Raw genomic sequence first — 121,896 nt, 5'->3', positions numbered from 1 at the left:
CTCATCACAAAAAAGTGATATTTTGTACTTGTAGAAAATAAAATGACTAGCTGGAGAAACTGGCTCTGTGCTTTACCTCTTCCTTTATTCCTCTCCTTCTCGTACTCACAAAGCAACTATCACAGTACATCACATCACCATGTCCTGTAGTGCAGAGAAGAGATTGGGAGAAGAAAACACACTGGATAATCTGGTGAGTGCTGACTTCAGACTCAGATTGAACACAAAAACCAGACACAGACACCAGTGTGTTGCCAGTTTTTTACTCGATATATTGCAGCTAATGTACAGTTTAGTACTGTATCTGTTTGGGGCAAATAATCCCAAGGTCAGACTCAGCGAGTAACGTGAGGCTAAATTGGCTAATCTTCATGAATGAACACAGATGGCGTGTTACCCATAGCTAGCTTTGTAATGTACAAATTAAGGTGAAAGGTACATAATTGTAATAATGGGCTTTAATAAACAACATTAGCAATACCACAAAGACATAAAAGTGCACCAGAATTGTGGTGTTACATTACAATAAACCCAAGGACAGATGATAATCAATTATTATAATTTATTTGCAGGGTCTTGTGGAGGATTCAGTGTTCTTCAGCAGACAGGAGGTGCTCCGCAGCCTATAAATTTCAGACCAACGAAAACACACACACACACACACACACACACATACATACACACACACACACACACACATACACACACACACACACACACACATACAAATACACACACACACACAGCTAAATAAATTGTATCCAAATATGTTCTCTCTGAAAAGTGCAAAATCAACATATAAGTTAAAAGTATAATACAATATATTAAATATAGCAGCTAAACCAGTCGGCAGAATTTTTTTTGGGCTGCCAAATAAGTCTGCATTGTTTCTTCCATAGCATTTTATTTACAACTTATATGTTCAGTAAACATTTGAGCCACAAGAGAGCTTGTTGGCATATCCAGTGCTGAATCAGAAGCTCTCGGAACGGAGAGAGGGTACTGCTCTGGTGGGTTAATCACAAACAGAACATTATTTGTACATTTATTGATTGGAGCATTCACAGTAATCACTCAGTAAGCAGGGAGAGGTGCAGAGAAAACAGCAGTCTACAGTTTGCAGTGTTCTTTCTCTCGGTTTCTCTCTCTCTAATTAATTGTTCCTTCTCATACTGGTGGGGTGAAACAGAATAAGAGCCAAAAGTTTTATTTACAATCGTTAAAAGGAAGCAGCAACACATGAAATGTTCTGTCTGTCCGTCAATCGATTTCCACTGTCCTATGGACAGATCACACCTGCACACACACAGCCTAAAAACCAACAGAGCCACAGAGGATGCCATAATACATTCAGTCTCAACACACCTTGAAAATCATCAACAGCTATCAGAATACTGTTTTGTTGACTTTGCTCAGCATTCAACACGATTCCACCCATGAAGGTTACTGAAAAACTTTACACTCTGGGCTCGACTACAACACTCTGCAACTGGATATTGGACTTCCTCACAAGCTGACCCCATAGAGTTTTGACTGCCACTCACACCTTTTCTACTACTGTGCTCAAAACTGGAACCACCAAGGACTGTGTGACCAGCCCCTACTATTTACTGTGGACACTCATGACTGCACTCCCAGACATTGAGAGAACTCTATTGTGAAGTATACGAATGACACAACCATCATTAGCCACATTACAAACAATGATGAGAGTTCATATCGGGAGGACAGAGTGATGCACAGACGTCAGCAAAACCAAGGAGCTGACTGTTGATTTTAGAAAACAGGACACTCCTGTCTACATCAGTGGAGCTGAGCAGCTGAACAGTTTGGGGTTTTCAGAGAACCTATCATGGTCATCACACAAAAGGCTCTACTTCCTAAGGAAACTTAAGAAGGCTCAATTCTGGAGAGAATTCTTGTCAACTTTTACAAAAGAGCAATAGAAAGCATCCTGACTGAAAACAGCACAAAGTGGTATGGTTCATCACGATCCAGGACAGGAAGGCTCTATGGTGGCTGATTAAAACCACTAGAACATCACTGGTACCCATCTATCGATATCGGTGATATTGATGAAGTGAGATGTCTGCACAGAGCCCAAAGAATACAAAAAGAAAACACCCAACCAAGCCACAGTCTGTTCACCATGCTGCACACTGGCAAAAGATACAGAGGTATCTGCTGCCGTACCACTAGACCAGAGCAGCATTAAACCACATGCCAGTATAGTTCACGTGACATTCACAAAACTCACAGCTTCAAGCATGACTGAGTGGCCTGACCACTCTCTCACTTCTGAAATTAAATAAAATTCATAAATGAAGAAATTAAAACAATAAGCCTGTTAACTCTGCCTGTCAAATATGAAGCATTTAACATGAATATATGTTATTTATTCAAGACATGAGGTAATGTGGAAATGGCAGTGAAAATGGCCAGGGATGTTAATTTATGCACAAATTCACTCTTCTGGCAATTATAAGGCCTATTGTAAATTGGGGCAAGATGGTTTGTCATTTCATAAACGTTGTTCCCCATAAAAAAAAGTTTCAGCTGCACCACCACCTTCTTTGCAAGATCAAGAAATATTCATTCAAAATTTAAGGTTGGAGGGGCAACTGTGGTTGCTTTTATCAAGCAAGCTGGATGTAGCAATAAGAACAATGACTAAAATTCCTCTGGGTGAAAGGAATCAGATCTTAAACAGAGCTTGCTTATTATTTGTGTTGGAAGACCATCTGACACTGACTTGGAACAGAAGTAGGGGTTTAATGATCCATCGATTTAGATTGATACATAGATGTAATGATCTAATACTATAAATGCACAGTAAAAACATGGATCCATATCATCATCTTTAGCAAAAATAGAGATCTTTATTTACAATTATTTATGTTTTGTTATTTTCTTTATAACCCAAAAGCTGAAAAAATGAAAGTGGTGCCAGCTTCCTCTGTAAGTGATTGGGTTAAGTGGGCATATGATATCGTCTCATATCGATCAAAGGCTCCTGAATTGAACTGAATAGAAATCGTATCGTGGCAGACTTTGTGATATTTGCAAATAGCGTATTGTTATCCAAAGAATCAATATAATATCGTATTTTGATAATATAATAAGATTATCCAGAATAAAATTAGCCAGATTTTGCTTCTCCTGAGGTCTGCTGAGAAGAATGTTTTCAGAAAGACTCAGACCAGTGCTTAGTATAAAGTATTAAGTGCTCAGTAACAAATTTAATTCCAAACTTACATGTTAGTGATTCTGTCTACCCTGTCCATGAGGTCCTCCTGGAAAAGAAACATGAGAGACAAATTTTTTGGTTTTTTTGGGGGGGAGACACAACACTTCATCATGTGGTTTCCTGCAACATTAGGGAAGATACAGCACCACTTCTCTATTTCAATCAGGCTGTTATGTAGCCCACAGGGCATGTTGCAGATGTGTTTATAAAAATGCAGCACAGTGATAAAGCTATGTGAAATAATAATAAGTAATTAAAACTGCAAGCAGTGATGAACGGGCCCTCGCCCCCCCACGTACGTCGGGCTGTGGCGCCGTCGGAGGCCATGCGCCCAGATGTGTGCTCGCCCGTTGCCTGTGGAAAGGCTCCCTAAATGGGATCCGTGTCACTGAAAACACAACAGTGACATCTTCAGTGACTTCCTGTGTCCAGTGGGTGGCGCTATAGATATGACACAGTATTGATGCATAGACATATTCATTGCCAGCCCCTCTACATGTGTGAGCAATTTGATGCAGATGGGCATTTGTATGTTGAAGTTATAAGGACTTCCTGCGTGATGGCGAAGGATCGAAAATGCCACGCCCACCAGGTACAACACAGGCTGTTGAAGGTATGAGGATGCTACTGAGTGAATGTGAAGTCTGTTGTGTTAAATCTGTAGGACGAGTTAAAGGATAACTACCGTTTTTTACAACCTGGACCTTATTTCTGGCAAAATATATGGTCATTTACTCACCCAGATAACTTTGTTGTCATTCGGCGTCGTTCGGACGAAATTAGATCCAGTGTAGCGGCGATATATCCATATAATGGGAGAGACGGGGCAGCGACACACAGCCTCTATATAACGCATTATCTGCCACGAAACTAGTTCATTTCATCAATATTTTGTTATGAAATGCTAGCGCTATTAGCCTCTGAGTCCGGGCTCGTCTATTGTCAACATCCGGGGTCTGTAGGCTGATCTACTACCTCTGACCTGGAAGATGTCATCTCTGAGCTGCGCGCGCACCCGCGACAGCGGGGCTTGTTTACCTGTAGCTGCTACTGCTAGTTTGACCCCGGATGTTGATAACGGACGAGCCCGGACTCAGAGGGGAATAGCGCTAGCATTTCATAACAAAATATTGATGAAATGAACTAGTTTCGTGGCAGATAATGCGTTATATAGAGGCTGTGTGTCGCTGCCCTGTCTCTCCCATTATATGGATATATCGCCGCTACACTGGATCTAATTTCGTCCGAACGACGCCGAATGACACCAAAGTTATCTGGGTGAGTAAATGATCATATATTTTGCCAGAAATAAGGTCCAGGTTGTAAAAAACGGTAGTTATCCTTTAAATAAAGTACAAGGCATAGAAATTGGGTTCACACAGAATTGTAAAAGCCATAAGGGGGTCATCGAAATTGAACGCACCGCCGCCACGCCCACCAGGAATAACTTAGGCAAAAGCTTTTGACAAACCATCATCTTCAAGGTACAAGGATGCTACTGAGTGAATATGAAGTCTGTGGTGTGAAATCTGTAGGACCAGTTAGTTAAGCTACGAGGAATAAAAATGGGTTTTAAATGGGAGAAAATGGCGACGTTCTGAACTTTGAACCAAAATGGCAGACTTCCCGTTGGACTGAGGGTATGCGTATGTATAAGAGGGTTTTTTGTGCGTCTGGTAATGATACATATGTATACCAAATTTTGTTCATGTACATGCATGTAGGAAGCGGGGCTTCAAGTTAGAGATATTCCAGGGGGCGCTATAGAGCCATCTTTTCACTTAACACAGTATTGATGCATAGACGTAATCATGGCCAGCCCCTCTACATGTGTGACCAATTTGGTGAAGATGGGAAATTGTATGTGGAAGTTATAAGGACTTCCTGCACGATGGCGAAGGATCGAAAATGACCGCACGGCCACGCCCACCAGGCACAACGCAGGCTGTTGAAGGTCTAAGGATGCTACTGAGCGAATGTGAACTCTGTAGTGTTAAATATGTAGGATAAGATAGTGAAACTACAAGCCATAGAACTTGGGTCCATATAGAATGGGAAAAGCCATAAGGGGGTCATCGAAATTGACCTCACTGCCATGCCCAGCAGGAATAACGCAGGCAAAAGCTTTTCACAACATATCATCATCAAGGCATGAGGATGACACTTAGTGACTGGGAAGTCTGTGGCGTGAAATCTGTAGGACGAGATAATTAATGTACGAGGCATAGAAATGGGTGGAAATGGCGGCAAAATCTCAACTTTGACGCAAAATGGCAGACTTCCCGTTGGACTGAAGGTATGGGTCCAAGAGGGTTTTTTGTGCATCTGGTCATGACATATAAGCGTCCTGAATTTCGTTCATTTATGTGCATGTAGGAGGCGGGGCTCCAAGTTTGAATTATTCCAGGGGGCGCTATTGAGCCATATTTTCTGTCAAAAGGGCGAAACCATATCAGATATCAATGTTCATGACTGATGATGTGTGTGCAAATTTTGGTGTGCGTAGGTGTTTGTCTGTACGTACGAAATGTGAAAAGCCATTAGGGGGCGCTACTGAGCTGTCGTGCATCATCTGAGGGTGGTTGCAGTATCGAATTAACGTACTCGTGGGATAGAAGCTGTGTGCCAAATCTGGTGAGTCTGTGACCATCCTAAAGTCCCAAAAACAGTATCGGAAAAATGAAAATCACCGCACGCCATTCAAGATGGCCGACTTCCTGTTGCGGCAAAAATTCTGAAAAAAATGATTACTGGCTAAATCGATGAGACCTATGAGTTGTGCGAATTTCATGACGATCCGAGAAAAATGTTGCGGGGACAAATCGATGTTAGGTGGCGCTATGGAGTCCCCTGGCAACTCCCAGCCCCAATCATTTTAAATTCAGATAGCGGCACAGTATGTGCCAAGTTTGGCGAGTTTTGGGTTATGTTAAGGCCACCAAATATGCAGTCAAGTGGAAGGAAAAAAAAAAAATAATAATAATCCTTACAGATACAATAGGTCCTCGCACGAGATTCGTGCTTGGGCCCTAATAAGTAAACCTGCAAGTAGTAATCAAAGGGGCCCAAGCTGCGTCTGCGCGAGTTGGACACGCAGCCCTACAGGTGTGGTGCAAGTCAGAGGCCGAGAGCAGATTATCGTTAACAGAGACTCCATTCTACTGTGTACAGTGACTGTATACTGTGAGAATTTCCTCCTATAGCCATCACTTGCAAGAGCAAGTTTATTGTAATTAAGTGTAGGTTATCATCTTATATAGCTGGAGTTATTATAGTGAACATTATCAATGGGACTAGTATGATCAGAAAACTTGGGGAGGTGGGGTTTGAGAGGTATAAAAGCTGGGGAGACTCAGCTACAGAATGGACCAAGAGGGGAGTAAAAAAAGTGTAAAATAAAACAGACCGGGATACCCTCTACAAAGTTTTAAACAAACAAAGTGTAGTTGTAGAGAGCTGATGGGAATTTTAGAGGTGACAGAAGCTCAGTAGTACCTTTTAGAGAGGAGAGTAACTAATTGAGTAAGTATTCAACTGTTACTGATAGAATTCTGAAAATAATAATAATAATTTAAAAAAAAAATCACATTATTCTGCTCGTCTCAGGTCTCACATTTTTTGTGATCCCTAGTGGCTTTTTGGTGCCAATGCTTGCACAGGCCCTCATTCAAGATTGGCCAGCTAAGGTCTTGAGTTGCGTATAATCCAAGTTAGGCCGGTTTCAGACCAAATCAGGTGGTGGGGCAAAAACACAGGTCTTTCCATTCACTTTAGTGAGGGTAGTCCGTTTTGGCTGCTGGGGTGCTTGCCACAGGGGTTGACACCGACCCAACTTTCGGAGAAACACAGTCCGAAGTTCTAGCGGTAGCCAATCACATAAGCTGGCAACCAGACTGCATGACATGAATGACTGAAACCACAGTGGCTTTCCACAGTGGCTTTCAGCAAACTGATCAGAGGGGGTTCCAAACATGTCACATACACAAAACCTGGAGTGACACTCCAACACCAACTGATTTGGTCTGAATGTACCCCTTAGTGTTGCCAAGATATGCAATACATCGTGTTTTGAATGCTAGCTACAGAAAGTTGCGTGGATAATTTGTGCATTATCAAAATTAATTTAATAACTTTGTGTTGTAAGGGTCCAAAGATTCTATGAAAAGTTTCGAGATCAAAAAAGTAGATTTTGCACATTTCACTATTTTGCAAAAATAATTTCTTGGCGGGAATGAGAGTGGCCTATATCGTGATTCAGCTGCATTCAGGGAATGCGTACATGTAAAGCTTTTGAAGGTGAGCTTCAAGGTGGGAGTTACTGGCCAAAATGTCTTGCCTTGATTTTAGCATCACCTGCTGGCAGACATTTTTGGTGACTGGGGTGCGTGCAGGGTTTTGTTGCAGTCCTTAAAGTTTTGCTCAAATAACTTTTAGTGTTCAGGCTGCAGTACGAGTTTTATATAAGGACAAAAAAATGTAATAAAAATCCTAAGGAAAACAATAGGGTCCCCCGCAGCCCCAAGCCTCCTCCAGATTGGAACCCTAATAAATAACTGAAGATATTTAAAAGAATGTAAAGAATGCATTTTTCCAGTACTATGTTCATTTGCAAGGCAATGGGAAGAAATGAGCGCCTCCGAGCGACGTGAAATTCACTGGAATCGCTTGAATGATGTTATCAGAGCGATCTGTTGAATTGTGCCGACGAGCGACTGCAACTGAGCAACAGAGCGATTTTTTGGAGCGACACGAATAGCGACAAAAATAAAAGGTCCGGTGTGAACGCACCTTTAGAAGTTGATCCAGTGGTTGATGTGTAGTGATTGCTTTGATGTCCAACTTACTTCGTCAAATGCTTTGTCGACGTAATGATACAATTATAGTTTTACCTTTTTTTTGCAATGATAGATTGATAAGATTGAGTCTATGGGTTTTGGATTTCTGATTCATAACTGGAAGAGTACAAGTTGCTGTAGAAGCTATGATAAGTTTAATTTCCTCTGGGTTCTGAATAGTTTTCACCTTGGAATGGAATTATATATTTTTTCTTTTGTGTTTGATTGGCTAATTATTTCCCTGTTTTGTTGCTATAGTTAAAGTTGTCATTTATAAGTTGTCAGATTAAAAAATTTGGGTTTTTGTGTGTGATATTGTGGAGTTGTGGAGCAAGTTCATCTTTTATTTCTTCTTTGGGATTGTTCGAGCAATGGTTTGTAAATGGTTTAATCCCTTGTTTTAAACCATTTTCCAGTTTCTGTTGTTTTTTCTTGTAAGATGAATGGGATATGATTTTCCTCAGATAACTGTTTTGCCTTTTTGCCATAGTAATGACGATGAGGTGTTGCATGCATGTAGGTGTGCACGTGAGAGAGAAAGCCAGTTGTCATCGTTAACCCTTCATGTTCATTCATACAACATAGATAAGCAGACGTTAACCCAAAGGAAACTACAGTGAGGTAAGAACAAAAAACACAAACATAAATGAAAAGAGTTAGTGGGCTCATTAGCTAATGCATAGCAGTATGCTGCTAGGATAGGTAGGGATATAAGTAGAAGACATCTGTCACAGTTATGTATTATTCTAAAGTCTGTTCAGAAGAGCCAGAAGAGTCGTGACATAAATGTCCATCAAAATACAGTTTGTCAATCACGAGGACTGCACGTTTGTTGTTTTTCCTGTTCTCCATTAGGATGGGGTACAGTACTTTCGTTTATTTCGTAGGGATATTGATCATTGAGCCCTAAAGTTGTGCCCTTCAACCATTTTTCTGTGCTCTGCCCCACCAAGTCTTTTTTCGCTTGTATGTCCGTTTCTGTTTTTTTTTTTTTACTTTACAGTTTTTGTTTAGTTATGCTATTCTGTTTCTCTCTTCAATCCTGTTGTTATTGCTCCTACAGTTTGTGTATTCTCTTTCCTTCTCAATTGTCTTGACTTGTTTAAGTCTAGTTCCCCCTCTTGATAAATTGTTAGCCTAAGCTAGCTTTGTAGTTTCTGGCAAGGTGGGCTTGTGAAACTAATTAGGTTCACTTCAGCTCCACCCACATTCCACCTCTTTGACCATTTTTGCCTGAAATTGTTTCTGATGGCTCTTCCATTGGTGTGAGTGAATGCGGGAAAAACAAAAGTACAAAAATGAGGAGGTTGGCACCCAGCATGGCAGCCTCTGCCATCAATGTATGAATGTGTGTGTGAATGGGTGAATGTGACCCATGTTGTAAAGCACTTTGAGTAGTCAGTTCTATAGAAAAGTGCTGTAAAATAACTCCATTTACCTTTTTTATAATGTAAGGAGGCCAAAATCTGGATGGCTAGTTGAATCCTATGTTTTCTGACCTACGCATTCCACAAATATTCTGACTGAATTATCTTGTTTCACAGTTTGTGGGTTGGTAGGCACTCTAGGTACCCAAATATCAGTGCAAAAGCACTGAGTTTTTCAAATTATGTCCTCTTTCAATGCACTGCCAGGGGAAAACATCCCCTGACATATTTACATCACATCACAGCACAGCAGAACATGAACATAATAATACAACCGATATTTCAACTTCAGGCAACAAAATAATAAACTTTCATTCAAAAGCTGAAAAAGCTTATGCTTGTTTTTCCATAGTGACAGGGGAGTGGTGGGCCCTCAGCTGTGTCTCACCTTTGAAGAATCATACATGGAGCTAGCAGAGTAGGAGGAGGCAGATGATGGACATGGTGCTGGGGCTTTTAACTGAGATAGAGAGATGAGACGCAACATTAATGGTTATTTTATATAAAAATAGGCTGAGTCTAGGATTGTTTTAAATACTGGCTTAGTGCAAGTCCAAGCTCAATAACTACATTTTACATTGATGAAATGAAAATGTCTCAGTACATGTGCACTTGTCCTACCTGTGAATTGCTCAGCTCTAATTTAGTTTCCAATAATACAACTCTGCTCATCAGATTTTCCCAGCTCTCTCTGGATATGGTAATGACTTGTTCTTCAATCTGGAATAGAATGTGATAATTAGAAAAGGTGGCTGCAATTGAATGTTTTATTAAAATGTGCTGTATTTCTGTACAGTGAAGGTAAACTAAGGTTAAGGTTAAGGTTACTTTATTGGTCTCCCCCAGGGTGAAATTTGTCTCGGAGATAGGGAAGAAGTTGCAGCACAAAAATGACTACTGCTACTACTACTACTTAACAAAGGGGACAAGATTTCAAAGAAGTAGAGAAGAGAATGTATTGTCTACCTTGTCTGTGTGTGTCTGTCTCTCAAGTTCCTCAATGCGTTTCTCCAGAATGCGGAGCCTGTGTAGCCCAGGAAGACTCTTTATTTGAGCTTCCAGTGCTGAGAGCCTTTCTTCCACCTCTGGTGACTGAGTGACAGGAAAGACAATAATATTCCATTTTATATTGGCATGTGTTCAACTTCCCCTGGAACATTGGGTGGGGTGGATCCAATGGTCCTCAGAACTTTACGCATTCAAGTGTTTCAGTACAGACTTTAAACCACATTTCTACAAGTCACAAAGTTTCTCTCCTGATGAATGTAGATCAGACCTGGACATTGTATGGCCTGCTGGCTGGTTCAGGCCTGCAATGGAAATGAATTGTTTATTCTGCTTATGATAGCCTATGGTATTGCTGTGACTGTTTATATTATTGTTTTTGTTTTTTATGTCTCCCGGGGGCGTGTTGTGCATAACCGGAGGATATATGGGTCAGGTGATTGCGCGGTGGTGCATTGGAAAAACCTTAAATGTTTGGTTAAGAGGCTGTGGTTGAAAACAGTTTTTTGACCACGTTATTTAAGTTTTTCGTTGCCATACAAGACTTTTTCTGTCTCTTTTGGATGTCTGAATAATTAAGCATATAGCTTGGAACGGATTTAAAGGAGAATTCCGGTTATTTGACACCTGGACCTTATTTATAGGGGTGTGTGTGCTGGTATACTCACACAGACGATTGTAGCGCAGCTCGGAGTCCTTCGGAAGTTATTTACATCCAACCGATCGTGACCGCAGCTCACCGGGGCCACGGCAACGGAGCTTTTAAATATGAATTATCTGCCGCGAAACTCGCTCATTTTACCTACATTTTGTCATAAATGGTCAGTGTTATCATCATGTTAGCTCAGCTAGCTTGTTGTTGTCTTCACCCAAACAAACTTTTGATGACGTCATAGGCATGCGCCGCCAAAACTCAGCTGATACTCTTTGTACCGTGCCGTCCACGCTGTTTTACGCTCGGCTGCACTGCTACAAACATGGTTCGCCATTGTGTATTTCCACTTTGTCCAAACAAAATGACTAGTTCGTCAAAGTTCAGCTTCCACCGGCTTCCTTTGGACTACCCGGAGTTACTAAAGCTCTGGCTTGTTGCGCTCAAAATGGATACGAATATTGAAGTGGAAGAGTTGAAGCGGGCGAGTCATCGGGTCTGCAGCGCTCACTTCGCTCCGGAGGACTTTATTCTCACGAAGCCAAAGAAAAAAGGCAAGCAACCACAGCGTCAGAACCTCAAGAGACACCTCTACATCAGATAAATATTCTGCCATGTTGCACAGAAATAGCCGACGAAAACAAAGTGAAACAGCTGAGTTTTGGCGGCGCATGCCTATGACGTCATCAAAAGTTTGTTTGGGTGAAGACGACAACAAGCTAGCTGAGCTAACATGATGATAACACTGACCATTTATGACAAAATGTAGGTAAAATGAGCGAGTTTCGCGGCAGATAATTCATATTTAAAAGCTCCGTTGCCGTGGCCCCGGTGAGCTGCGGTCACGATCGGTTGGATGTAAATAACTTCCGAAGGACTCCGAGCTGCGCTACAATCGTCTGTGTGAGTATACCAGCACACACCCACCTATAAATAAGGTCCAGGTGTCAAATAACCGGAATTCTCCTTTAAGTTGTAAAAATAAAAGTTAAGATTTTTTAAACCGTGGCGAGCAAATGTTTATGAAGCGTGAGTGAAGCGGACCACCCCTTCAACACCACAGCTTTTTTTTTTTTGCCATCAAATTTTTTTTTTCATTTTCATTAAGTCCAACAGAAATATTTCAGGGGATACAATATTATTAAGATGGATTCTCAAAGATTTATGCTTCTGCGTCGCGGCGAGGGCGTAGCTACGTCGTCGACGCAGACCCCTAAGCGGGCCCTGCGCCGTAGCCTGACGTGCGCCTCCAAAAAATCCTGACTACGCGTCACGTCGACGGGTCGAGACGCGAACGGCAAGGACTGTGATTGGTCCGCTCAGAACGTCATTTCCGGCAGTTGCTTTTCCGGTCAACAGTATAACAACACCGCCATTTTTAAAGTTTTTGTGGTACGAGCGGCACGGAAAAAATGGACCAGGCACCCCCCTAGCGGCTTGGCGGTGAATTGCAGAACAACGCGTTCCCTCGGCGCAGAACTTCGAATGCTCAATGACGGCGTAGGGTCGACGACGTAGCTACGCCATCGCCGCGACGCAGAAGCATAAACTAGGCTTTACAGTAGGGCAAAAAAGTATTTAGTCAGCCCCCAATTGTGCAAGTTCTCCCACTTAAAAAGATGAGAGAGGCCTGTAATTTTCATCATAGGTACATTTCAACTATGAGAGACAGAATGGGGGGAAAGAATCCAGGAAATCACATTGTAGGATTTTAAATTAATTAATTGGTAAATTCCTCAGTAAAATAAGTATTTGGTCACCTACAAACAAGCAAGATTTCTGGCTCTTACAGACCTGTAACTTCTTTAAGAGGCTCCTCTGTCCTCCACTCGTTACCTGTATTAATGGCACCTGTTTGAACTCGTTATCAGTATAAAAGACACCTGTCCACAACCTCAAACAGTCACACTCCAAACTCCACTATGGCCAAGACCAAAGAGCTGTCAAAGGACACCAGAAACAAAATTGTAGACCTGCACCAGGCTGGGAAGACTGAATCTGCAATAGGCAAGCAGCTTGGTGTGAAGAAATCAACTGTGGGAGCAATTATTAGAAAATGGAAGATATACAAGACCACTGATAATCTCCCTCGATCTGGGGCTCCACACAAGATCTCACCCCGTGGGGTCAAAATGATCACAAGAACGGTGAGCAAAAATCCTACAACCACACGGGGGGACCTAGTGAATGAACTGCAGAGAGCTGGGACCAAAGTAACAAAGGCCACCATCAGTAACACACTACGCCGCCAGGGACTCAAATCCTGCAGTGCCAGACGTGTCCCCCTGCTCAAGCCAGTACATGTCCAGGCCCGTCTGAAGTTTGCTAGAGAGCATTTGGATGATCCAGAAGAGGATTGGGAGAATGTCAAATTGTCAGATGAAACCAAAATAGAACTTTTTGGTAAAAACTCAACTTGTCGTGTTTGGAGGAGAAAGAATGCTGAGTTGCATCCAAAGAACACCATACCTACTGTGAAGCATGGGGGTGGAAACATCATGCTTTGGGGCTGTTTTTCTGCAAAGGGACCAGGACGACTGATCCGTGTAAAGGAAAGAATGAATGGGGCCATGTATCGTGAGATTTTGAGTGAAAACCTCCTTCCATCAGCAAGGGCATTGAAGATGAAACGTGGCTGGGTCTTTCAGCATGACAATGATCCCAAACACACCGCCCGGGCAACGAAGGAGTGGCTTCGTAAGAAGCACTTCAAGGTCCTGGAGTGGCCTAGCCAGTCTCCAGATCTCAACCCCATAGAAAATCTTTGGAGGGATTTGAAAGTCTGTGTTGCCCAGCGACAGCCCCAAAACATCACTGCTCTAGAGGAGATCTGCTTGGAGGAATGGGCCAAAATACCAGCAACAGTGTGTGAAAACCTTGTGAAGACTTACAGAAAACATTTCACCTCTGTCATTGCCAACAAAGGGTATATAACAAAGTATTGAGATGAACTTTTGTTATTGACCAAATACTTATTTTCCACCATAATTTGCAAATAAATTCTTTAAAAATCAGACAATGTGATTTTCTGGATTTTTTTTTCTCATTTTGTCTCTCATAGTTGAGGTATACCTATGATGAAAATTACAGGCCTCTCTCATCTTTTTAAGTAGGAGAACTTGCACAATTGGTGGCTGACTAAATACTCTTTTGCCCCACTGTAAGAACGTGTCATGGGAAAGAACACAGTGAAAGTATTGATGATGATAATAATTATAATAAAATAAAAAAGAATAAATATAAAATACAATAATAAACAATAACAATAATAAAATATAAAATAGAAGTGTAAAAACAAAAAATGACATACATAACCTACAAAAATACATACATACACAGAGACATATATTGACAAGACAGAAGGGACTTGACATCTAGAAAGACTAGATGAGAGGTGAGAGAGCCAGTGGGAAAATCAACTTACAGCATGTTTTTCAAAGAGTCAGCGGTGCTACGCCAGGTGTTAAGGGTGCTCTCATTAGCACCATTAATCTGAGCTGTTGAAAGCTCCATGTATATGACGTCCAAAAGAGAGAGAGTCCAAGACTGAGTAGTCAGAGAATGAGGTGGCTTACAGCGAGTTGCAATCATTTTCTTGGCTGCTGTCAGTCCAGCAAAGATGACTCTCTTTTTGAGTTTAGAAATATTGAGGATTGACTTAGAATCAACAAACATATAGTTACAGGTACTGTATCATCTATCAAATCAGATAATTTGGATGCAACATTGCCACAAAATTGTCTAACAGGAGGACAGTCCGAGAACATGTGAATAAATGTGCCCTGGGCTTTCAATGAGCACAGATTACAACATGGCTCATAAATAATTTTCATGTGATGGAGTTTAACAGGGGTGAGGTATGTTCTGTGCAAGAAATTAAAGTGAATTTGCTGATGATCTGGACTACGAGATACATCATGAATGCTGGACCACATTGCGTCCCAATCAAAATCCTGAGCTAGGTCTGGGCAATCTCTCCTCCAGACCCTCTCCACAGGGAGTGAAACAAGGTCTGTTACTGTCAAGACTTTTGTTACCTAAATTATTGTATTATGATTTGTGGGTCTAAATAAGTTCTTCAAGGGTTTATGTACCTGGTCATTTTATTTTGAAAAGCAGTTTGTAAGTCCGTGCTACTTCCTGCTAGCATTCTTTGTTATTGATATCAGCCAAGACACAATAGCATTCAATTGTTTGGTCTGCTGTGTTTATGTAATTCAACATTTCTATTTATAAAACGGACATTTGATTGCTTATATGTTTAAAGGGAATATATGGTTTGTTTATTGAAAAATTAAAGTAACTATTTGCAGTTGCAGTTTCATTAATTATATGTAACCTTTTGTTATCTGGGTTTATTGTTTCAGGTTTATAACCTGTGGTCATTTGTCATATAAGGAGATAAAATAAAAGAAGACAAAAGACAAACACGAGTTATAGCAATTGTGTGCTGCCTGTCAAGCCTTTTCGGAGGGCTAAACTTGAAAAGTCCGAACAGTTACCTGCAAAAAATGGTACAGTTTGGATACCATACCCTTAGCTCTGTTTTGTTTAGTGAATAAATCTCGGAGTGGGTTGGTAGGTAAAGGACATTGCCAGGGCACGCCATGTGCTCTAAGCGCCAACCTTAAGCTGTAAATAAAAGACAAAAGTGGAACCTGGCAGACCGAATGCATCCTTAATATCAGAATAATCCAAAATCATTATACATTTCTTTTAAATAGTGAACACCCCTCTGCTCCCACTGGGGAGCACAGATAGGTCTCCCCCCAATTAGAAGTGCCTTGTTATTAAATATTGGAGAAAAGGTGTGCCACTTACAGGAAAGATGACAGTGTGTTTCAACTAATCTCCATACCAGCACAAGATGAGAGATAATGGGGCCAAGGCGTAGTTGACACTGTTTTTTAGAAATGTAGCTAAAAAGAACGTCTTGACGTGTCCATGGCTGAACTATATTGCTCTCTAGCATGCGCCAAGAGACAGAAGAATGAGAATCAAACCAGGAGAGCAGTGGCCTGAGCACGAACGACCAAGAATAGAGTTCAAAATTAGGGACTGCCAGGCCACCATCCTCCCTCCTTCTCTGAAGGATAGACAATTTCAGATGCGGCCACTTCCGGTTCCAAATGAATTTGGAGGTTGCAGATAGGAGCTTGCTCCAGTAATCAGATGGAGGGGGAAGAGGAACCATAGAGCTTACGAAATTGATCCGGGGCAGAATATTCATTTTTACAAGATCTTATTTAGGACAGATGAATCGTTATACTTAAAGCTCTGGTCTACGATCTGAGAAAGGTTTGAAAAAAGCATCCCCCCACACACACCCCCCTCCCCTCTGTGCTCCTTAACCCCTCCCCTCCGAGCTCGTATCGCTCTCCCCTCGGAGTCCCGCGACACACCCCCTCCGGCTACAAGCTTTTTTTTTTTTTCTCATCAACGAACTTTATACGTCCCGCAACAAGCACCAAGAGCAACAAGCCGGCAGAAACCAAATACAGCCCAGCTTTGAATGCGGAGTAACGATGTCGGATTCACAGATAAAGTTATTACAATGCACGTTGAAACTCACGTAAATCTTGTAAGTCATTACAATGTCCACAGCTAAGCTCCACAGCCAAGCTAGCGTAACGTCATTAGCATGCTACAGCTACGTTACCTTACAGCTACGTAATAAGTTACAACAGCTAAGTTAGCCACTTCTAAAAGTTACTGAGGGCCAAGAGACTAACGGATGCTGCCGTCAGCTTTCATCACAACGATCGCTTCCACATTGTGGCTGAAAAACAATCCTGTGTGTGTCCCAGCTGCTGTTCGGTGCTACTCAGACTTGTTGTTAGCTTACAATGCTAGCATAGAGGCTAACGTCTCCGTCGAACAAGTAAACAAGTGTTGACAACACCGCAGAGACAGACACCGTCTAATAACACAGAAACAAACTAACGGCAGGTTTCACAGTCATAAGCAGCATCAGCATGAAAGTTATCTGTGTCACAACATCCACAATAGAGACGAAGGTTACCTGCTCAACAGAAACGCCGCTGTATCAGCACCGGGTCCATATCTCCACGGACCTTTCGCCACCGTTCAAATGATGACCCGATGTTTATTCGGTTTGAGCCCACTTTGTTTCACATCTCCGGTTTGTGTCTTTTCAGTGACAGACTTTCTTTCTTTGACTCTTTGTCGGTGGGGCGAGCAGAGGCAGCTGAACAGCTCAGGGCAAAACAAACCTCTTGTCACTTGTAGTTTCAAATGCGGAAGTGGGTCGGGACCAGACGTGAGCAGGAGCAGGAGAGTGAGCGAGGATTGGATCGGAAAATTGATCCAATAGGAGCCATCCGGGCCGGATGGTTCCTATTGGTCCATTTCTTTTCAGTTTTACAGACACTAGAGAGAATGGATTTTTTTGGTTCCTTTTACTCTCCACATTGTGTAGGTGGTACTATTGGGTCATAACCACCATCTAAATGATGTTAATAATAATAACAAATCTTTCAAATCGTAGACCATAGCTTTAATAATCTGATTTAAAGAAGAAAATATTTCAATTCCTAAATACTTAAATTGTTGTACTATGGGAATATTGGCCAGAAAGGACAGATGTTTTTGCAGTGTCATTTAGATGTAAGAGAGCAGATTTGGACCACTTAATTTTAAAACCTGACATATTACCAAACTCCTCACAGATGGTCAAAAGGTGTGGTACCGACTGAGCAGGATTTTCCAAGAAACTAAAACATCGTCCGCATATAGCGACAGCTGGTGTTGGGTGTTATAAACAGAGATGGGGGAGATCAAATGGGGAAGAAGCTACCTTTGGGGGCCACGCACACCGAGAGAAACCATGGTCCACGACCGTAGGGGGCGCCGCCACAGGGACCACCCCAGCCCAGGCACACAGGAGGCTCCACACCAAGGTGTAAAGCCCTCTAGGCACCCGGGCCAGAGCCGCCCACGGGACAGCACCCCCATCGGTAGACCAAAAACAACTCCCAGTGTGGTAGGCCCCCAATTAGGGAAACACCGGAAATGCGAGGAACTAAAACAGTAAAATAAGATAAAAGTATAAAGCTAAAAACTTAAGTAATGAAAACGATTAAGACATTAAAGAAAAACAATAAAACAGTAGGATAGGGTAAAAGGTAAAAAGGCTAAAGCTAATGGATTAAGAAAGTAAAATCTAAATTAAATAGTATAAAATAGAATAATAAAAAATTATAAGAATGGGGTAAGAGCATAAAAGGAATTAAAAAGAATTAAACAAGCTCAGTTAAAAGCTTGATTAAAAAGGTGGGTCTTGAGCCTCTTTTTTAAAAACATCAACAGTCTCTGCGGCCCTGAGGTTCTCCGGCAGGCTGTTCCACAATCGGGAGCCATAATAACTGAATGTCGCCTCCCCGTGTGTTTTAGTTCCTGCTTGAGGTATGGTTAAAAGGCCGGCACCGGAGAACCTCAGGGTCCGCGAGGGTTGATATAGTAAAAGTAGTTCAGCTAAATAAGAAGGCCCGAGACCGTTAAGACATTTAAAAACTAATAAAAGAACCTTATAATCGGTCCTGAAGCGCACAGGGAGCCAATACAGCGATTTTAAAACTGGTGTAATGTGCTCCCGCTCTCTGGTCCTCGTCAGCACGCGTGCGGCTGAGTTTTGTAGTAATTGTAGATTATGCATGCTCTTTTTGGGAAGACCAGCGCCTCCACGCTGGCCTGGGAGAGAAACGGGCCGACCCTGGCTATATTCTTAAGATGGTAAAAACCTATCTTTGTTATGTTTTTGATGTATGGAATAAAAGTGAGCTCAGAGTCAAAAATCACACCCAGATTTTTTACAGATTGTGATGGTTTAAAATCCTGTAACTTTGGTAAAAGTTTCTCTCTCTGGCCTTCAGGACCAATGACTAAAACCTCTGTTTTGTCCTGGTTGAGCTGCAGGAAGTTTGCTGCCATCCATGACTTAATATCTAAAATGCAGTTAAAAAGGGCATCAATTGGCCCTGTGTCATCAGGAGACACGGCGATGTACAGCTGCGTATCGTCAGCGTAGCTATGAAAGCTGATGCCGTGCCTCCTGATGACGTCCCCAAGGGGAAGCATGTAAAGATTAAAAAGAGTTGGACCTAAAATTGACCCTTGGGGAACTCCACACTTTGTCTCATGGATTCTCGAGGAACATGTATCCATACTTACAAAGAAATGTCGATCAGTAAGGTAGGATGTGAACCAGTTAAGAACAGTACCAGAGAGGCCGACCAGGTTCCTCAGTCTGTTTAATAAAATGTGATGGTCTACTGTATCAATGGCGGCGGTTAGATCCAGTAGAACCAACACTGTGAGTTTATGATTATCTAAATTGCTCCTGATGTCATTTAAAATCTTTAAAAGGGCTGTCTCTGGACTGTGGTTCATCCTATCTTAAGAGACTTGATTAAAAACAAGTTTTTCTCAAATTTTACTTAAAAATGGTAAGTTGGATAGAGGCCGATAATTATTTAAAACATTGGGGTCTAAATCACTCTTCTTCAGAAGGGGCTTCACCACCGCCGTTTTAAAGGAGGTGGGGAAGACACCCGTCTGAAGAGAGCAGTTCACCATATATAACAGTTGTTCCTCAAAGAATCCATAGAGTGTTTTAAAAACGGTGTGGGAATTGGATCTAAAAGGCAGGTTGTGGGCTTTACTTGAGAGAAAACTCTACCAAGTGTCCTCGCATCAACCAGGGCTAGGTCTGGCACTATGAAAGTAGTACTTTTGTCTGGTCCTGTGAATTTGAAATTCTGACTGTTGCTTCAAAATGTTGTTGATTTCCTTCTTAACTAGTGTATGCTGTAGAGCAACTTGCTCAGTAAAATTAGTTTGCAAGATAGAATCCAACCTGGAAAACTCTGCCTCAAGATTTTGTAACTGAAGAGATCTAGATTTGCGAGCATTAGAGCTAAATAATATTGTGTTACTCCTAATGAAACCTTTTATAGCATCCCAAAGGATTCTGGGGTCCTCTACAGAACCAACATTAAAGGGGACATATTATGCAAAACTGACTTTTTCCTTGCTTTAGTATGTATATTTGCGTATCCGGAGTGCCTCCCCAACCCCCTAAGCATGAGTTTTAACAACTAAGTCAATATTTTGTACCTGGCAGAGTCAGGAATTGAGTCTCTAAACGAGCCGTTTGGATTTCGACCGGATTGTGACGTAACAATCCGGTCTTTTGCATACTCCCTGCCCTTGCGCTGGGTATCTCCTCCCACATTGCGCCAGCTACCTGAATGAGGATCCGCCATTTTCTCGTCCTCGCTAACTTGTACGCGACAGCCTGACCGCTACCATGTACAACCCTGAAAGCCAAGCACTGCTGCTCTGTCGTCGGATGCACGGATCCTCATGTTTCGCTACATCGCCTGCCTACCAAAGAGGATATCAGAGCGAAGTGGCTACTTTTTATTTATCAGGGTCCCAGCTTCAGTGAGCAGAAGCGTTATGGTCTGTGCCAGTCACTTGACGTCGGACTGTTTCAGCAACCAGGGTCAGTACAACGCTGGACTGGCAACGAGATTGTCCCTTAAAAGATGGATCCATACCCACTGTCAATGATGGAGCTGTAAGTATTTAAAAAACAGTATAGTTTGTGTTACTTTGGCCGTTTAGCACATGAGCTAACGCTAACCGTGGGTGTAAATATGAGGCTGAACTAACATTACATGTGAAGTTATCAACGTTGGGCTTACTGGCCGTAGGATTCACGATAATGTTAATGATACGAAACGTTAATTTGTCATATCAGCACTCTTTTAAAACATGAAGGTGAATTGAGAAAATCAATTAGGATATTGAGATTTTATCGCTTCTAACCGGCTGGTGAACCACTGCTCGGCCGTGAACATCGGGAGGAGACGGGGTGAAATGTCTCAGTTGTTCGCGGACAGTGAGCTGCTGCTCGGCGGTGAACAAACAGAGGAGATGGTGTGACATCGTCTCAGTTGTGTGTGTCAGTTGTTCACGGACGCTTAGCTGCTGTTCCGCGGTGAACACGCAGAGGAAACGGTATGAACTGGTCTCTGTTATTCACAGCCAGTGAGCTACGTTCATTCATTAGCATGTTGTGCTAAAGGACAGTGTGTAAGCAAACTTCTAGAAGCGTGTCTTGTCTGAATGCACTGCTGATTGTGTGACAGCCCGAGGAGCTGCTGTAGTTTGGCAGATGTCATGGCTCTGGGAGACTGTCCTCTGACCGTTTTTCTGTGTGTTGGTATACATGTAATACGTGTGTAGCGTTAGCCGTAGCATTAGCTGTAGCGTTAGCTGTAGGCTACAGCTAACGGTACAGCTAATGCTACAGCCTGTAGCGTTAGCTGCTGGCATGAGAGACCAGACCTGAGAGTACCAAAACGTTATCTGCAGTAAAGCCGTCACTACTTTGTTTTGGAGCCGGAGACAGGGGCTACCTGCTACATGTCTGCTGTGCTACTATCAGTTATATGCAGGCACGAACACAGAAAAGCTGCATCGCGCTGTGTATTGCTCGTTGCACGCAGTAGCTCATTAGCATAATGAAAAAAAGTCACTGAAACCGGCCGCTGAGAGCAGGGCTGTGAAACTGGTGTGTAAACAACCCTGCTGTGCTCAATCCTTCGGTGTTACTATCATTCCATTTAGACATCAAGGACCCATGTCAACAAGCAGAAATGAGCATAATATGTCACCTTTAAAATCAACAAATTCTCTGAATCCTGTAATAAACTGATTAATATATGCTTTGTTTTTTAATAACAAGGTATTAAAACGCCATCTGGCTGCACGTTTAGATAGACGGCCCAGAGTTGCTGAACAGAAGACGCCTTTATGGTCTGACAGAGCTATAGGGAGTAAAACAGCGGTATTAATACAGTGAAAGAGCTGGGGGGAAGCAAAAAGGAAGTCTATTCTAGAAAAAGATTTATGTCGGCCAGAGAAAAAAGTGTAGTCTTTGATGGAGGGGTTTATTAATCGCCACATATCCACAAGCCCCAAATTACTGGCCCAAGATTTTAGAGCGTTCGTGGCCATAACCTGCCCCCTAGGAGGTTGCGCTCGACTTATCAAGAACTGGATCCAACGCTGCATTGAAGTCTGCACCTACAATGAAGGAGTATTCTGTTAATTCTAACATTTTTGATGTAATTAAATTGTAGAAATTGCTGTTGAAATCATTAGGAACATATGCTGATATAAGAGCTATTCTCCTTTAATTAAATTCTGTTCTAGCAATCACAAGTCTACCCATGTCATCTGCCCAGGATGTTATAATTCTCATTGGAAGACTGCGTCTAGCAACAATGGCCACACCTTTAGTTTTCGTGTCAGCAGAGGAGAATGCTACAGTATGAAAAAATCTATTAGCAAGACGACCAGCGTCAGTTTTCAACAAATGCGTCTCTTGCAACAATGCTATGTCAATATTCTTTCTTTTCAACAAACCAAGAGTGCTAGCACGTTTGTGAGGAGCATTCAATCTGCCACAGTTCCACACTAAAATGTTAAGTTCACCCACAATCTAAAGGAAATGTTCTGAATGTGGTAGAAGAGAAAATGTTGCTATAGCCCTCTTTCTGGAATAACTCTGGCACAAGTGCACCCAAAGTAAAGTCCCTCATTACACAACACAAACGAGACGTGGACACAACATATAAAACATGTAAAAAAGGAGAAAAAGAAAAAGAGAACACGAACATAACAACATAATGTAAACTGTAAAGTAGGTCTGTGATCATATTGGATATGGGGCAGCCAGGGGGAGCAGCAGCCCAGCACTATAACAATAACACTGATTGTAGCTTGGGTAAAATAACTTGGTGAAGCTGAGGCATCATACATAACATGTTAAAGTATGAAGGTCTTGCATTTTAACTTTCAAACCTTCCATATAGCCTACAGAATAACATTAGGTACCACTGTGCCCACAAAATACAAATTTGACTGAACATAGTGCAAAACTTGGGTTATTTATGAACTCAGATAGGCCTACTGCCATAATAAAACAAAATAATAACCCATAAACATAGTTATATCAGGCTCATTGGCAGCTTACCAACTGAAGAGCATCAGGTGGCTAGTAAAGCAGTGACTTAATGTCAGTCCTCAGTGTCTGGTGACAGCAGGATGTCTGTCCTGTGAAGTAGTGTGAGAAAAACAAAGCAACAGCCCACACGTACCAAGTCTTAAATTCGACAGGGAGTCGGTCCGCTTAGGCGTCAAACAAGGACAGATATGGCCAATGTGAATCTGTGGTCAAGGCGAGGAAGCGCCGTCATCCTGCGCCAGAGTCTTCGGGCATGGAGCCGGCACTGACACCAGAAAATCCTCCGCTTCTTTGGGTGAGGTGAAGGCTTTGTACTGAGCACCGTCTTTAATTTTCAGAGTGGCCGGATAAAGTAAAAAGAAGTCCAGACCTTTAGCTCGAGCTGCATCCATAGCCTGGTGAAAACCTTGGCGTCGTTTGACGGTGAAGTTGCTGAAATCTGGAGAAAAGCGAATCCTCCGACCTTCGATGGAGCGAGGGTCTTTCCTGGCAGCACGCAGAATGGCCTGGCGGGTCGAGTAGCGAAGCACGTTGAAAATCAGGATGCGGTTAGCTCCTCGGTTGCGGGCGTTGTCGTTGTAAATTCAGTGCGCTCTCATAATCTCAATCTGCTTGTCACCGAGAGTGGGGAACCATTTAGGTAGAGAGTGTGAAAGAAACTGAGTAGCATTGGACCCCTCGAGTCCCTCTTCAAGGCCAGTGATGCGGATATTACACCTTCTGTTCCTGTCCTCCATGTCGGCTAGCTTGAGCTCCATAGCCTGAAGAGCCTGGTCGTGTCTGTTCAATGAACCGGAGTTGCTTACGACGGTGGTTTTCAGTGTATTTACGTTGGATCTAATGGTGCCAAGGCCGGCCGCCAGCGTGGCTAGCTCAGCCTGGATAGCACTTAGCTTCTCGTCGTTGTCTTTCCCCATCTGTTGAATCTGGGAGAGGCGCGGTTCAAGATAGTCACGCTGCTTCTGCAATACGGACTCGGCAATGGCGTCAATATCTTGACGGTTGCTTTTGGCTTTTGTAGACATCGCTGTTATCTATCTTTAGACAACACAATAGGCCAGTATGGAAACCTGTAGCTCCGAAAAAATCAACAATTCTGGCTGGGCCGGGAGCTGAAAGCCTAGGCTGCCATCTTGTCCAGCCGATCACGTGACTCCCAACACCACGGCTTTTGACAAGAAAAGCCGACACAAAGATTATCATTATTATTATTATTATTATTATTATTATTATTATTATTATTATAATTAATAATTAAGTTGAAAGTTTATCCTTGCAGTGGTCAGTGGGTGATTCCAAGATGGACATGTGGATCTGAAGTAGTACTATCTCTGGCTGTCACCCATTTCAAGCAAATCTTGTACACAGCCCCGTCGCGACCTTGTCATTCGGTCGGAACCCAAATTGCTGGGGAGACAAACTTGCTTGTGTTCACCAAACGCAAGTGGCTTACGCCGTAGGGAGCATTTATACATGTCTAAACTCCAGCTACACTGAATCTATTAACTAACATCTACTGCAAGATTTCACTTAGTCTGTATACTGATTTAGTAAATGCTTACGTCAAGAAAGTTATCCTCGTCCCCCCGGCATTCTGCCCACTTTGTGAGCCCATTACCAGGAGAGCTGGAGGAGAATGCTTCAGCATGGAGGGTATTTGTGGGAAATGTGGAGGGATTTTCTGCGTGATTCACAACAAATGGCCCATCAGACACCTGAAACATATTAAACAAAATGTCATTCAACTTTAGGGTGACCAACCATGTGAACTTGGGAATTTCTTCCCCAGCCTGGCCAATATGGGACCACACTGAGTCAAAAAACTTAACAAACACTCTCTGAGGACATATTAGGGAGATTTAATTTACAGTGTGTCGTGTGAAAGGTTTCATGAGTTTTTAAGCACGTTTAGCCTTGTGAAAATGAAATTCATTTGGACAAAGAAAAAGAAAATATAAATATGAGCAATTTCAATATGTGCTATATCACTACTTAATATAAACTGCAATACTGCTTCTCATTATTATTAATATTCAATGCATGTCGATTATCAGGTGCAATATTACTTTATTTTTACTACCTTCAATATCACTGCCAATTTTAATTTCAGTGTCATTGCCAATCAGGGGCACCACCAGGGATTTTGGGCCCCATGAAAAATAATCACACTGGGCCCCATCACCACAGGCCACGCAAACCCTGCGCAACTGCTGTGCTGATGTTTACTGCCAGTGAACTGTGCAAATATAACACTGTGCAGACATACATGCAACAGTCTGCATTCAGTTTGCATACATTTTTTGTTTTGTATTCAACAAGCTACTCAAACAAATTGCCCCTCGTGGGATTAATAAAGTCTATATCTGTAGATGTCATTAAACGGCCATAATTTAGTCTACATAAAAGCATCTCACTTGAAGGTATTATTTTAGTAGTGGCTGTAACTTTAATACAGACTGAGTCACTCAATGCTTCAAACTGTCAAACATCCAGTACAGACTATAGGCTGTTTTTGTTTCATATACTTATCATTATGTCAAATGATAAATTGCATGATAAACAGTGTTTGACTGAAAAAGATTTGGAATTAATCTCTTTCTTTTTTTACTATTACAAAAAAAGAAAACTAAAAGACCCGGCAAAGATGCTAACTGACATGTTTTTAAACACACTGTTGCTCACCTTCTTGAGATGGTTCATTGGGTTGGGGAGAGGTATGGGGACACAGGGCTGCAGACGAAACTGTTGTTGAGTCTGGTAGGAGAGGAAGGGACAACTGATTTAGTATAATTAGTTCGCTAAATGCCTACCTGCACTGATTAAATGTAGGTTAAAAATGTTACTGTGAAATGTAGCTTATTTCACTGTAGACATCAAGCTAAGGATAATTTCAACCACTCACAGACTACACCACCCTTTCTTCAAGAAAAACTGGATAACATACTGTCGCCCTTTCTTTTCTCTCTCCTGTCTTTCCTTTTTTGGAAACAAGATTTCCTTTAAGGGAGCATGACCACGGTGCTTCTCTTGGGGCTCACTGCACAACTCTGGCAAGCACCATTGCACTCATGCAGGACCGTTTCATGCAGATACAGGGGGTTGGTCAATATAGATGTTTACTTTTTGCCAAAAACAAGTAAAGACAAAGAGACCGTGAGTTTAATTACTATATTTTTAATAAAATATTATATTAATCATGATGGGTTAATAATGTAAAAAAAAATGTTTTACCTAATTTTTGGGGCCCCCTGTCAGTCATGGGCCCTTAAAATTTTCCTAACTTGTCCCCCCATACTGCACCAGTAGTGACAATACCTTTTGTTTCTTTTTTAGTTAATTTTTAGTTTACTCTTGTATTCAATATGTCCTACTTCTATTGTTATTGTAGTAGGCATTCTTTTTCGATTTGACTCCATATTTCACAAAAATCAAATACTCTTTTTGTCTCAAACTGGGCCCAGGGAACCCACTGGTTGTTACTGGTTTTCTATTGTACTGTACATTTTTGTAGCAATTTCTCGCAAAACATTTTCCTTCGTGATGAATAAAGTTCTATCTTATCATATCTTGTCTCATCTTATCTTATCTCTGAACTTTGTCCAGAGGGTAGCAGTGTAAACGGACTGTGGCTGGGGTGGATATTGTCTTTATTATTCTCTGGGTTCTGTGCATACATCTCATTTTACCAGTATCATGGATGCTCTATAGATGGGTGCCAATGATGTTCTGGGCAGTTCTAATCCAATCGCTGCAGAGCCTTCCTGTCACTGGCTGTGTACGAGCCATGCCAGTTTGTGATGTTTCTAGTCAGGATGCTTTCTATTGCACCTTCTAAAATCAACAAACAGTCAACTTGGCTCTGATGCCAGCTCCACTTATCTCTTGTCTCGGGGCAACTGCATCGCTTTCAGTTGTGTTTGGTCCAGCTCGTCTGGCTGGCCCCTTGACAGATGCCGCTTGTGGTTTGCTGCACCCCAACGCTTCCTTTTCCGATATTGATGAGTGCATCTCTATCATAGGCAAAGTGTGTATCAGTAGAATGGGGCATAAAGGCGAAAAAATTGAAAAATATACCAAAATGTAGCAAAGATTAAAGGAGCTACTGGCCGCCACATCTCCATGCACCACCATCTTCATAACAAAAATTCTATCTCCATTTTTATCAAAGCTCCCCATTTCTTTTTCTTGGTGTTAATGATCTTTTTCTATGATTTATACTGGGCTATATTGTAAGTGAGGTATATATCTCAATGTATTTCCAAGTCAAAAAGATACTGAATGAATGAATCTCAAATTGACATGGTCACTGACCCAGTAACAGAGATTAAGGTGTAGTTCTTTTGTCTTTGCTTGTTTTGTTGATGCTTTCTTCAAACATTACAACAAAGCCAGAGGCCTCGCTGACTTGGTTAGTCTTAGTGATGAATGAAGCCAGACCACATTTGGTGAAGTATACCATCTTCTTGCTTCTCCATGCAAAATTAGCCACAAACTCAGAGTTGAGAAACATAGTTTGAATATTGTGATCATTTCCAAGTATATGAGTAGTGGTCCAAAATGGTTTTCATTATTCAGACCTCTGCTCTAAGAGTAGGCGTAGAGCCACAATAAGCTTGCAGGTTCATGGGCACTATATTTTAAAGTGTAAAGAAATACACGGATGTTATCACAGTACAGTACAGTACAGTTATTGTTTACCTCAAAGTCACACCAAACAGAGTAAACTGTAATGTTAAACACACACACAAAACATTTTATACATTAGACTTTTTAAAATGAAATTCAATAATTTCTTTTGGGAATATTTAATTCTGTTATTTTTAACACTTTTAAGATCCTGCAGGTGCCCTGCTTACTGTGTTGTCTAGATCGTTGAGTTGTGTAATACTATATGGTACTGTTCGTGGTTATAGCAGTTTACACTAAATACACTAAATACACAAATCTTGTGCATAATAGACAAGGTTTGTTATGTTGAAAAGTAAAATATCAAGTATCAACATGTAACAGTGTCCCGTCTTCAGTAAGTGCGTACATCAGAATCAGAATTCCTTAATTGTCATTGCACAAAAGTAAAACAAAATTGAGTAAGCAGTCCTCCTGATGGTGCATTCACACAACAAATTAAAGTGACGAGAGTAGGGCTGCAACTAACAACTATTTTCATAATTGATTAATCGGTCAATTTTTTTTTTTTTACGATTAATCGGATTAAAGGAAAAAAGCAGATTTAAAATAAAATAAAATATTGCTCCTATATTGAATAACAAAGAAAAACACAATATAGGTTTTTATAAAGTGCACACAGGTCTTTACATTTGTTCTCAAAACAAAGACCTGTTCCTGTCTTAAGAAAGTCTGTGGAAAGCTCTTCAAGCAGGCTCTACTGGTCAGGGTTTTAAGTCAAGGTAGCGTTTGCCGTTTTGTGTGATGTTGACCCTCGATGTTGCGCTGGCATTAAAATTGATAATTTTATAGTTTTCCCACAGAATACCCTTTTATCAGAACATTATTTAATAACTTTTGAAGTCCTATTAGTGGACTACACGCCACAAGACTTTTGCTTCTACTGTAGATATCTCTCTGATAATGCTCTAGCTAAATTTAAGGAAATAATTCCATCAGCTTTTAATTCAGTGTCATGTCCCAATATAACAGGAGACTCTTACGCTAACTCTAGTCCCTCCTAGATTGATCATCTTGTTGATTGTGTTGCAGGGTCTCTGCGAATGACACTTGACTATTGACTCTACTCTTAAAAAGAAAAAAATAAAGCATAGAACATTAGCTCCGTGGTACAACCCCCAAACTCTCATATTAAAGCAGACATTGTGAAAAATTGAAAGGAAATGGCATTCCATCAAACTGGAAGACGCTCGTTTGGTCTGGTTAGAAAGCCTTAAAATTAAAGAAAGCCCTTCGTACTACCAGAGCAGCTTATTATTCAGCATTGATAGAGGAAAATAAGGGCAACCACAGGTTTCTTTCCAGCACTGTAGTCAGGCTGACAGATAGTCATAGCTCTATTGAACATTGTATTGCTCAGCAGCAGTGGCGGACTGGCACCAAAAAGAGGCCCTGGCAATTTTGCCAGAGAGAGGCCACGTTTGTCATATTTGAATCCAGCAGGTTAGGGATGTCTGCCTTAATTATCCATGAAAGGTAAGCATTCACACATTCCAGATGAATATGTGTGTTTTCATGACTGTTGAGCCTCTGATGAATGTGTCTCCAATCCTTACATCCTTGAATGAAGGCACTTGTGTCTGTCTCTTTAGAAAGTGCCATGCAAACTGCACAAAATAATGAGTGGTTCTCAGCATCATAACTCACCCATTTTCTTTGCGATCCATCTTTATGTCTGTATGATTTCTTGACAGATTCTTGTGCATCAGAAGACTGATTTGGATGAAACCTCTGTCACTGGAGCAGCTGTTTCTCTGCTTGTGGCTGCAATAGCAGGTGCAGGTGTGGCGGCAGCGTCCATTTCTTGGCCTACAGTCTGTGTTGGTGACTCTTCCTCCACTAATTCCTCCTCTCTTTTTTCCTCTTCAGACCTGCTCCCACTCTCGTCTGCCATCATGTCACCTTTGTCACTCATGCTAGCAGCAGCAGCTGCAGAGCAGCTGGGAGCGCCACCGGGCGCATCGCTGGGCACAGGCTTTTTAGAGAATAACTCCACAATATTTGCGCTTTTCCCACTTTCAAGCCTTACGCTTCTTCTCTCTCTTTTTTTCTGCTCCACCCTTTTCTACTCGCCCGTTTTCTCCCTCCTCGATCCATTTTATTGCATTCCGTGTTGTTGACCTGCTCGCACTACCTATCATTCAACTATCATTTGACCTATCATCTCATCATGTTAAAAGGGCTTTTTTTTGGGGGGCAAGTTTTTCCTCACTCGAATCGAGGGTCGAAGGACAGAGGGTGTCGTCTCTGTACAGATTGTAAAGCCCTCTGAGGCAAACTGTGATTTGTGAATTTGGGCTATACAAATAAAATTTGATTTGATTTGATTAGGTCAACGATCGCGAGAAAATCCACTGACGACCGAAAAACGTCAAAAAAACCTTATAATAGATTAGAGATTAGATAAATTTAGGATATTTGTCCTTTACAGGAAAAATAAAAAACGTCATTATTATTATTTAGTTCAGTAGGCCTATTATTTGTCAGAGTTAACAGGCCGTTTTGTTTGTTTGTTTGCTTTTTTCCCTCTTTTTTGTGGCCGCCTTCAGCTCCACTTTATTTTTTATTATTTTTATTTATTCATTTATTGATTTGTGGCCGCCTTTTGACACAGCCGCTCCGCTTTATTTATTTATTTAGCCTATTTATTCATTTGCGGCCACGGCCGCCTGTTGATGCAGCCGCTCCGCTTTATATTTATTAATTTAATTATTTATTTATCTATTTGTGATGCGGCCGCTCGTGGCATTTGCCCTCATTGCCCAATGGCCAGTCCGTCCCTGCTCAGCAGTAATAACTTACGTGATTCTTTAATGATACAATTCTACCTATAAGAGACAAATTCACCACCTTCTGTCCTCAAATGCCAACCTACCAATTATGCCTCCAACACAGAAACCTTAGAAAAGGCTTCAAAACCAGTTATCTATCTAGACTGCTTTTATCCCATTGGCCTTTACCACCTAACTTCATTAATTTCTTCCTTAAAATCATGAGCATGTCTCTTAGACCCAGTCCCAATGAAATTGCTTAAAGAAGTTCTACCCCTAATTAGCACTTCTCTACTAGACACGATCAAAAGTAGCTGTAGCTAAACCTCTTCTTAAAAAGCCCACTCTTGATCCAGAGGTTTTAGCCAATCATAGACCCATATCTAATAGGGATGTAACTATACCAAAAAGTCATCACAAAAAGTAGTCCACCACATGATATTTATAAGGATAGGGGGTGTGGCACAGGAGGACAGCCAAAAACACGCACTTAGGCCGCGTTCAGACTGCCAGCCAAAATCTGATTTGTAGCCCATCCAGATTGGAACCGGATGGCTCTTTTGAAGTCCGAACAGTCACAAATCACATGAAATCTGACTTTTGATTTCCAGATCGAAACCACCTCCAGGAGATAGTTTCAAATCTCATTTGGACAGATGCGTCTCAGTCTGAACAGCTCCAAACACTCAGATCGGTTCTGACTGTCCGTGAGGTCACTTTGACGCCTCCGCTCCGACGTCATTGCTATAGCAACCTGTCAGATCGGTCAATAAATGTGGCCCAGTCTGAACAGAGCGAAATCCGATTTAAACACTTACTAAAACAGTGTGGACAGTCAGCCCTAAAAATCTGATTTGAGAAGAAATCTGATTTGAATCAGATTCGCCTGCAGTCTGAACGCGGCCTTAGCCGCAGGTCCCACCAATCTCCCTCCCTCCTGTTGTCCAGCTGACAACCAGGGCAAGGAAAATCTCTGTCACCATTGCAGACAGCCTGCCTGTCCGCTCTACCTAACGGGCATAGAAACACTCTCTTGCAGCGAAGAGCAGTTCCAAAGGATTAGTAACCCTGACAGGGGCAGCAGAAGATCATGAGAGAGGCTGAAGAGCAAAACTACAGCTAAAACACCACCGAAAACAGACATTACCGCAGCTACTGTGCAAGTTCACAGTTTCAGTCACCTGTAAAGAACGCAACCAACCACACAAACCAATCAGAAGCAGTGTAGGGCAGGTCTTATGTGAACAAGTCTGTCTTCCTGACTAGTATGATTGTGCCCTCTGCTGCTCAAACAATACAATGACAAGGATAAATAGTAGAGATTCAAAGATTAAAGATTCAAAGATTTATTTGTCACGTACAATTGAACAAGTACAGCAGGAGTGAAATGAAATTGCAACCACTCCGTCAACTTTGCAAAAAAATAGTACAACCACAAAATAAAATTTAAATAAGAAAATAAAACTGAAAAAGAGAATAAAATAACAGACTTAAATTTAAATAGAAATGCACACACACACACACACACACTCACATATATATAAGAACAGTTTAACTAGTTAAATTAAACTAATATAACAAGGATTTTATCCAAATTCAAAACTAAATCCTACTTTCAATGACTACTGCAGTCTCAAAAATATTCAACCCCCTGAATAGAATTCCTCATAAGAGCAAACATTTGCAAATCAGGTGTGGTCTCAAGCACACCTGATGCAAGCAATCAAGGGCTTCATTACTTGCATCAGGTGTGCTCGAGATAGAACACCTCAAATACCTGGACTGTTGACGGTGACGTTTCATTGCATGTTAGAGATATTGCTGAGTCAAGAGAATTGTCCAAAATATTCAGAGAAGAGATCATTGCCTTGCACAAACAAGGAAAAGGATACAAAAGGATAGCAAAGGCACTGAATGTTCCTAGAAATACAGTTGGAAGCATAGTTTGCAAGTTTAAAGTTAAAGGAACAGTGGCTACACCACCTGGACGTGGCAGAAAGAGGAAGCTATCAACGGCTGCCACCAGAGTCCTGAGGAGGCAGGTGGTCAAAAAACCCTCGCTGACTGCAAAAGACCTGCAGGAAGAGTTGGTGGCAGCAGGCACTGAAATATCAGTTTCCACAGTAAGGCGCATACTAAATGCTGAAGGGATCCATGCCTGAACTCCAAGACATACACCACTACTGACACAAAAGCACAAGAAAAGTCTGCTCCAATTTGTTTAAAACTATATAAATAAGCCAAAGAGGTTTTGGGATTCTGTTCTGTGGAGCGATGAAACAAAACTGGACCTATGGATCAGCGGTATGTCTGGAGGAGGAAGAATGAAGCATACACTGAAAAGAACACCCTGCCTACAGTGAAGCATGGCGGTGGCTCAGTGATGCTCTGGGGCTGCTTCGCTTCCTCTGGCACTGGAAACCTGCAGTGTGTGCAGGGCAAGATGGATTCAATCAAGTATCAGAAAATCCTGGGAGAAAATGTCATGCCGTCTGTGATAGAGGGTGGATCGGGCATGGAAATTAAGCCCGTGCCCGGCCCGAACCCAAGACTTTCAGACCGACCCGACCCGAGCCCAAATTAATTAATTAAAAACCAGGCCCGACCCAGCCCGATACCCGAAATATTATTATGCAAAATTCACGTTATTTTCAATGACGACAAACAGCGGCAGCGCAGCACCCACCCACACACACTCTCTCTCTCTCTCTCTCTCTCCGTTATTTGAAATGAGAAGCGGTGGTGGAGGAGGAGGTAGGCTACCGCCCGTCCATCGTTTTAATTCACCAACTGAAAAACAGCCATCCATCTTTTCATGAAGTGTGCCTAATGAGCGCTCATGAGGAGGAATCTCCTCTCCAGGCGTAACACAACGTCAATATTTATCTCATCACAGCCCGCCATGCAGCCCGACCCGACCCGAGCCCGAATTAAATCATTAAAAACTCGGCCCGGCCCGGCCGATACCCGGGCAGGCTGCCCAGCCCGGGCGGGTACCCGACCCGATTCCAGCCTCTAGTCTGTGAGGAAGCTGAAGCTTGGGCGTCATTGGACCTTCGAACAGGACAATGATTCCAAGCATACCTCAAAGTCCGACAAGGCTTGGTTTCAGAAGAAGTCCTGGATGATAATAGAGTGGCCATCACAGTCGCCTGACTTGAACCCCATTGAAAATCTCTGGTGGGATTTGAAAAAGGTGGTTGCAGCTCGCAAACCCAAGAATATTAGGGAACTGAAGGCCTTTGCCCATAAGGAATGAGCTAAGATTCCTCAGGAACGCTGCCAGAAGCTGGTTTCTGGCTATGCATCATGGTTGCAGCAGGTCATAACAGCAAAAGGGTGCTCTACCAAGTACTAAAGATGCTTGTCATGAAGGGGTTGAATAATTTTGTGACTGCAGTAGTCATTAAAAGTGGCATTTTGTGTTGAACTTGGAGAAACCACTTGTAATATTAGTTGTGTTGAGCTATTTAAATTGTTCTTGTTTGATTCGTTTATTGCAAACAGCTGATAGTTTGTATATATATATATACACACACACACACACACACACACACACACACACACACACATATATATAGATATATATAGATATCTATGTATACACACACATATTAGTAGTAGAATGTATATTGATATCCCTTGTTAGACAAAATAACCCTGTGATATGTTGGCAGACATCATCACAGTCTCAAGATGGTATCACAAATTTTTTTTATGCGATGGTCATATTAAGAGCCAGCTTTATGAAATTGACAACCGATCCAAAATGACAAATGACAACCTGTGACCCCATATTAATAACAGAAAAAGAAATGCAAAACTTACAAATATACAACATATACAGATCTAAACTTTTATTTGTTTTGTGTGGATGACTCAAAAAGCAGACCATTTGATCTGGTATTAGTTTGTTGAATTTGTTGTTTGTTTTTTCATATTTGGTGATGGGACAACAGTCTACTGAACCCCTGTATACTGATTAGCTTGTTGGGTAGATTTTAAAATGATGCTCACTGCAGATTTGCACATTCAGTGATGTGACTGCTACTTAAATTTTTTTTTTTAAAACAGATGATTTGTAACATTTGTTTGGTGTTTACCAAACAGAATTGACAAAATGAGTGGTTTAATGTGTTTATGATACAATGATATGATACAAAATCTTAGATTGTTCGATATTGAAAACAAGAAATGCTTTGCTACCTTTAATGTTAGTGATTAAAGTTACAGATTATGCATCCTGCACACAGTGCAGTCCTCAAGACACAACAGTGACACATGAAAATAAACAATTAAAAGGCTCTGTACCTTCATCAGCTGATTGTGTTTCTGCAGGACCAAGTTTATGACATCACAGATGACAGAGATTTTCCTTTGAGAGAAACCCCACTGGAGGAACTGCTGCTTGGTCAATATGGGTTTATAGTGGAAAATATCCCGTAGTACCTACACATACAAAACATGCACAAATACACACAGTGGAACAGACCACTACAGGCTATTATATTAATTTTAAGCTTATAGTAAAAATCCAGTGTATACAAGTATGTTAGCAGGAATTGTGCTCCATAGAGAGAGGGGATGAATGGGGATTAAGAAACTTTTCGCATTTTGTAGCCCTGTGACTAGGGCTCTTGCAGTAACCGCAAAAATTAAATACTGCGAAATTAACAAGCCAATCACTGTGGATGTTGTGCAACCATCACCTCTACACCTCACCTCATGTTCAGACCGAAACAAAGACAACTGCACTGGTGGCCAAACCGAATGTCACTTCGCCTCTCCAGGAATACTACGGCATTCAGCCAAATGAAAAAGGGGAGCGAGCTAATTTAGGTAAGGCAATATGTAAAATCCGTGCCAAAAAGTCTTTATAGAAACTCGCAAACTACCCTCCAGCTATCAAGGTAAAAGGGCTTGCCGAGATGTTTGAAAATTTGTTTTTGTTGTCAAGTAAAAATAAACTGAAACAAATACTAATAATGTAGCCTAGATTATTTCATACGAAATTGATATGAAATATTGCGCACTCTGCAATTTTCTTTATTAAATTACTTTTGCTTTATTTAAGAGCAATAGTAATATACAAAAGGGAAAATAAGACAAACTTCTAATTGGTTTCCGTTTTAGAAAAATCAACATTTTTATTGCTTAAATTGAAATAATATTTGTTTTTGCAGTGTGGACTCAAACAGTTAACAAATCACTATAAACTCTATAATATGGATCTCCATATATATCTCCATGGAAACAGACCTTAAATATACCTGACATCAAAATACTAAATGAAGTTCAGAAAGAATGAAGAACACACGTATCAGTCAGTATCAGTCCCCCTTCCTCTGCTGATTGCCTACAGGTACTGCTGGTGGAGGGAGGAGTGGTCAGTCTGTCCTAGCCAGCAGCTAAGTTCACAAGAGTTTGCCAAATTGTAAAATACTGGTATGGGACAAGCTTAGCTAAACAGTAATTCGCACAAACTGCTTTCTTTTCAGCCTACCGCTACGCTGTTTGTAACATTTCACTATTAGCCAAGCTAGCATGCTGTGCTTGTGTAAAATAGCGGCAGTGGATAAGAGACTACAGACAAAGTAGATTAAAATATCCCTTTCTACATGTTTACATGTATATGCTTGTTGAACAGGTGTACTGATAAAGTATTGGCTTTTTACATGTGAAGTTTTTATTGCACTTACGCTAACGAGTGTTGTTGCCGTCAACTCGAGCAAACTGCAGGTAATCATCACCTGGTTCACTTCACTGTCTCTCGCCTCTCTGCTCTGCTGACTTCGCTCCGTGTATGTTTGTGTGGAGGAGCTCAGCAGAGGAGAGACACAACAACGTGGTAACAAATTACACCAAAATGTTAAAAGTATAGATAAATGAACTATTAATGTTGGAGCTGATCAATACAACGGCATTTCAAAATTTGGCCCCTGGGGCCTATTTAATACCGCAAGCAAGCTGTGCATCAGAAATATTCATCTGTGCTAAAAACAGTGTGCTGTATAGTTAACCATGATTGAAGGAAGCCTCAAGGCAAATAATTTGTGTCGACGCTTTTTAGTCATGGAGTTACTCGTATTACTCAAGGCATTGTTTCAGCCCCAATATTTCAACATTCCAAGCTGGCAGGACATCGCTGTCCCTGAGTCTGTGAACACGGCATTAATACCTACAGCTGAGTGTAGAGATCATCAGTAAAACCTGTACTGGAACTCCTGACTGAGGATGTTTTGAAACCATCAGACAAGGACAGCACACTGACTTCAGACATCAAGCGAAAGATGTGCAGTGTTCTCGAGGAAGCTACAAACCAGCTGCCCTCCAAAAACGTTTGGCAAAGGTCTGCCTTGTCGACCCTAGCTATGGCGGGAATCATGTTGACAATGACACAGAGACTGAAGAGTTATTAGGGGTGGAGGATGGAGGGAGTGGTGCCAGTACGTCAGCTGTTGGAGAGAAACAGTTCTTGGCAAAAGTGAAAAAAATAAAAAAATAAAATGGCAATAATACAGCATAACGCCATTGAGCTGCCCCAAATTAATGCGGGGGGAATTCCTTCACTGCGATAGCCCTACATGTGATGGCCTTTTCTCACCTGTGAAACCAGTGCTTAGAATGTATGACTTACCTTATAAAGAGTGTCAATGAATCTGAGGTCAGTTTTGCAGGTTAGCTCGAGTCCAGTCACAGTAAGTTGCTCAGCCAAAGGTGGAGAGAAGGAGATGAGGGTGAAACTCACTATTGGTAGAAAAGCAGAGGGATCTCCTTTGGAAAGGCTGGTGAAAAAACAAAGAATATGGTGCAAGAGTGAGAAAACTACAAGTGAGAGAAGGAGATATTAGTTTTGTTTAGTTTATCTCAGAAATAAAAGACATGAGTGTCATTGAATGTAACAAATAATTCCTATTGGTGAAAAATTGACAAATGGGCACGTGAAGAATGAAAATAAAAGAGTTATCAGAAAGTATATAATGCCTTGAATTAAAAAAATAATAAGGGTCTTGAATGTCAAGTTCAGCTCAAAGCCCAGCCAGATGGTTCTCTCGACAAGAACAAAGTTATTTGCATTAATTGTAGATGTGAACTCAGTTGGAGTGCATCCAGTCTCAAATACCACTTGCTGGCCAAGCACACAGCTGATGCACAGAGCCCTCCTCCCCCTCGGCAAAGGTAGACCAGGCTGGATAGTTTGCAATGGAGATGCCTAAATGCTAAATGGGTGGCTACAGCTTGCAGACCGATTAACATTGTTCAGTTAACTTTTACAAGTGTAAAGTTGGACACTTCATTGTGTTAGTATTACTGAGGAATGTTACATTCAGGTCAGTATGCCCATCTGTTGTTATTTGTTGGGCTTGAGTTTGCCATGTTATGCTTTCAGCATATTTTTTTAGCATGCAGTACCTTGGTTATTCTGGAGAATATTCTGGACAGTATTTGTCAGTGTTTTGGATTGTTGCAATAATAATAAACATACATTTGCATAAAGAAGCATATTTGTTCACTCCAGTTTTGATAAAAGTATTAAAAACCTGAAAAATATCCTTTTAAGGTACATTTAGAACAATGTGTGTGTGCGTAATTTGCATTTAATCACAAGTAAACTATGGACAATATTGCGATTAATCGCAATTTAATACTTTAATCGATTAACAGCCCTAATATACATATGTATGTATGTGTGACGAGATCTCGTGCAACGAGATCTTGCGATATTAAAACGCGTCGATATTTCTCATCGAGGTGAAAAGCTGCCTCACGATATCAGTACATAACAGAGGCAGAGCAGAAGCCAGCATGTAATATAACGTCTTTGCATTGGACTCAAAATTCACATAGAAGATGCCCCTGCCACTTGTAAATCATTTGTATGGCAGCATTTTGGGTACCCGTGGGAAACAATAAACGTCGAGAGTGACACACAAGACACGAACAATATGTAAGCACTGTAAGAAAATAGTGCCGTACACTGCGGCTAACACAAGCACTATGCATAACACCTACAGAACCATCACAGCGTTCTACTAAAATCAAAGAAAACACTGAAAGGCCAAACAAGGTTGACAAATGCCTGGGGAATGGTAATGTTGGCAAACAGGGGCAAACACAGCTGAAGTTTTTACAAGCCGCTGTCACTGACTGGAAGTTTAAAAGGCCAAACCATAGCATCGCTATTGTGACTGACCATGTGCGTAACAGCCTAGAATATCTTAGGCTGGGCAGTGTAGTTGTAGCCAGCTCTCAGCTCTCTATCATGCTTGAAGAGAAATTTGGTCAGTCTCTTTTTGCACTTCAAGTATTGAGATAGAACTACTATGATTATGGTTTGCACTTAAAAAAATAAGATCAGCGCTTTTTCCAGTCTACTGACCGCTCAAAGTACACATTCACAAACTGACGGCAGAGGCTGCCATGCCAGGTGCCGACCAGCTCATCAGGACAAGCGGCTCTTCAATTTCCTTGAGGGAACCTCCCAAAAGGATTAATAAAGTTGTCTGAGTCTGAGTTGTCTGAGTCATTCAGTATCTTGCTCAAGGATGCTTCAGCGTGCAGCCTGGGGATCCAGGGAATCAAACCAGCGACCATCCAATCACTGCTCTACCCGCTCTACCTCTAGTAGCTAGTTGAGCTACAGCCGCCCCCATTTTACCATTATTAATATTAATAGTTTTTAAACAAAACCCCTTTTTCTCTTGTGAATTATATTATCCATTGCTGCCTTGACATCAGTAACTGTTTAACATGAACACCAATAACCAGGGATGCTGGAAGTCAGTCTGAGCAGTAATGATAAGTCTTTAACGAGACACCGCTTAAAAAGTTAAGCGGTGAAGCATTGCATTTGAAGAGCCGATGCTAGCAAAGTAAAAAGGTACCGTTAGCCAGTGTTGAGCTGTTTGACTACAGTTGAGCTGCCACCTAGTTTTAACCACGGCGTCCTATTGTTTATTATCAAACACTCTCAACATTGATGTGACTTTGGGGTGTGTTCACAGCGTGCAGACCATCCATAATACTCTTTTGTGTGTGTGTGTTAAGACTGTTGGCGTTGCTGGCAGTTTAATGGCCTACCCACTGTAGTCGACATATCCTGGGTACTTGATCACCCGAAGGAGAGTTTCCAGTCGACGAAGACAACCTTGGACATCTCCAGTAGACAGCATATTTTTCTGTTAAAAAAAAAAAAAAAAAGAGAGAGAGAGGAGTGGATATTTTCATTAATTTACGTTAACTAGTAGCTAATGTAACGTTAGCAAAATATTAGCTAGCGGTATCTTTTAACCGAAGTCTCTGCCAGGTAGCTATACTAATGTTACAAACCTGTGCTTTGGCAACACAAATGACGTAGTAGACTCGAAAGTTGAGATTCAATTAGAGTAATCGTCTTTAATTTATTACTCTACAGTCACTGTGTCCCTGTTCCAGAAAGTGCAATACGATTTATCTCTAGTTAAAGCTAGCTGGCGAGCTGGAGCTTGTTTGTTTCTGCCGGGTGATCAACAGCGCGGAGCTGGATTGGCTACCACACCACAGTGACGCACGCATGTTTTTCCTGTAATGTAACGAGTTGACGTCAGTGACGTAGCCTGTACGCACTCTTTTTTCCGCTTCTACATCGAATTTTCTTTCGTTGTCTAGTTCTGTCAGTTTGTCTTAGGCAGCGTCTGTTTACATGGGAAATTAATGCGTTTGACACATTATTGTAAAAGTCCAAGTTTTCTTCTACTTCATCTGTTTCTAATGACAGGCGAGGGAGAGAAGTGGGAGGGACAGAGGTGACAGGAGGAGGAAGACAGTGAAAACACACGATATAACGTTATGTGAAAGGTTCACCTCGATACAAAGAGCAACTGCTCTATTTTAATTTGTACTTTGCAAAATGAAATGACAGCTGGATAAGTCTAATAGCCGGACACCTCATTCCCAGCTGTCCTTGTGCGCAAATCGGTTATCAGAGGAATATCTAAACTCAGGTAGGTTAGGAGCGATTACGGTGCTGTTGTACTGAAATACTGCACACTGCTTGTAAAAGAAACACTATAAATGTCCTTTAATATGGCAGCAAAATCCACCAGTTTGGTTAAATGCTGTCTTCGTCAAGTTAAACTAGCTCGGTAAGCTAACTCTGGGATTAGTAAAAAAAAAAAAAAAAAGATTGTGCGTGATTGCTAACTCAGCCAATGACATTCTAGTGTGAATGCTGTTGTGATAATTACGGCCAATGGTATTTAAGAGAAGGTGGGACTACAGGTCAAAGTACCTTGCTCGCTCGACTTTCCAACGTTGTTGTTTACACCAGTGTAATGGATTTGTTTATGCAACACAACTGACGTTAGACAGACTGAGAGGCAGAGGACGGCTTGGCAGCGTCCTGCTGCTGGTACTGCTGCTGGTACCGCTGCTGTGGACTGCTGCTGTGTACCGCTGCTGTGTATTGGCACATAGGTCGTCTACTGTGCGGGGTACATACACTCTGTATGTCAGTAGTTGATATAAACTCCTAAGTCAACAGGTTTTTCAGTTACACGTAAGTGCTTTCTGCTATATAACTGTAAGCACTGTGCAATCTTGTTTAAACAGTGAAAACATGATGTTATAATAATGTGATCATAAACTTGTGTGACTGCCACTGGTCATCTGTTTACAAGATGGACTTCATCCTTGTGCAGACAAGAAAAAAAATTGGCACCCCAAACACTCAGTAACCGAATGACAACTCACAGATCGGTATATTTAAAAGTGAATTTCACAAACATGTTATACAATTTTAGCCCCTAAAAACACCAAAGCAGTGAGAAATCAAACACTTAAAGCCAAGATGCTGTCTGCACATGTTAATAGCATGTCTGCACACAATAAATAGCTTAATCATACTTAATCTATTAAATGACGTTTATCACATATCAAAGGTCAAAAGAAGTTATTTTTTTCTAGTTATTTCAACTAGAATTGAATGCAAAAATAGCAAGAAAACTGTAGCTGCCATTAGTAACTACAGTTGATACAATTATAATCTGCCTTTTTAATCTCTGCGAATAGTAGCTATATTTTATTCAATGGAAGAGTTGGTGTCAATATACAGAATCACTTGACTTTTATATATATATATATTTCTGATGTTGATTACCTATTTTTCACATCCCTGTGTCAACCAAAAGAGCTGATTCTGATTCTGAGCATCGAGCACTTTTACTTTGGGGTATGCATGAGAAAAAAAATCATACATCATCATCTAAGTGACTTTCTTCTTCTGTGATACTTTGATGCCATATAGATGGGTCAGGGACTGTGGAGGCTGCCTCCCAGACAACAGCAGCAGCTTCAGGAAGAGCTTGCAGACCGACTGGCTGACCAAGGAGGAGGAGGACGAGAGCAGGGTAATCCAAGCATTAAAATCACTTTTGGCTCAGGATTTTGTAGTTTAGGAGGGACTGCTGCAACAAGAAAGGGTGGACATCAGTGCTTTAAATTTCCAATTAAATATGAGTGTGGTCACAGAAAAGAAACAAAAAATAAAGAAAAAAAGAGTTCCGGTCCTGTTACAGTAAAGACACTTTCCGTTCATTGTCAGCACAGCAAACACCAACGAAAAAGAGTACACCTGAATATATTTGATGTTATGAAACTTATCAGCTTCATTTCAAATGTTCCTGTTTATGTTTAAGGTAGCATTGTGCACATTCGATGTGAATAAAATGAAGGCTATGGATTTAATAGTTCGACTACACTTTTTAATGTGAAATATTGTGTTATTTGTCAAAAATATAATTACTCAGTATGATGTTGATGAAGGTTCTCAGTCATCCAGGTCATGGTAAGTCTAGGTGCTGTATCATAGGCAACTGGACTTGTTTCAGTTTCTTAAAGAAGTTTCACCTCTCATCCAAGAGGCTTCTTCACTTCTAACTAACTGGAGAGGAGTAGGCTGGCTTGAAGAAGCCTCTAGGATGAGAGGTGAAACGTCTTCAAGAAACTGAAACAAGTTGCCTACAATACAGCACCTAATCTCAGTATGATGCTTGATAGACTCCACCAGCCGCAGAAGATGACAAATTTTCTTCAGACTGATAAATGTCAGAGATCAAGGACAGTATAAACAACCAACTCTGTTAAAGTCTTTTGTTCAAACAGCATTACCCTGTTTGCAGTGTGAGTGATGTTTTTGGACAAAAAATGAAAAAGATACAACTAAAACTATGCTGTTTCCACCCATGGTAAAACCATTGCTGTACAGAGAAAAGTAACACAATGCACTGAAAACATGGGCAACATTTCAAGTTACATAGTACAGGTTTCACCCACAGTTTACTGCCAAAGTGAGATTGATCAGATTAATATCATAGATGACAACAAACTGGATTTTTAGCACTTTATTATTCAAATGAGAAGTGGCCTTACAAGGAGTTTTCATCAGTAGTTGTTACATCGATTTTCTTGCTTAGTTTCCATCAGCCTCAGTTTTCCAATCTGTTCCTCCTTTTGTTCTCTATTAATTTGATCTAACGAGGCTATCATTGTGGCTTCTGCATTTTCTGCTCAAATCAGTTTGCCATGCTGTTGTTATGCTCCCAGGACATGTGGACATGTGTTTGGAGTTCTGTCCTAAGTCGGAGGATAATCCTTTATAGTTTTTGACTAACTTAATAATTAATTTCATGTATCTAAATTTCATGAGCACCTTACTGTATGGTGAATTAGCCAGTTTTCAGGTTTTTACAATTTAAGAAGGGGGGGGGGGGGAGAGACGGAGGTGGGTGCAGGCAGGACGAGACATGAAGGCATCTGATTGGTTCTTTCAACTCGGACCGAGAGGGAGGGATTGGTCAGAGTTTTTACAGGCCTGCAGCTGCCACAGAGGTCTGATTTATTTCGTTCCTTTTTCTGAACACATTATGTATTATTATGTTATTATGTTATTGTTATATTATTATGTATGACTACTTTCAGGGTGGAAAGACCATTTCTATGGAGTTAAAATCATGCCAAAACCTCACAAACACACAAAACATGTTTTACTCATGCCTAATGATTCACAGACAAACTCAGTGTGGTTTGCAAATACAAAACATCATTCACAAACTAATGCATTTTTTTTTGCAAATAAGAAACTTACCTATCAAACAAATACATCATGCTTCAGAAACAAATACAGCATGTTTTACACATACAAAGAAACATATCTATTCAATTACAAAAAAATATCCTTCAAGTACAAACTAAAATCTTTCAAGTACAAAAAAAATCCTTCAAGTACAAAAAACAATTATACAAGTACAAAAAACTGTCACGTGACTTCTGGCACTAAATTTCCGCCTTGCAGATCCACACACAAATGCCTTTAGATTCACACAAAAATGCCAGGAAATTTTCTAACAAATGTCCTGTAATTCGCACTCCACAACAGCAGGTGGCGCTGTTGAGTCAATTGAAGGCTGCCAGGACAATTTTTTTCCCAAAAAAATCTTTATTCAAGGCCAGAAATGTCTTTTGTGGGTTCGATGATAAATATGTAGCTTGGTACCGCAGGAGCTAACCTAGCTTATAACGATTAGGCTAACTTAACTTTTCATTCTGTTTCTAACTTAGCTAAATAAAACTATGGCCACATATAACGGTATACTTGATACGTCTTGGTCTTAAGACTGAATTTTGAAGTGAAGACGACCTCCGTCCACAAACATTTGTTTTAGCACCACCTGAGGAGTCGTGTTAAGTTACTGAAGATAAAACACACGCCCTGCTTTCGCTGCTTCCCATTGAAAGGTTTGAAATAACAAAGTAACGGGAGGCTTTTATTGTGAAGACTTTATAGGAAGTGAAATGCGGTCATTAGCGCAAACTTTTTTAGCGGCGCTGCTCGCGCTAATTTACATAAAATCAGGTATGTGGTTTGAGTTTAAGATGTATGGCCGAATACTGAAAACATCCACAAGAATACACAAATGATGCATTAAACTGTGAGGAGAGCTGATGAACTGATGAGCTTTTCTTTTGCAGGGAGAGATGGAGGTCTCCAGAGAAGAGCCCCTCAGCACTGTTATGGCCCTGATATCTACCATCTGCTGAGAACCCGCATGGGAGGTATGAACACACAGCACAGGTGAAGCACATAAATAGTAATATTAAGGGTACATTCAGACCAAACCTGGTGGTGCAGTGCAACGCTGCAGGCTTGTGCCGTGATGTGGGATTGTTACTCCATGGTCCGTGTGTGTGTGACGTGCTGATCAGTTTGCTGAAAGGCGAAGCTGCTATGTTGTCATGCTACCAGCATGCTGGTCCTACTAGTGATTGTTTGTCCTCATCAATGCATTTAAAATATCAGTAAAACAACAGGATGAGGCAGATCATTACTGTGTGTTTTAAACTGGGGCACAAGACCAAACAGAGTGACCACTAGTGGAACATCACGCTACACAGAGAAATGTCCGTTGTGGCCCTCTGTCGCCTTCAGCCATGCTAGATAACATGCCCTGCTACTGACCTGTTCTGCTCTGCCTCTGATCTGCGGTCATGCCTCTGCCACAGTAGATTAAACATGCTGGTCCTACAGTGATATCGGTATCCACGGATGTGTTTTAACTGGTGCACAAAGCCAAACTGAGTGAATACACTGTGGATGTAGTCATTCACGTTGCTGTTCGGCAGCTCATGTTATTGGCCATGGCAATGTGACGTCAGGCTGTGTTTCTCCAAGAGTTGACTCAGTTTTATTTTGCTGAACCCCCTGCGGCAAGCCAAAACAGACTACCCTCATAAAAATGAATGGGAAGACCACCAGATTTGGTCTGAAACCAGCCTCACTCTGTATCAACACTGTAACTACACTGCATGCTCTTATTATGTATTGTGAATATAGTCTTTGGCGGGTTAGTCATCTTTGGCTGCCCCTCTTCCTCCTAAAGTCAGCATAGTAGAAATGACTGAATTATGTATGAATTATTAGACATTATAGTCAAAAAATGTCATACCCAGTAACTGTCCACATGTAATGGTGAAATGCAAAAAGCTACACGAAGTGTTAAAAATGAGATCTAACTTAAAATCTCTTCAACAGGCATTATTATACAAGTGTATCCAGCTATATATTTAAATATTACAAAAACTTTGACACCTTGTTGATTGTTATGCTATGTAATATTTTTCCAAAACCGGCAGTCCCCGTCTGGGATAACAAGTAATTTGAAGCAGTTTTTTGTGGCATTTTTTGACATCTGATCAGACAGGATGTTACACAATCAGGAAGACCCTGAAAGATGACCAAATAATAGGGACTTGAGCATATACCTGAGGACACTGGGTGAGTGGCACTGTTCATCACAAGACTATCATAGGGTAAACATGTATACAGATTACAACACATTCATACCCCTGGCCAATGGGATGAAATCACATTGAGAACAACGAAGGACCATCCTGCTGTAAGGCATCAACGAAGTTGCAACGAAGCAAACAACATAAAACCTGACTGTAAGAAATTGAATTGTGCTTATATTTTTGGGGCATGTATCACTCAGCTTGTTTTCTATTTTTTGTCTGTCTCTTCATTTTTCTTGGCAACTGTAGGTAAAGAACAGCATGGTTTTATAGATTTGGAGATGTTACCACCTGAATTAGGCATCACCATACTGTCGTACCTGAATGCTACTGATCTGTGCCTGGCTGGCTGTGTTTGGCAGGATTTGGGAAATGACGAATATCTATGGCAGGGGTAAGGAGCTTCTCCTATAGTTTATATAGTTTATGAATGCTTCTTTGTGACCAGCCGCTGTGTTGTGTGATCTGCTAAACTGACATCCAAAATAAATTATGACAGCTCGACTTAAAGGAGACAGAAAGTTCAGTGATTGAAAAAAATTGACATATTTTACCAAAAGCTGACTACACAATTGTTACGGTCAGCTGCTGTCTTTGTCTTTTGTTTTCTATGGCGCACCTTTTTTTGTTACATGTATCCGGAAAAACTATGTTGTGTTCTTAATTAATTGATTCTTTTCCATCCATGTGTCTCAATCCACCAGGCTGTGTAAATCCACATGGGGACACTGCTCCATCTACAACAGAAGACTACCTGCTGGTTTTTCATATAGAAGACTATACCTAAAACTAGATGAAGGCAGCCTGACATTCAATGCTAACCCACAGGAGGTAACACATGCCTAAACATGTCCTAAACGTGCATACTACCTCATAGCTTCTGCAATGTGCATATGTGAGTGTTGAGTCTGCAACAGTGATATCACTACAAAATTCAGTGTTTGATGTCACGATCAAAAGCTACTCGAGTTTCATCAATCAATCACTTCAACATCAACGTTTGAGTCTGTGTGTCTGGATTAAGACTCTGTTAGACCTACCCTCAGGAGAGATATGATTTTATCTGTGTGTTTGTTTGTGTGTGCTTGTGTGTGGGTGTTTGTGTGTGTTTAGGGTATCAGTTATTTCATGTCTAATGGTATACTAGTGGATCATCCGACTGAGCTGGCTAAATTCATCTTCTACACCAGACGGCTCAACTGGAAGATGCTGAGGATTTACCTGGATGAGAGGTTAACATATAGCTGCACAAACACACAGAATACCAATGACATTGACATTTTTATACCCAATACTTCTGTGACAACAGCTGTATGTCTGAAGACAGTCTGCCCTTAACCTAAAGTGATCAATGCCAATCTGGTTGTAAGAGGTTTAATTATACCACTTTGGAGTGGTGTTTATTTAGTGTGTCTACGATGAGATTAAATACACATTTATTTTTGCCCTTTATTCTTTGATATTACAATTCTACATCACACAATTCAGCAACTTTCATTATCTGTGTACATATTAAAAACCTTTGCTTCTATGATGCCATTTAATTTGTATTTGTACACGTGTGTGCAGGCGGGATGTCCTGGATGAGTTGGTGACCCTCCATAACTTCAGTAACCAGTTCCTCCCTAACGCTCTGCGAGACTTCTTCAGACACATACACGCACCAGAGGAGAGAGGAGAGTATTTGGAAACCCTCATCACCAAGTTCAGCCACAGGTTTTGTACCTGTAACCCTGATCTTGTCCGAGAGCTGGGCCTCAGTCCTGGTTAGTACTGTCACACACACAGATATACTGAATACCAACTGTGACAATACGACTTCTGCCATCTGCCTGTATCCTAAAAACACTGTCCTTTTGGAGGAGTGAATGCTACAGCCAGCTATCAGGTCGCACCTAAAGCTCCCCTTCATTCAGTGTTTCTTCCTGTCAACGGTCAACACTCTCTCAATCACAGAATGGGGCTGTGGTTAATAATACAGATAATAACATCTGAGCGTCCTCTGATCGTACATACTTTTGGTCATAATTAAAATTGAAAGTACAAATAGAATTAAAAATGAGAAGAGATACAGTGAAATAATTTTTTTACATTATGAGAAATAGTTAGGTTGTAATTAAACTTAAAAAGAAGAAGGAAATTTAAAAAGGACATTTTCAAAACAAAAATGGAAATGATCAGACTGAAAGCAGAAAATGTCATTAACTTATCCCTCCCTAATTTAATTAAATATCATTAATTTAATTAGGGAGAAATAATCAGTACAACTTGGCAATTTTGGTAATTTTCTGTAACTTAAGTGAGAAATTTTCATATCGCTGTCATGTAATGAATAAAATGTATCTGTTGATATAAACCCCTAGGCCCTGCGAGGTATGGTTCTACCAGCAAAACCTGACCATTCCCACCACTGCCTAAATGTACACAGACAATTTCATGACAGTACTGTTATCTAATATTTTATGAAAGTCCCAGATGATACTTTGCAAATTAAGAAACAGACAACCATATTTTGGAAAACATTTGTTTTTAAGGATAAGGATACATTTAATTTGGTCGTTAAAGACAGAAAGAAAGAACTCATTTTGAGTAGGGTAAATATTATAGGAGAAAGTCATCCAATTGTACATAAATGATGATCACAGTGTACAGTGGCAGTTTGACCAGAAGGTGGCACTAGAGGAAACCTGTGGGCTTTACCCAAATGAAAGAGGCTTTATTCTCCTTAGAATATGAATACATTCTGAAAATTATGAGGTAGTGGAGTTAGATTTCAAACATTCTGGTATGCAGATTAAAATTTGGAGTTGATGGTGATGACCGTCAGAAACATCCTCTTTGGACCATTAATGGCTAATCTATCCTGACCCTAACCACACATCACCATTAAACCCTGCAGCTAGAGGGTCAAAAACTCTAGTGTGAGTAGAAGTGGAATTGAATCAACTACACCTCTGACCCACTGGCCCAACCACAAAATGAGGGGGAACAGTCAAGGTTTTATTTTCAAGTAATCCCTGGCTTCAGTATTATTAATGGACCGTGCATTTACCAGCTAAGGGCTTTGTTAATGTCAGCACACCATACAGAAACCCATTCCTGACTCAGTTACTGTTAGCTCCTCAGACCTACTTGTATGATTAGTAGGATTAGTGTAATGGTTCCGAGCCCAAGGCTAGAGATTGATGGATGGCTGCCTTTCTGCAGTCAGCCTTTTCATTTCACTGCTACTCTACCCCTCTAATCCCTCTAAAAAGGATTGGAAACAGAAGTTGTGAACAGTTTAGTATTTATTAGTACATACATTTCTACACCCATCTGCCGCAACATTCAAAGGACTAACTAGAATAATATTTATCATCTTGTTTCAGTGTAATGTTCTCTGGGAATCCCTGGGTCCTGGTAATCATGTGGATGTCATTTTGTCACCAAGAACATTGCATTGTAACAAAATGGTCATAATTGTAATGTTGTGCCTCTCAGTGTATGTCTTATTCATCATATTTAGATTTGATTTAGATCTTGAGACTTGTACAGTACAGCGCTTATTTCTCTGTGTTGTCTTCAGTGCCACAAAGCTGTGAGAAACAAAGAGCCCTGTTTGATCAAGGTTTACTATTATCTCTCTGCAGATGCTGTGTATGTGCTGTGCTACAGTCTGATCCTGCTTTCCATTGACCTGTCCAGCCCCCATGTCAAAAACAAAATGTCCAAGAGGGAGTTTATCAGGAACACTCGCCGAGCAGCACATAATGTCTCGGATGACTTCGTAGGCCACCTCTATGACAACATATACCTGATTGGTCACGTGGCTGCATAGCTCCACCTGCCTGCTGTCCAGTAGAACTCTTCATACTGGACTGAAGAATAGAAATTGGTGATTGGGTTCCTATTAATGCCTGGAAATTATGGAACATTGCGGAAATGGATTTTCATGTCCTTAAAGAAATATACCCAAAAAAAGTCTTTACAAGAAAGATTAGAAAACTAGTCAAATTCACCACTGCACCACTGTGAGAAAGACTACACTACCAAATATTGACAATGTTATTAGATCTTAATCAAAGGTGTGAAAAATCTATATTGTCTTTTAAACCAAGTCACTGTAAAGACTGAGGTTTTATGTGGAACCATGAAGGCAAGCTCTGATACTGCACTGACAGACTACTACTGATTGTTGGAGGGATGAGGAGGAGGAGCACTGTCCTCAAACTGTCACAAATGCCAGGACAGTCATGCTGATTTCCTGTTGGACAGGAGCCGTGTCACATTCAGATGTAAGACAAACACTGGTCGGGTCTTCTAGGAAGTGTCACGGGATGTTAATACAAGTCTAACACAATATCACTCACTGACATCACTAGTCGCATTTATCAATGTAACTAATGACAAAAGGTACGTGTGAGATAATCTGCACATCAGTTGACCTTGATACACTGTCGAGTGGTAACAAGCAGAATGTGTAAGGGTTGTGATTCAACTAGACCTGGGGCCAAATGCACAAAGCTCTGTGTAGATTCAAGACTAAAACTGCGTGTACGTGCAAAGACAGAAATTAGCTTGCACGTGGTTTTTGTCAGATTTATAAAGCTGTGTGTACGCCTGGTACTGTTTTATAAATGTGGAAGTACAGGTGCTCAAGCTTTGTTTCCACTCTCACAATTATACAGAAATGGATGTAAAATGCCCCTAAAACATCTGATTGTTCATGGATACTTGTGCCCGCTGTTAGTGGGCCTTTTTATGAGAAAAATGTCAAAGAAGAAAGAGTGAATTTCAACAAATGGTGTTTCATCAGCAACGTTCTCCATCAGAACAGCTGTCACTCCACACGCCGTAATGCACAGCTGTGGCTATTTATATTGCCTGAACCAATTCTGCACTTGCACCTGTAAGCTATCATAGTGGTTATATCTCACCCGTCATTATTAAATGTCAGAAGGATGATCAATGGTTAATCTATAAGAGCTCATTCTGAAATAGAATTCACAAAGTGCTTTACATTCCAGGATCAAATGAAAGTTAATTAAGTTGGACATAATGGCTCCAGTGTAAACAGAATGATACAATTCAGTGATATTTTACTGAATAGATTGCAGGATAATCAAACAATCGAAACAAACAATGTTTTACTCTCATGTCCACCTCGTCATCTCGCAGCCATCTCTTGAAAACTGTACACACTGCTACGAAGGATGGATAGAGGAAGATATGCACACTGTCACTGCACATTATTCTTTTATAAATACCAATTGAGGAGGTTTTATACATTGGGCCCCTGGTTTTCTGCTCATATTTAAAAGTTTTTTTCTCTTATCAATTTTATACTTTTTTTGTGAGGGTTTCTTGTATTAGAGTTCCAAGTCTGATTTACCAAACTCTATTAACAGCACAAACTTCTTAGAATTAAAATTGCTAGTTTCAGCCTGGTGAATGTCATCTTCATGAAGAGGTATGTACCTATGAGACTTAATCAGTAGAATCATTAACATCCCTAAAATATAAAAAGAATACCTGTTTGCTCTGTTTGTGGACAGTGTCTTCACTAAAATGTTAGCAGAAGAAGGATTTCACACAGCGGAACTTTGAGTCCTATTGTCAGAAATGAATCAACAAAACATTAGAAGCAGAGTGGTCCAACACCAATGTGAGAGACAGATAAGGGGACCTGACATAGATGAGAGAATATAATTGCTGACAGCAGGTGAATTTACACTGTCAGATGCAACAGAGGATGATACAGGACAAAGCCTTGCATAAAAACAATGAGGTAGCTGTGAGACTGAGAGAACATCAAAAATGTGCCCAATATGCCAGTAACAATTCCAAAATATAAAATATCGCTCAGTAAAAGTTACAGTAAACAGGATATACATTTGACATAAATTGTGTTGTATGTATATTTTATTTTAGTTATTGCAGTCTCATATTACACTCCAAATCGATTTAGATTATAGCATTGTTCTCATGTCAAAAGTTTTTTTCCTATGTTGAGAAAGTCAGACTGCCTTTATGTGGCTCATATGATCTGGAACACGTGAAAATTCAAAGGACTGCTGAAGGCCACAAATATAAAATCATTTAACATACAGCACATGAAAATGATTAAAACTGCATAAATTCAAATTGATTGTTTCATGATATGGCTACACAGGTAAAAGCAAAGTAAAATGAACATGTAATATTTCTTTGTCCAGATTATGACTGAGACTGAATGCAATAGAAAGTTTCTTATACATAATAGGAATATGTTTAATTACAGTGCTTTGGAGGTGGCATGCTTGTGCAGGAGTGGGAGCGCAGTAGCTACCATATGCTGCTTTACGAAGAAAATGGTAAATAATAGTTTGGCGATGGATTCTAATTCTGCTATTATTATCAAGTAACTGGCTGAAGTGAAGTGTAGAGAGACATTATGTAAAAAAAGAAAATAATAACCATAACAATAATAAGGATTTCCATCTAGTAATTTAGCTCTTGATTTTTTAATAGAAGGACTGAACCAATGTCTGGAGTCTGAGAATGTCTGCAGTATATGAGATTAATGAAGTCCTTTTGCTTTAAGAATAATATTTCAATAATTTAATATTTTTGCAATATGCACATGTATTTATCTCTAATTCTGACAGGTTTAGCTAGAGCCTCTTAATTCATAATTAAACGTTTTCAAAAATCCTTGCAGTATAGATATATATGATATATATCCAGGCATATATTCGTATGGAACACTATAATGAGCAGTGTGGCAAAATAATAAGTAATTATAAATGACAGATTACATTTATTAATACATGAATATGCGCCTGAGCTGTTTTTAATGGATTTTTGAAATAGTGGAAGTTTATTATTATTATACTTAAGGAGAAGTAGCAACCCTACAGGATGTGGCATCCAACTAGCTAATACACACATCTAACTCATGCCATTACAGTGGCAGTACACAAGAGTGTAAAAGCCAAAACGGAAACGGAAGTTTAGCTTAGTTTAGCTTTTTATCGAAGTAAATCCAGTTAAAAGAGCCTCTTCATGAGACTGTAAATCTGACCATGGCTCAATCTATTGAAGATTCATTAGTGCTGATTATGCACGCTGATTTCTTATTACCAATTATGAGAGCAATTATGATGATTATTATGAAGGACATTCACTTCCTGTGTTGTTGTTTTTTTTCCTTGTGGTTTTAAGAAGACTTAACGACTTAGAAAATGTACTGATAAATTGTTACCAATATCTTAATTATTAAATCTTGGCTTGATTTTACTGAATGATTTTAGCCACCACACCTCAGCTCACAGTTAAGCTTGGAAAGTAATTAAAAAATAAAAAATGGATGTGAAAGTGATTACAGATTACAGCAAGATTGTCAGCTCTCAGTTTAAATGAGAAGCATTAAAGGAATAAATGCCTCAAAACTGATATTGGGAGAGCAATTCCATCCATTATTGTCCATTCTAAACTATGAAGTCATTTAATGATGATAGTTGGGTTATTGTAACTAATGGTTAATGCTAAATAGTGTCACGCTATTTAGTTAATTCTACTGCTATTGCGTGAGTTAGATGCTGCAATGGCAACCAGCCACATGACTGTCTCATCTGGTTTGTCAGATTGGTTTATGGGGCCTCATAAACCAATTTTGATCTTAAGTATGACTTAGGCAGAAAACCACATGTAAGTAGTTATTTAAAAAACCTGACTTTGACGTAGAAATAATCTTATCTTTAACCAAAGTATAGATAAGTGATTTTCCTGCTGGTTATGCAGTATTAATGCAGTCTGGGACATGTATGCTTTCAAGCTTGTAGTGGACTTGAGAGCTTTATGTAAAATATGTGGTGGTTACACACTCCAAGGAGCGCGTGTGGCTTTGTTTGTCAACCTACCATTTAGGTCTAATCCACATGTACACGAGTGTTTTTGTGAACAAGGTTTTAGAAAAAAATATTTCTCCATTGGCAAGCGTTTTAGCACCGTTTCAAAAGTAATCTCAGTCCATACAACACCCGAAAACGCATATCCCATGGCCAATGCCAATCTGTCCCCTGCTGTACGCAGGGAACATATTGTATACTCCGGTCTGTTGCTTAGTTACAGAAAATACAATGAACAAGGCAGGTTAAACGTGACTGTATAACCACTAAACATTGTAAGCACACATTTTTGTATCTCTTTTCCATCATTGCATTATTAATTTATCTAAACTTTCTAAATATAAAGTTAAACAATATAACATCCATTCCGTCAATGTACAAACTCAAATACTCCACTATTGTAACCCATAATCCAAGTTCACATTTGCTAATCTTTTTCAAAATTGTCCATTTCTGCCCATCCAGACGTGAACACTGAAAAAAAAAAAGAATCTTCACTTTGGAAGGATTTTTCCAAAAGACCTTTACGCTGTTTACGTGTGCACAGAAGGCCAAAATGCATAGAAAAGCATTGTTTTAAGAAATACCTGTTAGTCCACTAAAAATACATGTGTTGTCAGTCTCCTCTACCATCTCTGTGATCTTTACTTCCAAAAAGTTTGATTTTCTCTTTTGGCCTTTCTCTTTTCCTGACTAAACCCTCATCTGTGTTTGCACTAAGGGGAAAGCACAAGCAGGTGCTGTCAGTTTAAGTTGATTTGAGATTTATGGATCATAGGTCCTGACTTTAAAAAAGGGATTCTTCGAACCTGCTTAAGCAAGATTTTTTTATGCTCAACATGTTTTTTGAATCAAACTTAAGCACACTGTTGGAAATGATTGTAAGACTAAGTTCAAGTATAATTTATGTGTATATATATATATATATATATATATACACACACACATTTTTTTTGAATGAGGTCCTTGATGTGCAGTCATAGCTTGAGCATAATTCTATTAATATTTATATATAAGGTATATGCATATGTTAAGAATAGATAGATAGATAGATAGATAGATAGATAGATAGATAGATAGATAGATGGATGATTTTATTAATCCCTAAGGGGAAATTAGGAAATAAGGAAGTGAGAAAACACGTAAATTCAAGAAACAACAAACAACCAAGTAAATGGTGATCAAGCAAAAGTACCTGCATCATCAGATGTAATGATTTGGTACCAAATTCTACTTGAAGCCTTTTCTTTTGAAACAGGTCACACCGCTTTTTTCAGTTCTGTTTCAATATGCGTGTGTGCTTGTGCGACTGCGCTCAGCATGTGCATGTTTGAGATCAAACACTCAAAAAAGTAAATCCTCTCCAGACACAATATGACCTTTGACACTTGACCTCTGTGTGTGTGTGTGTGTGTGTGTGAGTAAATGACCTATTCCTGGGTGGTGTTTGTTTTATGAACTGCAAATGTAGAGAAGGCAGAGGGCAGAGATTCATGACCTATCTACACACAGATGCAGACTCACATTCTCTGATAGAGGTAAAAGTCACAAAGTGACCATTCGTTTTAATCCTGTATATTTTTGACTATATATCTGCAATGAAAACACAACAGACTACTGTAGTGGTTCAGTAGTGGTGCTGAAAGGAGCTCCTTGTTAGTAATTTGTATAGGCTGTATCAGATATAATTCAGAAAAAAGTATAATACAACAATACAACAATTTCTTTTGGGTTAATTTTAGCCTTCCTGGAGCTTTAGAAGCAGTGCTACATCAAGTATGACTGTTTTTATTCTTAATTGATCATTTCCTTTACTAATCAGATAAACTTATAGTGCACAAAACCATTGTCTTTTGTCTAACAGTCCAAAAATCCAGAATACAGAGTGCCAGTTATAGATTGCTTAAATAAGGAAGAAGTTTTCAAAATTGATATCAATAAACTTTGTTTGTTGATTAGTTCCGCACCATTTAGTTCACTGAAAAATACACTTTACTGTGTATACGCTGGGAATGCACTATTTATTATTTGATTGTGTGTGAAAAAAGGAAAACCAACTGTGCCATGTACGTCTCTCTATGGGACAGCAATTCATTAAACATCAATAAAACAATAAAATGAACAACAGATACTTAAAAAAATATTGTGATTTATTTATTTGTGACAGCTGTCTTTTTCAGGGGATTATGTGAGCTGAGCCCTGTGACTGATAAAGCACATTTGACAAAGAAAAGAAATATCTCTTGTATGTTTGCATGGATGAGGAACCTTGCGCACAATTCAATGTTCCCAGGATGTAGAATCAGAAAACCTCCGTCTCTCTCTGTGAGGATGATGGTGAAGGGGCTGGTGTTTATTTAGTTCAGCTCAGACCAGTGGGCCTGGGTCATTGTCTGATGGTTTCCCAGTCCAGAGAGCCACACTTAAGCCTGATGGAGATGATGGATGGCCTCCTGAGCCCAGGAGCTGCTGCACTTCATCAGCATGAACAGCCACTGCTGCTGACACACACACACAAACATTCTCCCTCTCTCTGTCTCTCTCTTTCACACACACACACACACACACACACACACACACACACACACACACACACTTTGGGCACGGGTCCCACCGATCTCCCTTCCTGTTGTTGACCAGCAGACTAACGTTACCAGGACCATGAAATAATCTCTGTTATGATTATTTCCTAACTGCATGCCCAGTGGTTGTCCCGCGTTAATAGTTTGTGCTTGTATTTTTCTCGTGGTGGGTTTGTAAAAACAACCAGTCAGCGGCAGAGCTAATGCGGGCGGATTATGAGAACAGGCCGGATTGCGGAGGTGCCCTGCCCTGCTGCTGCTCTGCCATCCGGCCTGTCCCCTCTACCTAACGAGCCCAGAGACACTGCAGTTGCAGCTAAGAGCGGCTCCGGAGGATGAGTGACCCTGAGAGAAGGCTGGGAAGAGGGCCTGGGAGATTGGTGTGTTTATCCACAAAGCCATAACTCATTAACTGCCATAAATAGAGAAGTTTATGTGCCAGACCTACTGTGTGAGTCAATAAAGTCATAATAATTCACTTCTGGGTGACAGAAATTGGAGAAATTAAATATGAAAATTAAATTCGGCCTGTGGCCTGTTTTTTTTAATCCCTTAAAACAAAGCTTTATTTCTTTTTAAACAAATAGCAAATTATTTTTTCATTTTCTGATTTTGGATTCTCAATTCAATATCAAATGAAGGAATGATGCAAGCACTGCAATGCTGGAGCAAAGCATCATTTAATTCAATATGTAAAACACAGGACAGGGTGGAGTTGTCCGTGGTGCTACATCAAATCTCGTGTATTGGTAAAATAATGTTGTGAAAGGATTCCTCCGCAAGCCTGTTAGCAACCAGCAGCCACTGAAAGTGGTCCAGTAATATGCAACTTCTAAATGAAAAGCACAGCCACATGAAACAGAGATGGAGAATCACTAAAAGCTCAAATGAAACACAGGATTAAGACAGAGTATGACAGAGAGGATATTAACCCATATCCAATGACACAACGGAGAGGGAGACACGCTGATGCAATTAAAGACAAGAGAAAACAGGATTTACAGAGTGGAAGATGAAAAAAAAACAGGATTAAAGGCAGTAACAATATCATGTTACTGCTACTGCCTATTGCAACCAGAAATTACTGAAATGAATGTGCGTGCGTGCGTGCGTGCGTGCGTGCGTGCGTGAATGAGAATATTAAAGCTAGTGACCATACAGGAATTCATTTTGCTACATTGCTTCAAGTCAATAAAATAGGTCATATTAATGTTAATGGAAACATCACAGGCAACAAAGAAGATTAAATTATGAGGATGTACATAAAAAAATCAGTCCGGCACAATAAAAGCCAGGCCTCAATGAAAACCATGCATTCAAGTACAAGTAAACATGGCAAGTTCACAGCACATTAATGTTGCTAATATATAAAATGATGCATGAACTAAAAATACTGCGTAATACCACCGCCTGTGCTGGAATAGTGTAAGGTAGGTCAGGTAATCTAGTATTAAAATGCTGCATTACCTAATACTTGTGGTGATCTGGCTGAGTGGATTATGTGGATAATTGTATGTAGTTGGCTAAAGTTTGCATCCTGTAGAGTTTTCTTTTATGGATTTTTACTATTAGACTTAGTGAAATGATTGTTTTTAGGTATTCAAAAGAATATTTCCACTTTTCAGTTTGGTTAGGTTTAGGCAATAAAACTACTTGGTTAGGTTTAGATAAAGAAAATGGCCTGGATTAAAATAAAAAATGAACATTCACTTGTGCTTGCACATGAGCAGCTATGATCACCAAAACTAAAAATCCTCTCTGTTTGAAGTAACAAGTGACAATACACTCAAAGTGTGCTGAGGACAATGTGCATCAGCGCACACAGCACTGTGTGTGATGCAGGATGTAAGGCGCCACTCCAGGGTAAAATAATGAGTCTTTAGGGGGCCCCGTTCAAACAAGGGCTCTAGTGCAATTGTATCCTTCTCTGAAGATTTCTAATCCACCCTTGAACTGCAGTGTCTTTTTGGAGATTTTGTAAAATAAATCCATGATGATAAACCCAACACTATGTCTTATGTGATTATTTATCCACTTTTTCCTGTTAAAACAGTAATTGCTGTTGTAAACCAAGTTTCCTTGTTTTTTCCATGAATGTTTAATAGTTGTGTCCACTAGCCGTCCATGCTGGCAGTGAAGGCTGTTTCCTGACTTGTCGACCAATCAGAGCCTTTGTTTCTGACCGTGTGGCAGCTCTCAAGTAAACTCTAACATGCCATGGACAATCACTGTCACCTAATTTACTTCTGCCTGAGCAAATAAAGAGCCAAGTCCAAATATTACTTAAGAGTAAAGTGCACGTTAATCTTGCTATACAAATAAAAGCTTACTTAAAGTTCTGATAGACACATTTGCCAAAGTTGAATTGACTTGACTGGATTTGTAACAAATCAGATGTAACAAGGAGAGGGGAAAGAAGAGACTTGAATTTCAACACAGACATACTCACCTTATGTGCCGTTGCTGACTAACGTCAACTCACGGCTAATGTAGTAAAGTAATCTGGCTGTTTGCGGCGGATAAACACGCTATGAGTAAGGTGAATTAACACAAATGATAATAACCAATTAGCGATAAATAATAACCATTGCTGATGAAAATCTATCTGAGGTTACTCAGTCAAAAATGTTGACATGCAAGTGTGGCAGAGTGGTTCAATAAGTTGCCGTGACAACGCCACCCAGGGGAATTTCAACCCCAGGAAATTATCAAAGATGTTACTATTTTACTATATGGTCTTTTACTTTATATTAGCACGCAGGACACAGGTTCGAGAAAAGATTTCACTGGAGCAGAGAACGTTTTCAGTGAAAAAATGATTTATTGAATAACCAACCAAAGTTAAACCAAAAAACAAACAATAAAGGGAAACCAAACAAGGATAAAGACAGGACTGGGCTTACCACGGCAGCAGGGATCAAAATGATGGACGGGGGTCCACAACCAAACAAAATCACCCGTGACACAGCAAACAAATCGGGAGTGGGAAGAAACCCACCACCATGGGAGTGAACTGCTGCCTGGGGCCACAGCACCTGTCAAATAAACAAAGAAAATTAACACAAGTCTGGAAGAAAAAGAACACAATACAAGGACTTCAATAAAGACAATAACGAAATCCAACCAAGGCCAGGCACCTTGACAGCCTCTAACAAAAAGGGCACAACTGATTTATATTAACATTTTGGTGAATATATTAATTATTTCAAGGTGAGTTTCATTCATTAAAAAAAAGGGACCTTCACCTACCGGCGGGCAACGGTACAGTCTCACTGACAAGGAGGAAGATGAGAAGGGCAATAAGCCATCAGTCAGCCGAGAGTCGGGTGCCAGCTGATACAGCCGGGCAGACAACGCCGACTCGCCAAGAGGACCGGACGCCAACCACCCCGGGCTCCAAGCGGGGCGATCCGTCCCTCCGCACCAACAGCCAACTGCACACACAAACACCGGTGTCACCAGTGCGCACACGGCGCCGATTGCGCACCGGAATGGAGAGAGTATACTGGCAGAGTGCATTACCTCTAGATAACCGTGAAGCACGTTGGCGGCCACGCTATCACGCCACAACGGACTGCTCCGCCACGCCAGGCTGCAGCCACCACCACAGGAATCATCCAGCAGAGAGAGGGAGAGGAAGAGGTGTGGTCGGGCACCTGCCTATATAGGTGCGCATGGTGCCGCCCAGCGCACAGCACAGCGAGACCCCGGCGCAGTGCCGTACAGAGGCATGGCGGGCCACTACATCTTCCGGCCACACAAGGCAGTTTTGAAGTTTTAGTTATGTTAAAGGTGACATATTATGCTCATTTCTGCTTGTTGACATGGGTCCTTGATGTCTAAATGGAATGATAGTAACATGCTTTGGTCGAAAAAACCGAAGGATTGAGCACAGCAGGGTTGTTTACACACCAGTTTCACAGCCCTGCTCTAAGCAGCCGGATTCAGTAACTTTCCCTTTTATGCTAATAAGCTACTGCGTGCACCGCCCACTTCTTCCTGCCGACCGGAAGACGTGAGGACGGCATCGCGGGACCATGGCAACGAGCGCTACACAGCAAGTTTCAATAAAGTTGAGAAAAAAAACAAAAAACAAAACAACGAGCAATACACAGCGCAACGCAGCATTTCTGTGTCCGTGCCTGCATAAAACTGATAGTAGCACAGCAGACATGGTAGCTCTTGTCTCCAGCTCCAAAACAAAGTAGTGACTGCTTTACTGCAGATAACGTTTTGGTACTCTCAGGTCTGGTCTCTCATGCCAGCAGCTAACGCTACAGGCTGTAGCATTAGCTGTACCGTTAGCTGTAGCCTACAGCTAACGCTACACACGTATTACATGTATACCAACACAGAAAAACTGTCAGAGGACAGTCTCCCAGAACCATGACATCTGCCAAACTACAGCAGCTCCTCGGGCTGTCACACAGTCAGCAGTGCATTCAGACAAGACACGCTTCTAGAATTTTGCTTACACACTGTCCTTTAGCACAACATGCTAATGAATGAACGTAGCTCACTGGCCGTGAATAACAGAGACCAGTTCATACCGTTTCCTCTGCATGTTCACCGCGAAACAGCAGCGAAACGTCCGCGAACAACTGACACGATGTCACACTGTCTCCTCTGTTTGTTCACCGCCGAGCAGCAGCTCACTGTCCGCGAACAACTGAGACATTTCACCCCGTCTCCTCCCCATGTTCACGGCCGAGCAGTGGTTCACCAGCTGGTTAGAAGTGATAAAATCTCAATATACTAATTCATTTTCTCAATTCACCGTCATGTTTTAAACGAGTGTTGATATGACAAATTAACGTTTCGTAACATTAACATTATCGTGAATCCTACGGCCAGTAAGCCCAACGTTGATAACTTCACATGTAATGTTAGTTCAGCCTCATATTTACACCCACGGTTAGCGTTAGCTCATGTGCTAAACGGCCAAAGTAACACAAACTATACTGTTTTTTTAAATACTTACAGTTCCATCATTGACAGTGGGTATGGATCCATCTTTTAAGGGACAATCTCGTTGCCAGTCCAGCGTTGTACTGACCCTGGTTGCTGAAACAGTCCGGGGTGAAGTGACTGGCACAGACCATAACGCTTCTGCTCACTGAAGCTGGGACCCTGATAAATGAAAAGTAGCCACTTCGCTCTGATATCCTCTTTGGTAGGGAGGGGATGTAGCGAAACATGAGGATCCGTGCATCCAACGACAGAGCAGCAGTGCTTGGCTTTCAGGGTCGTACATGGTAGCGGTCAGGCTGTCGCGTACAAGTTAGCCAGGGGAAAAAAATGGCGGATCGTCGTTCAGGTAGCTGGCGTAATGTGGGAGGAGATAGCCAGCGCCAGGGCTGGGAGAATGCAAAAGACCGGATTGTGACGTCACAATCCGGTCGAAATCCAAACGGCTCGTTTAGAGACTCAATTCCTGACTCTGCCAGGTACAAAATATTGACTTAGTTGTCAAAACTCATGCTTAGGGGGTGGGGAGGCACTCCGGATACGCAAATATACATACTAAAGCAAGGAAAAAGTCAGTTTTGCATAATATGTCCCCTTTAAGTTTAGCCTTGTTCACTGACTTCTCTAGTAGTGATGGTGACCTAACGCACTGTTACTTTGTGTAAACTTGTAGATTTCACTGGGTTTGAACATTGTTGGAAACATTTAGGAAACTGTAAATACACAATGCAGTTATATATATATAACAAAGACCTTGTTATTTTTAGACAATTTAATGAAGAATTTCGAACTATTATATTTTCAAGGATTGCCTAAAGATAATATGAATACCTAAAGCATATCTTTTTTTAATGTTATTGTCAGTTGTTGCGGCTTCCAACATAAACCTTTTAGCCGCTGAGAGTATAAGGTTGGGTCCTCAGGTTCGGAGATTTGTGACGCGCTATAGGAGGTTATGATAACAGATGCGCTGAGATCCAAGTATGCTTTGGTGCATTTATTGTAAAGAAAGATGAATGAATGGAAAACAAGACCAACGAATTAAACAGATAAAAAGGGTGATGAATGAATGGATGAGTAGCGGTCAACAAAAATTATGGCTACTATCCAACCCTGACTCTCTCTCTCCTCTGTGTCACCGGTGAGTGCACACCTTTACGCACACACACTTCTGCACACACACACGCCTACTCCCACGTGAACCACCCCCTCTGCAACACACACACACTCAAGCGCACCGTGCTCCTCATCTTCAACCTGTATGTCTCTTACACACCAGCCCCTAATTATTAGGTCTCACATAATAATTCACATTTCAAAACACAATAGGGGACATAATAAAATCATATCAATTTAAAAAATGCAAAAATGTCTAATAAATTGCTCAAGTCCATGAATAAGCCATTACACTGAATATTCCTTCTTCTGGTCTTCTCTATGACTGACTAGTACAAAGTCCAGCTCAAGTCCGGAAAACACAAAGTCCATATAGAGGTCAGCATCGTCCTCATGCTGCCTCCTCCTTCTCCAGCAACAAACACACCTTGGATATGGGTCTGTCCAAGCAACTGGTTCTTGCCTTAATCCGAATTTGACGCACAAATCCCTTGCGATCCGGAAAGGTTTGCAAGACACGTCCCATAATCCAGGAATTACAAGGTGCGGTACTGTCCATAAGCAAAACTAGATCTCCTGCGACAAGGTTTCTCTGGACCCCAGTCCATCTCTGTCATTCCTGTAACAGAGGCAGGTACTCCTTTGTCCATCTCTTCCAGAACAGATCAGATATGTACTGGACTTGCCTCCATCTTCTCTGTGCGTACAGGTCTGCTGCTTGGAACTCTCCAGGTGGTAATGAAGGCTGGTTTTTAAGCAGTAACAGATGGTTCGGTGTCAGTGCTTCCAGGTCGTTAGGATCCGTGGAGGCCTTGGTGATGGGCCTGCTGTTAATAATGGCTTCCACTTCACAGAGAACTGTGTGGAGTCCCTCCTCATCCAAGCGTTGTACCTTGAGAGTGGAGTTCAGGACTTTCCTCACCAATCTAATCAGCCTTTCCCACACTCCTCCATGATGTGATCCAGCAGGGGGGTTGAACATCCACTTAATGCCCTTTTGGAGTAACACATCACGCACCTGTGCCTGATTCCACTGTGCAATTGCTGTTTTTAGCTCACGTTCTGCTCCCACAAAATTTGTCCCATTGTCAGAGCGCAGCTCGCGGACCTGTCCTCTTCTGGATATAAAACGCCTTAGTGCATTTATGAAGGAGTCAGTATCCAGAGAGGGTGCCACCTCAATGTGAATAGCTCTCAATGCGAGACAGGTAAATAGGACACCAAACCTCTTCACTGTACTCCTCCTGCTCTTCACTTCGATGGGCCCAAAATAATCAACTCCCACACAAGTGAATGGAGGTTCATCAGGCTTGAGTCGGTCTGTGGGTAAGTCTGCCATCTGCTGGTAAACTGGAGTGGCATTAAGTCTTCTGCAGATGGTGCACTTGGACAGAACTCTCCTAATGGCAGTGCTTACTCCTGTCATCCAGTATTTCTCCCTAAGCTTGGACAACATGTGGTTGCGGCCGCTGTGTCCTACCTCTTGATGTATATTTCTCAGCAGCAGGGTAGAAATATGAAGGTCTTTTGACAGAATGATAGGATGCTTAGACTCCAAAGGCAGTGCTGCTTTACTAAGCCTTTCTCCCACATGCAAGACTCCATCCTCCAGCCTTGGACACAACTTGTACAGGTGACTACTTTTCTTGACATTTTGTCCCTTTTCCAGACACGAGAGCTCCTCAAAAAACTTTCTCCTCTGGCAAAGCTGAATTATGGCCAGCTCAGCCTTGTCAATGTCCTCCACTGTAAGAGCTCCCAAGACAGCTGTGCCTTTAAATGTGCACCTTTCCTGCTCCATCATTCTCTGTTGCCGCATGCTCTCTTCACTCTGATTGGCTGTTAGCCTTTTCCTCTTCCTGATACAGGACCACAACCATTCCTTGTATTTCAGCCACCACGCCACAGCTTTCTTTAATCGGATCCATGAGGAATAATGATGGATCAGGTGAGTAGTGGGATCCTCTCCAGCTTGTACAGAATTGACAACGGCACTTTTCTTCACCTCTGGATCATCCTGGGGGAGATGGCTCACAGGCTCAGGGTTCACAGGCCATTCTGTTTCAGATTGGCAAAGAAACGGAGGTCCCATTAACCAGAGTCTGTCCTTCAGAAATGCTTCCACTTTGACCCCTCTGGATGCTGCGTCTGCTGGATTCGAAGCTGTATCCACGTACCTCCACTGAGCAGGGTGAGATGATTTCAGTATCTCCGAAACACGATTGGCAACAAACACCTTAAATCTGGAGCTTTTGTTGTTAATATATTTCAACACAGAAGCACTATCAGTCCAAAACACAGATTCCTGAAGACTTATGTGTAGCTCTTTCTTCCACAGGAAATCCATGCAGCTGGCCATTGTTGCAGCAATCAGTTCCATTCTTGGAATTGTAACTGCCTTCAGTGGGGCAACACGAGCCTTTCCCATAATGAAAGCACTGTGCATTTGGAGGTGCTCATTCTGTAACAGCAGGTAAGTGACTGTACCATAGCCTTCCTCAGAAGCATCGCAGAAATGGTGTAGTTGCGCAGTAATAACATCTCCGAACTCCAGAGGTTTTAGACATCTGGGTAGCTCAAAGTTGTCCAGTAGGTGGAGCCCTTGCACCCACTTAAGCCACTCTTTGGAGACAGTCTCTGGTATGGGGTCATCCCAACCAACTCCTCTTCTGCACAAATCCCTCAAGATCCCTTTTGCTGTCAGAACAAGGGGACTTAACATGCCCAGAGGATCATAAATAGAACTTACAGTAGAAAGGATGCCTCTGCCGTTGAGTGGTCTGTCCTTCCATACAATTTTGAATTTAAAGGTGTCTGACTTGATACACCACTCTACACCCAGCACGCTTTCAATGGGCACAAACTCCCGGTCCAGGTCCAACTGCTCCACGCCTTTAGCTCTGCGAGGCTCTGGGATGGCCTTGAGCACCTCAGATCTGTTACTGTGCCACTTGGTCAAACAGAATCCCCCTTTAGCGCACAGAGACATGAGCTCATGACAAAGGGTCAGTGCTTCCTCCTCTGTTGCAACTGCCACCAAACAATCATCCACATAAAAGCAGTGCTGCAGCTTGTCCACCGTCTCCTCCTTACGCTCATGTCCAAAATCCTCTGCACATTTCCTGAGGGCGAAGTTGGCGCAGCTAGGGGAGGATGTAGCTCCGAAAAGGTGTACCTTCATTCTGTATTCATATGGTGCTTGGTTCAAGTCTCCTTGTGGCTACCAGAGGAATCGCAGCAGATCAGCATCATCTGGGGGCACTTGCACTTGGGGAAACATAGCTTCTATGTCAGCCATGATAACCACAGGTTCCCTCCTGAACCTGGTCACAACTCCAATTAGTGAGCTGGTTAGATCGGGCCCTTGCAACAACTCTTCATTCAGAGATTGTCCTTTGTAACTGGCACCACAATCAAACACAACTCGGAGTTTTCCCTTTGTCGGGTGGTGGACACCATGGTGCGGTATGTACCAAACCCTGACATCACTTCTTTCCAGCTCTGCATCAGGAACTCTTTCAGCATAGCCTTTACCAAGTAGATCATTAATAAAGGTGTTATACTCCCTGTAAAAAACTGGATCCCTCTGGAGCCTCCTCTTCAGATGGTTTTGACGCTGTTCCACTACTTTCCTGTTATTTGGCATGCTGATGTTTGAATTTTTCAAAGGCAGGGCAACCTGGTAGTGACCATTGACGTGTTTGGCTGACTTTGTGACCATGTCCATGAACCTCAGGTCTTCCCTGGACGGACCCACTTGTTCCTCCACAGCAGATTCTGGAAAGTCCATCTTAAATTGCTGTTGCCACAGTTCATCCAAATTTACAATGGACACACGGTTCACAGTTACTGGCTGCGCACAGTAATTGGCCTCTCCACTGTCAGTGGTCCATTTACCGTCCAGCCCAGCACTGTCCTTATAGCGTAGGGTCCATTATGCTCACTGCGGATGACTTCCAGCGGTTCCATGGCTCGTGGGACATTCGTTCCAATCAGCAACTCAATTCCAGCCTCAATCTGTGGTAAGGATATGTGTTTTAAATATGGCCACCTTGTCAGATCCTTATTTGTGGGTATGTTTGCTTTGTGGACTGGCATTGACAACTGAGTGTACGCTTTTGGCAACTCAATGAAGCTGTCATCTTCAAGTGCTGCCACCTCCAGCTCTGGCACGATGTAGCTACTAACCACCTTCTCCTGCCCCATGGTCCTGAGAAGAATGTTGGCTCTCTTCCCGGACAGATTGAGCTTCTGCTTCAGACTCTCAGTACAGAACACTGCAGTACTTCCCTGGTCCAAAAAGGCGTATGTGAGAATGATTTTATTGCCCTTCTTCGCCTTCACTTGGATCGGCACGATAGGAAGCTTGCAATCCATCTCACCAGCCCCTGTAAGCCCACTGGAAACCAAGGTGTCGTCCACTGTAACCTGGGCGCTTCTCTCAGCCGATTCTGCAGTTGCCACACTGTCCTTATGGAGCACAGTCGGGTGTTTTTGGCCACACTTTGAGCAGGAAATCTTCCTTTGGCAATTTTTGCTGATGTGTCCTATACACAGGCAGCGAAAACAAGCACCATTTTCCTTCAGGAAGTCAATTTTTTCTTTGTGTGCCATTTTTTCCAACCGCGCACACAGATCCAATGTGTGTCCTCCAGTGCAGCAGGGACAGATCTTCTTGGCTGGTGGTTTTATGTCCGTAGCTCTATTCACAGGTTGAGCTGTTCTCTCCACACGATTCACTGTGGTAGTGAAGCTGGTTCCTCTGATGCTGGAGCGAGGGTGAGGTTTGTGTTTCATTTGTTTGGTTGTTATAACAGTGTCCTGAATGTTTCCAAACACAGGGTCTGTCAAGATTTTCACCTGTTTTTCAACAAAGTTGGCAATGTCCATAAACCTTGCTCTTCTGTTGTACCTTTCCTGCAGGTCACATGCGTGGCACCTCCAGCGGTCTCTGAGTTTGTACGGCAGTTTTTTGATGATTTCCAACATGTTTGTGGATGTGTCCAGATCATTTAGATACTGCACATCCTCCATAGCATTGCAGCAGCCACGCAGAAAGAGGCCGTACTCCTGGAGGGCCCTCACATCTTCTGTTTTAATGGTGGGCCATGACAAAGCTCTCTCCATGTATGCTGCTGCCACCTTTTGCTCATTTCCATAGTGCTCTTTCAATAGAGCCTTCGCCTTCACATATCCTCTGCCCGACTCAATGTGCTGACAGCTCCTCACTAGCCCTTTTGCATGCCCTCTGGTGTACTGTTCAAGGAAGTAGAGTCTGTCACAGTTGTTATTGGTGTTTCGCTCAACTCCATTTTCAAAAGCTTTAATAAACGAATGGTATTTGAGTGGGTTACCATCGAAAATGGGAATTTCCCTTTTTGGGGGTGCTGAGAGGCATTGTTGTTGCATTAAGAGTGTTGAAATTTCATTTTGTTTTCTCATTATGTCCAGCACACTGTCATTTTGTGATGCATCAGTTTGTGTAACATTGGTCACAGGATCTTCAGGAGCCATTAGATAACGTTGGAGCATGTAAGAAGGACCTGGGAGATGTTTTATGTCAGGAAAGTGAGTGACTTTAGGCTTCACAGCTGTCTGTGTGGTTTCAATTGCATTGGGTTTTAGTTTAACTGGCAGTGATGGGACAAATTCAGTAGCATTGACATTCAGTTGTTGTTTTGAGCATGTCCTTTCGTAGTAGAGTTCATCCCATCTGAAACCTTTGACTTAGATTTACTGCCAACACTGCCTTGTGATTTTATAAAACTTAGTTTTGCCATTTCCTCAGCGATTTCATTCTCCAGTAAAAGCTGTTCTCTTCTTTTGCGTAGCTTTAACTCCTCTTCATCCAATGCATGTTTTTCCTTTAATGCCTTTTGTTTTGCTGCCAAAATTGCAAGATTTGTTTCCATTTTCAAGCAAGCAGATGAGCGTGAGGCTGAGGATGAGGAATGATGTGAGCGTGATCTCTCGGTTGCATTTGAGATGCTGTCACAGGGTTGTAGTTCATCCTGAGGATCTTGTACAGTGGGAACAGGTACTGGAGGTTCAGACAAATCCTTGCTTTTTTCGACAGGAATTTGTACTGCATGGTTTATTTCCTTTGTTGGTTGCTCAGAAGTATTTGTCTGAAGTGGTGATTTATTTGAGTTTTCATGCGGATTTTCCTTTATCCATTTTTCCACTTGTTCTTTGAATGCATCACTGTAATCCATAATGCTAGAAAACCACTCATTTTGTTTTTTAACTTCATCATCTGGAAGCAGCGGCAGTAATTCATTGTGCAGGTGGCCTTTTTACACAGTGCGTTCAAGTTATTCAGTTGTGAGGGGATTTCCGTTTCATTTTCTTTTGATTTCATGTGCGCTTTTATTTGCGGAATAAGTGCTTTGATTTTATTAACGGCACTTTTGCGCTCATGCTGCAACCATTCGATTTTATTTTCCAAAGCTTTGGCCGTCAGTTTGGTTTCCCTTTTTTCATTTTCCATGTTTGAACATTCAGCAACAGCGTTTATTTGACTCATTTCCATTAGATTGTATTTTGTATGAAGCAACACAATCACATTTCATTCATGAGCGCATTCAATATCCATCCATAGACATTGCATTTAAATTCATTGACAGAGCAGATTCGATCCAAGCACTTCAACAAGCAATAGGCCTTTAAACAACATCAGCCGCCACGTATTTATGCCACAAAGTCCCGACATCACAATCCAATAAAGCACGGAGAAGTTGCGCCACCATCAATGCGCCAATGCAACCAGCGTAACATCCATTTAATACATTGTCCTCATTTGACACGATGCATTCCAATCGAAGCGGATTCCTTAATCCACAAACATTAACAGGTTCAGGCCTACCTGTTCCCAGGTGAATGGATGGCGTGGTGTGGCACTTAGCTGTGGCTCCTTTGTCCTCGGGCTAGTCGGTACGTGATGACTTGGCTCTTTGATGCGGCTTGATGATTTTCATTAAACGCCTTTTTTGTTGACAAAATGTTGCGGCTTCCAACATAAACCTTTTAGCCGCTGAGAGTATTAGGTTGGGTCCTCAGGTTCGGAGATTTGTGACGCGCTATAGGAGGTTATGATAACAGATGCGCTGAGATCCAAGTATGCTTTGGTGCATTTATTGTAAAGAAACAGCACAGAGCTATCACAGCGCAGCAAAGATGAATGAATGGAAAACAAGACCAACGAATTAAACAGATAAAAAGGGTGATGAATGAATGGATGAGTAGCAGTCAACAAAAATTATGGCTACTATCCAACCCTGACTCTCTCTCTCCTCCGTGTCACTGGTGAGTGCACACCTTTACGCACACGCACTTCCGCACGCACACACGCCTACTCTCACGTGAACCACCCCCTCTGCAACACACACACACTCAAGCGCACCGTGCTCCTCATCTTCAACCTGTATGTCTCTTACATCAGTTTTTAAGTTGATTTTTTGCTTTCTGACAGAAGAAATACAAGCATCTTGTTATTATAAGTGTAAGTCATGAGTAGGGGTGGGCGATATGGACAAAAAATAATATCTCGATATTTTGGGGGATTTTGGCGATAACGATAATCAGTCGATATCCTTTAAAATGTGATTCCTAAACTGTTGCAAGGAGGATGCTAGCGAGAGGTCATGTGATCACGTCATGTGATCACATAGGCCCACTAGTCGTGTGACTGAGGCCATGTCCACATGGATGAAAACAATCTTTTTTTCCTCCGTCTTCCTTGGCATCGTTTCAAGAATATTTGCGTCCAGACCGATCCACTGAAAATTACTGAAAACGCTGTAGTTCATATTCCAGGCCTATAGGTGGCGCTTGAAATTCACCAAAAATGGAGAAGACAACAGACAGTAGACGGAGAAACCGAACACAACAAGAAGAAGACCAAAATGGCTAGTGCAAGGACGCGGGGGTTCAGAGGTCGAAGGCAAGAGGTCGAGGGGTGGGGCGAATCCTGCCATGCTGTAGAGAGCGTTGCTGCACCGTGTATTAAGTGGATGTGAGGAGTTTCCGCGTGCGTTTCAATATTTTTGGCGAAGTAATTTAAATACTCGATAATGGAAATTTGCACATCGTCAAAACAACAATGACGATATTATCGCAAACGATATATATCGCCCACCCCTAGTCATGAGCAATAAAATGCATCCTTGTTTTGTACAATACACTACTTAGAAAGTGTAGTGAGATAAGCTAACTGTTACTCTACATTATGTAAATGAACTACACTACATAAAGCTACACTACACTGAAGATACCCCCACAAAAATGTAGCAAGCTAAGATACAGCAACATGGCAAAAGTAGCCTAGTTTAGACTACGACATCAGAGCATCATTCCAAGTCATGGCGATCTCAAAGCTCATCCAAACAGATGGGGCAGATAAAAATGTCCAGTACGGTTGTTTATTAAATCAACATTATGTAGAAATTGGCATTTTGTGTGATTTGGCGCCCCCCACAGTTTCTAAGTGCAACACCACTGTGGTAAATACAAACCCCAGGTGTGTAACAGTATGTCAGACATGATGTAGGTGCTAACTACAAACAGAACTCAATACATCTTAACAGTGTTATGTGTTGAAAACTTGTATGTTGAAGTAAACGTGTGTAACCCTGTGATCCTCCCCTCTCACTGAAGTTACATAGTGCAGAATCAAGTGATGGGGGGGCGGAGTGCCTTTGACAGAGACACCATTCACCCTGTTACAAGCCACTATACCATACATTTTTGAAGCTGTTATTTTAAGGTCAAAAAGTTTCATGATCTTTAAACAGTAAGCCGTGTTCTCTGTTCTCACTGCTTCACCTGTTTTTAGGCTGAAATCTTCACTGTAGCTGCTTAGCTGAAAGCATTATTGTGCACTTCGTCAGAGGTGAGTGCACGAGCCCGACCTGCAGGTCGAGGGTGAGAATAACGTCTTTTAAAAATGGATTGGGATCTTGAGCCTTTGGAGAGGCCCCAGCTACGTAATTTGTTTAGGAGAATGCTGCAATGCTGTTTTGCTGTGAAGCTCCAGTAATTTGTGGTTGAATAAGAAACTTCACCTGACTTTCCATCGGCATAAGGGTGAGTAGATCAAATCAAATCAAATCAAATCAAATTTTATTTGTATAGCCCAAATTCACAAATCACAGTTTGCCTCAGAGGGCTTTACAATCTGTACAGAGACGACACCCTCTGTCCTTCGACCCTCGATTCGAGTGAGGAAAAACTTGCCCCAAAAAAAGCCCTTTTAACAGGGAAAAAAAATGCGGAAGAGCCACAGAGGAGGGATCCCTCTACCAGGATGGACAGACGTGCAATAGATGTCGCATGTACAGAGCAGATCAACGAGATCACAATGTATACAATTATAATAGATGGTTGACAGGAATGAAAGTACATAAAGAGGTATTACAGCAATAATAATGAAATGCACATAATGGAAATGTGACTACTAGTAATAACAGTAGTAGTGGTTAACGGTAAGGATAGTATGTAGTAATGCATTACAATAATAGTAGTGAAACGTATGTAACAGAGATAGGACTAATATTAGCAACAGTAGTGGTGGGTGTCAGGCAGGGCCATGGCAGTAGGCGCATCCACAATCCACGACCCAGGTGCGGCCAGGATCCATGAGAGCCTGTAGGACTAGAAAGCACAAGGGCTCCGGGGAAGAAGTGAAGTCAGTGACATGCAGAGATGGGGCATGTATACAGGCATAATGTATACAGATGGAGAGGAGAGGGGGAGAGAGAAGCTCAGTGTGTCATTTGTCCCCCGGACTGGGCCTATAGCAGCATAACTAAGAGCTGGTCCAAGACAGGCCTGGGCCAGCCCTAACTATAAGCTATATCTAAAAGGAAGGTCTTAAGTCTACTCTTAAAGGTAGAGAGGACCAAAACAGGAAGATGGTTCCACAGAAGAGGAGCTTGATAACTGAAGGCTCTGGCTCCCATTCTGCTTTTGGAGACTTTAGGAACTACAAGTAATCCTGCGTTCTGGGAGCGTAATGCTCTAGTTGGGTAATAGGGTAGTATGAGCTCCTGGAGATATGATAGTGCCTGACCATTAACAGCTTTGAAGGTGAGGAGAAGGATTTTAAACTCTATTCTTGATTTTACAGGGAGCCAGTGCAGAGAGGAGTAATATGATCTCTTTTCTTAGTTCCTGTCAGTACACGTGCTGCTGCATTCTGGACCAGCTGGAGACTCTTTAGAGACTTGTTAGGGCAGCCTGATAATAGAGAATTACAATAGTCCAGCCTGGAAGTAACAAATGCATGGACTAGCTTTTCTGCGTCTTTTTGGGACAGGATGGGCCTGACTTTTGCAATGTTACGTAGATGAAAAAATGCAGACCTTGAAATTTGTTTTATGTGGGAGTTGAAGGACATATCTTGATTAAAGATAACTCCCAGATTCCTGAAGGTGGTGCTGGAGGCCAAGTTAATGCCATCCAAACTAGCTATATCATTAGATAATGCATCTCTAAGGTGTTTAGGACCAAGTACTATAACTTCGGTTTTATCTGCATTTAACAGCAGAAAATTGCAGGTCATCCAGGTCTTAATGTCCTTGAGACATGCATGGAGTTTAGTTAGCTGATTAGTTTCATCTGGCTTTATTGATAAGTATAACTGGGTATCATCTGCGTAACAATGAAAGTTTATGGAGTGTTTCCGAATTATATTTCCTAGAGGGAGCATATATAAGGTGAATAGTATGGGTCCAAGCACGGAGCCTTGAGGAACACCATGACTAACCTTGGTATACAGGGATGACTCATCATATACATGTACAAACTGAAATCGATCCGATAAATAGGACTTAAACCAGTTTAATGGGGTCCTTTAATGCCAATTAAGTGTTCCAGTCTCTGTAGTAGAATGTGATGATCAATGGTATCAAATGCAGCACTAAGATCTAACAAGACCAGGACAGAGACAAGTCCTTTGTCAGAAGCGATTATGAGGTCATTTGTAACTTTCACCAGTGCCGTCTCTGTGCTATGATGTGCTCTAAAACCTGATTGTAAATCCTCATATAAACTATTGTTATGAAGAAAGTCACATAGCTGGTTGGCGACTGCTTTCTCAAGGATCTTGGAGAGGAAAGGGAGGTTGGATATAGGTCTATAGTTGGCAAAAGCTTCTGGATCAAGATTAGGCTTTTTAAGAAGCGGTCTAATTACAGCTAGTTTAAATGACTGTGGTACGTATCCTGTTAATAGAGACAGGTTGATCATTTCTAGTAGAGATGAGCTAATTAAAGGTAAAGTTTCTTTCAGCAACGTAGTTGGGATTGGGGCTAGGGGACAAGTTGTTGGTCTAGATGAAGAAATCATCGAAGTTAGTTGGTGGAGGTCAATGGGAGAGAAGCAGTCTAAATATAAGTCAGAATTTGCAACTGTTTCTGAGGTTCCTGTGTTTAAAGATACAATAGTGCCAGTTGAGGGCAAGCGATGATGGATTTTGTCTCTAATAGTTAAAATTTTATCATTAAAGAAGGTCATGAAGTCATTACTACTGAGCGTTGTAGGAATACATGGTTCAGTAGAGCTGTGACTTTCTGTCAGCCTGGCTACAGTGCTGAAAAGAAACCTGGTGTTGTTTTTATTTTCCTCTATTAATGACGAGTAATAGCTTGCTCTGGCATTGCGGAGGGCCTTCCTATATATTTTAAGGCTATCTTTCCAGGCTAAGCGAGATTCTTCCAAATTGGTGGAACGCCATTTCCTTTCAAATTTCCGTGATGTTTGCTTCAATTTGTATCCAAGTTATACCAAGGTGCTAACCTCCTGTGTTTTATAGGTTTCTTTTTCAGAGGGGCAATAGAGTCCAGTGTTGTTCGCAATGAGCCTGCAGTGCTATCAACAAGATGATCAATTTGTGAGGAACTGAGGTTAGCGGAGGAGTCCTCTATTATATTAAGACATGGCATTGAATTAAGTGCCAGCGGTATAATTTCCTTAAATTTAGCTACAGCACTATCAGATAGACATCTAGTGAAGGAGTTTTTGCCTAATGGTGTGTAGTCCAGTAATAGAACTTCAAAAGTTATTAAGTGATGGTCTGATAAAAGAGGATTCTGTGGAGAAACTGTTAGATTTTCAATCTCGATACCATAAGCTAGAACAAGGTCAAGGGTGTGGTCAAAACAGTGAGTTGGTTTATGTACACACTGAGAGAAGCCAATAGAGTCTAATAATGAGATAAATGCAGTACTAAGGCTATCATTAACGACATCCACATGAATATTAAAATCACCTACATTAATTACTTTATCTGATTTGAGGACTGGACTTGATAAAAACTCAGAGAATTCAGATAAAAATTCTGAGTAAGGACCAGGTGCTCGATACACTACAACAAATAGAATTGGCTGTAAAGTTTTCCACGTTGGATGTGAAAGACTAAGAACAAGGCTTTCAAATGAGTTATAATTTAATTTAGGTTTAGGATTGATTGACAGACTTAAGTCATAAATAGCTGCAACACCACCTCCTCGGCCGGAGCCTCGAGGAATGTGAGTATTAATATGACTAGGGGGAGTGGATTCATTCAGGCCGACATATTCTTCAGGATGCAGCCAGGTTTCAGTAAGACAGAATAAATCAATATTACAATCTGAAATTAAGTAATTTACTAATACAGCTTTCGATGACAGGGATCTGATGTTTAGGAGTCCACATTTAATTCTCTTGTCTTGTTTTGAAATTGCAGAGTTGCTGTTAATTTTTATTAGATTTTCATGCACAACTCCTCTTCTGCTGACTTTTGATTTGATTAATTTAGGTGGTCGGGGGGCAGACACAGTCTCAATAAAGTTTTGGGTGTGCAACTGATCTAATGGAAGCTCAGAGAAGCGTGTAAGACTGCAGCTCTGCCTCCTGGTCTCAACTCTGGGTTGTCAGGCTGGTGGTTGGCTAATAAAATGGGTCAGATTTCTAGAGATGAGGGCCGCTCCGTCCAAAGTGGGATGGATGCCGTCTCTCCTAATCAGACCAGGTTTTCCCCAGAAAGTCCGCCAATTATCAACAAAGCCCACATCGTTTGCTGGACACCACCTCGACAGCCAGCGGTTGAATGATGACATGCGGCTAAACATGTCATCACTGGTTAGATTTGGCAGGGGCCCAGAGAAAACTACGGAGTCCAACATTGTTTTGGCATAGGTACACACCGACTCAACATTAATCTTAGTGACTTCCGACTGGCGTAGCCGGGAGTCATTACCGCCGACATGTATTATGATCTTACTATATTTACGTTTAGCTTTAGCCAGCAGTTTCAAATTTGATTCGATGTCGCCCGCTCTGGCCCCTGGGATGCATTTCACTATGGTCGCTGGTGCCGCTAACTTCACGTTTCGTACTATGGAGCTGCCAATAACCAGAGTTGGTTTCTCAGCGGGTGTGTCGCTGAGTGGAGAAAATCTGTTAGAAACGTGAAGCGGCAGATGGTGTACCGTGGGCTATGCCTTGGTACTATGCTTCTTTCGACCAGTCACCCAGCCGTCCTGTTCTCCCGGCTGCTCGGGAGTTGCCGAGGGACGGCTAACTGAAGCTATGCTAACTGAAGCTACGGTTGCTCGGTCCGCACTAGCTAAGGGGGCCTGGCTAACTGCAGCAGTTACAGTCGGAGTTTCCATGCTGCGGAGCTGAGCCTCCAACTCACTGAGCCTCGCCTCCAACACTACAAATAAACTACACTTAATACATGTACCAGTATCACTAAGGGAGGCAGAGGTGTAACTAAACATCTGGCACGCCGAGCAAGAGAAAAGAGGAGAGCGAGAGGGAGAGAGAGAAGCCATCGCTAGCTGATAGCGGCTAAGCTAGGATACGATAGATTAGCTAGCAGAGCTAAGAGAGTTACAGACAGCAGTAAGTTTAGCGACTAAGCTATAAACACAGAGTACTGTTGAATGCTTTAGTGGACTAGTACGTGCTTAATTGTAAGCGGGAATTCGGCCGCTGCAGTAAGGAATATAACAATAATCTGCTCGGACAAGCCGGAGCAGCAGAGGTACGCTATCACTATCAGTAACACAACAACAGGCAATGACGCAACACGCTTACCGTAGTACGTAGCAGTCAGGAAGGTTAATGACTGAGTAGATAATGACTGATTTTTCATTTTGGGGCTAGCTCTCCCTCTACTGTGGCTGTGAACCAAGTTAAAGCTAAATCCTTCGAAGACAGAGCCATTAAAACCACACAAACCACCTCCTCTAAACACAGGAGGATTTTCACAATTTCTGCTTTCTGTCTCTCTGCCGGCTGCTCTTGTTTCTCTGTCTTTCATTATACAGCCTTGCTATCAGCCTTCTGCATGGCAGAGCTTTTACTGCATACGCTGTCTGGAAATAAATGTACACATAAGACACGTAAGTTCTTATAGGGCAGAAGTGCAATGCTGTACTCTCTTGGAATCAACAATATATAGACTACTTACAATGTATACTTCCAAAGACAGCAAATAACACATATACAACACTGACAATTACCGTACCTCTACATACAATCACTGTTGGGACACTGTGTAAAATGGCAATGAAAATAAAATGCAGCCATTTGCAAACAAACTGTATTTACCGACAGTGTTAAGTGTTCCTGAGCTCATGCTGTAATATCCTTTATACAGTCATGTATTTGACAAGGTAGTAACATCACCTAACCCTTGATGTGGACGACTGAGTCTTTCAAGGATGCCCCTGTGCACCCAATCATGACACTGTCACCTGTTACCAGTGAAGCATTTTACCTGTAAAAATGTTCCAAACAGGTGTTTTTGGGGCATTCCACAACTTTCCCAGTCGTTTGTTGCCCCTGTCCCAACTAGAAAAGTGTTGGTGCCGTTAAATTCAGAATAAGCACATATTTATAAAAAATCTATGAAGTTGAGGAGTTGTAATGTTTTCAATTATGTGTATGTCAAAAAGGATTAGCAAAGTATCACATTCTGTATTATTTATGTTTTACACAGCATCCCAACCTTTTTGAAATTGGGGTTGTAATAAAATAACCAATTGAAGTTACAATCAGTACCTGCAGATACAACAAATGACAAGGTGCTAGTGATAAGGGAGGCATTTCATTTCAGCAGTATTTCCACCTTTCATCTATTAATTGCCCCGACTTACTTAGCATTACAGTATATGTCCATCCTCTGTGTTTAAGCTAATTAGTTAGAAACCTTGCAGAGAGACCATATACATGTCACGCAATGTTGGTGAAAATATTTGCTTTTTCGAAATTAAGAAAAATAAATGATAAATAGAAGCTAATTTCAATTCCAGACGCACCAGACGAATTTAAGCAGCCCAGTTTCTCCCAAAGCAATTCAATAACTTTAAAATGAATGCCTATAGCTTATATATTCATACTTCAGCTGTGCCTTTTATGACCTTCTATTTGTGAGCTGGCCTTCACTATTCATTTTTCAAGTGAGAGGTTATTTCTATGGAAGAGTTTTAAGTGATTTTCGTTTTTTGTAACACACTTTTATTGTGTGCAGCAGATAAACTCAACATGCTTCTGTGAAAATACGCATTTCACCCAGATTTATTTAATTGGGAAATACACATTCTTATTGGATAGGAAACACATTTTAGTGCAGCAGGGACACTTTGATTTTGATGGCATAAATGACTCAAAATGTATAAAATAACGTAGAGTATTGTAGTTAGGTATTCAGGGAGAGAGTCACTAGATAGATAGATAGATAGATAGATAGATAGACAGACAGACAGATAGATAGATAGATAGATAGATAGATAGATAGATAGATAACTTTATTAATCCCCAAGGGGAAATTAGGTTACCATAGCAGCTGGTACATTCAAGTACAAATACAGTCAAAATACAAGGGCAAATATAGAAACAAATGAGAAACAATAAAGTACTATCTACAATATACAAAAAAACAATAGAGTACTACATACAATATACAAAAACCTATTAAGTTCTATATACAATAAAATGCTTAAGTAGTTATAAAATAAAATAAAGTACTGAGGTAAATAAAATAAAATGCTGAGGTATCAATGAGTAAAGTGGAACAGAAGATGCAAGAGAATAAGGTGCAGTTTTATTTACAGTAATAAAAATTTAACTACAGTAGTAATAATTTGAGATTATTTGTGTGTTTTGGAGTGAGCGTTATAAAGTCTGATGGTACCGTTCCTTAAGGCAGCAGGGTTGAATGAGGCTGTTGCTGAAGCTGCTCACTAGACATGAATTAGTGCAAATGAAAGGATCATAAGATCATTCTGTAACAATGGTAACATTTCAGTATTTGGTTTATTATATTATTATTATTATTATTATTATTTATTTTTGCTTTTTAATAATGTGGGCATAAATGTGATTATAGTGGGGTGTGGTGCTAAAGTAGTCTTGATTTTTTTCAGAGTTGTAGTTGTTGCTGCAGTGATCTGCTCCTGTCATAAATGTATTATGTTTTAACTTTTGATTGACTTTTTTAAATCATATATATATATATATATATATATATATATATATATTATAAATTGTTATGATGGGTTGGCAGTTGTTTAAAGACCCAAGCTGGGAGCAGTTAAACTCCACCGGCGGTGCGGGAGAAAGCCCACTATGGCGGTGGTGGATGGCAAGTTCCTGCCCAGTATGGCTCCAGTGTAAACTAATAGTATTGCAATTATCATATATGTGCAAAGTTGGTGTAAACTTTGAAAACACAGTGGTGCATGTATATTCATATATTTATTCCAAATTGTTTATTGGTGAACAATGTTTCCCTTCTGTCATTTCCACCAGTGACCTCCACTAAGAAAACATAAATGAACACACACACCCAGTGAATGAAGTGTGTAGTATTAATATTTTGATATTTTAATGACTTAATGACTAAAATAACTTTGAACTGGAAATGAATTGAAGTAGTGAAATGTATTAAATGCATTATGTAATTTACCAAAGAGTGATAAAGTAAACTGTATATGTGTTCATCATGAGAATAAGTATGATTGATCAATGTGCAATATTCACTATATTGGGTGTTTTTCCTAGCTGAGATATAATTTGATAATATGAGATAATCATATAAAACTGCTTATTAGATTTGGTTGCTTTTTTAGTAACTAAGTTTGTTGTATTTTATCAAAAAGAATAAAGAGCATCTTCAAAGACATGTGACACTATTAGCAAAACTAACGCTGGGATGATTTATTAAATACATTTTAAGCAAACCCCAGTGTGAATAAAACAACACGCAGTTTGCATCGGACCTGATCTGACCATTAATATTTTTTCATGTTTAGTTTTTGGCCCTTCTAAGCAGCTGTTATCCACATTGTTGTTCAGGCTTTCTGCTCTTACATGTAGACTATTCTGCCCATGTCTCAGCTCTTGTCAGATGTAGTGCAACACTTACCAGCAGCTGGCTTAGCCACGTAGCCCAAGTACAGGCTGATTTATTAGTTCAAAGACATGATCACTGTTCGATCACGTTTTCCCTCTGTCTCCCTGTGTCGGTCCACTGGTGGATTTATTGCTGCTAGTGCAGCTCCAGGACAGCAAAGAGCTGCTAGCTTATGTTTTCATCACAGACAGGAAGGAAGGAGGAAATTGAATGAGGTGAGCACTGAGCATTATGTGAATGAAAAAAAGTCCTATTATCAGCGATGAGTCTAAGACGTAGAAAAAGACTAAGGGACACCGCAGCTAATGCTGCCTGATGACATATTCTGTTTTAAAATTATTTTCCCATCTTTGCGCTTAAGATGTTTTTAAAACTGTTCCTCAGTTTCATAAACAATGCAAATTAAAACACATAAATCAAACACAACAATGGATACTGCAAAAAAAAGAGAATTACACAGCAGAAGAGCAAAGTGGATGCAGTAACAGAAACATGCTGAAATTCAGGAATGATACGAAGTCAAAAACATATGCAAACACTAAAAATAACTGCAGATGAAAAACACTGCACTGCAAGTTAATGCAAAACAAGAGCTCCTGGCCAGAGGGAGTGCTAGTGGAATAAGCTGAAATATTGAAATTTCCACTTGGGAGAAGCTTTTCTTGCAGATCCACTCAAGACTCTTCTCTTCCAATTCAGAAACAGTGAGCTGTGACATCAGTGTGCTTAAAGAGCTGACACAACCGCTTGAAGTTGATGCCAACCAACCAACCAACCAAACAACGTATTGTGTTCCCCCTAATTCAGCACCATTTCCAAATGTGTCACAATTTAATCTCTGGCCATTAAGATAGAAAAAACATATTTGCTACACGTTGTGTACTGCCAAAAAACATAGTTTGGAATAGATTACCATATCAAAAGAAATGAAGACTGAAGCATGCAAAATGAATGTCAGCTAACAATACAACAAAGTAATATTTTTTTCACTTTTAAAGGAATAGTTCACTCTAAAACAAAATTCAGTCATTATCGACTCACCCACATGCTAATGATAAGTCCGGTGTAGTTTCTTATTCCTCAAAGTGCAGTTGGAGACCCGCGGGGCTACCATCCGGCAACGATAATCCATATAACGAGCGTAAATGGTGTCCGAGAAGAAAAGGTCCATAAAACTACACAAAAACTTTGTAATATTCCTCCATACTGCTCGCCCGCTGCAATCTAAGTGTCCTGAAGTGGCGACATCCAGAGTTTACTTGAAACAACGTTATTTAGTACATTTTTCTAGCCTAAACAGTCACTATGCTACATCTGCCTGGAGGCACGCTCCGCGTTCACGCGAGTCTCCCTCACAGCCGATTGCACTACGGAAGCCGCGGCGGACAAGATGAACGAGACTCGCGATAGATACACACCGGTATTTACATGCTGCTGTGAGTGTCAAAGCTTCAAATCACTAGTGCAGGCAGATCCCTCTTGTGTTTGTGTGTTGCTCGGTCGCTCAAAGCAGGAAGTAAATACTGGTGTGTATCTATCGCGAGTCTCGATCATCTTGTCTGGCGCGGCTTCCGTAGTGCAATCGGCTGTGAGGGAGATTGAACACGGAGAACACGGAGCGTGCCTCCAGGCAGATGTAGCATAGTGACTGTTTAGGCTAGAAAAATGTACTAAATGACGTCGTTTCGAGTAAACTCTGGATGTCGCCACTTCAGGACACTTGGATTGCAGCGGACGAGCAGTATGGAGGGATATTACAAAGTTTTTGTGTAGTTTTATGGACCTTTTCTTCTTGGACACCATTTACGCTCATTATATGAATTATCGTTGCCGGAGGGTAGCCCCGCGGGTAGCCCCGCGGGTCTCCAGCTGCACTTTGAGGAATAAGAAACTACACTGTACTTATCATCAGCATGTGGATGAGTCGATAATGACTGAATTTTGTTTTAGAGTGAACCATTCCTTTAAGTCTTACCTGTAAGTTTAAAAATGTAGGGACTTATAGACATCAAAATCAAAAGGATTTGTCACCTAGGGAACATTAATATACTTGAATATAAATTTCAAAGAAATCTGACAAATGCATGATAAAATATTCTTACTTATCTATTTAGAGCAGTTAAAATATAAAAATAAATAATAAATAGAAAGATAAAATCAATACAGAAGAAAAAGACGACATAACAAGTAATAATAAGATTTAGTACAATTTGGGGTCAACAGTTCTGCTATGTAACTTAGGTCAAGACTCAGATGAGCTTAAAAAGTAATCAGCAAAGTCTAGGATAGGAGTGATGTGATGCCCTCTGTTAAAACCAGTAAGAAGCCTCGATGCTGCATTCTGGTCAAGTTGGAGACGGGAGAGAGACCTTTGGGTCTTCGACAGTGTTTGAGCTGTAGTATCACTCCAACGTCTTCACACCGATGCAATGACCTCCTCACTCATTCACTGGAGTTGCCTTTTGCTGCAAGAGAGCCCAAATACACTCCAGCTGTAACAGCCTGGTGGTGTGTTTACCAGTGGGGAAACTACTGCTCACAATCCGCTGTAGCAGCTGGCTGTTTTTACAAGATAAGATAATTATTATCCCTCCTGATCCTGTTTTACATGCCAGTGGACACATAAGTTAGCTTAATTATTGTAAACCTGTATGGTTGTCATTTTTAATAGAAATCATGTCTCAGATGGATTTTTACAGATTATTATCCCTCCTGATCCTGTTTTACATGCCAGTGGACACATAAGTTAGCTTAATTATTGTAAACCTGTATGGTTGTCATTTTTAATAGAAATCATGTCTCAGATGGAATCAACATGCACCACATGCAGTCTGGACATTATTCCTACCAGATTTCTCGCTGCTGGTTTGTAAAAACAGCCAGCTGTAACAGCCTGGTGGTGTGTTTACCAGTGGGGAAACTACTGCTCACAATCCGCTGTAGCAGCTGGCTGTTTTTACAAACCAGCAGCGAAAAATCTGGTAGGAATAATGTCCAGACTGCATGTGGTGCATGTTGATTCCATCTGAGACATGATTTCTATTAAAAATGACAACCATACAGGTTTACAATAATTAAGCTAACTTATGTGTCCACTGGCATGTAAAACAGGATCAGGAGGGATAATAATCTCTTGTGTGGCATCGAAAAAAAGTGTGAGTATAGTGGTGTGCGTATGAGTATAATAGTGTGTGTAAGAGAGTATAGTAGTGTGTGCGTATGACTATAATAGTGTGTGTGAGAGAGTATAGTAGTGTGTGCATATGACTATAATAGTGTGTGTGAGAGAGTATAGTAGTGTGTGTGTATGAGTATAGTGGTGTGTGTGAGAGCAAATATGAATAATTTCCTAATGGCCTCTCATAAATCAGTGGTAAGCAAACATGTTTCTAACCAAACAGTGTTTGTAGTTAGCTTCTAGCTTAGCTGTACCCTGCTAGGTAGATATACTCACTAGATAAGAGAAGGTCATGCATGTGTGTGTGTGTGTGTGTGTGTGTGTCAGCTCCAGTCATCTGTTAACCAGCTGTGGAATGATGTCTCACATTGTACCTCTGACTCTGTCTCTCTGTTGCCCTCTCGCTCTCTCAGTGACCCCTCCCCTGACAAAAGGGAGGGGTGAGCTGAACTAAGTGGTGTAGAGATGTGTTATGGGTTACAAATAACTCTCTGAGGAGGTTAGCTCACTGACAAATTATTAATTTCACTCCTGACACACACATTGTGCTGCCTCTAAGGCATGCTTTTTTTTTTTTTTTTTTTACAAATTTCTCCTTTAAATAATTATTTGCGACTTGTTTCAGTTAAGATGATGTCTTGATATCTTCTCTTAAGTTTAACTTTTTTTTAAGAAAGTCTTATTTTGAAATGTGGTTACTGATGACTTCAAATCCTGTCAAGTCGCTTCCTGTTAGCTCATTTCCTGTTTATGTTCACTTCCTGGTCATGCAGAAAAGCAAGGCAGACATGTTGGCTGTGTCCCAATTCAGGGGCTGCATCCTTCAAGGACGCGGCCTTTGCGGCCCACGAAGGCTTGGTCCTTCGGATAGACCTTGAAGGCTGCGTCCACCGTTGTTAAATGGGACGGTCTAGCCTTCGGAGTATTTCCTGGTTGTGTCACCAGATGTTCATGCATTAAAGTCTGTTTTGGTTCAGATCTATCAAACGTGTACATTTATTTGTGTGTACCATGTGTCAAATCTAAATTGAATTATCAACATTACAAAATAAACATTAACCCATTGGTCAATAACAACTATATTTACCATAGCATTACCAGCGTCATGTATTTTAACTGAAAGTTAAAATTTGGAGGCTTTATAGTCCCTTGAAGTTTAACATATCTGGCGTTGGATGTCCAAATGAGTAAAAACCGAGTATAAACCCAAGACTCACATTTGAATGTCACGTCTGCGCCACTTGATGTCGCCATTTTCTCTTTCTTTCCCTCTTCTGTTTCAGGACTGAGCGGCACGCAAAGGATCTTGGGAGGCCACGAAGGATAGTCCTCCAAAAAGAGGGAAAAGAAGGCTGCATTTGTGGGCTGCATTTGAAGGAGCCTTCGAATTGGGACAGCCTTCGTGTGGCGTTGCGACGTAATTGGCCTTCAAATGCGCCCTTCGAAGGCTGCAGACCCTGAATTGGGACACAGCCACAATGTGTCCGAATGTTTGGACAAGTTGTGTTTTGATGCTTTGGCGACATTGTTGTAAAACTTTCATGCCAATAAAGCCCCTTTGAATTAAATTGAATTGTGTATGCTCTGAATGTAATCCGCCTCCATCCGCTAAAAAGCATCATAGAAGCAATGCCGTAAGTTCATTTATTTAATGTTAAAGATGTTAGAAAGAGATAAATACTAATGTTTTGATAAAAATATATTTGATAAGTAGTTAAAAGTGTGAGTTTATTTACAAGCTAAGAAACATGCTAGTAGACATTTTAACTTCTACTTAAAGTCCATACAGTGATGTTAATTCATGTTTATGGTCATGTGCAATGTCATATGCTGAATATTTTGTATGGTTTGTTCACAGTTTTCACCAGCATGTTAATGAAGAGGTGTGACAGTAAATGGTTGACCTTACTACGACTCTGTCTTCATTGGCGATGGTTTAACTTGGTGTTTAGTCAGAGTTTCGACACACTGCATGAGAACACTACAGTGAAAAGGCAACATTTGACGTTTTGAAGTGGTCAAGATGGCAACAAGCAACAAGTCATCTGTATCCAGTGCTAAGAGCAGCAAGACATCGGCATCAGCGGCAAGTGTGGCCCGTGCTAGAGCTAAAGCAGAAGCTGCCAAGGTGAGAGCATCATATGCTAGCCAAGAGGCCAAACTGAAATTGGAAAAGGCTGCCAGAGAAGCAGAAAGGATAACAAAAGATGCTCAAAATCAGTTGGAAGTCACAAGATAGACACAGAGTTGGAATTGCTAACACCACATCGAGAAGCAGATGCAGCTATGGTGGAGGCACAAGTGTGGGAAGATGCTGTAGAAATACATCACATAATGGAAAATATAAAATCTGAATCAGAAAACTTTAGACAACAACGCACCAGTGATTATGTTCAATCTCAAATTTACCTTCAGAATCAGTCTCCCTCCCCAATCTTACTGGTTCTGCCTGTCAAACCCCCAGTAGATGTGGGATCACGTGACAGCTTCAAGACATCATGACCAACTGTGCACATTACAGGATCACAACCTACCAATGACAAGCCCAAGACTGGAAAAGGTAATGAAACACAGCCACCTGCACCAAACCTACCCGAGCCAACCAGACTTGAGTCAAAGTTTAAGGTAGAAGGGGCAAACCCCTTCATGAACGTACCTCAGTACCATTCTCACCAAGGTATGCCTCCGGCTGGAACGCCCACTCTCGCAGACCTGTTAGCACAATACTTAGCACAACGAGATCCTGTTACGTAAGGACTGTACCAATTGGATGATAAACCAGAGAACTTCCGTGCATGGCAGTCCTCATTCACCAATGCAGCGGCTGAAGTTCATCTCACAGCAACCCAAGAATTGGGCCTCATGACCAAATGGCTGGGAAAAGAGTCCGGCGAACAGGTGAGACGCATACGCTCAGTGCATGTAAACAATCCCAACCAGGCCTTAGACAAAGCATGGGCGAGACTACGTGGCTGCTATGCTGCCCCTGAAATAATTGAACAGTCACTGTTTCAGCGGTTGAACAGCTTTCCTAAGATTTCAGCCAAGGATCACACCAAACTGTGTGAACTTGGAGATCTGCTCATGGAGATACAAGGCGCCAAGGAGGAGGGATATCCCACGGGTCTATTGTATCTGGATACCTCTCGGGGAATTGGACCAATTGTGGACATGCTCCCTTATGGACTTCAGGAAAAGTGGGTGTCGTCTGGGTCATGGTACAAAGATGACAACCATGGTCGCTTCCCTCCCTTTGATTATTTTTGTGATTTTGTATGCTATGAGGCAAAGAAGCGAAACGACCCTAGCTTCATTAATCAAAGTGGCAATTCGACCCTCGCAAAAGCAGAAAAATCCACTGTGAGGAATTTCAACAACAAACCCATCACAGTACACAAAACAGACATTTCCACAACCAATAACGACAAACAAAACCCTTGAAGACAGGAAGGCCTTTCTAAAAGTGAAGGGTATATGTTTCAAGGGCTGTTCTTCAACCTCCCACCTCGCCAAAGACTGCAAGTTTTCTGTGAAGTGCTTTAAATGTGACAGCGCCAATCGTGATGCAGCCACGCACCCTAGCCCATCACCTCAATCCGTCAAGGCAAATCCCCAGAGAGGTTGCTGGGAAGGACAGTGTTCAGCCGGACTGAGCGTGACAATAAGCCTGCTCCATCAATGGAAGACATTTTCTTCCTAAAAATAATGGACACAAATGTCTACAGAGATGACGCCAACAATTGGGTTGCCCTTACCTTTCAAAGAACCACCCCAGCGCTTGCCGAATAACAGAGAGCAGGCAGTCAAGCAGTTTGCATCCCTGCAACGAAACTTCAAGAGGAAACCTGCGATGCAGGACCAGTATGTATCATTCATGGAGAAGATCTTCACTAATCACGCAGAGGTAGCACAGCCACCAGATCAAGATGAAGAGTGCTGGTATCTCCCGTCATTTGGGGTATACCACCCACAAAAGCCCAATCAAATCAGGGTAGTTTTTGATTCCAGTGCCTGGTACTCTGGTGTCTCTCTGAACGATGTGCTTCTCACAGGTCCTGATCTTAATACCTCCCTCCTTGGTGTCCTACTACGCTTCAGGAAGGAGAGAGTTGCAATCCTGGCAGACATTCAGCGGATGTTCCACTGCTTGCTGGTGCAAGAAAACCACCGCAACTTTCTCCGATTTCTGTGGCACCAGGACAATGACCTCAGTAAGCCGGTTATTGAGTACCAGATGAAGGTTCACATTTTTGGCAATGCACCATCTCCTGCTGTGGCCATCTATGGGCTGCGAAGAGCCATTGAAGAAGGGTCCCAGAAGTATGGTGCTGACACAGTGCCGTCTGAAGCAGAGGCGATCGACCTACTCCAACGTACACAAGCCTCACTCGCCAAGTCGAACCTCCGCTTGCACAAATTTGTGTCAAACTGTCAGGCAGTGACTGAAGCCTTACCACCAGAAGATTGGTGGACTCAAATGGCTATATATATTTATATATGTATATATATGTACATCTGCCATACCATATATATATATTTATATTGCACTGTATATTTGTTGGTGGTCATTGAACAGTTAAGATTGTCTATTTTATTTTATTTTATTTTATTTTTTATTACTTTATTTTATTGTCTACTTTACTATGTTACCTATATCTTTATCTCTTGTATCCATTCAGGCTATATTTCTATTTCTACTTTGCATGGAGCATCTGTAACAAAAACAATTTCCCCCCGGGGATTAATAAAGTATTCTGATTCTGATTCTGATTGTGTATCAGTCATCAAGGACCTAGATTTCAATGGAGAAACTTAGGTTAGCTTAGGTTTACTCTGGGCGATCACGTCAGACACATTCACCTACGCGACATCAACCGCTATCAAACCATTTTCTCGACATGGAGTCCTCTCTATTGTCAACAGTGTTTTCGATCCCCTGGGTCTGCTGGCACCTGTCACGATCCAGGGAAGAGCCCTTCTCAGGGAACTGACCTCTCAACCATCTGAGTGGGATACACCCCTCCCAGAAGACAAACTGAAGAAATGGGAAGTTTGGAGAGATTTTCTCCAAGACCTGAAACAGCTTCACGTGCCTCGCACATACACACCAACCTCACTCAGCAAAGTAGTGTACACAGAACTGTGCATATTTTCGGATGCCTCAACCATGGCTATTGGGGCTATGGCTTACCTGAAAGCAGTTCATGAGGAAGGGAAAGTCGAAGTAGGACTTGTTATGGGCAAGGCCAAACTGGCACCCCAATTTGAGCCTACGATCCCACGACTCGAGCTCTGCACTGCTGTTCTTGCCGTGGAGATGGCAGATCTCATCCGAGAGGAACTAGATCTTAAGTTGGATTCTGTCAGGTTCTATACGGACAGTAAAGTGGTGCTCGGGTACATCTGTAATGAAACAAAACGTTTCTACACATATGTCCACAACAGAGTACAACGTATCCGTCAATCCCCCAAACCGGAACAATGGCATTATGTATGTACAGATGAAAACCCAGCAGACTACGCCTCAAGATCCTTACCTTCATCCCACCTTGGACAGAGTTCTTGGTTCACTGGACCCTCATTTCTATGTCAACTATCGGCAGAGGCCGCATGAACCAGTGAGAAGTTTGAGCTCATTGAACCTGAAAATGACTCAGAAATTCGACCACAGGTGCAAACCTGCACTACTTACCTGGAGGAATGCATACTCACCTCTGACCGCTTTCAACACTTTTCCACCTTCATCTCTCTAGGTAGAGGAGTGGCATTTCTTATCCACATGGCAAGGTCCTACAAAAATTCAAACCAAAATGGCAAATGCAGAGGATGGCATAGGTGTTACTTGCCATGCATTGTGGATGAAATGGACCAAGCAAAGGATATTATCCTGAAAGCAGCACAAAAGACGGCCTTTGCAAAAGAACTGTCAGCCCTTCAAGCTGGCAATGTGGTGCCATTATGTTAAGCTCTCTAAGTTCGAGAGCTGTCCATATTGAAGTGATTGAGTCATTGGATGCATCCAGCTGCATAAACGCTCTCAGGCGCTTCTTCACACTCAGAGGCCCTGCAAAGAAGCTTCAGCAAAGGTGGACAGTACCGCGCAGAAACCTTCAAGTTGGAGATCTCGTTCTCGTTAGGGACAAGCAGACCACTCGTAACTTCTGGCCCATGGCCATGATCATTGCAACATTCCCCAGGAAGGATGGTTATGTAAGAAACGTCGAGGTGAAGACAACTGACCAAGGCAATGTGAAAACCTTTCTAAGGCCAGCGGCAGAAGTTGTCCTACTTCTGCCTAAAAACTGAGATAGAGATTGATGTTATGGACTCTTTAAGTTCTTAGTGGCCTCAGTCGCCAGACGGGGAGTGTGCTGCCTCTAAGGCATTCTTTTGTTTTTTTTACAAATTTCTCCTTTAAATAATTATTTGCTCGTTTACTTGTTTCAGTTTAACTTGTCTTTAAGAAAGTCTTATTTTATAATGTAGTTACTGATGACATCACATCAGGATGTGAAGGGAAGCGACTTGACAGGTCAAGTCGCTTCCCGTTAGCTCATTTCCTGTTTTGTTTACTTCCTGGTCATGCAGAAAAGCAAGGCAGACATGTTGTGTACCCGCCAGACTTAAATCCGCATCCGACCTGTTTTCCGACAGTAGCACAAATTACATTCCGCACCCGAGCCGACCTGCTATAAATTGATACCGACACCCGACCCACACCCGAAGGAAAATTAGACACATTAGATAGCCTACATTTAATAAAACGTGTATTGATTGCCACACCATAGACAAGTTTAACTTCAGTTTAAGTTGAAAAGCATGATGAAAACCTTATTGTTTTTCACTCACTAATACAGTCAGCAAACACAGATAATAATCCAGACACGGCTGTAACACAAATAATAGGCTGTCGACACAAAATAGCCTCCATGGCTGCCTAATAAACAAAATAAACAGTGTCCAAGTAACCTTAGCCCATGGCCCGGTCTTATGAAAATTAACCAAAAGTTTAGGTGATAGTAGTAAGCTATAGGCCTATTCAATTCCTAATAAAGTGCACAAACAATATAGCCTGCATTACCGGACTACGCATCAGGCTATTAAACTTTATACAATTAGATTATGGGCCTGACATGGCACGGTTTGGTCGTCTGTGATTGTATTAGGGCAATTTTGGCCTACCTTACGCCGGGGAATTACACTATCCGGTGTTTGGCGTGGTGCTTTAGATTGCTGTGTAAAAAAAGTACATCATCCACTGTTGACGGTTTGAGTTGACTCCTCCGCTCCTGAATAACATATCCAGCACAGGAGAAGTCTCGCTCGCTTGCTGCGCTTGATGCAGGGATGGCAAGGATAAATCTTGCACTATGAGCAATATTGGGAAATGAACGTCCTGATACTGCGGGGCCTCATCACTGGAATCCTCTACATCCGATAGTGTGTCCACTGACACTCGAACTCGCTTCTTGGGTGGGGGCCGGGGGCACTGCTCAGGACTTCCATGCTTATCCTTGAGTTCTGTGATGCATATAAAATAAAATAAAATAAAATAAAAACATTTGAGTGCAACATTATACTGTATATATTAGGTATATTTAGGGTATAGTGTACAGGCCTATAATGTTTTAGTTGGCTATATGGTGTTGGTGATGGAACATGGGCTGTCTGCATTAACACTGACCTTTCACAAGGTGCCGCATCTCACTGTGCACATTTGCCACTTCGCTACTATCGGTGAGTAGCTTCATACTTTTCAGTTTGGGGTGCAAGAACATTGAAAGTCTGTGTACAAGGTGGATGTAGAATTTATCTTGCAGAATACTGAGGCACTTCTCCTTCAGTGAGGTAATGGTCAAGCTATCAGTTGATGAGGCTTGCAAGTGGTGTCTGAGGCGCTCATACCAAACAATGGTCAGATGGAGGGCCGGGGTTTTTGATGCCTCTAAAGCTTTAGTGGCCTCTTTAAATCGCTCCAGGAATGCGACAATGTCAGACAGGGTCTCTTCATCCAGGTCTGTCAGGCGGTCAACTTCCCCTCATTCTTCCAGAAGTGTGCGGATGTCTTCATGTTGACTGCTGATGGACTCCAGCATTGTATGCAGTGAATTCCAATGAGTCTCTACAGAGGCTTTGACAGGCTTTTTCAGGCGAGTCTGGAGGTTGCTCTGCTTGAAATATGTCACCAGTGACTTGGCCAAGTCAATGAAAGTAGTTATCTCCTCTCCATACACAGTATCCCGGGATGGACCGTGTTGAAGATATGGGCAGCACAGCTCAATCGTGTCACCGTACGCAGCGCCACAACTATATTTGCTCCCCTGTCTGTGACATAGACCAATTTGGAATACAATTCCTCAATCCCAAATTTTTGTAACGCACTGATGATGGCTGGTTTTAAATGCCATTTTACACAGCATACTGTCCCACTCCGAAGTGCAGAGCACTCGTTCGATTAGCTCCCACTTGTTGTTGATGTAGTGTAGAGTGACACAGAGATAGCCAGTATTCCTATAGTCATCCATCCACATGTCCAAGGTAACTGCACCATTACTGTCCACGAACTGTGTTTTCAGTTTGGGGATTGTTTGTTGACGAACCTCCTCAGCATATGTGTTCCCTCCACGAGAAACCGTGGTAGGATTATCGTGGTCCTTATCGTCTTTACGTGGTACCTTCAGTTCTGTCCTCTTTGGAAAATAGGTTTCGATGGACGTACTTGGTTTAACACCACAGTTCTCCGCATGCTTCTTCAGCGACGAAGTGCCACACTTGCGGTTATCATAACCTAAAACTTTCAGGCAGATTTTACACGCTGTTAAGCCTTTAACAATGTTGTTTTCGTTATCTGAGATAACTTTCTCAGATAACGAAAAATTTCTTCCACACATCAACGAACATCAAGTCAACAAACATCATCCTGATGTACAGTAGCTCTCTGAGTGAAGGGCAGTAGATATGTCATGGAAAGGCTGGTTCTAGCACACCTCAGACCCCTAGTGTGCCCATCACAGGACCCCTTGCAGTTTGCATATCAGCCCCATATTGGGGTAGATGATTGCATCATCTCCTCTAGCTGCTGCAGGAAGCCTACTCCTCCCTGGAAAGACCCAACACCACTGTCCATGTCAGGTTCTTCGACTTCTCCAGCGCCTTCAACACCATCCAGCCTAGGTTGCTGAAGGTCAAACTGGAGAACATACGATTGGATTCTTGCCTCGTCACATGGGTCGATGACTATGTCACGGGCAGACCACAGTTTGTGAGATTACAGAACTGTGTGTCTGACTGTCTGATCGGCAACATTGGTGCCCCCCAGGGAACTGTGCTGTCTCCCTTCCTCTTCACCACCTACACTGCAGACTTTAAGTGCCGCACTGAGTCGTGTCATCTGCAGAAATTCTCTAATTACACGACCATTGTGGAGCGTGTAGAGGGTGGGAGGGATGATGAGTACAGGGACCTGGTCGACAATTTTGTTAAGTGGTGTCGGGAGAACCACCTGAAGCGGAACATGGCAAAGACAAAAGAGATGGTGGTGGACTTCAAAAGGAACAAGCCCCCGACCTCTCCAGTCTGCATTGGTGGGATAGATGTTGACACTGTGGACTCATACAAATACCTGACTGTGGTGCTGGACAATAAACTGGAGTGGTCTACAAACACGGAGGCAATCTACAAGAAGGGCCTGAGCTGGCTTTACTTCCTGAGGAGGTTCAGGTCCTTTAATGTCTGCAACCGGATGCTCCAGATGTTCTATCAGTCTGTTATTGTGAGCACCATCTTCTTCGCTGTGGTGTCCTGGGGTGTGGGCATAAAAGCGAAGGATGCTAACAGACTGAACAAACTCATCAAGAAGGCAGAGTCTGTTGTTGGCTCTAAGCTTGTCAGCCTGGAGGTGGTGGTGGAGGACAGGATGCTGGCAAAACTGCTGGCTATCATGGACAATGTCTCTCACCCCCTCCACAAAACTCTGGACAAGCTTAAGAGCAGCTTCAGCAATAGACTCATTCAACCCTGCTACCTAAAGGAATGGCACAGGAAATCATTCCTACCTGGTACCATCAGACTTTATAACGCTCACTCCAAAACCCACAAATAATCTTAAATTATTACTACTGTAGTTAAATTATTATAACTGTAAATAAAACAGCACCTTATCCTCTTGCACCTTATGCCCCACTTTACCTCAGTATTTTATTGTATTTTATAACTACTTAAGCATTTTATTGTATATAGTACTTTATTGTTTTTTTGTATATTGTATATAGGGTTAGGGGGGGTAACCCTAATCCCATCTATCTATCTATCTATCTATCTATCTATCTATCTATCTATCTATCCTCTGTGGATATGCTGGTTCTGAAAGGATACTGGTGAGGGTCAAGGCTGGCAGGGATGTTGTCTTTGATGTGCTGGAGAACCAGTTTCTCAAAGCACTTCATCAGGATTGGGGTAAGAGCCACATGGAGGTAGTCATGAAGACTGGACACAGCAGACGTTTTAGGTACAGGAACGATGGTGGCTGCCTTGAGGCAGGAGGGAACAGTCTCTTGTGAGAGTGAGATGTTAAAAATGACAGCTACAGGTCTATTAAGACCCGCACATCCAGACTTCATAAAAGTGCCATCAGAGAACAGAACTCTGCCAAAAACTGGCTATGAGCATTTTATATTTTATTCTTATTACTTTTACTTTTGTGACTGACAGGGGCCGGTCCTCTGGAGGTGAAGTACACCAAGTACACACGGTGTTGAGGTCTTTCTCCAGTCTCTGCTGATGTCTCCTCTTTGCCTGCTTGATGCCACCTTTCAGTCTTGCTCTGGCGGTGCTGCATGCTTCCTTGTCACCTGACCGAAAGGCAACTTTTTTGGCTCTAGAAACCCTCACCTCTGCATTCATCCAGGCCTTCTGGTGGAGAATGATCTTACTGCCTTTGTGATCACGTCGTCAACACATTTGCTGATATATGATGTCACTGATGATGTATATTCCTCAAGACTGATGTTGTTATCCTGAGTGGCAGCATCTCTAAACATTTGCCAGTCTGTACACTCAAAAAAGTCCTGTATGGTTGCTGTAGCTCCATCTGTCCACACTTTAACAGTTTTAGCTTATGGTTTGGCCCTCTTTATCAAGTGTGAGTATGTAGACAGAAAAAGCAGAGAAATATGATCTGATAGGCCAGAGTGATATTTGTATACACATGGTCCAGGATATTTCTTCCTCTAGTCGGGATCTGAACATGCTGGTGGAATTCACACAAAAAAGGTTCTGAGGTTTGTTTGATTAAAACCACCAGATACTATGAAAATTCCATCCGGTTGTTTAGTCATGTTGCAGCATATGAGTGTGACAGTTTGCATCACCTAGGCCCGAAAAGGTCACACATGTATGAAGGTGTGGTACCAGCAGTTGGCAGTATTGATAAACAACTATAAAGAGTCAGAAATTCCACATCAGGAGGCTGGGAGACTCATTCATAGCTCACCCCCACTAGCTGAAGCCAATAGTTAATGGTGAGTGTTTTGAGGAAGTAGATAAGCACAACCAATATCTTTTCCTAGGCCTAACTAAGTAGTTTTATTGCCTTTATTTTAAAGGCATTACTGCAGGTTGCATGCTTGTTATTGCTAACTTGACCATGGAATGAGAACAGGAGTTTACCTGGGTAAGTTACTTGGTGAGCCTTAAGGGAGTTCCTTTATTGGTGATTCCAATTTCTTGGCAGGAATATGAGAAGTAGGGTAGACTACAACAGAGGGAGGCACTAGGCAGGCTGAACTTGGGGACTCGTCAATAGAGGACTACTCATAGACTCATTACGCAGTGCATGCCATCTCATGCGTCAGCACAGAGCGAGAACCAGCAAAATATGGGTCAACCATTGCAGCTTCAGTTTCCAACCTAGACATCTCAGTCTCATGCCAATCTGATGTAAGAGGACCATTTGTCACAAAAGGGGCAGGCATGGACGCAGGTCCAGCATCACCATCAAAGGCTTCATCAAAGAGAAGGAGGTGACTTGAAACAACAATCTGATGGACAAAGCATTTGTGTCCATCATGATCCCTGATCCGGCAGATATGCATGGCAGGTTTCAAGACCACCACAGTGTAAAAAACAGGTATCTACTTGTCAGAAAGCTTACGTTTCCACCTGATGCCTTTGTTTGCTAGCAGCACCAGGTCAACATGAGACAGAGGCTGACCTTTTCTCCGTTAGTTGTACTGGTCACACTGATAGCTATGCTGAGCTGTGCAGTTCTTCTGAGCCAGTGTCATGGCACTGTGAATGTCTTCCAAAAGAAACTTCAAATAGGCAGTGTGGTCACACACAGTTGCATCATGGAGTACATTCTTAAGTCAACTGGAAGCCAAGGGAAACTCGCAAATATCAACTAGAAAGGCGCAAAGCTGGTGTTCTCAAGAATAGTGCAATTTTATACAGAGGTTATGGTCCGGATCATCTGCCACCTTTTCTATTTATATTGCCCAGGGTGCAGTTTAACCTCTCTGCTCTGCCATTCCCCGTATGATTGTTAGGTGAGGTATGGGACTTGTCAACTAATTAACAACTTAACAACTTCAAAAGCTCATCAACCCTCATATTCAAAGGTATCTCCCTAGTAGAAATGGAGGCATTTAGGGAAGCCATTTAAAGCATGTGCCAGCTTGGTAAGGTGATCAGTGATCACAAGAAAATCCATAGATTTGTTGTTCCTGTCTTCTGCACACACACTCCCAAGGACAGAGGTCTTAATGCTCTCCAGTGGGGCCCTTGCTCAGGAGTTTTGGTGAGGACACATCTGTGGCAGCTTTTAACATGATTGTGGACATCCTTCTCTATGTCATACCAAAAGAAACGTTGCTGAATCAGAGAATGTGTGCAGGCCTAGGCCAGTGCTGTCATGAACTGGCCAATGGAACTGGACAATACATCTGCCTTCAAGGTCTCAGACGCGACAAATTGAATCCCCTTCTTGTTGGTCAAAGTTGGCTGACTTTCATTGCAGGCTTCACGTCTGGAGGACCTGCATTTCTGGTACATATACTTGAACAACCCTGGAGATAACTGATATCTGTCGCTGATCTTCAGTCCTCTTTTCTGAAAGAAAATAGGAGACATAATTTTCAGATAGTGGACCGTCAAAGGCAGACAAAGTAAAGGGACCCCCTAGGGACTTTGGCTGACACGTGAGCTGAAAGTTGTCCCACACATATCCATCATTGACATCACAGGCCTGGTCTAGCAGCCCACAGTAAGTTTTGCATGGCAACTGCTGCCTCAAATGCACGAATGGTTCCCTGCTGAGAGCATCTGTCACCCCATTCATCAGGCCAGGAAAGTGTTTGATCTCAAAGTTTAGAGTCCAATTTAGAGACCCAACACTGCTCACAGACATTGATTTTTAGCTTGTACAAGATGCACATGAAAGGATTATTGTCTGACCAGACAGTCTGTAGTCCTTGAATCTGAGCCAGTGACTGAACTTTTTGCAATCCGCCCCACTTATGGACCAAGAACAGCCAATGGGCAGGATAGTTGGACTGATTGCAACTAAGAGATTTGATGGGTCTCACTTCTCCTCTTTAGCAGGCTCCTGGGACATGACAGCACCCAGACCATCAAGGGAAACAAGGGAAAAATTGCTCATTGCAGTGCCCAATCACGTAAGCTTGTGATCAAATTGGAAGACTGTCAGCTTGGCTAGCAATGGTACAAACATAAATGATCAAAACACAATAAAGGTAACTCAATTTGGCCTGTTAAAGTTCTCAATATTACATCACACTGACAGGCCATTGAATGACACACCCACACCACTGCACAACTCTGAGGCAAACGCCGCAATGCCTGATTCTGGCTAGATGGGCCTAACACAGCACCCTCCCGAGGAAAGATCTAACCAAAGAGATGGATTGCATCCTTTCATTAGGTCATCCTTCCTGAAAACTCAGATGACCTTCATTTTCTGCTGGTCATCTGGTCCACCACATGGTCAAGAAACCTCACAGACCTGGAAGGAAGTTGCACTTCCTTTGCACCAGCTTTAGATTGTTGATTCTGAGACGTGAGAAGACCGTCCCCAGTCATTCTAGGGTTTCCTTCTCAGTCGTACAAGTACATCATCCAGATAACAGAGGAAAAGTTCAAGTAGTTGAAGACTGATTATCATCAGGATAAAGAATGAGGAACTGTTGCACAGACCGTGAGGAGGCCTGTTGTACTTGTACAGGCCTGAGGACTGTGCACCGGCTGTCAGACTCATGGAGGGGGATGTTGTAGAACCCCAATGTGAGATTCATGGTGGAGGCATTTCCAACAAGGGCAGCACGGTAGTCAGTCTGGTGGGGCAGCGGGTCTGCATCCTCGATGGTATTGACGTCAGCATCTGTGTTGCTGGCCAAGTGGGGGATTTCTAAAATTGTATATATATATTCTAAATTAATGCGCCCAAATAATGCGCTTTACGCTGTATCTAAAATAAGCCCGACATTTGCAATAAATTAAATGAAAATCTGAATATCTTATTTACAACACAAGTGTAGTCCTTCATTGCATCATCCTATGTACACCACAGGGTGGCGTTTGTAAAACAAAACCTGCAACAGGAAGCCTATATTCAACAATCCTCCCACATCACAACATTCGCTAACATTCACTAAGTTCAAGTCATTTGTTTGTCAAAATGTTTATTGATTTTGGGACTGTGACATGGCTGGTTAGCTAGTATTGTCTCCTTCGCATGCTGTGAAATTATATTTACTGTTTGGTGACCATACGCAATGTTATTTACTTTGAATCTTGCTAGCATAATGTTAGCTTTCTGTCTAACGGCTGAGACGAAGGGTTCAATGAACATTTACATTACATTTACATTTAGGGCATTTAGCAGATAAACAGAGCGGACTAGTTTATCTCCCATGCTAAGTCGTATCTAAGGTCCGACCTATTTACTTGAGTAGTAAGCAACGTTTCCATTATGTAAGAACCTTATGGGATTGTAATGATTGTTTCAGCTATTCGTCAAACTCTTAGGTGTTGCCAGGGAAATGAAGTTACTGCTTGTGAGAAAAATGTATATTATGATTGCAAAACATCGCAAACACATGAAAATGTGAAAAGGTTTCTGTCTTTGGCAAGTGACCATGGTATAAGAGGGACAATACCCTACGAGGTGTCCATTATCAGGAATTAATGGACTTCGCAGAGGCTGTGCGTTGGACGGTTCAGGCTTCCCAGTTGTACAATAATTTCTGATAATGGACACCTCGTTGGGCATTATCTCTTACATAAATATATATACATTATATACCTCGATATCAATATTGTGACAATATTCCAGCAATAACTAATGATATATTCACAAAATATTAACAAAAATAAATTACTCATCAATAATGTGGATATAGTGACTAACTGGGTAAAAGTCTGAAGATTCAGAACATTACATCATTTTACTGTAATGCCTTACTGTAAGGCTGCCATTGTGTCAAAGGAAATTAAATCAAAGTTACAATGAAATGAAATTTAAAAAACAATGTTGTTTCTGGATACTCATTACAAAGCCATTATTTACACTTGAAATGTGTCGCTCAATATAGTTAATATGTTTCAAACCACCTCTAATCGAATATTGTTATGATAAATGAATGAATGATTTGTGATAAACATTCAGATGAAAATATTTATTTCAGATGGATATTTCTGAACTCCTTGTATTGTTTTATACCTTATTGATTAAAATAAATCAAACACTATAGCATCATATGGGATATTCATGGGTACTAATGGGTAAATTAGTTTACTAATTTCCTGTTTTTTTAATTTAATTTCAATCAAGTGTAAAGGTTTACCATCAGTGACATTATGATTAAACAGACCTGTTCACCAGGTTCACGGTAGCCATTCTGTGCATATCATTCACACATTGAAAACATACATTGTCACAAACCTAAAATGTTTCAAGCAAATGTCAAATTTCATTACACTGACACCTACTTGCATCTAAAAAATCAAACCTTGCCAATATTTACAACAAGACTGCTACTGCTAAACATCTAAGAAAAGGCAGAAAATAGAGGCACAATGAATGGTTTATTCAGCATAAAAATACAATATAGTGAAATGTAATGTTAGAAAATGTTGTAGATTTTCAGTGTATACAAGGGACAATGGCAGGTCAGAAGAATTTGCCATATCCAGCTTTGTTTTTCTGTTTACAAGTATGCAAAAGTGAGATTTATACACAGCAATGTAGAGAAAGTACATGAGGACTTGTTGAATGTTAACGAGGTTCATATTTTAAGGCTAATTCCACTGCAGCCTCTGCTCTGCTTTTTACTACTGGTAACGTAAAGAAATTTCACAGAGAAACAATCTGGGATGGGCAAAACAGTTGATTTCAATTGTAAATTTGTAAGAGGAGTAAATTGTATTCATAGCAACTAAAATCACTGGGTGACTTCAGTAAATATGGGGTTGTCAAAGAATTGAGACTAGAATTAAGAGAGAAATCTTCTATTTTCATTTTACGGTAACTTGGTGCTGTTGTTGTCCATCTATAACAGTTAAGTTGGACCAAGCCTGGGACCTAGGTACACTGCCAAGTCTTGGCCTAAGACACAGTTTGGTTCAGGCCCACAAAAGTTCAGGGGTCAGGTCTGATTTAATATCTCTAGAATTGTTGCAAGAGTGTATGAAATACGTTTTGATTAGTAATACTTTTCATGATTTGTATTTAACTTCTGAAGAGAATAGCAAGGCAGTCTGTAGATGGAACTATTTACTGCAGTTCTTCTAAATGTATTAAATAACATACTGTAGTAAAGCTTTTAATACAGGCACATTTTGAAGTGGTCATAATGTGTTCAGATTAATATAGTTCATTACCTTGAACAGACCACATCTTATTTGTTAGGTATCTTTTAGGTTGTATATTTGCCATATTCACACTTAAAAGAGTTAATGGAAATGGCTGTACTTTATCCCTCCTAGCTGCCAGAAGCAAGGTATAATATTGAATATAATCAGTTTTACAAATACAGTGTTTGAAGATGTACAGTATACCAATAAATTACTTCATGATTATGTTGAGTGTGTAATTAGTACTGCCACTTGGAAAACAGTTCAAAGAACTAACCCAAAGACAGCAACTGGTAATTATAGCAGCTAACAAATGCAAAAAAATATAAATTCTGCCACAATCTGGAGCTAGACTTTGCTGTGTCTCACCAAGCCCAAGATTTTACTCTGTTATCACACGATGGCCACATATGATGGACTTCATGATTTACTGTATATGCATAGCATACTAACCTGGCTTCTCACAACCCAAGACACACCCTTAATCTAATGAGCCAGTTAAGTGTCAAGGTCTTCTGTAAGTGAGCTGTACTGCTCTGTGTTACTGTGTTATGTGTGTTATAGTTTATTTTTTTTCAGTGATGTTCTCAACCATGTTAAGTTTTAATTATGACCTGCCAAGGGACTGCAGATGTAAATTTGCTCGAAGCTAACTCTGGTACAATGTTTAATATGTAATTGTACATGGTCCCTCTACAAATAAAACAAATAAATTAAAAATTAAAATTCTAGTCTTGTCATGATCTTCATTGGGTTGGATTTTCAATATAGTGCTCAAACATAATAAGTGGTCAAGTCAGTGCTGTCAAGAACAGTCAAACAGAATTTTTTTGCAAACAGAATCATTAACTTGCTAGTATACTGGAATAGTTTGTTGAAAGCCAGAGCTCTCATTCTCTCAACAAAGCAGGAGGGAGGACCAGAATCAAACCAAAGCTATAGGTCAGACTTTTAAAAAAATAAAAATAAATGTGTGTCTGTTTATTGGTATATCAGTTATCAAACAGTACAGACTGAATATAAATTATACAAAATATCACAAAAATAGTTTGGAGTTTACGTGCACAGAAACAAAACAACTCAAACAGGAACATTAAACAGTATGAATGTTAACCATAGTACAGGGCTGCTTTACATCTTACTTAACCTAGTTGTAGTAACAGAGAGCTGGGAGGATTTTTACTGCCTGCCTCTACATAATAGGTCAGATATCTGACCCACAATTCCTCCTCCACTCCTTCATGTTCTTCTTCTCTTTCTGGTTGAACAGAATTTTTTTAAATCATCTTTGCCTATAGCTACTTCTCTTATGGATCACATGCAGCTAATTTTTAATTGCAACTTATGTTCACTGGTTTGATTTTTCTCCAGTGCAGGAAGGCAATAGTGTGCCACTCTTCTACAACAAACAATCAAACATTTGTATATATATGAATATATAATAATAATAAAAAAAAAATATTGCATGGCAGTGATCTTAAGAATACCATTCAACTGTAGCAATACCCATAATGTTACAACTGTATGTGAACAGTTAAAGGGAAAAAATGTTGTGTGTCCCAAAATACCAAAATTCACCTTTGACTGTGTTTAAAGTTGAAAAGAGAGCAGACTTTGAGTAATTTTGGGAAACTTAGTTCATATAGACTAATATTGATACCTGCTCCCTCACAAACTTACTCAGGCAAATACGTGCTGTTTCTATTCCGCGTTAATCCTGCTGAATGGCGCTGTCATGAGACCAGTGGTTAAAGCTGGTTGTCTATGGAGCCAGAACAGTGACTTTAAAATTTGGCATCCAAAAAAAGAAGGTTGGCATTGAAAACAAAACCAGTACTGAAAAAGGAAACATTGGCATTGAAACATTTGTATTGAAAACAGTTGTATTGGCATTGAAACAAGTATTGGCATTGAAAAAGGAAACTAATTAAAATAATTAAAATCTTATTATTTTATTTTATTGGGATTTTTTTTATTTTTCAATGACAATCTTCAGATTTTTTCTTCATGTCACTTTTTTTTTTTCAGTGACAGATTTTTTTACAATGTCAGTTTTTTTCTGTGTCACTGATTTTCAGTTTCAACTTTCTGTCACTGTTTTGGCGTCGAGAGGGAGGGGTCTGAGGGGAGGGGCAAGTAGAGCATGGTTTGCATATGATTTGCATATCGGCATCCTGAAGAACCTGCCATCAGCCCGAATCCTCTGGCATGGTGGCATTACTACATGTAAGTTTCTAACATTAGCCATGTTGGCTAACTTAACCTGTGGTTAATGCAGGATCAAAAATAAACACCCGCCAAGCGCCGAACACGGCTAAAAGTCGGTTTTGGCAGAAGAATAAATTAACGTCATGTGTCACCGGCCTGGCGGTAAATACTTGTTGCTGCCAAGTAATAATACATCACAACAGCGGCTAACAGTAACATAGCCTGGTGACGATAAAAATGTTCCAGCGGACTCTGTTTCCAGCGCGGTCATGGAGAGTCTGAGCAGCTAACTTACTGAGCTGTGACTACCAGCTCTGCTTTTCTCAGTTTACCTGCCACTGGCAGATGAGCCAGAAAGTTAAATGTGGACCCTGGGTAAATGGTAGCTAATGTTTAGTCTCCAGCCCTGTGATGTTTTGCTGTTGTGTTTTTCACAAAGACCCTGGCCGAGTTAAAGTTAACTTTGAACGGCTAACTATCATTAACCACAGATTAGCTAGCCAGCACCTAACTTAGCATTTGTTTCAGTGGACCGCTGCCAAACCAGCACAACAGCCAAGTATTTACCGCCAGGCCGGTGACACATGACGTTAATTTATTCTTCTGCCAAAACCGACTCTTTGCCGTGTTCGGCGCTTGGCGGGTGTTTATTTTTGATCCTGCATTAACCACAGGTTAAGTTAGCCAACACGGCTAATGTTAGAAACTTACATGTTCCAGCGGACCTCTACAAAAACAGCATAACAGCCGTTAAAAGCTAACCAAACAGGCCAGGTTGCATGTGAATAAACATGTAAATAGCAGAGAAAAAAAACAGACTTAATTGCGGTTTGAAAGTTCCCGGTGAACAGGACATTTTAGTAATGCCACCATGCCAGAGGCTTCGGGGCTGATGGCAGGTTGCTACTTCTTCAGGATGCCAATATGCAAATCATATGCAAACCACGCTCGACCTGCCCCTCCCCTCAGACCCCTCCCTCTCAACGCCAAAACAGTGACAGAAAGTTGAAACTGAAAATCAGTGACACTGAAAAAAAAGTGACATTGTAAAAAAATCTGTCACTGAAAAAAAAGTGACATGAAGAAAAAATCTGAAGATTGTCATTGAAAAATACAAAAAATCCCAATAAAATAAAAGAATAAGATTTTCAGATTTTAATTATTTAAATCAGTTTCCTTTTTCAATGCCAATACTTGTTTCAATGCCAATGTTTCCTTTTTCAGTACTGGTTTTGTTTTCAATGCCATTTTTTTTTTTTGGATGCCAAATTTTAAAGTCAGCGTTCTGGCTCCATAGCTGTCTGGGTTCTGATCAGGATCTATGGGGTTTTTGACAGGTTGGAAGGCCTTGTTTCCTCCTACAGCTTTTCTTTTCACTGAATCCTCAAAACAGTATCTAAACTCACAGAACAGGCCGCTCGTTTACATCGCCAACATGTTGAGCTCCTTTGAAAACAGACGAAGTAGTGTGGAAAGAAACAAGGTGACTGTTACCTGCATGCAGACTACACACGGCAACGTTGATGGATCGTGCGGTCACCTGCTCTAGCGACTAATTTGCTCTCAGTGTGCGTGAGACTGTGCACGTACCTCTGTGTATTTTCGGAGTTTAATTTGTAATGGGCGTCAGCTATAGGCCACCATTGATCATCTTTACGATCATAAGCACGCAAACCTCTCTCTCTCTCTCTCTCTCTCTCACACACACACACACACACACACACACACTAGAGGTCAGTCACTTAACCCGCTTTAATCACAGGCGCCATTAACATCATCACGGTATTATGTGGAAACCAACACCCAGCCTTGTCGTCACTTTCATATTTCAAACGGCAATGCTAGAATCATCTCAGAGGACGGACACGTTAAATCAGGTTGAACGTGTTGTAGAAGTTTGATTCTGATTCTTCTGTCTCACACTTTTTTTTTTTATTTTTTTTTTATTTTAACAATTTAGTCTACTAGCTGACTTCAAAAATGCAAAAATGCAACACCATTCTTGTCATTTCTAAGTTTTATCTATTATAAAGAAACGATCAAGAAAAACGCTGGAATAAGAAAAATCAACAATATTATCCAAGAAGTGCAGAGGTATTAGCCTAAATATGTTTTGAAATAATATCATTAGCAAGCAATGTCAATTATTTCTGAAGTTTGAAACATAATTATTAAGAAGAAGAACAATGATACTACTAGCCTACTAATAGCCTAATAATACAAATACGAATAATACGAATAAAGCAGGCTTTACTATAACCACATTAATAACCATAAAAGTAATTACATTATTATTATTATTATTATCATCATCATTATTATTGTTATTGTCGTTGTTATTATTATCCTGTTTTAAAGTAGTAGTAATAATAACAATAACGATAATAATAACTGAGCCGGGACATTTAATGAAAATAAAGATGTGCTACCCAACAAAATAGTTTATGTGAATGAAACAAGCAGAGCTGGATAGACTATAGAGTTTTTAGATATTTGTCATGTTTGACCAGTAAAGTTCCACTTCTCCTAATGTTGACTATTTCGGAAACATTGTAACTCAACAAAAAGCACTGAATGGCTCAGCACACTGTCCGTGAATGCCGCTGTTGGTTATATTTCTGAATTGTCTTCAAATCAGTAGAAAACCGAGCAAGCAGAGAAAAAGTTGTTTACACACTTGACGTGGTAAAACGTTCAATATTTAATAGACATTAAAGTTCATAGGATACAATCGGCAACATAATTTTACAATCACTATGAGCAATGATTAGTGGCTTGAGATGAGACACTCGCGATTCACCTTTAAGGAAAGTTTGTATTTATTATTGTTTATTAGGGGAAAAAGGTTTTGTTTAGTTCAAGCTTGAAGAGGTTTGAATGTGATCACACTCAGCATCCAGCTGATGGCTTCGCCTTGACGAGCATGGAAAACAGTACAACTGTTCTTTTTGGCTGCTTGTCGCGCGCAGGCGATGCGCGTGCTCCTGGCCTGAATGCAGTTATTATAATTTGTGTAAACACACAGACACTGTGTCGATGTTTTGGATGACCTGCTGCAGCTTATCTCGGCTGATCTACCCTTCCTCCGCCAAACACATGCAGCATATTCTCCCCACTGCGTTCACGAGCAGTGTTTGAACATTTTGTTATCAATTGTCATTCGCACGCACTCTCTTCCTGTGTCTCCGTCTTCCCCTCCTCTGTATCTAAATGTTTACATCTGTATTCAAATCAACGAATCGCCATTCAAGGTCATCAGCGCAGCCTGCAGTGGTGCTACTTACAAGACCAGATAATATTCAAATGATATTCCCATGAAATGCAGCAGTGCCATCAGATTCAGCCACACACGCAGTTGCCTACAACTGGATTCTATTTCTACTCTACTGACTTTCTGGAAAAGAGTCCACAACTAGCGCTGTGCAGAAATAAAAGCAGAGGTGGATGACAAGGACAAGGCACAAGGAGCACTGTACATTTTTGAGGTATGGTACTTTATTCAAATATTTCCATTGTGGGAGTGTTCAACTTTAATTTCACTGTAATTGTCTGGATTCTGTCTAAAGTAGCTTATTTGCAGAATAAGAGGTTACATGCAAAATAAAATATAAGTGCCCATTTTTAATTGCCCAGTGACTTGATGGAATGATAGGAATCCTGCTTACTATTTTATACTCAATTTATCCCTGATATGTATTGTTAGACTGTGGTACTGTTTTCATTTATGTATTCCACAGAATTAATTACAGTACATGTTGCAGTAAGACGTTGGTTGCTTGGTTGAAGACCTACCTTCAGCGCAGTCCCGAGGTGTCAGACTGGAGCCAGTGCAGAGCTGCTGAGAACTGTGCAGGGCAACCTGGAACAAGACTGATAGAGCATGGACACACACTCAACTTTTCAACTACATACACAGGCACAAAGGACACTTTCATTTGCAGATGGATGAAGGAGTGAGTGCACACAAACACACAGAAGCTCCAGACTTACTGCAGCAGAGATTAGTGTTTGTAGTCACTAACTGACAAACACTTTGGATCTCCAGTTTTTGCTGGTTTTCATGCAAGTTGAAGGATTGCATGCTCGCCCACAAGTCAGAGTCATGTTCCAAGTCTGCTCACATAAAACACCTTTTAAACCCTTTGGACAACACCAAAAATGAATATGTGTTTGTTTTCTGTTTCCAAAATTTGTAGATACAAGGTTTACACCTGAAAGCTGTGATTCATGAGGTGGCTGTATTCATATACATTTTATTTAACCACTATTCTCCACAACAGAATTGAACATACTGAGTAATTTATTTTTTTCAGTTATATTCCTTCATTGTAAGGGCATTTTCATGGATAAATTATTCAGAATTTACAGTATGCAAAAATAAATGCTGGGTTTATATCATTTTTCTTCATGTGCAAATACAGATGCAGACTCTTAACTGTGCTGCTGGGTGAAATTGGTAAAAAATATTATTTTCAGAGAAGTTAAAGGCATTCTCATGGCCAATTACACCGAAACCTTAGAAGACAACCACAATTTGTATGACATTTATGTGATTTATTTATTTATTTTTAAGTAATTTAATCCAATTTTAAGTTTTTGTTCAGTTTTCTGGGGTTAAGTTTAGACAAAAAGTATTTTGGAAAATCTAACAGTGAAGGTTTGGGTCATAGTTTCCAAACTTTGCTTGGAAGAGAAAAAAAGATGGGATGACTTTTTTCCTCAATAGAAACATGAAATCTACTGTATTCAAGGAATGAAATTAGCACCTCTTGGAAAACAGAAACTGGACATTATAACCTTTGTAAATACAATCTTTAGCAGAGCTGTTGTACCATTGATAGCATTAGATTGAATAGGTGTACCTAATAATCTACTGTTTCATTTTACACAAAATGAAAAGTCTCTTCACCTGTTGCAGGGAATAACAGTAGGTATGAGTATTGTCATTTATAGGTGATACTAATGACAACCAATTGGAATTATCCCACATATTGAATTTCTATCAGTTCTCTGATGAGTGTTTATGTGCGGAAAGATTGAAGCTTCTATACATTTTTGTTATCTGTTTGTCCTAGCGCTGTCTGCTGACTCTTTCCTTCACTTTCTCCATTTCCATATGTGGTTGCATCAGCATTCATGTTGTGTGCGTTGTGTGTGTGTGTGTGTGTGTGTGTGTGTGTGTGTGTGTGTGTGTGTGTGTGCATATGCTTGTGTGTGTAAGGGATATCCTCTTGGCCTTGGGAAAAATCAGTGTGTGACAGACTGACAGAAAACAGACTGTGGTCTAGAGCTTCCTCTCAGCTAATGAATTCCTGATCACATTTACACACACACACACACACACACACACACACACACGCACATACGCATGCACACACACAAGCCTTTTAAGCTGCAAGCTCACAAACCTTAGTCAAGAAGGGTTTCTTTAAAATCAGATGTTGCTAGTTAAAAATCTGTACAATTAGTACAGTCAAATAGTAGTACAGTATTTTTAGCTGGAACAAATACAGACTTTTCTATTATAATACCTCTTTTTAGTCCATTATTTTCTTGCTACTATTTTGGCAATTCATATGAAGACTATTTACCATTCCAGCACTGCATAATTCAAGCTATTTCAGACAGAACAACATGATCTGATTGCTATTATTTTTTTCTTGTTAATCCACTGTTAACCCACCCAATGTTTTTATTGCATCCCCAAAAGCCAAAAATGTCAAACTAATGTCATTACAAGTGCTGGTAGAGCAAGGCATTAAAGGGGAACTACCGTTTTTTACAACCTGGACCTTATTTCTAGCATAAAATATGATCATTTACTCACCCAGATAACTTTGGTGTCATTTGGAGTCGTTCGGACGAAATTAGATCCAGTGGAGCGCCGCGTATATCCATATAATGCGAGTGATCCGGGCACCGAAGCGCAGCCTCTATAACGCATTATCTGCCACGAAACTAGTTCATTTCACCAATATTTTGTCATGATATGCTAGTGCTATTCCCCTCTGAGTCCGGGCTTGTCTGTTATCAACATCCAGGGTCAAACTAGCAGTAGCAGCTACAGGTAAACATGCCGGCTGTCGCGGGTGTGCGCGCAGCTCAGAGATGACATCTTCCAGGTCAGAGGTAGTAGGTCAACCTACAGACCCCGGATGTTGATAACAGGCAACAGGCGGACTCAGAGGGGAATAGCACTAGCGTATCATAACAAAATATTGGTGAAATGAACTAGTTTCGCAGCAGATAATGCTCATAGAGGCTGCGCTACGGTGCCCGGATCACTCGCATTATATGGATATACGCGGCGCTCCACTGGATCTAATTTCGTCCGAACGATGCCAAATGACACCAAAGTTATCTGGGTGAGTAAATCATCATATTTTATGCTAGAAATAAGGTCCAGGTTGTAAAAAATGGTAGTTCCCCTTTAAGACGTGGCTCATGCAGAGTTTAAGGAGGTAATCAGATGATGGAAGACAAATCATCTTTACTTCTGGTTTCATGTGAGAAGGCCATCAGATGCTGTTGAGCACAGAAATGGAGAAACAATGTTGGGTCAGTGTGCATTGTCCACTCCAACCAACAGGGAGCAGAATAAACACACTCAACACAGTTCACTAGATGATGTTAGACATCTGAGTGCAAGACTACTAGTGCCACTACCACCTCTCCTGCAGTCACAGCACCCATTATTGCAATTACATCTGTTGCTGCTGTTATTACTACTTCTACTGCCCTAATGCATCTTCTAGACTATACTTGTAGTAATAGTAGAGCTATTAATTTGTCTACTGATACTACTATCAATGTTGCTAGTGTACCACTGGTATTGCTTCTCCTAGAACTGTTATTGCTATCATGATTGTTCATGTATCAAAAAAGAAATAACATCTTATTAAAGTGCAATGTAGAATGAGTGTTGCACTGTATACAGTATACAAATTCTGCTGCCAGGGCTCTTTCAATCAAAACAACATTACCACCATCGCTGATGAAAATCTGTCCGCATTACTCAGCCAGGAATGTTTACGAACAAGGTAAAGTTTGAAAGTTTTCATGTTAGATTGAGTCCTGATCGCTGACTTCCTTCTTCTCTCTTTGACTCCCTCCCGGAAGTTATGGCGACAGGAAACCAAATGAAACACACCGTTACTTTGAGTAAAAGTCACATATCTCTGTTGGAAACATTTGGTATGATGTCAGGACACAACATATATGGTCTAATCATTTTTAGACATTTTAAAGCACAACTGTTACATATTATATCTTTAACTTAATATTATTCAAGAAGATTCACTGTGTGCAAAACTACTAAATGGTAAAATGTAAAGAGTAACTGAGTGCAAACTTTCAATAAAGTTGAATTATACATTAAACAAAATCAATGATTGAAAAAGTCACTCAATTACAACAACACCTCTAATGACTAATGCTTTTCCAATATTAGTACTACTACTTATTCTAGTGACAGTATCAGTTAGAGGTGTGGAAATTTCTTGATTATAAGATGCATCGTGAGGCGGATGTAGAAGATTCTGCATCGATGCAGAGAGTCTGCAGCCTATGTTGAGTCCTCAGCTGGACAATAAAGTTACGTTGTGACATTGCTCCCATGCTTTGAATTGTGGGCTGACATTAGACTAACATACTTATGTAGGAGGGATGTTGAAGGGAGGCAGAGATCATCTGAGAGTGATAAAAAAAATCACCTAGTGAGCCTGGACATCGGGCCATGTGTCAGATTTTATGAACATGCTGGGAAGCACAAACTGGACAAGACCTCATAGCAGTTATTAATCACGTTAGCCATTTCCACCTGAAGCTAATGTCTGCAGCCATAAATAATAACTGTTACAGCAGCCCAGCTAATCAGCCAAGATCTGAGGAGGCGCTGTGAACTCTGAGAGAGGTGTGTGCAGCACAATAAATGCCTTATCTTAAAGCTGCTATGTTAAAACAATATTATTGTAAATTACAACAAACATGACAGGCGCTGCAGATTGATTAATGTTTTGTTTTTGTAATATTTATGTATTGAAAAGATGAAGCTTTTATTTTGTTGACTTCTGAAGTCTGATTATTTGAAGGACTTTCTGAATAAAAGGGAAATGTTAATTGTAAAAAAGTTGCCACATGCAGTAATATAGATCACTATATAGCTCACCATACACTGAGATGCATTGCGCTGCATCGAGAATTGTTTTGTATTTGAATTGTTGACAGCTGAATCGTAATCGAATTGTGAGGCCAGTGAAGATTCACACCTCTAGTACCAGTAATACTAGTACTACTTCTGCTTCTACTGTTGTTATAAGTATTACTACATCACTGCTGCTAGATACGCGTTTTCACTGATAATACAGCTTTGAAATATTACTCTATTATCATATAGTAACAAGTCAATGTGTTATTATATTCACTTACGTAAAGACTTAAGGAAGTTTCAATTTAAGAAAAAAGTAAGAAAATTGTTTCAATTAACAATGACTGGAAAGTTAGGGGGAAAAAAATAATGTGGTCACTGCAGTGTGTGTGCACTGTTCACCTTGTCAGAGCTAATTCCCAAATGTTGATGATTTTTTTCCCCTTTGTGTCGTACAAAAAAAAAAAGGATAGCAAAAGAGTCACCAGAGTCTCCTAGTGTCTAGGGCCAGTTTTTGCCTGCTATATTAGTATGGGCTGCGAGAAATAATAGGCAGGCAGCTTGAGCAGTTGGCAAACCCAGAGGTTAGAGGCTCACTAGTGACCCAAAAGTTGGCAGTTCAAATCCCTAGCCAGATAGCACAAAACTCAAGATTAAATATAAGACCTTGCCATTATTTCCTCAGGATCGTCCAGTGTAAGGCTGTATGTCTGTGTATGGGTTACATGGGGTTTGCTATGAACCAGCTGGACCACTCAGTCATCAGGAACAGACTTTCAATTCTGCTACTCTGCTCTCTTCTAATCACAGCTGATCTTTAAATGAATTTATAACGTATTTTATGTGGTTCAGCTTCTGCAACAATGAAGTTAAAAGGACCATAGACTTGTGTGATATCTGCAGTAAGGGGTTTCTCTTTTGCCAGCAGTGTGCGTGTGTCTGCTCATCTCTCTCACTCCGTTTAGACACAACTGACAAATATGAGGAATAATTATGTGAAAAACAAAATCACAAACCGCAGATCTAACAAGACTAGGACAGAGACCTTCCTCCCTTCCTTCATCAGAGGCAATTAGAATGTTATTTGTAACTTTGACCAATGCTGTATATTTTATGATGCACTTTAAAACCTGATTGGAAACCCTCATATAAGCTATTACGTAGACAGTTTCATTCGGCCTCTGATTCGCCAGCGGAGGTAGTAAGAGAGGCGAGACTATGTCTGTTTGTAAGGATAAGCTGGTAGGGCAGGACAGGGGTGTGACATTCTGATGGTGTTCACTGTCTGACAGCTAAACAGATCCTTCCCTCATCAAATAAAAGAGAAATTCAACCCACAAAGCAAAGTTACAAGACCAAAAAACAGTAATGTGGTAGCAGGTAGTGTCTTCAGCAACCTATGTTAGGAAAAAAATACTGAATTTATACGTGGAAAAGTCACTGTCATCTTGTCTGTCCTACAATGTCCATATCCCCAGCAGAGCCAAAACTTCAACTCACCATGTCTGTGTCGACTTCCACAATTGTTTTGTTTAAGTTACTGTCTAGTAACTCTACTTGTATAAAAAAAGACTTGCACAACACGATGCATGGTGGGTCAGGATCTCAATCGCAGCACTTCATAATGACACGCTTAAAAAAACGCACTGATCTCAGCATTATGATGTGTACTAGCGATGTGCGAGTCATGAACGAATCATTCAAAACTCAAGATTCTTTTTACTGACTCGGGAGTTACAAGTCATTGTCTCCATTAACTCGTTCACTGACTCACCGCTGCTACCGCCAGCTAACTGCAAAGAGGAGACATGCCACACAACTGTTATTCTAACTGCAATTGCGTAAATGCATTAAGCTAGCTCACAGCTCACTCGCTCTCCCTCCCAGCTCGCAGAGCCCCTCCCTTACCCGTGAAACTCGTTGCTCCGCACCGTTCAGGACTCGGTAGCTGCAACTCGTAGCTCACGGCTCACTCGCTCTCCCTCCCAGCTCGTAGAGCTCCTCCCTTACCCGAGAAACTTACTGCTCCGCACCGTTCAGGACTCAGCATCTCAGACACGCAGTTCACAGGCAGCTCACAGCTCACTCGCTCTCCCTCCCAGCTCGTAGAGCCCCACCCTTACCCGAGAAACTTGCTGCTCCGCACAATTCAGGACTCAGCATCTCAGAATCGCAGTTCACAGGCAGCTCACAGCTCACTTGCTCTCCCTCCCAGCTCGTAGAGCCCCTCCCTTACCTGAGAAACTTGCATTCCGTGGTGCACACTCTGGGTGACTGACTCAAATGACTCAAGTGACTCGAAAACCTGATTCACTTTAGTGAGTGACTCATACAAACTCGAGTCAGTAAAAGGAATCGAGTATACCATCACTAATGTGTACCGTCACGCCACTTTTGGTTCCACAACAGCACCATGCTGTATGAAATGACACACTGGAGCAGCGTTATGCCGGTGCTGCTTGGTTCAGTAGAGCGAGCCTTCATTGTGGTGTTATTGCTGCTGCAAAAAATACTAAGAACGAGGCAGTGATATGTGACTGTTCGTCACAGAATCTTCTTGGATAATTTGTCAGCAAATCATTGTAAGCTGCTGTTTTAATCATTGTATTATCAATGTCCATTTGTGTTTTTCTAAATGTAATGTTAAATAATATAACATCCATTCCGTCACTATAGGAACTCAAATACTCCAATACTCAAATCATAACACATATCCAAGTTCACATTTGCAAGTGATGTTACATACACTGATAAACTTGCATGTTAACATCATCATTTCCAAAAGTCTCAGTTTCTGCCCGTCAAAACACTGAGAAATGAAGTTTCTGAATATCTCCACCCTGGAAAGAGTTTTCTAAAAGGTCGTTTTCAGTTGTCAGTGCTGTGTACAAAAGGCCACAACGCATAGAAAAAGCTTTGTTTTAATGAATACCCATGTATGTGTGGACAGGGCCTCATTCAGACCTTAAACATCCATTACAGCACGTCTATGGCTTGTTTCATGAACAACTGCACATAGTCATATACAAATATAAGTACAAATACACAAACACATACAGTGAGACGGAATACATCAATTTCATTTTGACCAAATTCAGTTAACGTTTTTTTTCTTGAGTGAGCCTGAGACACAGGGCCAGGGGCTAACCAGGAGATCACACACAGACACACAGACAGGCCTGTGGTACACGTTAAATGAATTAACCATGGTCCAGAACCTTGTCTGGACATCATCACTGAGGCATCTGGTCAGCACTGCTTCTCTCTGCTAGGGTCTCTGTACATCTCTTTCTTATTTGTCCCTTGTTTACCCAGGGCTGCATTCACAAGATAAGAACTTTATCTCATGTTAATGGATGCCACATATTTTAAACAAGCAGGAAAATTGAAGCAGAAGTCTAGGGTTGTAAAACTATTTCATGTGTCAATAAATGTATTTGTTCTTTTATTATTTGTATGAATAAGTGAGCTGTACTTGTAGAATATTACCAGAAAATACTACAAAACCTCAAATGTCCTACATAAATACAATAATTGATATCTCTTAGGACTTGAAGATATAATATGAAACATTTTCCACATTCTAATGTCTAAAAAACAGACCTATATAGCACACTTTGTGGAGTTGTGTACTTAAATTATCCCCAATGTGTCCAACAATGTTCAAACCCTGAGAAATCTGTAATTTTATTCAAGGTAACAGCATGTTTCAGTTGGTTGCCTGTCAACAGTGTCATATCCCCCCCATACCCCCTATTGTTGCTATAACTGCAGGGGAATCGAGGGAACCACCAGATAATGAGATAACATAAATACAACTTTACAACATAACCACGTCCCAGAACATGATTTTTCAGGGCTAAACACATACTCATAGACCCAAAGTTACATTCAGTAACTACTGTTTTCCTTGTTAATGCCGACTGTGGTAACACAAACATGTGGAAGGTAAACAAAGCACCCAAATTCCTCTTGTGGTTTGCAAGAACCAAGACAATGTCATCATCTACTCCTAGTGTCCGAGGAAGTGAAGGCCCAGTGTATTAACTTTATTTTTGTTGAAAAACAGGTAAACTCTTATAGGCTATGTGTGCGCTAACTATTTTACTTTCTCAATGAGGACCAGCAATGTTAAACAGCGAACACACCGAACCCAGGCTCAAGGGTGGATCGTTATTGAGTTCTGTTATATTTCTGTTGTTCACAATGGTTACCATGTCAGATTAAGTATCACAGTGACATAAATTGTCTTGGTTGAGAGACTGGCAACACTACGAGTATGACCTCTACCAGTCACCGTTCACGACCCTCCGTGGGTTCATAAGTCATCGAGGAGGTGGGACGGGAAATTGTCATTTATGGCTACCGAAGCTAGCATAGCTAACAAGCAAGTTACTCACCAGGTTGCTGAAGTGCCTCTGCTATTTGTCACCAACATTTTTCTTTTTTGACTCTGTCATGGCAAAAGGCAGGGGTATTGTTGCACAGCTCAACGAACCATTCCTCGACTTCACTATTCCACCTGACAGCAGCATCCCTCTTCCTCTTCACCATGTTTACATATACACATCAGAGCACTCTGTCATCCTATCAACGCCAAGGAACTCATCGTAGGAAATGTCAAATGAGGCACGAAGCTAAAAAAAATTATGAAATGCTAGACTTTTTGTTGGGGTGTTGTGGAACATCCGTGATGTAACATCACTGCCCTTCTATTATGTTACACTCCGTTTGTCATTCCCGATGTTCACAGTCTCCTTTTCCTTATATGTTTCCCAATTTTGTGCCAGTAAATTCTGTTTTAGTGCATTCATTAATTCCTCATTTGTTTGTATTCTGGTTTGTTGTCTGGGTGATCTTTTTTTGTTTAATGTCATAGACTGAAAACACTGGTAGATGGTCACTGATATCATTGATTAATAGTCCGCTCATTGTATGGCTTTCTATGTCATTAGTGAATATGTTATCTATTAAAGTGGCACAGTGGGATGTTACTCCACTGGGTCTGGTCATTTTTGGAAATGGGCTCATACTGAACATTGTGTTGATGAATTTTTCAGTTATTTTTTGTTTATTTGGATTCAACAGATCAATATTGAAATCCCCACAAATGAAAAGTACTCTCTGACTTATTCCTGAAAACATTTCCTCCATCCAGCCCCAGAGAGATTCATCCTAACCCTGGTGCCCCTACAACAAATTATTTTATTTTTGTTTTTCTCTATGCAGATTTCAATTGTTATACTCTCCAATAAGTTGTCCACCACAACAGTTGTTGTACAATCTAACACTTCATAAAAATTATTGATCATATTTATATAACTGAATTCATATCCGTCTGATTCAAAGTTTCTTCCTTTATCAGGGTTTATCGTAGTGTCAGATATGACAGTTAGGTGGCACGGTTGTGTAAATTGTCATTATTCAGATCACAATATTTTTGGAATGTTTGCGTTGGTTAAAGTTTGTTTTCTCCTCCTGAGATGTGATTGCATGACCCGCCCTACTCAGCCTCTGATTGGTTGGTAATTGTTGCCTTTGGTTGGGTTAGTTAGATATAGGCATGAGGACTGATGATTGGTTAGGGTTAATATCTTGGTAAGCCAATCAGAGAAGTGGTACAGCAAGCAGCAAGTGAAGAAAATATATTAGAGGAAAAAATAAAAAGGGGCAATTTATGATTCTCACCGTGTGACATATGAGGATCAGAGTGTGACTGTGTGAAGATGCTCAATTGTTTAAGTCAATGCGCGAGATTTGGCAGCTCTGATTAAAATGATAACGTGATTTTCCTTTACCCCCTACCATCATAGGTGAGACTTTGAATGTCTAGAAGAAGCAACTCAGCAGCCTAGCCAGGGCCAGCCCTGGGCATAGCTAAGGGCGCCCGAACGGGTGGAGAAAAAAAAATAAAAATCTATCTATTTTCTATTTTTTACCAGTTTTCGCTACTATTATTTCGAAAAATTATATAAGCGCACAGCAACATAACTTCATAGCAAAGCCTATTAAATAATGGAGAGGCCTTTTTTCTGGGTTCCTGGCTGGCTCATTGCACTGTAGGGGAGACCGGGGATTGTTAACAAAGGGATAGTTGTAACACTCTCAGTTTGACCAATCAGAAACAAGCTGTGGTGATGTCGTCAATACAGTCCATGCCCACTTAGTAATTGAGCTCATTGGTGAAGCCTCATGTCTGAGTTGAAGACTGTCTGATTTTTCAGGTAAGAAAGTAAAAATTTCCATCACAAATATTTTTTGCAGTGTCCATTGTGTTGTAGATACAGTTGTTTCACTTACATAAGCTCAAGAAGTAGTTTCTCTAGTTTAATTTGATGTGCTGCATTAGTGCTAGCTTTGAAGCTAAATGCTAAAAATGGTTAGCTTTTTAATGGCTGCCTGGCATGGGGAGGGTTGTAACTGTTCTTAAAAGGTGTTAAAACCTTCCCCTTATGTTGTACTTACTAAGTATTTAGTGCAGCTTTGCACCACACTGTTCAAAAGTGGTTTGTTCCACAGATCTCCAAGTGTTCAAATACTTTTTCACATTAACCTGTTTCAGGCTACAAAACACACACACAACACATATACTTTATTATTCTTTATTATTTCTTTATTTTATGTTATATATATTTGTTTATTTTATTGTATTTATTTTATAGTATTTAACTTATACTTTTTATTAATTTTTTTTTATCATTATTTTTGTATTCTGACAAGTTTATGGTTCCTTCTTTATTATTCATTAAAGTGCTTGCATACATTTTAAGTGTGGATCTTTTTTTAAGTATAATAATTTAATTGTTACATCCATCCTCAAGTAGTGTTACAATTTACCCCGGTACTGGGGTAGGTTGTAACAACATACCTCTTTGTATTTGACATTAATTTACATAATCTGTGATGGTGTAGTAGAAGTCCAAGTGTATGTCATTTACAGCAGACAAATATGGGTACCACATGTCAAAATTTGAGATCTCTAGCACAAACAACCACTGAGTTACACTTGCTCAAACAAAAAGTGTTACTATCATCCCCGGTCTCCCCTACCTGCCCTCTGTGAGGATGGGGGGCGGGGTCGAGAGGCGAGTTGCCTGAATCTGACCGGACCGTGACCCAAGAGAGACATTTATTGATACTTTATTGAAATCATCCGGAGCCCAGGGAAGGAAAAGAAGTAAAGAAGAGGAAGAAACACGTGAAAAAGATAGAGGTATAGTAACGTCAATGTGATGAAGTGAATGAAATGAATAGATTAATGCATCGTAGTTACCATTGTTGGAGCAGAGTGTTAACTTGCTAGCTTACTTCGGACGATAGTAGCATTATTTAATTATCAGTAAATAGCTGAAGTTAATGTTACTCCACCTTAAATTCATCAGGGACATTTTGAAAGTTAACGTTAGGCCTGTTCAGGTGCTATTTTAACCTGTTGGCTGTGTTTTCCTGCTTGTATGTCAGTTAAAATGCTATTAGTTTTCCATCCCCTTTATAAGTAATAGGGCAGTTGTAAGCCTTTGATTTATTTTGTCCCAGTTTATGTTTGTTAGAGTTTACATCAGTGTTGAAATGCAGTTAAAGTGTTATTCCATATATATATATATATATATATATTAATTTTACTGCACTTTACTGCTTTTTGCACTCTGGTTAGACTGAATTGCATTGCAATGACGATAAAGTTGAATGAATCTCATTGTATTTTCATTATTAGTCTATATTAGTCTTATGTATAGCACATACCAAGCATCTGTTTTTTATTAAAATGTAACATCCAGTGGTCACATATACTTCTCTTCTCTCTTCAGATGCACTTTAAAATATTTCACCACCACCCCCAGTGACACAGAATCAGGTGCTCCTGTCCCATCTACCTCAGCACACCAGTGACACAGCATCAGGACTAAAGGCTGCACCAATAGACCCTGTTGACTGGCCATCTCTTCTAACTGACAAAGTAAGAAAGGAGTTAGTTCACACTGGACCATTTCAAATAAACGCACATTTCCCAAAAACAAAGATGGGAGAAAGTGTTCACATGACTTATTTACCAGAGTCTTAATCAGTGGGGAACAAATCAAAAGAAGCTGGCTGATGTACTCAAAAAGGAATGATAGCTTGAACTGCTTCTGCTGCAAAAGGTTCCCTCCCAAAGAATACAGACTGTTTTTATTTTGTATGTAAATAGAATATTCTTTAATATGTTTGTGCAATACCTTATTTATATTGTATTTTTCATTTATCACTTGTTTCTTCAGTTTTTATTTGGTGTGATATTTTTGACTTAAAAGAAATAAAATCTTGAACACATACATGTAGTTTCTGTGTGAGTGCATGAAAATTAATTGTGAAATTGACTGCGTTCCAAGGGGGCGCCAGCCAAAATCTTGCCTAGGGCACCAAATTGGTCAGGCTGCGCTAACCTGTTAACACACGCATCCAGTGTGTCCAGCCTGTAAGATTCTGCATGGCTTGGCTCCTCCCCCTCTTAGTGCCTTTATAAAGCAGGAAAAAAGACAGACACACTAGGTATATGGCTAGAGGGAGTAATACCTGTGAGGAGAACTGGCTTTGAACAGTCAGCTTTTTTGGTGAGAGCAGCTCACACATGGAACAGTCTGCCATCCCTTATTAGAAACTGTGAAACATATAGTTCATTTAAAATTGATTTAAAATCTTGGCAAGCAAGACAATCAAGAATGAGACCATACTTTGCAGCTTTTTCAGAAATCCTGAGCCATGCTTTGTTTTATGCCCTATGTTTTATGTATTGTGTCCTTGTCTTGCTGCCCCGTTTTAATGTGTGTTTTATGTATTGTTATCGTTGCCTTTAAGTGTTTTTATATGTGCTTTGCAAAATAATATTGCTGTCCCATTTCAGTGTATCTTATGTGTCTATTGTAACTTATTACACCTGCCCAGGAAGTGCAGTTCAAAATTTGTCATGAAGGCTAGACTGGCACATTTACAGAGATGATATAAATGTGCAATGTCCCTGTGACTTTGAATAAATAAATACATAAATGAATAAAGTTTTATTTAGCTTTCCCTGCCTCCTTTTCCAACCATCAGGATCAGACACAGCAGAGGTTCACAGACAGCTGTGTAAAGCATTTTTTTTTACTGAAAAGTATGATGCTCAGGCTGATTTCAGTCCTGTTCCAATATTCAACCTACACATACAAACATGATAGTATCAGTGTTTTGGAGAAACCTTAACTGCCAACAGTTTTTTCCTGATGACCGGGCAGTACACAGGTGTGATGTGGAAACTTGGAGAAAGGAGTTTTTTAATAAGACAGTGTTTCCATTGAGGCCTAGCTAAATGTTTGATGGTAATATAAATATAGTGCATGAGTTATGAACAAGATAGAGCTAAATATGGACAGGCTATAATCTGTGGCCACTATCCAACTTTAATATTTACACGTTAACAATAGGGCTTAATATGGAGGAACACACTGTGTGTGTGTGTGTATGCGTGTATGTGTGTGCGGCGCGCGTGTGTGTGTTGGGGGGGTGATTTATAGTGAGGCTTTGTTGCAAGCCACACTTACACACACACTTTGCCCAGTGGCAGTGTGTGTTTGTCTCAGTGCCAGTTTCCTTCCATTAGGGAGACAAAACAGCTGGCATGCAAAGCCTCATATAACCTGGAACATGGTTAACACAGCCATCTAGAGCTTTGAAAACATGTGGCAAGGATGCAGCAAGTGAGGAAGCCTTGTCCAGTTTCCCACTTTTGAACAAGACCAATTGTGTTCACATGTGATCAAGAATCATGATGTAATTGTAATTATCTTGATATATTATGTATCCTCAGGCACATTGTGTGATAATGTTCCTGGGAGGATTTTTAAGTGACAATCTCGGTCCCTCTTTCTTACTGGCTTCATGGGTTCGGTCCGACAAGTGCCTACTGTTGATTGGTCCATTTATAATAACCAGATTTTTTAAATGCATGGGTTTCCAGTTTTTCATTACCTGTTTCTCCTTGTCATAGGATAACTGATAAATTCACAATTTTTAGTTTTTTTTAAAAAGAAGTTCCTAACCTGCTGTTTATGCCCTACCAAGGGTTGGAAAGGCTAAGATGTAGTGAGCTAAGATGGATGATTCAATATTTCATAGCTTTAATAAGATTTGATTTGTTTTGTTAACGCTTCAGAACCTTTGTGCAAAATGTATTTTATATGCACACCAGAATAATTTGCATTTCCCCAAGAAAAATGTGTGCGCTTGCTGCATCTGCTGCTGTTGCTTTTAGTAAGCGATGTCTAAAATCATTAATGGTCTTGAGATGGTGCTGTTGGTACGATGCTTTAAAGGTACGTACTTTTTCGGTGCTTGTGCACATACATTTGTACATCTGGAGAGCCTACCTACCCAAAAACTGTTAAATAAGACATCCCAGTCAGTTTTTTGTGGGCTGCCATAGGTCCAACAACACGGGATTCAGTGAGCCAGTCAAATTTTTACCTTCTTCTTATATATATTATATGAGGCTCATTTGAATAATACCGCCCTCAACCGCAGTATATCCACCCATGGCTTTAGAGCTACCCGTAGGCCTATGAATGTCCACCATAATTTTTCTAGCACTGGCATTATATTTAACAGAGCACAGTTGCTCCGCTGTTGGCTGCTCATACATGAACATTTTTAAATTGTAAGCAAACCACAGGATATCTTTAACAAAACGAGGGCCAGTTAAAGCTAAGCACATGAGCTGCTCAATTGTTGCCTGAAAGAATCAACAGTAAAGACTTTATCTACTCCCATCTAATGATGTAAAGACCCAGTGGGTTAACTTTATTTTTGATGGAAATTTGATGGAAATGTCCCCACAACAGCTGGAAAACTATTGAATTGTTTTACTGCCACATGGGCCAGTATCTTCAGAAGCTCATGGCTGTGTGGATTGTACTACTGACTACGTATGGACTTTTCAACAAGGGCCAGTAAGAAGATATTTCCTATTTCATTGTCGTAAGACGTGTAATGCTGCTTGTTCCTTTATCCAACTTGATATTTCCGCCACTTTCCCACAACTGAGAGAGATTATCTATGGGATTTTCAAAGTAAACACACCGTGTTTGAGACAGAGACTGAGCCGCTGCTGCTGTTGCTGCTGCTGCTCATCAGGTAAGTTAGTCAAACTTTTTTTTGTTGACCTTATCCACCAAACGTCTCCAACCAAACACTGTTTAAATCTGTTGACCTGCCAGGAACGTAGTTAGCTGTTAACTTCAGAACATAGCCAATGCTAACAATGCTATTTTGTTTGCAGGTAAAGTTGCTAGCTGTTGTAGCTAATGCTAACGTTATGCTAACCTTACTCGTTTGTTATTATCAGCTGTTTTGCATGTCATTTTAATATTTGTCCATCTAAGTCTGTGTGAAATGCCTACAATTATGCTAGAAGTGAGTTAACTGGGCCCTGCCCAGTCATATAAGTAAGGCTTAGGGGTGTTTTGATATTAATTTTGATGTATTAAACTGTAGTGTGGTCTGTGTTCACAAATGTATGTTACCAGCAGTGTTTG

At 40.9% G+C, this 121,896-nt stretch overlaps 2 protein-coding genes and 2 long non-coding RNA genes across 13 annotated transcripts; 1 reads left to right on the top strand and 3 right to left on the bottom strand.

Annotated features, from left to right (window-relative positions):
* Positions 1–247: 247 nt before the first annotated feature.
* cep44 (centrosomal protein 44) lies at positions 248–40,186 on the bottom strand. Of its 7 annotated transcripts, none has more exons than XR_014624821.1 (12): positions 40,012–40,185; positions 39,763–39,860; positions 37,319–37,466; positions 34,993–35,130; positions 25,907–25,978; positions 24,787–24,939; positions 10,476–10,601; positions 10,131–10,229; positions 9,898–9,969; positions 3,547–3,635; positions 3,256–3,293; positions 569–623 (listed from the first exon to the last, which is right to left on the bottom strand). XR_014624821.1 is itself a non-coding variant. In XM_084383372.1 (11 exons), exons 2-11 carry the CDS (start codon positions 39,852–39,854, stop codon positions 563–565), a joined length of 999 nt encoding a protein of 332 aa, XP_084239498.1. In that variant the 5' UTR covers positions 39,855–39,860; positions 40,012–40,186; the 3' UTR covers positions 248–562. The 7 variants fall into 7 exon arrangements, 5 of the variants coding, with proteins under 5 accessions (XP_084239498.1, XP_084239500.1, XP_084239501.1 ...); XR_014624822.1 differs by lacking the exon at positions 569–623 and adding an exon at positions 991–1,007; XM_084383372.1 differs by lacking the exon at positions 3,547–3,635 and having other exon boundaries at positions 248–623; positions 40,012–40,186.
* LOC311275166 lies at positions 31,998–33,409 on the bottom strand. The gene is made up of 2 exons (XR_014624825.1): positions 32,450–33,409; positions 31,998–32,391 (listed from the first exon to the last, which is right to left on the bottom strand). It is a non-coding gene; the product is annotated as an uncharacterized lncRNA (long non-coding RNA).
* A 140-nt stretch (positions 40,187–40,326) lies between the features above and the next one.
* Positions 40,327–56,006, top strand: fbxo8 (F-box protein 8). Of its 4 annotated transcripts, none has more exons than XM_084383428.1 (8): positions 40,327–40,664; positions 41,966–42,068; positions 44,689–44,772; positions 46,258–46,402; positions 46,713–46,839; positions 47,122–47,240; positions 47,578–47,774; positions 49,641–56,006. In XM_084383428.1, exons 2-8 carry the CDS (start codon positions 41,966–41,968, stop codon positions 49,826–49,828), a joined length of 963 nt encoding a protein of 320 aa, XP_084239554.1. In that variant the 5' UTR covers positions 40,327–40,664; the 3' UTR covers positions 49,829–56,006. The 4 variants fall into 4 exon arrangements, with proteins under 4 accessions (XP_084239554.1, XP_084239556.1, XP_084239555.1 ...); XM_084383430.1 differs by lacking the exon at positions 40,327–40,664 and adding an exon at positions 40,975–41,153; XM_084383429.1 differs by lacking the exon at positions 40,327–40,664 and adding an exon at positions 40,975–41,218.
* Positions 56,007–58,805: 2,799 nt separating this feature from the next.
* LOC311266318 lies at positions 58,806–60,185 on the bottom strand. The gene is made up of 3 exons (XR_014623699.1): positions 59,984–60,185; positions 59,711–59,895; positions 58,806–59,496 (listed from the first exon to the last, which is right to left on the bottom strand). It is a non-coding gene; the product is annotated as an uncharacterized lncRNA (long non-coding RNA).
* Positions 60,186–121,896: the final 61,711 nt, after the last annotated feature.

The sequence above is a fragment of the Pagrus pagrus genome, assembly GCF_965226575.1.
Source record: "Pagrus pagrus genome assembly, chromosome: 2".
NCBI lineage: Eukaryota > Metazoa > Chordata > Actinopteri > Spariformes > Sparidae > Pagrus > Pagrus pagrus.
Note: the sequence above shows the minus strand (reverse complement) of the source record. Positions and strands in the feature narration are given on the sequence as shown.

Bases quoted from the DNA above. Each gene is read 5' to 3' on its own strand.
- fbxo8 (XM_084383428.1), top strand. From the start codon at position 41,966: ATGGGTCAGGGACTGTGGAGGCTGCCTCCCAGACAACAGCAGCAGCTT. The intron at 47,241-47,577 runs GTTAACATATAG...ACGTGTGTGCAG, and splicing joins AGGATTTACCTGGATGAGAG to GCGGGATGTCCTGGATGAGT. The intron at 47,775-49,640 runs GTTAGTACTGTC...ATCTCTCTGCAG, and splicing joins AGAGCTGGGCCTCAGTCCTG to ATGCTGTGTATGTGCTGTGC.
- cep44 (XM_084383372.1), bottom strand. From the start codon at position 39,854: ATGCTGTCTACTGGAGATGTCCAAGGTTGTCTTCGTCGACTGGAAACT. The intron at 35,131-37,318 runs GTAAGTCATACA...TTGTATGTGTAG, and splicing joins TCATTGACACTCTTTATAAG to GTACTACGGGATATTTTCCA. The intron at 10,602-24,786 runs GTAAGCATTTAC...CCTGTCACTCAG, and splicing joins ACGAGGATAACTTTCTTGAC to TCACCAGAGGTGGAAGAAAG.